This window comes from Mauremys reevesii, linkage group 4, assembly GCF_016161935.1.
Source record: "Mauremys reevesii isolate NIE-2019 linkage group 4, ASM1616193v1, whole genome shotgun sequence".
Classification (NCBI taxonomy): domain Eukaryota; kingdom Metazoa; phylum Chordata; order Testudines; family Geoemydidae; genus Mauremys; species Mauremys reevesii.
This window is the reverse complement of record NC_052626.1, coordinates 77,642,343-77,786,521: the sequence shown is the minus strand read 5'-3', so window position 1 is coordinate 77,786,521 and position 144,179 is coordinate 77,642,343. Positions and strand designations below refer to the sequence as shown.

General features: G+C 41.3%; 2 long non-coding RNA genes across 2 annotated transcripts; one reads left to right on the top strand and one right to left on the bottom strand.

Annotated features, from left to right (window-relative positions):
• Positions 1 to 60,868: 60,868 nt before the first annotated feature.
• Positions 60,869 to 126,300, top strand: LOC120405210. Its single transcript, XR_005598440.1, has 3 exons — positions 60,869 to 61,008; positions 122,755 to 122,880; positions 125,510 to 126,300. It is a non-coding gene; the product is annotated as an uncharacterized LOC120405210 (long non-coding RNA).
• LOC120405211 lies at positions 102,418 to 110,721 on the bottom strand. The gene is made up of 3 exons (XR_005598441.1): positions 110,359 to 110,721; positions 108,742 to 108,918; positions 102,418 to 103,107 (listed from the first exon to the last, which is right to left on the bottom strand). It is a non-coding gene; the product is annotated as an uncharacterized LOC120405211 (long non-coding RNA).
• Positions 126,301 to 144,179: the final 17,879 nt, after the last annotated feature.

Here is a 144,179-nt window from a genome sequence, read left to right as displayed (position 1 = left end):
TGGGAAGTATCATTTGAAAATTAATAACTCACTGGTCAATAATATAATGAAATGTGTATGGCAATATTGTATGTGAAGTTATAAACAAGCTGAAATTAGGTCTGAAATGTGTTTACCACACAAGTCTGGATAAATCAGTTTCTCAAAGACAAAGGTCAAGGTCATGCCTCTAGCCAGGTGTCATCAAAGATGATGGGCATTATTTGGCAAGGTAGGGGGCAGGAAAAACAGATTTGCATCTTAGCAAACAACAGCATGGAACTTCTTTCACCACAAGACTGTCTCCATCTTCACAGAGGGAATGAACTTTATCTAGGGGTAAACCTTAGGAAAATGCATTTCAAAGGGTGACTGAAGTATAAAAGAGAGAGGCAAAAACACCCCAAGTTCTCTCTCCCTAGCCATCTCTCTTTCACATGATGAGACAAAAGAAAGCCATTGGACTTTAGGAGCAGATCCTGGCCTGAGAATTTGGTCAGCAATGTTACTGGGGAACACATGGTAAGGGACTTCACCTTGAACCAAGTCTAGTTTGTTATGTTTTAGTACTAAAAATTAATTTTATTTTATTTTTCTTGTAACTATTTTTTACTTTAATGCCTTATATTCATACTCACTTAAAACCTATCTCATCATAGTTACATAAATAAACTTGGTTTATTCTTTAAACAAAATTAATTCAGTGTTTTGAACAGTGTGGGTAAGTCCATTTAGGGCAGCAAACTGTTTTACATGGATCCCTTTAGGGGGGCAATGGATCTAATATATCTGGACAGCCAAGAACTCATGTTTTGGGGGAAAATCTGTGACTGGGAGTGTGTTGGGGTCACCCTGCAAGTGGTAACCAAGGCGGGAAGAAGCCAGAGTGTGATCACTGTATGATTGGCAAGCTGCAGTTATACACAGACACACAGGGTGTGACCTGCATGCTCTCTGGATATTTGTAAGCAGCCCAGCTGGGAACTATAGCAGCAAAGCATTGTGAGGCACCCAACTTTTCAGGGCAGAGGTGACAAAGCCCTTCAGTGGCCTGGACTGCAACCCAGAATGTCATACCCATTCTTTTAAATTACCAGATTACACTGGAATAATCAAGTGTCCTATTCTAATTCAATTTGATTTAACTTGATATTGGAAATTACAGACTATACGAGAAAAACAACATAACTGTATTTTAAGTGAAATTTTTTTAACTTTTGGGTTTATCTTGTATAATTTTATTTTTCTGGTGCTGGTACTCAAATATATTTGTGTTTCTTGCCAATTGCCTCAATATTTCAGCCTATTTTTATCCATCTACTTAAAGTATAATGAAGTAATGAGTGACTGAGATCTATACAGCACTCTGAAACTATAAAATGCTATGTAACAGATAAGGTCTCACCCATGCAATTGGATCCTCATGGACAGTCCTCTACACCTGTGTGGATTCCAGGAGAAATCAACAAGGCTCCTCACAGGTGCAAGAGTCCACCTTGGCGATACAATTACAGGATTGGGTCCTAAAGATTATCATGACTGCCTGTCAAAAAAAGCCAAATCCTGGCCACTCTCCACGAGTGCAGATAGCTCTGGTTGCAATCAGTGTTGTGCCATTGCATGGGTAGAAGCAAGATTATAAGATACCATGCATGGTGTGCATGCAGATCCCCTGGAACATCACAAAGCTGTGCCCTGCTCATAGTCCCCACACCCACAACAGCAGAGAGATTTGGGGAAAGACTTTAAAAGTGGGAAAAGGCTACAGCAAGACTGATGAATGGGAAGAACAAGTGTAATGGTTGCTGCAGCCCTGAGGCTGCAATAGCAACAACTGAATAGCTCCACTGCCCTACCCCACTGGCCCCTAAGAACTCTCCAGGACACAGCTCACTATATGCCCTATGGAGAATCATGGTAACTAAATCCAGTTTGTGATTTGTCTTTTGTGGATGCAAGGAGCATCTCCCCATCCTACATTCGCTCTTCAACTACAGAGCATAATAGCAGTCCCTGTTAGTATGGACTACTTGGTCCTTGCTCTAAGCAGTGGTTGAAAGAGATTAAGCCAGATCCAGGGCTCACCATCCTTCACACAAGCCCCCAAAATGGAACCAGCGATAAGTGGTAGGGAATCTAACCTACTACCCACCATCCAAGGATGACGTGCTTCATGAGATCGTTCCCTATCACAGAAATTTGCATAAACTCCACAGCTGAGCCCATAATGTTGAAAAACTACCTGTACCGAAAATGATAACTCTAAAAAAAAAACAGTGCAGCAGGCTTGGTTGCTGTACAGAACATAAATTCCTATTTAACAATCTTAGTGGACAGTTGATTTCGCACATATATCAGTAAAGTTGCTACCCTTGTTTGTAGTATTAGCCATAGGCATAGGGCCGTATTTCCAAGCAGTTTGTCCCAGAGCCTCAACAGGTGTCTGTAAATTCACATTTGCCACACAAAGCCTGCAGCTATTTCAACAGCAGAAATGTCAGCAGTCTCAGACATTCAGAACCTGGCTTTTGTTGCAGTTCTGTGGCTACTACCAGAAACTACAAAGGGATATAGAAATTAAAATTTTAATTTATTTGAGAAAACACGTATCTATTTCTATACCTCAAAAAATGCTGGGACTGGATTTTATTCTAGTTTGGATCTGTAGAATGTTTGTCTAAATCAATCATCCCATTCCTAGTTCACACCCATTTACTATCCTACAAAAGTCAACCAAAAATTGCGTGGGTGAAACTGACAGGAGGGATGATGCCTCACTGGGCTAAAGTTTGGCTTAGTAGTGATTAGATTTTCTGGAAATCTGGAAAAAAAAAGTATTAAAACCTCCCCAGGATCAATTTGCTCCTTTTTTTTTTAAAGTACCATAGAGTTTGCTGTATATGAATCCACTGGATAAGGTTTTTTTAAAAAATGTTTCTGCTCTGCATGGATATTAAAGATCCCCTGGCTCTTTTCTTAAGAGTATCGGTTTGTTTATGTGTAATTCCCAAAATTCCTCTTTAACTCCTATTGTGTGGTGTTCTTCACACAAATTGTCTTCCACTGCAGGTATGACAGTATTTTGACACTGGGATCCCAAACAACTACACTATGTATGCATAATATACTGTATTACTACCTGCAGCAACTCATGAGAAACTTGTATTGAAGCACATATTATTTAAACTCTGACTCTGCTGTCATACATCACATGATGAAATACATTTGAGGAGGGCTGACATTCAATTCAGTAAATTGCATTGATGTGTGTACATACACACACAAAAAGCGGGAGGCTAAACAGGCCCAGAACCATAGGTCATTATTGCATACTTTTCCAACAACAGTTCCAAAACATAATCTAAACTATCAGTCATTTTAGGCTAAGAAACTGAACATATAACCTCCCATTATGCTCAATGGCTCGGACCTTTGCTGTTGAATAACTCCTTAAAATACTAACCATGAAAAATGTGTGAGGTCTTATTAAACACATTTTTCAAACAATTGCAGCTGTAGAAGGAGAGTACTGTGCATCCCTGGTGTTTACACAATAACCACCTTCCTATTTATTGGCCTTCACACCTTACAATCATTCATGGTCATTAATACGAAGAACCATGGAGCAGTAATCTTCCTTATCAAATACAGTTGTCACTAATAGGTAAAAAGCCTCTTCATTTACTCAAAGGTAGCCTTCTTTACAGAAGTCTAGCTGCAGCACCATCCTGCTAGGGACTATCTTAGACTGAGGAATTACTGTTTTAAAAATATGCTCTTTTTTCCTTTTTATTATCATCATCATCAGCAGCAGCAGCAGCAGCAGCAGCAGCAGCAACTTCTAGATGGAAAACAGACTATGATTTTTTGTGCACCTCTCCACCTTGGTAAAAGTTAATCTTTGGTTTGGTATGTCACTCTCAGAAGAGAAAGTCCCTTTGCCATTTCTAAAAAGAAAAAATGTGTGGAATTCAGTCAAAACACATATCGACTTTAAAAGTGGTGATACACTGGGAAAGTTCTTATTAGATGATCTGAGGAAAAAAAGATACAAATAAACAACAACTGAATAATGGGCTGGGAGTCTGGAGATCCAGGTTCTATTCCTAGGTCTGTTGCAATATGCTGGGCAAGACACTTAGGCTCAAATTTTCAAAATGGCCTCTTCATTTGAGTGTCTTAATTATTGGGAATAACATTAAACAAAATTAACTATTTAGTCATCTAGGGCTACAGGAGTAACCACAACTTCCCCTGAAGAAAAATGTGGCCCTTAATCTCTGTGCTCTCTTTATGAAATGGGGATATTAAGGTTTTCTACCTTTTGTAAAAGACCTTGTAATCTCTACGCATAAAATGCCCATGCATGATAATGTTGTTCCTTATTACATTGCAATATACTGTTGCTTGATTTTTATCTTTGCCAACAGAAATCAATAAGCATTGCTACTATAGTAAACATGTTGATGCCTTTATCCTTCAGGGACTCCAAAAAAAAAAAAAAGACTCCAGCCAGTGCCTTTATCTTAAGGATAGGCAAATCCATTTGGATATTATAAGAATTAACCCAAATGTTTGGCCAAATCTGGAATTAAATCCGAACTGTTGACGGGGGTTGAAAAAAGTTTAACTAACTTAGTCTTTTACTATTGAAAACAAATTTTTTGTTAACCAGAAATGCACTGTCAGGCCAGAAACAGTGTACAGTGGTACAGATGTCTCATGGAAACCTGCTCTCAGAGAAATTTCCAGCTTATTTGTAAGGCCACGTAACACTAAATCAAATATCTGCTAAGTACTGAGACTTTGCAGCAACTAGTAGATACTTGAAATCCAGGCAAAACAATGTCTTAATAACAATTTAAAGTTCTCAGAAAGCCTATATTAGTTAGTATCTGATATACCTGAAGACAGAGGAGTCAAGATCAACACATGCTAAAGTAAATTCTACTTTTATTACTAACTGTGGAAAGGAAAATATAACACCTCTGGGTCATAAAAGTTACTTAACTGTTATTCTTTTATTTCTGCTGTCTTCAGATTTCAGCTGTCTGTATCTTCAAGGATGCTTAGCTGGATTTAAGGTGGGAAGGCTTAGATGTTACTCCAGCAAGGCTTTTAATATTTAAGGACTGTGAGGTAATACCCAGTCTCTGTCCAAACGTAGTCCCAGATACATAATGATTCAGCTGGCTTTAGATATAGGACAAGATTCCTCACTTCTTAAATCTGGCTTGGCATGTTTATTTTTTTTTCACTCTGTACTGATTTTTTAAGGTATAATATGCACTGCTTTCTCCATCTGGATCCAGTTTCTGGACTCAGCAGGAACTGGGGACACCTCCAGATGTCGTAACTAATCCTTAAAGCAAAGAAGTGTCTTTCCGTAACATAATAGGTGATTCTGCCTCTCATTAAACTGCTGAGTTATCAGTCCTAAGCATTTGTTGTGAGGAATTTTAATCTCCAGCTTAGATATTCACTTATTGGCCCAGTTGCTGAATTATACCTGTTACTTTCAACCTCACGCTCTTCTTCCTCACTTTATTTCCCTTCGGTTTTCTTCTGCCTCCTTTTGGTAAGAGATAGAAAAAATTCCTAGAAACCTTCTTCACTGGTCTTCGCAGAACTAGCTCTTTTCTCTTTCACCCTTACCCACAAAATTTTTTTTATTCAGAACCAATAAAGTGAACATTTTGTTGTTGTTGTGGGAAAGGTGTACATAGACTTACTATATTTAAGAACATTTTACTGAACACACACTTTACAGAAAAAAAACCAGATACTCCTCTTACATGAACTGGTTCAAACTATACCCAGGGTCATACCAATTTCAACTAATGCAGTTAAAAATCATTTAAATGTATTCTACAGTTTTAGCACTTTTTCACTACTGTTATTAAGCATATGTGCCTATAACTTTTCAGGGATTATCAGTAATCTGTATATATAGATCCATAGGTGCTGGAACTCAGGGTGCTGGGGGTGCTGCTGCACCCCCTGGCTTTAAGTGGTTTTCATTATACACAGGGTTCATAGTTTGGTTCTATGGCTCTCAGCACCCCCTCCCCAAATATACAAATTGTTCCAACACTCCTGTATAGAATTCCATAATTAGAATGACCAATCTCTCAATTTAGAAGGCCTAAATTTGCAATCGAGCTGAATATCCAGATGACAAATTAAAAAAATTAATTGCATTAGAGGTTTTCATAATTTCTTGCTATCATTCCAGCACTATGCACACTGTCAAAAATGCCTCTGCTTTTTTCTCCACTGGGCAGTGCAAGCTACGTGATCACAGCAGACAGAGAGCTGACAAGTTCTGATGCCACCTTGACTTCATGTTCAGGACATAATTGTATGGCAGAATGAAAGTGGCAGGTCGGAGCATGTAAATCATGTTCCCTTTTAAATTCAGCTTCTGAAGTGCCAAATGCCAAATTACTAGTAGCTAACATGTCAGTCACCCATGAGGCAATTTAAAAAAATAATAATATTGAAAGCATTTTCTTTTTAGAAAATAAGCAAGTACCCAGTGTTCAGCTAGACCAGTACTATGCAGTAGAAGAGGATGTGGTAAAATGAGTTTGTTTACCTCATATATTATCATTAGTGATTTATTATTTATATTATTGTAATGCCTTCTGGCTCCAATCAAGATTGGGACCACATAGTGCAAGGCACCAGCCAAACAAGGAATAAAAGATGGCTGCTCCCCTGAAGACCTTACAATCTAATTGTGACAAGAGAAGCCAAGTGAGTGTAACAGATTTGGGAGTAATGAGGGACAAAAGCCAGATATGTTCACAGTTGGATAGTTTTCAGTTAAATTGAAATTATCAGATTATATATAAACAATAAGATAAATATCATTCATAAGTGTCTATTTGCCATCTAGTTAGATGCGATCAGCATTTTGAGGAGGTCAGTGTGGATTTAAGCACCAATTCAGAGAAGGTGCTCAATACAAAGTTAGCATGGGAGAAAACATGAAGGTGATAGTGAAAGAAGAAACAAATGGTTGATGAATCCTGTCATTGTTGGCAGAGTGGAGTGGGGAAATGGACCTTATTAGATTGGCAAAGAGCAAATAGATAGGCAGAGGATAATGAAGAAAGGCCTTAAAGTTTCTGAATTTACATCAGAATTTCACAGATGTCTCTCTGGGACTTCTCAGAAAAAAAGTTTAAAAGGTATTAATTTAGGACAAGATTTTAGCTGTCTCTAGACAGGGGTATGATTTTCAGCCAGCCAATAGTGACTTTCCCTCAATCTTTTGTCCAGATGTTCCAGCTCAAGAGTGAAGTTCTGAGGACATCAGATTTTATTAGATCCAGTTTCCGATAGGCATTGCAGCCTGTTTTTTCTTGTTGATGGGACCAAGTTATAGAGCTTCCTGTGCTTCTGGTGAAGACTTGAAATAGTCCTACAAATTTTTCTCATTTTAAAAGTTTATGTAGACCAATCAGCACACAGTTCGCACTTCTTATGCAGATTTGAAATGACCCAACCAGAATACTGAGTACCTTAGGTTATGTTCCCACTATCTAATGAAAGAATAAGGCACGATTTTTTTAGGCTCCTTATTCTAGTAATTATTTACTCTTGCTTGCAGTAATGTGTTCTTTGTCCACAATGTTCACATACAAAACTCTTAAGCCATATATGGTACACACAATTTGGGTAATTTACTTGGTCCACCATCACTATGATCCAACAGATCATGAAATACTTGGACAGAACAGGTGTTTACACCTCTGTATTAGTAACTTTTCTTTACCTCAACTGTAAGGTTAGAATTATGAAGTGGTATCTATTTAGCTGGTAATCAATCAGTTAGACAGGCATTGTACTCACTTAACCTTAGAACAACATTTTGATAAAATTGTTAAGTAAAAGTCTCAAAGGTAAGTTTTATTTGACATATGAACTGAATAGATTACAAAAACAAATAAAAAATAAAATAAATCTTTATACCTCTGCCAATTATTCAGGTAAATGCTCTTATTGATCACATTTCTTATTTTAAAAATAGCCCTGTCCAAACTATGGTAACACTTATTCTTACAGTTGTCTTGGCAACAGAACTTCCTCAAACTGCAGGGGACTATTGCAGGATGCTTTAAATAGCTTAACTCTATATAATTTCTTTAGTTCCATCAACATTCTTCAGATATCAATTATCTGATAAAAATATTCACTCTGCAAAACTATATCAAGTATAATAGCATGTGATTTACTCTATTAGTATATATTATGAATAACTAAGTATATTATGTAAAAGAAAAAAAGTTACCTTATGAAAATTTCACAGCATCTGTGGCTATCTCATCTAGCCAGCTGTTCTAATGCAGCCTAACTCCTCTCTGTAAAACGCAGAAGCAGTGTGCTGCTTGACCTATAATCAGACATTTCAGCCTAGAGTCAGGCCCCAAACCATTGATGTATATTTATAAAAACTATTAATAAAATCAACACCTTATTGTGTCTTTATCACAGTATAGTGCTTCAAATATTGTTGGCCACTTGGAATACAGCAATCTTAGTGACTATGGGTCTAGGAAAATAAGGCCTCATCCTTCTCAGTGGAAGAGTTGCGGGAAATCAGCATCATGTGGGATCATACTCAGTAATGTGCAATGAAATTTCTGAATCTTTTACTTTTTAAAATAAGAGTAACATTATAAACATATAGCTGCACAGTTCCTACTCAATCAAATCCTCAAATCTTAGTTTTCACTCTGTTCTTACCTAGTCTCAGACAAAACTCCTGTTGAAGTGAAGGGGAGTTTTTTCCTGGGCACAGAGTGAGTAAAACAGGTGCATGGACCACAGGATTTGGCCTGCTGATAACAATGGTCACACAGCATGCGGGTCTGGAGGGCATCTGATTTTTGATCAGACAGACAGCAGTCAGATGTAGGCACTGCTGAGCGTTGAGAACTAAATGACAGCTTTGCCCGGGAATTCCCATGCTTTATTCTCTGTTTCAGGGAAACTTGTAATATTGTTTTAATTATTGAGTTTGTGCTCCCCATCTCCCAATTTTGATCTGTAACACTTTGTGCTAGACATAATATTAGATATTTCTAATGTAATTAAACTGAGTAATGTAATTCAAAGAATACTCTTTCAAACGATTCGATCTCCTTAAAGCAAATACAAAGCAGAGCTCTAGGCAAACTAAAGAAAAGGAAAATAGAACAGTTATCTGCCCATTGCTCATGAGCAACCCTACCATAACAAATCCATGTGTGCAATCCATACAACAACAATCTGTACTTGGGGGCTCATAAACAACTCCTTAATAACAGACAGTTGTTTACAGTCTAGGAGCAGTTCCTATCTAGGTCCAGTTTTATCAATCACAGTTCAGGAAGGTTGGATTAAAAAATATATAGTTTTTGCTCATTTCTAAAAAACTGTTTCAAAGCTAAAGGGCAACCTGTAGGTAACATTAAAAAGTTTACTTTTGTCAACAGTTATCACACAATTGTACTTCAGATACCATGAAGGAAAATTTTGAGATAAATATCACTGGTTGAATATTCACACTTCAATGGCAAGTGCTGTTTTGGGCATAGAAAGCCCCGAGCCAGCCATACCATCACATGAAGGTAGGCTAACACATGTGTGTCCTTCATATGATATATTTAAGAGCCATTAGAATTCTTCACTCTAGTCTGTTTCTGTTCTGTTTATTTGCAATCTCTTTGTACTTCTTTCCTCTCATTGCCACCCCCACTTTTTCCAAGTCAGAACATTAATCCACTCAAATTCTAGTCAAAAATTTCAACCTATGATGTTCAACTGAAGTTAAAACACCAACCATTTGCCCTTCCCTAGTGGAAAACTAGATAATTGAAAAGTTCTTTAGAAACTGTCATATTGATGATGTCCCAGTTCCCTGTGTATTAAAGAGAGAGAGAGAGAGAGAGAGAGAGAGAGAGAGAGCGCCATTGCCAACATAATCCCGTCAGAAAATCACTTAAAAGATTTTTTATCCCTCGCCTACTCTTCTAAGAGAATGGATTCTTTCTTCACCAAACAGGGCTTGTGCTGCTCAGTAATATTATCTTTGTCCCCAGGGTAGTCTCTGCCTTTCAGAGCATGACAGCTTCATCAAAGTTTTCAAATTACATTTTTTTCCCCCGTTTCAGAGCAGAATATTCTTGCTAACCTCTAACTGGAAGCAGGTCACCAATACTTCTCAGCCACTGAGGCCCATCATCAATTAAGTTTACATGATGACCCACCCATAGCCAGAAAGCTGTTACTGTCTGTTTCTAAAGTGATAGTCGCTCCCATATAACACACAAGCTGGGCTGGCTGGGTAAAAGTATGTGTATAGGGCTGGAGCAGTGTGAAAGTGTCAGACTGTGTTGTTATTGTTAAATGTTTCCATTACAGCTGTGTGCATAGGCCTCATTGTGCAAGGTGCTGCACAAACAGAAAGACACTGCCCCTGTTCATGGAACTTTTGCTTCTCCTGATGCTGTTATATTTGTCATTATACTGGTGGCTTCAGGAATAATACATGGTAGGGAAAGCTGACAGTGAGCTATACTGCGCACTTTAGCTGCTAAAGCCACATCAGCTATTTGTGATGCCAGAATACTAAGATTTTCAAGTAACAATTTGCTGAATCATGGATTCATAGAAGTAGAGATATAGGTCTATATTCACTGGTACAGTAACTCCTCACTTAAAGTCGTCCCGGTTAAAGTTGTTTCATTGCTGATCAATTAGGAAACATGCTCGTTTAAAGTTGTGCTATGCTCCCTTCTAAAGTCTTCGGCAGCCGCCTGCTTTGTCCACTGCTTGTAGGAAGAGCAGCCCGTTGCAGCTAGCTGGTGGGGGCTTGGAACCAGGGTGGACCGGCAGCCCCCCTATCAGCTCCCCGCTCCCCGAAGTTCCCTGTGCAGCAGCTGCCAGCAAGCTAGCAATTGCAGCTATCCCTCCCCCCACTGCCATGTGCTGCTCCTGCCCTCTGCCTTGGAGCTGCTCCTCCCCCCTCCCCACTCCGCAGCCTCCTGCTTGCTGTGCGGGGGGGGGGAGGCTAATGTCAGGGTGTCGTCCCCCCCCGCTCCTACACCCTGCTTACCCCTTCTTCTCCATATAGAGCAGGGTGGGGACACAGAGAGAGAGAGACTCAGAGAGCCTGGGGCAGCAGCTGCTCTCCGAACTTCCTGATCCACTTAAAAAGACAATGCACTTAAGAGTGGGTCAGCTTACTTAAAGGGGCAGTGTGCATTTCTCTCTCTCTCCCACACACAAGGTATATGTAAAAAGGGAAGGAGGAGGATCCGGGGAACTACAGGCCAGTCAGCCTCACCTCAGTCCCTGGAAAAATCATGGAGCAGGTCCTCAAGGAATCAATTCTGAAGCACTTGAGGAGAGGGAAGTGATCAGGGACAGTCAGCATGGATTCACCAAGGGCAAGTCATGCCTGACTAACCTAATTGCCTTCTATGAGGAGATAACTGGGTCTGTGGATGAGGGGAAAGCAGTGGATGTGTTATTCCTTGATTTTAGCAAAGCTTTTGATACAGTTTCCCACAGTATTCTTGCCAGCCAGTTAAAGAAGTATGGGCTGGATGAATGGACTATAAGGTGGACAGAAAGCTGGCTAGATCATCGGGCAGTGATCAACGGCTCCATGTCTAGTTGGCAACCAGTTTCAAGCGGAGTCAGTTCTGGGGCCGGTTTTGTTCAATATCTTCATTAATGATCTGGAGGGTGGCGTGGACTGCACTCTCAGCAAGTTTGCAGATGACACTAAACTGGGAGGGAGTGGTAGATACGCTGCAGGTAGGGATAGGATACAGAGGGACCTACACAAATTAGAGGATTGGGCCAAAAGAAATCTGATGAGATTCAACAAGGACAAGTGCAGAGTCCTGCACTTAGGACAGAAGAATCCCATTCACTGTTACAGACTAGGGACCAAATGGCTGGGAAGCAGTTCTGCAGAAAAGGAGCTAGGGGTTACAGTGGACGAGAAGCTGGATATGAGTCAACAGTGTGCCCTTGTTGCCAAGAAGGCTAATGGCATTTTGGGCTGTATAAGTAGGGGCATTGCCAGCAGATCGAGGGACGTGATCATTCCCCTCTATTCGACATTGGTGAGGCCTCATCTGGAGTACTGTGTCCAGTTTTGGGGCCCACACTACAAGAAGGATGTGGAAAAATTGAAAAGAGTCCAGCGGAGGGCAACAAAAATGATTAGGGGGCTGGAGCATGTGACCTATGAGGAGAGGCTGAGGGAACTGGGATTGTTTAGTCTGCAGAAGAGAAGAATGAGGGGAGATTTGACAGCTGCTTCCAACTACCTGAAAGGGGGTTCCAAGGAGGATGGATCTAGACTGTTCTCAGTGGTAGCAGATGACATAACAAGGAATAATGGTCTCAAGTTGCAGTGGGGGAGGTTTAGGTTGGATATTAGGAAAATCTTTTTCACTAGGAGGGTGGTAAAGCACTGGAAGGGGTTACCTAGGGAGGTGGTGGAATCTCCTTCCTTAGAGATTTTTAAGGTCTGGCTTGACAAAGCCCTGGCTGGGATGATTTAGTTGGGGATTAATTCTCTAAAGTAGCAATTAAACAATTTCACAAGTCTCACTAATCAGGACAATCACTTCATTCTTCTAATCCCTACAGTTATTTTTCCCTTTGCCATCATATCATCTTTAAACTTCTCATTCTCATCTTTGAGACCCTGCACAATGTCAGTCTATGTTGGGGATCTTGTTTCTCATTGTCTCTCTCTTCTCTTCCTTTGCTCCGCCAGTGATACCAAGGCCACTACTCCTTTCATTTCCTTCTCCCATTCTCACTTTGGGACTTTCTACTGTGCTGCCCCCCTACACACACAACAACCTCCTAACTTCATCCCCAAGGCTCTCAGATTCCACCACCTATCAGACATATGGACATTTTAGGAGGGGAGAGAGACAAAGAGAATTCTCCCCAAAATTAACAACTCTCATCTAAACTCTACTTGTCTTTTGGACTGTAATCTCTGAGCAGGAACTATTTATACCTGCACATGGTCTAGTACTAAGCACTTAACTAAGGTAGTTAAATTATAAATAGTATCAATAAAGCCAAATTATTTTTCAGAAGCAAACAGAAAATGTCCATAGGTAGAAAAGTTATTTTTTGACCAAAAAGCACGAGTTGATCATTTTTGCTGGGCTCTATTAATAACAGCATCTGCTGCTCTTGGGTTTTCGCCCACTTTGGGGGAGTAGCTATTACAAAACATTGACTCACTCTCTGAGATGACTGATCGTGAAAATAGATCATATTGTTTTATGAAAAGATAGCTTCACATTGTATTTTAATGGGGGAAATATGGTCAAGTAGGACTAGATGGTTCAGAAGTTGGGAATAGAGCATGGGGGGCTTTCACTTTTAGGTCATCCTTTCAAATTCAACTCAGGCTGTAAGGCCCAGATCCTCAAAGATATACCATTAATAGGAATTTATATTATTAGTTAGGCACCAAAATGCCTTTGAGGATCTAGCCCTTAGTGATCAAATGCACCAGTTACAATCTGTGGACTGTGTAAAATGAGCTGTTGGTGTTAATCTAGTTCAGGGGTCGGCAACCTTTCAGAAGTGGTGTTGCCGAGTTTTCATTTATTCACTCTAATTTAAGGTTTCGCGTGCCAGTCATACATTTTAACGTTTTTAGAAGGTCTCTTTCTATGTTTATAATATATAACTAAACTATTGTTGTATGTAAAGTAAATAAGGTTTTTAAAATGTTTAGGAAGCTTCATTTAAAATTAAATTAAAATGCAGAGCCCCCCTCCCCCCCCCCGACCAGTGGGCAGGACCCGGGCAGTGGGAGTGCCACTGAAAATCAGCTTGCATGCCGCCTTCGGCACATGTGCCATAGGTTGCCTACCCCTGATTTAGTTGTTACTTGACAGGTGTCCACAACACAAAACACAAACACTCAAGTTGGCATGAATTATCCATTTTAAATCTCATCAGAGAGGCCAGGGCCTGAACTGACAAGAAAGCAGAAAGCACAAAGAATATCTTTCAACCCTGCTTATGAGGCACTGTTTTATTGATGAGACAATGTGGAAGCTTGGGCTGCTACTACCCATAACATACCCATAACATAACAGTGCAGAAATAGATTATTTCACTCTCCAGGTCTGTCAGTCCTGCACTGATCAAAACTTGAAGTGTGGCCTGTAGTCTCATTGATCCATGACACACAACACAGTTGCCATCAGAGTAAATGTTTTAATTTAATACATCTTAGTTTATGGATGTTAAGGCTACTTTGTGTCACCACACTGATGCAAAGTGATATTAAAGCTGCCTTAAATGCATAGCTATGGATTCCCTTGATATGGGGGAATCCTCAGCTAGTGTACATCTCCACACCAGCCTCTTCGAGCTGTGGGCATGTGGAGGTGGAGAGGGGTTTAAAGGGCCTGATTGAGCTTCTACCAATCCTTGCCACTGTAATGGCTGTCACAGTTCCAGGCAACTGCACTTGTATTCCCCCTCCATGGTCCAGCAAGGGCACCTACTGTAGGCTCCAGTACTTTAAACCCCTCCAAGAGGTTTTTCTGTGGTTACAAGTTCATAACTGCTGTAAGCTCAGAACAAGCACCAACATAAATATGTGCGTCATTCCTTTATACATTTTGGGCCTTTGATATTGGGACTCTGGGGACAGATGATCAGCAGAAAAAGGTTTGTTTAGGCTAAACAAGCCAAACAGAAGAAGGAAGAGGGGAAGATATGATTGCTGTCTACAAATACATCTGAAGGATAAATACCAGGGAGGGAGAGGAGTTATTTAAGTTAAGCGCCAGTGTGGACACAAGAACAAATGGCTATAAACTGGCCATCAACAAGTTTAGGCTTGATATTAGGCAAAGGTTTCTAACCATCAGAGGAGTGAAGTTCTGGAAAAGCCTTCCAAGGGGAGCAGTGGGGGCAAAAAAAACCCAAAACCAAAAAACTATCTCACTTCAAGACTGAGCTTGATAAGCTTATGGAGGGGATAGTATGATGGGAATGACTACTATGGCATGAGGTCCATCAGTGACTGCCAGTAGCAAAAATCCCTACTGGATGGAGAGGAGATTCTAGATGGGGAAAGCTCTGAGTTCCTACTGAGACTTCTTTCCCAGGTATCTGCCGAGTGAGTCTTGCCCACATGCTCAGTGTCTTACAGATCACCATATTTGGGGTTATGAAGAAATTTCCCTCAGGTCAGATTAGCAGAGATCCTGGGAGGGTTTGCCTTCCTTTGCAGCATGGGGCATGGGTTACTTGCAGGTTTAAACTAGTGTAAATCATGAATTCTTTGTAAATTTAAATCGTTAAACCATGATTTGAGGACTTCAGTAACTCAGCCAGAGGTTAGGTATCTATTTCAGGAGTGGTTGGTAAGGTTCTGTGGCCTGCAGTGTGTAGAGGTCAGACTAGATGATCACAATGGTCCCTTCTGACCTTAAAGTGTATGAGTCCCCTCCTCAGGTGAAAGCTTCAAAAGGCTGAGTTCTTGCATAACTAGAGGCAGTATATTTGCCTACACACACGCCCTCCCCTCCCCGCCCCTGAGATCTTCTGGGGAAACACACCTAACTTTGTTTGTCCCATAAATTCATTCTTGTTTGTTACATTGTTTCAAATAGTTCTTTGAAACTCAGAACACTTCCCAGGGTTTATATTTGTCATGATTACCCCATACAGAAATTGCATACAATTCCACAATAATATATAAACTTTGTATTTGTAATATAATTGACTCCACAGCTATTTGAACTTAATTCAATAGGAACTTGGAAATTGCCATATCTGCCACAATGGCCACTGAAAGCCAGAGGAAATTTGGAATAGCCATTATGGGCTGATTCAGTGCCCTCTCCCTGAGAATCAAGGAAGACAGAAGGGTGTCTTACAGACAGCTTTGTCTTTGTCCTCCTCCTGCAGCTACACCAACCTTTTCTCTGGCATTGTTGAGGTTTGACCCCATAATGTTTAAGTAGAAAGCACTACAATGCACAATTCCTTCTGTATAATAAAAGAAACACCAAAGCACTTCATTTCCTGCCTGCTCCATCTATGCTATGAATCAATAGCATTAAGCATCAACTGAATTCCCATGTGGATTTTATTCCATTGTAGCACTAACGCAAAAGCTTGAAATAGATTCAGTGATCTGTAGCAATACTTATATTACTCATCTGCAAATACAAATCACCCCATTAGTAACACAGTAAAATCAAGACTAAACTCATGTTTTCTGTATAATCCACTTCTGATCCTCTGCAGTGGGAGGTAGATGGAGAGGTAACTCGGAGGAAAACATATTGCTGCTGAATCATGGCAGAAACTGGAAAGGTCATGCACTTTAACATGTTCTTGGAGACACATGTATGCGCTATAACCATGAGGGGTATCAATAAGCAGTTCACTAACGTTAGTACAGTAACAAAGTGATAGGAATGGACATGCCAACCTGAAAAAAATGGAAGAGAACCCACACAAACTGCTGATGTGACTTAAGTGAGAAAACAAACGGTTCATAAGACTAAATAGATGGTTCTGAATAAACCCTTGTAGTGGGTTTGCAGCAAGGGTTCCTCCCCCTCTGGGTCCGTGGGAGGCCACTCTGCCTCACTACATCTCTGAGTGTCACCTACCGTGGGGAATTAGCGGGCGACAGGAGTCTATAGCTTGGGTCTGTGTTTGGGGCAAGCAATAGACACAGTGAGGTTACCCAGGCCCTTAGTCAGGGCATGGCAGTGAGAGTCTGTAGCTCGGGCCTATGGTCAGGGCCACGCAACAAAACACAGCTAGGTAGCTCAGACTCTTGGTCAGGGCAGAGCAAGGCTAGGCTATAGCTCGGGCCTGTGGTCAGGGCCAAGCAACATAAACAGTCTGGTAGCCCAGTCTTATAGTCAGGGAAGGGCAATGAGAGTCTAAGGCTCTGACCTGCACTCAGGGTCGAGCAGCAAGGGGTTCTGGCATCCTAGTTCCAGTGGATGGCAGACAAGCACTGGCTTCTTGGCCTAGAGAGGGCAAGACTGCCACCCGAAGCCCAGGGCCCTAACAGTGGCAGCGGGGTCTGCCACTGGGTCAGCAGGGATCCTGACTGCAACAAGCTGACTGGGTCTATGGAAATAATGCAATCAGGCTAGTGTCGGCTGTCCCTGGGCCACTTCCTAACTCCCCCTCAGGGTGTACTTGGGTTTGTACAGGGCCCTCCAGAGCACCCAGGTAGAATGCCTGTGGCAGTCCTGGTAACTCCTCTGTGGTCTGCTTGGTATATGTCTCCAGCAGCCCTGGCCAGTTCACAGCTCCATAGGGGTCTGTGGCAGTCTCCCAGCTCAGGAGCAGGCAGGAGGCATCTAGCTCCCACAGCAGCTGCTCCACAGCTGAGCTTTCAAACCCACCTTTTATACTTCCTGTCGCACCTACTGACTTCCGGCTAGAGGGGTGAGCATGGCCTGGCTCTGCCCACCTGGGCTCTGAGAGTGGTTCCTCTGCTTCTGGGTCCATGGGAGCCCACTCCACCTCACTACAATCCTCCAGGTCTAAATGCCCCTGAAACTGGTTAGGTCTTGATATAGACTGTGACCAACTCTGCACCAACTGGGAAAGGGACATTTTGTTATAAACCATGGATGTGTTGGGAGTAAGCTTGGAAGAAGACTGATCAGATTGGGATCTGGAGGAAGCAAACCCATGCTCTGGCAAGTCTCTACTTCTTCCTAGCCCCATAGGAGCTATGGCAGGTGTTTGTGTGTTGGAGATGGGGAATTAGGGAAGCCTTCAAGGGCACCATTACCTGCACCGGGGCAAAGCATGCTCCAATCTCATCTTTTTGTGGTGGCATTAGGGCTAAAAAGCTCCCCCATAAAGCACTTTAAGGCAAAGTGTACTATAGGGAAATGTATTGAGAAGCACTTACCCAGAGAGATCCCCGGAAGGCACTAAGCCTTAGGTAATGCTTCTTGGTTTGCAAAGGGAGCATATCGACTGCAATAACATTTGACAGGCTGCAGCATATGTCGATCATCCCTCTTAGGTGGGACCAGCTCTTCTGCCTGGTGCACGGGGAAGCCATTTTCAATCCACCCACCTCCACCCACTTTGAGGAGTCAGCAGAGAAAGGGGAGCCCAGTAATTATGATTGTACCCAGCTTCTGTAGATGATTTCAGGAGGGAAGAAGGCTCTCTGCATTGCTATGCACCCATATACCCTTGCTCCTGGAGCCTTTCATAACTAGGGCTCAATTTAACCCTGTTTTTTTTTAAAAAGAAAGGGGAAATTCCCTGAAGAAATGATACCAATGATGTAGTCAGACTAATTCAAGTTTACATGAAAGCCTTCTACAGCAAGAGACTTAGACTTTTCTACCGCAAGGGCATTAGATCTATTCCCTTGGTACAGAATGTGATGAAAGACCACAGTGAAATAACCCCTGCTTAGAAAAGTATTGTAAATGTTTCTGAATTTCTGGTGTTAGAAATCCCAGTTTTGACTGGTAAGGTAGTGCACTCATGACCCATAGCATTCACTGTGATCACCTTCACCTTTATATAATAAACTTTGGGGGACTGTCAATCACTCAAAATCTGTCTGTTCAGTGCCTAGCACAATGGACCCAGACCTGACTTGGACATTGAGGCGCTATTGTTATATACATAAATTATTAATAAAATATCAATTACTACCGTTATTTTAATACTTGTCATATCTGTGCAGGCCTTCCAACCCTCCTGACGGTCTGCCCCTTGCCAGATCTTCTGTAGCTTGGCCCGCCAGACAAATCACATAAAGAGCAGTCCCCTTGCAGGATTACAAGGTTCAATTAAAAGGTCACAAAACTTTCCAACACAAAAGAGCTGCCAGCCACCCCTTTTGGGGAATCAGTCTTGAATCCCATCCTGGGCTCAATATTCCTTCTATTGGGCTTGTATGTCCCTTCCTCAGGGGCTGATAGGGGAACACAGGCCTACCCTCTGCTTTAGGTTCTAGTCCAGGGACCCTGTATTGAGCAGCTAGGTCTGCTTCCTTAGGCATGCTGCTGTTTCCCTGGACTTGTCCTATCTCCAGGTCCCCTTGTGCTGCTTCCCATAGCTTGTGCTTTTGAATATCAGGTCGCTAGATCCTCCCAGCTTCTCCTTTCTAGGCTGAACTAATCACACTTCCACCCCTCTCAAGCACCACTGAAGTGCTGTTAACTGACTCTACCTCAGGTCCTCCCCATACAGCCCTGATCTGCTCCCCGTGAATCCTCTTATCTGGTGTCTTGCCTCCTTAATCCCTATCTCCAGGCTCCCCACCAAGCCCGACCTGCTCTCTGAAGCTCTCTCACCACAGAAGAATCCTGTCTCTTGTACAGTCTCTTCTCTACTGAGTTCCCTCTGACTCCTTATAAGGCCCAGGTGCCTAATGAGCTTTACCTATATCCACCTCCTCTGACCAGGAGGCAATGAATCCATTATTTACTGCTGCACTGTCTCCTACACCTTGCCTAACAGGTCATGGGAAATAGCCTCATCTGTGACTCAGTGTGCCAACTGGCAGAGGGCTCAGGGCAGCACAGAGTTTTACAGAGATCCTCTGGGTCAAGTATAAGCCCAACAATTCACCAAAGAGTGGCATGCAAGATCTCTACCAAGAGCCAGTAGCCCACTGGTTATCAGAATCACTGTAAAATGGATGTAGGGATAATATCTGAAAAATTGTCTATCTGCATGGGAAATGTCACGGCATCACAGACTGCTTCATTCATTACATGGCACATTCATTCAAGGTTGTTGAGAAAAACATACCACCAGGAGATTCCAATATATCCTTAATATCTCAAGAGTACCTTCACATGGTATTGTTCAGGTGTATCTTGCAGATGGTGCCTATTGTAGTGATATTTTTAATAATTCATTCAAACTAACAGAAAGAAAAGTCAACATGTTTACAACAAGTGGATGAAAACTTTGTTTATTTTCTTGTTCACATTCTGGTTTAGTTGATATCTCCTACTGTGCCAACAAACCATGGTGAGATCAACTGGTGACACTATCTGCTTTATCCATCTGTGCCTTAAGCTGTGTGCAATTAAGTGGCTTTGATTTCCACAGGTCCTTGTAATATTTTTGTTTGTTTGTTTCAGTTCCTGAAGCTTCATGTTATCTGAGTTTCAGTTTGAGGTGTATCTTTAAATGAACTCAGCCGTCTAATTTCTAATCAACTGAAACCAACAAATTTACCCCAGTTATTGGTCAAAATATATTGGTTATTGTAATGTATACCCCAAATTATTCCAGGTTAGCTTGAAACACTAGTTTACATTTACTCAGGTATTTCAGTGATAAACACCAATATGAGATGTATAGGTAGGTGGACTGATAGAATAACTCAAAACCTAACCCTGGTGTAGACAAGCGGACTCACCCCTGCTGCACCTCCTGATGGTCTGTTCTGGGAATTAGCTCATTCCAGCTCCAGAGCACCCTCTGCAGGCTGGTGATCCACCTGTCCTCTAGCCACCGTGTCCCTCCTGGACCCAGTGCCCTTGTACGTGGGGTGCTGCCCCCTGGCAGTAACCCCTCAGGCTTAGGGTCTCCCCTCCCCAGGGAACCCCCACCCACTATTCCCACCTCACCTCAGTATAAGGCTACTGCCAGTCATCGTCTAGCCCCCATTCACTGGGGCAAACTGTAGTGTCAGCCTACTCATCACTGGCAAGGTTGAGTTTGGACCTGCTGCCTTGGCCTACCCCTGGGCTGCCCTCTGCAACCTCCAGTACCTGTTGGCCTTATGCTAGGCCACAGCCTGAGGCTTTCCAGGCTGGAGCTCCCCAGCCTTTCCCCAGTCCTGCTCCACTCAGGTACCCTGTCTCCAGCTCTCTGCAGCCAGGCCCTTCTCCCTCTACAGGCAGAGGGACAGCATTTGGGCTCCTGGCTCACAACCTTTTTATACAGGCCCAGCTGTGGCCTGATTGGGGCGTGGCCCAGCTGCAGCCACTTCCCAATCAGCCCAGCTTAGCAGCTCCCAGCCACAACGTTTCCCCAGGGCTGTTTTAAGCCCTTCAGGACAGGAGCGGGGTAACCACCCTGCTATACCTGGTTTGCCAAAAATTCAGCTTTAGTTTGTGAAATGTTCCTGTAGTTACAAAAAGTTTTGCATGGCTCTACTGGTGACTTCCAAGTGCCCTGCATCCTTTTTAGTATTGTTTCCTTTTTTTTTGTCATTAGCACCAATGGATATTTACTTCCGCTTTCTATTTGTTCACTTTCATGCTCTAATCTCTCTGGCTTGATTGTTATTTAAATTTTTTTTTAAAAATTCACTCTCCTTTTTGTTTTATGTGATTCCATCATATTCTCTGTTTCTTCTTTTTCCTTTTGCGTTCTGTTGAACAGAGTTCCTGCTCAGTCAAATCACCTTGATTTCTTTTATGAATTTGCTGCGGTCTATACGCAAATATCTTATTAATTAATATTATTGTCGTTATCCAGGCATCCTTCCCTCCTAGTCATTGGTTTGTTTCACCTCACTGTGATGTCTCACCTTTTAGATAATAAACTCTTTGGGGCAAGGACTGTCAATCACTACAAATCTGTTCAGTGCCTAGCACAATGGACCCAGACCTGACTTGGACATTGAGGCGCTATTGTTATATACATAAATTATTAATAAAATATCAATTACTACAGTTATTTTAATACTTGTCATATCTGTGCAGGCCTTCCAACTAATGAAATATTCACTCACATTTTCTTGTTCTCTCTTCTTCATCATATACACAGCATGTGGACCAGATTTTTCCCTTTGTTTGGGTTGCTTTATTTGGGCTGGCATTAGGAGTAGGCCACATGGGCAGCTGTCTCTGGTACTGAATTTTCAAAGAGCGCTCTACCCAACCTTTCCCCCACACTATCTGGGAACAGCAGGGCTAGGAGATGCAGGGCCAATTTGGCTCCTGCTTGACCATCCCTCCCAGCAGCAATCCATTTAAGGGAATGTTCCGCTCATACTAGCAGCAATGGCTGGGAACCACCATGTCACCTGGCCTTTGGTCCAGCTGTCCCACAACCTTTTGGGGAAGAATATCAGGAGCAGCAAAGGCCAGGCCTATGAGTCACCAGACCATTGCATTCTGGCCTGGCCAGGGCTGCAAGTGGGCTCACTAATGCATCTCCAACTGGTCAATACCTTCACCAACCAACACAGCTTTTGTGGGGGGCTACCCTTTAATGGCACAAAGCTCTCTGGGCAACCATGAAGAAGTACAATGTTGGTCGTAAGCTTTCTTCTTCTTACCATTAAACAACTGTATGCCAAGGCCAGCAGTGCAGTTCTCATCAATGGCACAATAGGAGAGTGGTTTCGCACCACTGTTGGAGGCTGGCAAGGCTGCCTTCTTTCATCCATGGTGTTCAACATCTACTTGGAGTGCATAATGACTGATGCCCTAGAAGATCACATATGTACAGTCAGCATTGGGGGGCAAACAATCTCAAATCTTCAGTTTGCTGATGACATTGATGGCCTGGCAGGCAGCAAAGATGAACTTGCCAACCTTGTGAAATGATTGGATGAAACTTCTGCAAAATATGGCATGGAAATCAGTGCAGAGAAAACCAAACTGATGACAAACAAACCTGATGGATCAGCTCACATATCACTGTCAGTGGACAAGAGCTGGAGACAGTGAAACAGTTCAAGTATTTGGGGGCAATCATCACTGATGAAGGATCTAAGGCAGAAATTCAGACAAGACTGTGCAAACAACAGTAGCAGAGGCAAAGCTAAAGCCAATTTGGAGGAATAAGAACATCTCCCTGGAATCCAAACTGAAACTGCTGCACACATCAGTCATCTCCATTTTTTTGTATGAGTGCGAGACATGGACCCTTATGTCAGAACTGGAACTGAAAATACAGGTAGTAGAGATGAGATGCTTCTGTAAAACCCTGGGCATCTCCTACTTCAACCACGTCACTAATGGAGAGGTCCACAACATCATCACTCAATGTGCTGGGTCATATGAAGACCTCCTGATGACTGTGAAGAAGTGCAAGCCGAAGTGGTACGGCCATGTAACAAGATCATCTGGCCCATCCAAGATTATCCTCCAAGGGACAGTACAGGGGAAGAGAAAAAGAGGTAGATAGAAGAAGAGATGGATTGACAATGTAAAAGAGTGGACAGGAATAGACTTCACAGAGACTCAAGCACTGACACACAATCATCGGGGTGGAGACAATTGGTTGATTGCTCATCAATGATGGCACCAGAACAACCAGTGCGGTTATGGGAGTGATGATGATGATTATCTGTGCCTCTAGGAACTGTTATGCAACCCCTGACTGCCAAGGGAGTTGTGGGGATGGGAGCCCAGGCCTTCCCACTCCACAAGGCTCTGATCCAGGGCCCTTTTGGCTACAGTGATCTGGAAACTAAGGCTGCCCTTCCTGGGCCTCTTTCTCTCATCTCACCCCCCCCTCTCCCCGGTCAGCTTAATCCAAGCCTTTCCCCTGTTGGGGAAGTCCAAACCAAAATAAGTAAGAGGGGATTACCAATGTTCAGGGTCCACAGATGGGGGAGTGGGGATACTTCCCTCTCTGGTTTTCTCTCAGGTAGGTCCTCCCTTCCCTCAGGGAGGGCCCCTTTGGACAGCTATGTCAGGGCCTTTATGCCTCTCGCTGCACTGCTGGAGCTGTGGGCTGCAGGTCTGCTCACCTCCAGCTCTGCCACCCAAAAGAGCTAATTCCCTGTCTTTTAATTCCTCCAGCAGATGGAGCATTTGCTGCAAGTGTGATGGGGTGGGGCTGTCTGAGCCCCAAATAATCCCTTAACCCCTTGTTACCCAGTGTGGGGTTTGTACACCCCATTACACCGGGCATGTGAGTGCAGGCATCGAAGAACACATTGGGTTAAGCAGTTTAGTCATTCTCAGCATCCTTCTCCTCCATCTCCTCCTCTTCACTGCCAGCTGAGGGCAGGGAACACATTGTGAGCTACATGAATACACACACTCACACTTGTCAGTACTCCCACGTGTTCCCAGAGCTCAGTGAGGGTAGTAAACATGGGGGCACTGCCACATAAGCACAAAAAAAGAGTGAGCAAGCTTCTTTTTTCTGTATGCCTTGTTAAATAATTCACAACTCATATAATGGTTCTGTTCTGAGAATAGAACATTTTTCCATGTAGCAAAGAACAGCCTGGTATTGCTTTTTCTTCTTCTCTAAAGGTCTGGCAACATGTATTGAACAGTGAAGCCGGAAATAGAGATTAATGATGGACACTTGCATTTGAGCTAATGAATTAGCTAATGAATTAGCTTTCTTGAAGGTGGCTCACTAGAAAAGAAAGGGCATCTTAAAGGAAAGGCCTTTATGAGTCCTGAGTCCTGAATCACTCTAGCAGTGCAAAGTGCTAGGGGAGGGTGTGCAGACACATTTTTCAAGAAGTGATGTGTTTTCAAAGTTATTTTCTCAAATGCTGTAATTTTATTAGCCACTGGACTGAAATGAAGAGCTGTTACTGCTTTTTGTAAATTGACCATGTTTAGCAACTTATGTGGAATAGTCAATTGCTTACAAATGTAACAACTCCCAATTTGTAATCACTGCATGTGGATACAAACATACACCCCTAACAGAACACTAGCTGCTAGATGTACCTTAACAGCATCATGGTTGGTGGCACTCTGTATCTATCTATCTATCAATCAGATATACTATTTTATTTTGATTAACTATTAAAAATGTTCAGATAATTAATGTTTGTTTCAGAGGACATTAAAAAACCAGTGTTTAAAATGTTACCTAATTCATCACTCAGAAGCTACCAATGACAGCCTATAACACAGAAGCATGAAAGCTAGCACAATTGCAATAATTACATATGTGCACATACAGTACTACTGCAGAGTAGTTACTGAATCATAAGTGCATGTGATCTGAGGAGGTTGCTTTATCACTGGAATGATAATCTATTCTGAACAGAGATCTCATTAAAAATTTACTTCTAAAAATGGACTACTGCTCCAAACACCCCAACAGTGAGCAGTTGGGCATTTTATACCTGGACAGAGATATTTTCAGGCAAATCCTATAAAGAAGAGCCAATGTTGTTATCACCAAGAGCATTTTGGCCAGCTGGTGGCTAAGTTAATGGTTTAAATAAAAATACAATCCAGACATGTGCATTAGGATTAGTTATTATACCATCACAGTAGAAAGACTTGTCTGGTTCATAAATTCAAGGTAGCCCTTAAAGAACTAAGTGGGGTGAAATTATTACAAGTGAGACACAAAGGAGAGAGTTGGCCTCAAAGGGCTCCATAGATATAGAAATTGCAATCAATTATTCCTTTACTTCTGCTGTTTGGTTGGTTGGTTTGTTTGTTTTTGCATGACACAAGTGGATTTAAGGGGCTTAGGAGGTATAACGCAAACACAAAAGATCCTGTCTAAGTATCTAAGTATTTAAAAGGACAAGAGTAAGAATTTACTTCAGGTATGTGTAGCAACTACAGTGATAGTTCAGATAGAAGCTAGAATGTCATGGACATAAAATGGGCATCACATTAGCCATCAAATATCACTGTGCATTACATCTGGCATTGTGCAGGTGCATGTCATCAGCAGAGTAAAGCATATGGATGATGATTCGACTCACCAAAGATATGGCACATTAAACTTATGTGGCCTGGTGGGCTCCTCAAAGAAAATTGAATATTATAATTTTTTTTTGTCTGTCTTGCCAAGGAATTTTCTTTCTTCCTATTGTTTTCCAATAGCAAAATCTAGGAACCCAAAATATAATTTGATTCAAAATAAAGTCTACATATTTGTCTACAGGCTACTCAAATGTACGCTCCTGCTGTAACCAGTGAGAAATGTGTTATTGATTTCGCTTCATTGGGAGCAGGATTGGGCTTGTTCTTGTACTAAGGTGCAGAATCTCATGTCAGTTACAGTGGTGTAAATACAGAGTAACTTTATTGAAGTCAATGAAATTATACCAGATTTAGACTGGTATAAAGTATCTGGTCCCAAAGCTCAGTCACAAATCCTAGCTTGAGCCCCTTCCTGGCCTCCCACTGGGACTGCTGTGAGGGGGATCCAAGTCTCTGTGCTCTAGATCCAGCAGGTGTTTTAAGCTTCTAGACCAGGGGCAGGCAAACTGTGGTCCACAGGCCACATCCGGCCCACCAGCCGTTTTAAGCCGGCCCTCAAGCTCCTGCTGGGGAGCAGGGTCTGGCGCTTGCCCTGCTCCAGCACTCCAGCACCCCAGCTGGGGAGCAGGCTCAGGGTCCACGTGACTCCCGGAAGCAGTGGCCCTGCTCTGGCTCCTACGTGTAGGGGCAGCCGGGGGGAGGGGGGGCGCTCTGCATGCTGTCCCCATCCCAGGCTGGGAACTGCGGCCAATGGGAGCTGCAAGGGTGGCGCCTGCAGACGGGGCAGCGCGCAGAGCTGCCTGGCCACGGCTCCATGTAGGAGCTGAAGTGGGGTCATGGCTGCTGCTTCCGGGAGCCACTTCAGGTAAGCGCTGCCTGGATCCTGCAGCCCTGAGCCTCTCCCCACACCCCAACCCCTGCCCCAGCCCTGATCTCCCTCCCGCCCTCTGAACCCCTCAGTCCTAGCCCTAAGCACCCTCCTGCACCCCAAACTCCTCATCCCCAGCCCTACCCCAGAGCCCGCACCCCCACTGGAGCCCTCACCTCCCCCCCTGCACCCTATTCCCCAGCCTGGAGCCCCCTCCGGCACCCTGAACTCTTCATTTCTGGCCTCACCCTGGAGCCTGCACCCTCAACCAGAGCCCTCACCCCCTCCTGCAACCCAACCCCAATTCTCTGAGCACCCACGGTTCACCATACAATTTCTATTCCCAGATGTGGCCCTTAGGCCAAAAAGTTTGCCCACCCCTGTTCTAGAACCTGAATGGAGTCCAGCCACTTCCCCAATCTGAGGGTCCCTATGCACACTCCCTCGGAATGTTGGAACCCATTGTCCAACTACCGAGCTGGTATGGGCGCAGCACTGACCCTTCAGACTCCCCCATACTTAAACACACCCCTTGGCCAGAATTCTACCCAGCAGTGTGATTGGTTTGCAATTTCTCTCTTCTAGTGACATGCAGAAGCTGTGAAACAGTAAGTACATATATACTTTGTACAGCCACGGACCCCGAACTGTGGGGTGTGCCCCCCCAGGGAAGCAGGGAAGAACGTTCAGAGGGGCACGGTGGGCTGCAGGCCAGCTCTGCTCCCGGTCCATGTTCCAGGTTCCTGGTCGCTGCTCAGCCATCGGCCCCCACTCCTGGCCCTGACTCTTGGCCACTAGCCCCCGTTCTCAGCCCCTGGCCCCTGCTCCTAGCTGTGGCTCGGCTGTCTGCCCCACTCTCAGCCCAGTCCCCACTTTCGGCTCCCAGCCCCTGATCCCCACTCTCAGCCCACACCTCCCCAGCCTGGCCATGACTGCACTGCTGGCCTGGGGGGGGGGGGCGCGGACACATTCCGTTCCGGGGTGGTGGGGAGGGTAAAAGTTTGGGCACCGTTGTTGTACAGTCTAACATCTTCATGTTCTTTTATCCATAGCCATATAAAGCACAGAAGAGAACACAGATACAAAATAATATATTCTACATTACAGTCCCTTTCTAGATCACCCTTCCCTTGTAAGTCCCTGGGGAACTATCAGGGTCTAGGAAGACAGACAGGCAGGGTTTCCCTTTCCTCATGCAAGAAATTATCTGGTGAGTCGTCTCTGCCTGGAGAAAACGTCCCTGCTTCCCCCCAAAGGAGACAGAGTAGCCTGTGTCAAGTTACATCCTTGCCAGCTTCCTCACATGAGTACAAACCCTGAGATGACTGTTGCTAAGGTGACTTCCTCCTTTCTGAACCAGATCTTGTGGGCAGAGACCAGTCTTTTGTCTAGAGCAAACAGATTTCCAATGAGTGGGTACTTTAGAGCCATCTACACTCTATTATTCTTTTGCCACCAGCGTTTGGAACTTGGGGCAAACAGACCATAGAGAAGGCAAAAGGTAGCATGTTCAAAATGGAGTTTGCAACTTACACAGACCCACAGTGTTCATAATCTCACCCACAATTCATAAATTGTACAGACATATTCCCACTTCGTCACAGAGTAACTCACACAAGTAGTGCCAGTAATATCAATGAAGCTACTTGCATGGTAATTATGCAAATAAGGGGTGCAAGACTTGTCCCATAAATGTAACCAACCGAAGTAGTCTTTTAGAAATAAGTATTTCTTACTAGACCACCTTCTGAAATTTAGAGGATTTTTCCTTGCTCTTTCATAAAGTCACCTCTAATGCGCTAATGAGTAAAGTATAACAAATTACATTTCTGTTGCCATAGCAACATACTTTTTCTTACATACTGTCAGGCTGAATGATATTTTTTGTTCTTTTTCTCCTACTTTGTTTTAGCAGGATAAAGGCCTTCACTGTAATAAATGCAACTTTGCTTTTCTTTATTATAATGAATAAATAAATGTAAGAAAAGGATATATGTCCTAATAATAGAACACATTCATACTTAATTACTGGGTGCCATTACTCTGAAGGCATAATGTTGCTGACAAACATAGTGGCTCCCTGCGCCACAGAGTAATTAATAGTGTTGTTTATTGTACTATACATTTTTCTCTTTTGTCAGACATAATTTGTTAAGTAAATTAGATACTGAAATACATATGGCTTAAAAGATAGCAAATAATAAAGTATTAGCAAGTATTTAATGAGCCTGAAATAACTCAAGGGAAAAATAGTATTCTGATGCAAACAGTTGCCATAGTAATGACTTAAAACCTTCAATATTTAATAATAAATAATAATAATTTTAGAGCCTGTACATTTTTACCTATGTTTTTTTAAAAAGAGGATACCAGTTCTCCACTACAGTGAAATTCTCCCATTTTGGAAATCCTCACAGACCAAATCACCATTGGTCTTGGATGTCAACAGAGTATGTCCTGCTGTCATTCAAGATCTGGGACTCCTATTGGCTTCAGTGGGACTTCATCATAAAGAATCAGTATCAGGCTGTGATCCGCAGTGTTCTTAAGGCTATTTTTCTGGTGCCAACTTCTTTCATATCACTAATATACATTCTAATAAAGGTTTCCTTTGAAGATGAGGACTGAGAGGCCAGATATTTGAAAAGTGCATGCCCACAGGTAATAGGGTGCTTTTGTTTTTTTAATCATTTTTTCTGTATGAGTTTGTTTGAAAGCATAGAATCATTGACTCCTAGGGCTGGAAAGGACCTCGAGAGGTGATCTAGTCTAGTCCCCTGCGTGCTGATTGTCTGGTTTCACCCACATTGTTGTTGTTGGGGCATTTGAGGCACTGGATGAGGTATACTACATGCTATGATAAGCAGGTGTTGGACCCATGGATCTTGAAAACTGTGTTGTGGGAGGGATTCACAGGAAAAACACCACAGCGGCCCAACACTGTAGAATTTAATTTCAGAAAGGGGAACTACACAAAAATGAGGTTAGTTAAACAGAAATTAAAGGATACAATGCCAAAAGTGAAATCTTTGCAAGCTGCATGGAAACTTTTAAAGACACCATAATAGAGGCTTGTAGCAGGGTGCTGGTGCAAAAGCACCTAATTACTCCTGCTCAGCCAGCTCCAATCAAGAGAAATAGATTGGGGCTGGTGAAACAGACCTGATGCCTGACTTGGGGATTGGCTCCACCTGCGGGCCTGATAAGCCAGCAGTTATAAGGGCTGGGAGCCAGCAGAAAAGCCAGCCAGGGAAAGGTCAGTCTCCTAGCTGTGGGCTGACTGCAGGAAAAGAGGGAACTAACCCCGCAAGCCTTGTATATAGCTCAACACTGGTGGTGGGAGAACTGTGTGTGTAAATAAAGACACAGGAGCTGCATAACTGGAGTCCTCTCTGCACTTTATTGGGATAGCTAGTGGGCCCGTCACAAGGCTCAACTTAAATGTATACCCTAAATTAAAATACATAGTAAGAGAACCCAAAAAGAGCTACCGTGGCTAAACAACAAAGTAAAAGAAGCAGTGAGAGGCAAAAAGGCATCCTTTAAAAAGTGGAAGTTAAATCCTAGTGAGGAAAATAGAAAAGAGCAAAAACACTGGCAAATGAACTGTAAAAATACAATTAGGAAGGCCAAAAAAGAATTTGAGGAACAGTTAACCAAAGACTCAAAAAGTAATAGCAATTTTTTTTAAAGTACATCAGAAGCAGGAAGCCTGCTAAACAACGAGTGGGGCCACTGGATGATTGAGGCGCTAAAGAAGCACTCAAGGATGATAAAGCCATTGAGGACAAACTAAATGAATGCATTCTTTGCATTGGTCTTCACAGCTAATGATGTGAGGAAGATTCCCAAACCTGAACCATTCTTTTTAGGTGACAGATCTGAGGAACTGTCTGAGATTGCGGTATCATTAGAGGAGGTTTTGGAACAAATTGATAAATTAAACAGCAATAAGTCACCAGGATCAGATGGTATTCACCCAAGAGTTCTGAAGGAACTCAAATGTGAAATTACAGAACTACTAACTGTAGTCTGTGACCTATCATTTAAATCAGCTTCTGTACCAGATAACTGGAGGATAGCTAATGTGATGCCAATTTTTAAAAAGGTGATCCCTTTAGAGGTGATCCCGGCAATTACAAGCCTGTAAGCCTTATGTCAGTACTGGGCAAACTGCTTGAAACTATAATAAAGAACAATATTGTCAGACACATAGATGGACATAATTTGTTGAGGAAAAGTCAACATGGTTTTAATAAAGGGAAATCATGCCACACCAATCTACTAGAATTCTTTGCGGGGGGTCAACAAGCATGTGTACCAAGGAGAGCCAGTGCATATAGTGTACTTAGACTTTCAGAAAGCCTTTGACAAGATCGCTCACTAAAGGCTCTTACGCAAAGTAAGCTGCCACAGGATAAGAGGGAAGGTTCTCTCATGGATTGGTAACTGGTTAAAAGATAGGAAACAAAGGATAGGTATAAATGGTCAGTTTTCAGAATGGCGAGAGGTAAATAGTGGTGTCCCTCAGGGGTCTGTTCTGGGACCAGTCCTATTCAACATATTCATAAATGATCTGGAAAAAGGGATAAACAGTGAGGTGGCAAAATTTGCAGATGATACAAAATTACTAAAGATAGTTAAGACCCAGGCAGACTGTGAAGAGCTACAAAAGGATCTTTCAAAACTGGGTGACTGGGCAACAAAATGGCCAATGAAATTTAATGTTGATAAATGCAAACTAATGCACATTGGAAAGCATAAGCCCAACTATACATATAAAATTATGGGTCTAAATTAGCTGTTACCACTCAATAAAGAGATCTTGGAGTCATTGTGGATAGTTCTCTGAAAACATCCACTCAATGTGCAGCAGCAGACAAAAAACCAAACAGAATGCTGGGAATAATTAAGAAAGGGATAGAAAATAGGACAGAAAATATCATGTTGCATCTATATAAATCCATGGTACTCCCACATCTTGAATACTGTGTGCAGATGTGATCACCCTATCTCAAAAAAAGATATATTGGAACTGGAAAAAGTTCAGAAAAGGGCAACAAAAATGATTAGGGGTATGGAACGGCTTCCGTATGAGGAGAGATTAATAAGACTGGGACTCTTCAGCTTGGAAAAGAGACGACTAAGGGGAGATATGATTGAGGTCTATAAAATCATGACTGGTGTAGAGAAAGTAGATAAGGAAGTGTTGTTTACTACTTCGCATAACACAAGAACTAAGGGTCACCAAATGAAATTAATAAGCAGCAGGTTTAAAACAAATAAAAGGAAGTATTTCTTCACACAATGCAGTCAACTTGTAGAACTCCTTGCCAGAGGATGTTGTGAAGACCAAGACCATAACAGGGTTCAAAGAACTAGATAAATTCATGGAGGACAGGTCCATCAATGGTTATTAACCAAGGTGGGAAGGAATGGTGTCCCTAGCCTCTGTTTGCTAGAAACTGGGAATGAGCGACAGAGGGTGGATCACTTGATGATTACCTGTTCTGTTCATTCCCTCTGGGGCACCTGGCACTGGCCACTGGCCACTGTCAGAAGACAGGATACTGGGCTAGATGGACCCTTGGTCTGACACAGTAGGGCCATTCTTACAGATTTTTTGGTATCTCTGGGGTGATTGCTGGGTCCGTGGATGTGAGTTTGGTGATTCATGGCTTTTTTATAGTGATTTGTAAGTTTCCATTGCTGAAGCTGATTATGGTGTCCAGAAAGTTGATGCTGGTGCGGGAGTGTTCTAGCGAGAGTTTGATGGATGGGTGGTGGTTGCTGAAGTTGTGGTGGAAAGCTGAAGGAGTTGTTTAGGCCATCTGTTCAGAAGGTGAAAATATCATTAATGTACCTCAGGTATACTGTTGGTTTCACGGTGCATTTTTCCAGAAATTCTTCCTCTAGATGGCTCTCTGATATGCCAGCCTCTTCTAGTGCCCATGGCTGTTCCTATGGTTTGGACAATGTGTTTGTTAAATGTAAAGCTACTGTGGGTATAATGAAATGGGTAAGTCTGACAATGTATTTAGGGTGGATTTCTGAGCATTGTTCATTATCTGATAGGTATTTGAGGCAGGCAGTGATGTCATCATAGTCAGGGCTGTTGGTGTACAGGGATGTGACATCCATGGTGGCGGGGATGATGTTGCAGACTTTCTAGAAGTTGGTAGTGTCTTGGAGGAAGTTGGCCCTTTGGGTGGTGAGTGGTTTGAGGATGGTTTCTAACAGTCCCACTATTCTTTCAATAAGAGTTCCATGGCCAGTTCTAATGAGGCTGGATCCCTTGTTTGTGTATCTTGGGAAGCTCGTAGAAGGTCATTGGGGTGAGTTTGTGGGGGATGTGCTTTAGAGGTTTTCTTTGAGTTGTTTGGGGAAGATTCCTATGTGAATTATGGTGTAAGGTCTTCAAGAGTACTTTATAGTAGGTGATGTTGGAGAATTGGCTGTTGGCTTTGCAAATGTAGTCATCATTAAGGCTACATTTTAGACATGGGTATTTTTAGTAAAAGTCTAAGTTCTTGTTTCACCGAGAAGCAGAAAAACAAAAACAAACAAACAAATAAAAACCCTGCTAAACATTTCAAATGAAATGATAATTTTTTAGAATCCCTGACCCATCCTGCTCCTTGTCTCCTGACCACCCCCGCAATCCAGGTCACAGGCAGTAAGCAAAAATTTACAGTCTGTGACCTGTCCATGACTTTTACTAAAAATACCAGTGAATAAAACATGGGGCGGGGGAGGCTGCCCGGGGATCCCATGGGTGCTGGGGAAGGGCGGCCCAGCTGCTTGGGGGCGGGGGCTGTCTGGCCACGCCTCTGCCTAGCAGCTAAGTGAGGGGGATGTCACCGCTTCCGGGGAGCCCACCACGTAAGTGCTGCCCAGAGCCTGCCTCACCCCATCCAATGCCCCAAACCCCTTCCCCTTCCCACACCCGAACTCTGCTGTTCCGGGGTCGGGGGGAGACACTGTCCCAGCAGTGGCTGGTGTGCCTGGCGCAGGAGCTGATTGAGTTGCCCCTGAGCCAGGCGCACTGGCCGCTGCAAAAGTCACAGAGGTTACAGAAAGTCACCGCATCCATGACTTCTGTGACAAACTCGCAGCCTTAGTCATCATGATTGAGAACTATGATGGCTCCCTCTTTGTCTGATGATTTGGTCACCCTGTGGTAGGGATGTGATTACAATACAATTACAATATTATGTGTACATTTGATATATCTACAAAATTACATAAGTTTTAAATTAAAAATATCTAGGGGTAGATTCTGTGCTGAGCCACCTGAGAGGTGCCTAACAAGGGGCTCATCCCAAAGGGGTTGAGCGGGGGCATTAAACCACCTTTTTACCTCCTGGATTACTGTGAGGGCCACAACAATCCCCTTGTTGTACAAGAGATGAGTAAGAAAAATTCTAATCTCTGGGTCAGAAAGTCAGAGATGTAAATCAGTCAGTCATAGAATTTAAGGCCAGAAGGGACCACAAGATCTTCTTATCTGATCTCCTGTATAACACAGGCCACTAACATCACCCAGAAACAACACACTAACCTAACAACTGCAATGAGACCAATGTATTACAGCCAACAGGAGACTAGACCAGGGGTCGGCAACCTATGGCACGCGCGCCAAAGATAGTATGCGAGCCAATTTTTAATGGCATGCTGCTGCCTGCTGGGACTCTGGCAGGCAGCAGCATGCCATTAAAAATCCTGCCCAGCCCAGCCCAGCCCAGCCCACTCTCTTCTCCACCCTCTGATCCCCCTGCCTCCCCCCCAGGCGGGGGCAGGGGGCAAGGGGCGGAAGCTTGGTCCTGCCGGCTCTCTGAACTCTTCCTGCAGTATGCTGGGTTCCTGCCCCTCCTCTGCCTCTCTGTCCCTCTCTCCCTGCCGATCAGCTGATGGCCCTTGTGAGAGAGGGGGTTGGGAAGGAGCAGAGTCAGGGTGCTTACTGCTCTGGGCAGAGGCAGAGAAGAAGCAGGGCAGGGCCTTGGGGAAGGGGGGGTGGAATAGGGGCATATCCCCTCCAGCCTCCTGCCCTGACCCCCCCTCACACACACCCAGCCCTCTGCCCCTAACCCCGCAGCCCTGCACACCCCCCAGGCCCATGCCCTGCACCCTGCACACCCCCCAGGCTCCTGCCCTGAGCCCTGTACCCCCCTCACACACACCCAGCCCTCTGTTTGACTCCTTCACACACACCGCATGACTCCAGCCCTGACTCAGGCACCCCCACACATACCCGGCCCCCGCCCTGACACCTTCACCCCCTCACATGCCCCCAGCCCTCTGCCCTGACTCTTACACCCCCCCACCCCATGCACCCCCACATCCTGACTCTTGCACCCCCCATTCCCACCTGCACCCCTCGCACCAAATGGGAGCTGCCCAGGTAAGTGCCCCACACCCAACTGCCCCCCCCCAACCCCCCCCCCTCCTCTAGCTCCTGGCCCCAGCCAGACCCCCCCCCCAGCCTGTGCTCAGCACTCCCCCTCAGCTCAGTGCAAAGAGAGGAAGGGAATGGGCTAGAACCAGGGAGAAGGTAGGTACCCACTCTATGTGGGCAGGGCCGGGACCCCAGACTGGCCACGAGCTGAGTGGATCCAGCAGTCAGGATCCCGGCTGGCAGGAGCTGGCGGATGGAACCCCTGAGTGGACTTAGCTTCTCAGCCCACTGCTGGCCCGGGGTCCCAGCTGCCGGCCACGCACAGCTCGCTGCGGTCTGGGGTTCTGGCTGCCGGACCCTTGCCAGCCGGGGTCCCAGCCACAGGGCCCGCTCAGCCCGCTGCCGGCCTAGGTGAACAGAACCCCAGACCAGCAGCGGGCTAAGCAGGCCGGTGGCATAAGATCAACATTTTAATTTAATTTTAAATGAAGCTTCTTAAACATTTTGAAAACCTTGTTTATTTTACAATAGAACAATAGTTTAGTTATATAATATATAGACTTATAGAGAGAGACCTTCTAAAAACGTTAAAATGTATTACCGGCACGTGAAACCTTAAATTAAAGTGAATAAATGAAGACTCGGCACACCACTTCTGAAAGGTTGCCGATCCCTGGACTAGATTATTATGTGCCAGAGGTAGAGAATAGGAATGACTGAGGAGTACCAAATCCTGCTACTGGAAATACTGAGATCTATTCAGCACCTTTGAATACATTTGGGTAGGGGTCAATAGCGTGTATCTGCACTTGTCTTTTTTTCAGAATGAAGCAGTTTGAGCAGAAGTTATTTAAGGATAACTGAATGCCCTTGCAAAAATGTCTTTCACCAAGAGCATTGGTTTGCCACTTCAGGAAGGAAACTGTATATATATATAGAGAGAGAGAGAAGAGACTGTTCAAGGGGCACAAAGGTGTCTGCTCCAAATGAATTGTCTGCAGTGGGTGAACTCAAATGGAGAGACTGAAGGAACAAGCAGGAGATTAGCGTTGGTGGAGTCAGTCACATTGTGGTTATTTTGTTCCTGCATAAGATGTAACTGACATGATCAGCAGATGTATGAAAGATGATATCAAAGACATATGATGTTGGTTCATTGCCATTAATAAACCAGTGGCTCACATTTTGTACTGTGAATTCTCTGGCAGCTGATGTCTCATTCCCCAGCTATCTACAACAGTCTCCCCAATCCCACTTTTGTGACACTCCCAATTGTAAGTAAAAACAAACAAACAAGAAGTATAATTGTTTTAAAATGTTGTACTTTAATGCTAAAATGTTAAACTGGGTTTTAAACAGCTGTAATTCCTTTGTTCTTGGCAATTATATAACAGCCTGAACAATTCATTTTAGTATATTGTAAAGCCAGAAGGGTCCATTGTGATCAGCCACTGGAGTTCTGTGAATTAATTCATGTTTGGAATACAGAATATCTTTTAGAAAAAAAAATCAATGTGGTGTTTAAAATTTGCAGATATGAGGATCTACCACAGTCTTTTGTAAGTTGTTCCAATGGATAATTTAAAATATACACCTTTTTTGTAGTATGAATTTTTCTAGCTTCAACTACTTGAATCTTTTTTTACCTTTTTCTACTAGACTGAAGACCCCTCTATTATCAACTTTCTGTTCCCCATGAAGATACTTACAGACTGTGCTCAAATAACCCCTTAATATTCTCTTGGTGAAACTAAACATATTGAGCTCCTTGAGTATTTTACGTTATGGCTTTTTTTTTTCCAAATCCTTTAAATCAATCTCATGGTTCTTCTTTGAATTGTCTCAAGTTTATCAACATCCTTCTTGAAATGTGGACACCAGAACTGGGCACAGGATTCCAGTAGCTGTCATACCACTGCCAAACACAGAGATAATATAATTTCCCTACTACTAATTCGTATTCCCGTTTAGCTACCTAGTGATCATGTTAGCCATTTTGGCTGCAGCATTGCACTAGGAGCTCATGTCCAGTTGATCATCCATCATGATCCCCAAGTCCTTTTCAGAGTCACTGCTTCCCAGGTCAAAATCCCCTTACATTCATATATTTTCATTGTTATATTTCAAAATTAAGATGCTATATGTAAAGGCTGTATACAATAGGTTATGTTCCCTCTGTTAGAATTCAGTGGCACAGGACCAAAGTGGGAAGGGGATATGATGAGATGTTAAGGGGTGGTGTTGGAGTAAAAAAATGGGAGATGTTACAGAGGAGGCACGTTTTCTCCCCTCTTCCTACCAGCTTCAGCTCTGCCTTGCTTGGCTTCAGCCTGAGTCAGCTTGAGACCAATCGAAAACTGGGAAAGGAAAGGCTGCAGCAGACACAGATGGAATGAGGAAGTTAAACAGTAGCCTCTGTCCCCAGGCCATTATGATATAATTTACTGTAAGAGAGAGATTCTTGTTGACACTGTTTGTTGTCTTCATTCTGCTGTGGATGCCAGAAAGATAAGATGTTCAGGTTAACAGTGTGCTTTGCTGTCACTGAACTCTCTGCACTCTGATCAATACATCCAGAAAAAGAGTTCTGTGATCTGATACATTTCAGCCATTTTAGGTAAAGAATTGCTCCAGAAACAGTTTAACACTTTACTACATGGATTAGGCAATTCATTTCTCAGTGCGGCATTCTTGATCTAAAGAACATGTCACTGCCACACATAGATGCCAAAAAACTAACCCTGGAGGACATCATATGATTTCATCACTGACAAATTTTAATTAGAGAGTGGCTGAAACCAGACTCCTAGCCCCTTCTAACTTCTAGCATGGCTGGTGAAACTAAGATTCAAATCAGGGTTAAAAAAACACAGAAAGAAAAGAGAAGATTAAGAGGGGATATAGGAATTTTTTGCTTAAAAAAAATTACAACTCCATGAGTAAATATTTACTACTTTTTCTACTGAATAATTAAAAGGTTCCTCAGAGCAACTTATATTTTTGTTGATATTCTTCCACCCCAATAGGTCACTAAGTAATCGGCTTTTTCTTTCTCTGGAGAACAGCTGTAATTGTTGAGGGTTATAAAAAAAAACTGACTTTTTTTTTTTTCTGGTGCTTTTCTGAGGCCATTAGATGGAGTTTTCTGAAAGAAAAAAAAACCCACTGGATATATTTTTATAGCCTTTGGGACATGAAGATGCAGGCAGAATATCCTTGACCACTAAAGCTCGGCTTTCCTTTGGCCTTAATTACAGATATTTTAAAATCACTCACTTTATCTTCTTTCATCAAAACATTGTCTGTTACAACAAACTGGCTTTGATACAGAAACAGAACCCAAGACAATATCTAGGGCAGGAAAGGTTTACAGATTATGTTTTATGCTCTTTTAAAGTTAAAAGAGATATAATAATATGGCATGCAGCGTACTGTGTGTGAAGTAAGAATTTGCCAAGGGGATGCTTATTCTGAAGAAGGTAATAACAATGCAAGTATGCACTTTATAGCATTTGTAGAGAGAACATTAAGATCTGATATGGGAATCTAAAGGATATCTTTGTGTCTATTTAGTTTTAACGATGTACTGTGCAGTCACTTTGGCTTTAAATACTGGCTTAATTCAAAAGTTTGTAATTCAAGAGGCCCAAACGACAGATGCATGTAACAGGAATCAATCAATTAGATCATATAATATCTCATCACTCATGTTTCAAGAAGTAACAAGTTAAATGAACACATGAAAGCCAAGACCGAGTGTCTTAAAGGACTACAACACCTTGATGTCTACAACTAGGCACTCCACCTGATTAAATTTGTAGATTCCAATGCCATAACCTAATCTGACCTCCAGTAATACACAGGTAATAGAACGTTCCCAAAATTATTCCTAGAGCATATCTTTTAGAAGAACTTCCAATCTTGATTTAAAAATTGCCAGTGATGGTGAATCCACCATGGCCTTTGGAAAATTGTTCCAATGTTTAATTAATCTCACTGTTAAAAATGTGTGCCTCATTTCCAGTCTGAGTCTAGCTTCAACTTCCAGCCTTTGTGATCTTGTTATTCCTTTCTGTGTTAGAATTAAAATAAAATAGTTGTTCCCCATGTAAGCTTTCATAGATTGTAATCAAGTTACACCTTAACCTTCTCTTTGTTAAGTTAAATAGTTTGAGCGTCTTGAGTCTGTCAATGTAAAGCATGTTTTCTAATCCTTTAATCATTCTCATGATTCTGCTCTGAACCCTCTCCAATTTATCAGCATCCTTCTTAAATTGTGGATCCTAGAAATGAACACAGTATTCCAGCAGTTGTCAAACCAGTGCCAAATACAGAGGTCAAATAATGTACTCAGGATTCTCCTGTTTATGAATCCAAGGGTTGCATTAGTTCTTTTCGCCAGAGCACCACGTTAGGAGATCATGTTCAGCTGATTATCCACCATGACCCCCAAATCTTTTTCAGAGTCACTGCTTCCTAGGGTAGAGTCCCCCATCCTGTAAGTAGGCCTACATTCTTTATTCCTAGATGTATACATTTATATTGAACCATCTTCAAAACCATATTGTTTTTGTGCCCAGGTTACCAAATGATCCAGATTAGTGACCTGTCCTCTTCATTACTTACCACTCCCCCAATTTTTGTGGGACCTGCAAACTTTCTCAATGATTTTATGTTTTCTTTCAGGTCATATTTAAAATTGTTAAATAGCTCAAGAACTGATCCCTGCAGGACCCCCCTAGAAGCATAGCCATTTTATGATGATTCCTCTTTTACAACAACATCAAGACCGATTGGTAATCTATTTAATGTGTGCCATATTAATTTTATATCTTTCTAGTTTCTTAATCTGGACCCTTAATTATAATTCAGTAGCCAGTCAAACACCTTACATATATTACATGAACACTGTCACCCGTAACAAGCAAATTTTAATCTCATCAAAAGTTCTCAAATTAGCTTGCAACCCCTGGCAGATACTTTGCAGGCCTTCTAATGGCCTTTTCCATCCTGTGTGTATTTCTGAGTCTCCCTCTCTTAGGCCTTGGCTACACTTGAGAGTTACAGCGCTGGTGGTGGCTTTATAGTGCTGTAACTCACTCCCAGTCCACACTGGCAAGGCACATACAGCGCTGTATCTCCCTGGCTACAGCGCTGCATGTACTCCACCTCGACGAGAGGAACAAAGAGAATAGCGCTGCTGCTGCAGCGCTAGGGTGCCAGTGTAAACAGTGATTAATCTTACTACACTGTAACTGACCTCCGGAAGCTTCCCATAATCCTTTTAAGTAAAGATAACTCTCTTTGTTTTGTTGTGATGCCTCTCTTTATTTTGTTGTGAACTCCGGGCTCCTGAAGCTGCTTATCGAAAAAACAAACACAGCTACTGTTCGCTGTTAATGAGCAGAGGCAGGCAGGCTCCCTTTGGAATGCCCACAGCTAGTGTTTGCTTGAAGAGAGGGAAAGGGAGGGGGCTTGAGGAGAGAAGCAGCATGGTGTGCGGGAGGGAGGGGGGTCCGTTTTGGGGAGGCTGCTTATCTGGTCTGTGAGGAAAAAAACCAAACAGCTGTTGTTTGCTTTCAGTGAGTGAGAGAAGGGTGGGGGAGGGGGTGGGAACTTGCAAGGCAGCTGCTGACAGAGTGTTGGCTCCGAAAATCCACTCTCTCTCTCCCCCACGCTCCCTGTCGCACTGCACCCCACCCCCCTCTTTTGAAAATCACGTTGCAGCCACTTGAACACTGGGATAGCTGCCCATAATGCACCACTCCCAATGCCGCTGCAGATGCTGCAAATGTGGCTATGACAGCACGCTGGCAGTGTGGACAGACTGCAGCGCTTTCCCTACTCAGCTGTACGAAGACAAGTTTAACTCCCAGCGCTGTACAGCTGCAAGTGTAGCCATACCCTTAGTGTTTTGTGGTCTGGCCCTTCAGCCAACTCACGTAAAATTTGACTCCCATTCCAGAGTAACTAAAGGTTCAACAGAAAATCCCAATCAAGTGCCCTAACTAATAATTCTTTTGCCTCTCAGGCTTCAGTGAAGTCCTCTGCTTCTTAGTCTTTTCTCCTGAACCCTGAAGAGCTTCTCTTATCATATTTCTTCCCCAGCTGGAGTCTACTACTGCCTCCCTCTCCCAGGAACTCTGGCAGCTTCCCTTAGGGGTTTATCTGATCTTTGTAAACCCCTATCTCAGGGTTCCCCCACAGGAAACTAAACAACTCCCGGGGGGGGGGGGAGGGTCTCCTCCCTGCAAGAGAGTCCTGCCTTCACTGCAGTCTCTCTCCCTAGACTGATTTCCCAGCTCTACTTAAGCAGTCTTTCCTGATTCCTGCAGATGGGACCAGTCATGATCATTAAGTTGCCATATCACCATCAGCTGGGGGCTAGCTGCTAGGTCACAGGCAAGACTGAATCTAGCTTGCCTTAAAGGGCTAGCCAGCCTGTGACAAATGCAAATAACCTAGAAACAATTATTTCAATAGTTTTAATAAAATGAGCCTAGCTAGCTCAGTTGGTAGAACATTGGACTTTTAATCTGAGGGTCCAGGGTTCAAGTCCCTGGTCAGGTGAAGAGGCAACTTTTCCCCATTTGATATTTCCCCAAAAACTGAAGAAGGCATCTCTTCAGGATGTTATTTGACATCACTTTTTAGGGGAGGGATAGCTCAGTGGTTTGAGCTACTAAACTCACAGCTCTGAGTTCAATCCTTGAGAGGGCCGATTAGGGGCAAAAATCTGTCTGGGGATGGGTCCTGCTTCAAGTAGCAGATTGGGCTAAATGACCTTCTAAGGACCCTTCTAACCTTGATATTCTATGAGTTAGGAATAGCTTTCCTATTTATTTTTTTCCCCTACAGGAAGGATAGCTCAATGGTTTGATCATTGGCCTACTAAACCCAGGGTCATGAGTTCAATCCCTGAGGGGGCCATTTAGAGAACTGAAGTAAAAATTCTCTGGGGATTGGTCCTGCTTTGAGCAGGGGGTTGGACTAGATGACCTCCTGAGATCCCTAATATTCTATGGAAATCAGTCTAAGCCTTGGCCCACACTACAGAGTTAGGTTGATGTAAGACAGCTTACTTTGACCTAATTATGTCAGTGTAAACATTATAGCCTTGCTCCTGCTGATAGAAGTACCCTACTACACCGACATAATAACTCCACCTCCATGAGAGGTGTACAGCTTATATTTGTGTAGTTAGGGTGATGCAGTGTCCATGTAGACACTGTGTTAGCCAACAGCCGATGTAAGTGTCATTCTTGTCAATTTCACAGCTCCATATTGAAGCTGTAAATTGACAAGAAACCCCAGGGCAGGTGGCGGGCTCCAACTAGAGCCTGAAGCCCCCCCCCCCCCCCATCCCGGCTCCCCGCTCCCAGACAGGCTGCTGCCTGTGCTCCGGGTTCCCAATGTGGAGGTATAAAGCCCAGGCAGCTGCCCATGGGGAAACGAGAAGCCTGGGCAGCTCCTAGCTGGGAGCCTTGGCTCTCAGCCCCCTGCACTGCCTCCCTTCAGTCGATGGAAACATTCCTGGTGACATGCCCTAATACTGTAATTCTTAACCTGGCCCCTAGGGTAGGCCAGTACAGTGACATAAATGTAACTGAACTTTGCTGGAGTTCCTTTTGCACCATCCTACCACTGCACATGGGAATTGCCCCGGTTTCTAGACCACTATGCTTTATCTCCCTGCTGTGGTTACTGCTAGGGCTCTTGTCTTTTTTGCTTGAGATTATAGATTTATCTGCTAGCTAGATGTTGATCTGAGTAATACAGTACTTTCCAGTGGCTATCAACTCAGCCAGGGAGGAGGAAAGATACACAGCAATAGGCGAACAGGTTCATTCAAGTATGTTTAAAATTCTGACAAGCTTCCCTCTTTCCCTGTTCTTCCTCTTTCCCCTCTTCATCTCTCTCTCCTGCCTTTTCCCTTGCTCATTTTAGTTGTTTCCTCCTGTCTTCCTGTACTTACTTACATTGCCAACAAAAAGTAAGATGTGAAAATTCCCTTGTGACAAACTGGGAAAATGTTTATTATTTCTTAGGAATATTATATACAACATTGTTTCTCTGTTCGATTTTATATTTCTGCCTGGCTGAATGCATGAAGTCAAATCAAAGGAGGTTGTAAAGAGGGATTGTTAAGGAACTCAGAAAGGCTAAAGCAATGATGCGGATAAGCACCTTTCAGGTTCTTCAAAAGAGTTAAGACAACCATGGCTGGGCCATTAATTAGGGGGAGAACATCCCATTTCTTCCTGAGAGTAATTAACCATTGGAACAATTTACCAGGGGTCATGATGGATTCTCCATAACTGACAATTCTTATAACAAGCTTGGATGTTTTTCTAAAAACTCTGCTCTAAGATTTATTTAGGGGAAGCTCTAAGGCCTATGTTATACAGGAGATGAGACTAAATAATCACAGTGGCCCCTTCTGGCCTTAGAATCTATGAACCTATGAAACCTACCTGGTGTGCCATCCAAATTTGGATATCTTTCTCTTCCCAATGCTCGATTGGAGATCAGAAGATCCCTAGGGGTTAAAAAGATGCCCCTGAGAGAAAGGGAGGTGGGGGGAGTGGTCAGATCAGCTAGAAGCAGCAGGGACACTGTCAGCATGCAGGAAGGAGGATACACAAACAGACTGACTTGAGAGGCATGGCCTGCAGCAACCTAGCTGCAACTAGGTGCCTAGAGAGAACAGTGAGCAAAGCTAAGTCTTGTCAGTAGGTAAGAAAATGTGTATATGCCTGTTATTTTTACATCTATTTCACATTAAAGCTCTGTGTACTGTTTGGGCAAATCGTCATTATTTATTTATTTATTTATTTATTTTTACTGCAGAAACTGCTTCTGTATTGCTGCATACTATTGCACAAAATGCAAAGTACTACATGTAGGAAGGAAAAATCAAATGCACAGCTACAAAATGGGGAATAACTGGCTAGGCAGTAGTACTGCTGAAAAGAATCTGGGGATTATAGTGGATAACAAATTTAATTATGAATAAATGGTGTGATGCAGCTGTGAAAAAGGCCAATATTCTGGTGTGTATTAACAGGAGTGTTGTATATAAGGCATGGAAGGTAATTGTACCACTCAACTCAGCACTGGTGAGGCCTCAACTGGAGTACCGTGTCCAGTTCTTGGTGCCACACTTTCAGAAAGGTGTCTTTCATGCTGTCTGGAGTGGCTCATGACTGAGTGCCCACCTCAGTGCAGACTGTTGAAAACTGGGTAGACGTCCCACAATAATTATATGTTGTATAATTAGATTTCATCAGCCCAGTAACAAACGTGAACTCCTGGATCACCATTTCAGTCTTATCATAAAATCACAAAGTCCCCTTTGGCTCTCCAGTCTGTCTTGCCACCCAGCCAAGCTGGACTTAGGGCATGTCTATACTACAAAATTAAGTTGACCTAACTTACGTCAGCATACAGCTGCTGCAGTAATTACATTGCTTGTGCACGTCTACACTTGGCTTCTTGTTTGGTAGCACATCTCCTCACCAGGAGCACTTGTACCAATTGTACTGTCAGTATAGAGCATTGTGGGACGGCTTCTGAAAGCCAGTAACTATTGCTGTAAGCAACGCAGTGTCTACACTGACAGCGTGTTCACCTAACAACATTAACATCAATTCAACACCTCTTGTGGAGGTGGAGTTATTAAGTTGGTGTAGCTGGGCCATCGGCGCAAGCTAAATTTTAGTGTAGACACTTACACAGGTCAACGTAAGCTCAGCTCTGTAGTGGAGACCAGGCCTTAGTGATAAATGGTCACTTATACCAAAAAATTACAAAATATTCAGGTTGCTTCTAGTCCCAAGAGACCAGTCACTTATCCCAGATCAATTGGTACTCTACATCTTACACCAAAGACAATGTCTGTAGTTTATTACAGGTTTGGCTATCTAAAGGTTATTAATTAGGGAAAAGAAATAAAAGTTATTTACAGATTAAAGCAAGCAAACATACACACACAGTTGTAACCTAAATCCTAAGAATGACAGTTGTAGTGATCTGTTAATTCAAAATTAACAGATTAATTCAAATCCCAGGCTAACCCTAAGGGATCTCACTTCAGTTTAGAGTCTCTGTCCCTGTGACAGTTCAATCAGCAAAGAGATGAGAAATTCTCTTGTCACTCTGTTTTATTTCTTACATCTAGGGCATGTCTACACATACAGTGCTGCAGCGACGCAGGTACACTGATGCAGCTGTGCTGCTGCAGCGTGCCTGGTGAAGACACTCTATGCTGACTGGAGAGAGCTCTCCTGTTGGCATAATAAAACCACTTCTGTGAGCAGTGGTAACTATGTCAGCAGGAGAAGCTCTGTTGCCGACATAGCACTGTCCACACCAGCCCTTATGTAGGTGTAACTAGGTCACTCGGGGGTGGTTTATTCACATCCCTGCAAGACATAAATTATGCTGACATAAACTGTAGTGTAGACTTAGCCTAAGTCTTCCAGTCTATGCAATGAGCTCCCATGTAGCATTTCCAAGATGTGACAGCTTGAAAGTTAGTCTCTCCCACCAACAGAAGTCATCCAATAAAAGATATTACTTCAAACACTTTGTCTCAAACTTCAGTGACAAATTTTCAGATGAAGAAATAGATGCATAAAGAAATCATGATATAGAGAATCAGTGTGCATTTTTAATCCGGCAGTCAGCCAAATACTCATCAATAACATATAATAGGACACAGTGATCGAGAATATTATTGAATGCAGTACTTATATTCACCAAAATACTCACTAAACCATTTTTTTGTACAATTCAACCACCTCTATGATTGGGTAACACTGATTCAGTGTATGTAAAAGATGTGTAGACCTCAAGAGGCTTATCATATTGATTCAGTCAGTACAAGTTCAGTTCACATTCCAGAGGGTTCAAGGCATGTCTAAACACATTTAAACTCTAATCTGGAAATTCAGATGGCTCTCACACAAGGAAACACTGTTTCAGGAGATTTTTGCTGCTACTTTGAATTTATTGGCCATGGAGACACCACAGCGGCCACTTAAAACCCATGCATACACTGTAGGAATATAACTCAACTTCTCCTGCTCCAGGAGGAAAATGATTTAAATATTGAAGCTGAATTTTTCAAAAGGCTGGATGAATACAGCCAGTAATATGTATAGTAATGAAGGATAAAGTTAAAAAAAACAGAGCTGGTTTGAAAAACAGTTAAGAATGCTTTATACACAGCAATCGAAAGACATGAAACTTTTGGATTCATTCAAGTATTTCGGGGGTGGGGGGAGACTATTATTTATTTTGCAATGACATTTCAAAACATTTCTTTTATTTTTTGGGGAAAAAATCCTTTTGTGGGAAACCCCACAACTTTTGCTCACTTTCTTACCTATGCAAAAAGGAATGAGAAGAATTAAAATGAGAGAAATATTTCCCCCCACTTGCAAAATATGAAAAATGTTGACCAACATTAATATTTGTCCTGAACATTTTCATTTTGATTTAAAAAAAGCATTTTCTATATATTAAAAAATTATGTATTTTTTGATCAGCTCCTTTGATATAAGGGTAATGAAATTTTATGCATCAGCATAGAACCTAAATGTCACATGAGGTCTAGAAGGGATTTACCTTCCACTTACCATATAAATATACCATTACACAACTGACGCGGTTCATTAGAGGCTCTTTCCTACCATCTAAGCATTAGGCATTGATCACTGCTGCAGATCAGATGCAATATTTAATATGTCAATAGTATGATTTAATTTGGTAGCCTCTGTTCATATGACTGATGGAATTTGGCTTTAAGATTTATTGTGTTATTTAGGTCTGATTAAGTTGTTTGACAAAAATGCCCATTGTGGGAAGTATGATTTAGATTATGGTAATGTCACAGACTGCACACTTCAGTTGAACAAAAACACAGAGACCCAAAATTACTATTCATAGCAATTCAGGGAGGGAGAAAGTCATAGGGGCTTGGAGGGAGCTGATGTTGCTGTAAAGTAGAGCAGCTAAAGGAAGATGAAGTGTTAATCCGCGGGATATGCTTTGTGTGGAACATGCTGTACATGAGACTTCGCAGTAACACCTCATTGCAGAGAAGCACGCTTCCGTCAGACTCAGGATATGTCTACACTAGCAAGTTTCTGCGCCACAGGTTATACTACTTCTATTAAAACGCTGGAATTAAGCCACTGTTGCGTGTCCACACTGTGCTCCTTGTGATGCAGGAGCACATTCACATTAGCAGCTCTTGCGACCGCAAGCAGTGCATAGTGGCAGCTATCCCACTGTGCAACTGACCGCAGGGTGCTTTGGGAAGGGTTTGCAATGCCTCAGGGGGCAGGCACAGCATCACATGATGCAGGTTTCCCAATCTCATTGTTCCATGGGCATCCTACTATATTGCCAGCTGCTTTTCAACTGAAGTAGGGGTGAGGGGGGGGGGAAGAGACAGTGTATTTTGGGGGACAGAGAGAGTGTGTCAGCAGGCTGTCTTGTAAGTTCAGGCAGCAGCAGGAAGCAACCAGTCCTGAGGCAAGGGGAGGAGGAAACCCTGACATAAGCCCCTGCCTCCCTCCCTGGGCTCTCTGCACAGCAATGTCACGCGCACACGCACACAGCCTCTATGTTCAACAGCACGAACATTCCACATTAATGGTTTGCTGTGTGTCCCAGAGCAACTCCGTGTCTGTTTTGTCTGAGCACAGAACACAGCACCCAGCAAGATCATCAGCCCTCCCTTTAAACACAAAACACAAAGGCAAACGGCTCTCAGTTCTCAGTGAGAACCAGCAGCAGCTTTCAGCAGTTAGTAGCAGCCTATATACTTTATATTATATTCACATCACATCACTCACTCAAAAAAAACCCCCCCCTTTTTAAAAAAAAAAAACTAGACACTTTATACACACAACATGCCTAGACTTATTACTACAACTTTAGATTATTTTTTATATTAATTACAACAAAAAAAAAAAAATACAGGGAGTTTTAAAAAAAAAAAAATAACAAAAAAAAAAGTTAGAATCTGAACCGGATGATAGAGTTTTGTTTCATCAGCTCTTCAGCTCTTCAAACACTATCCTTCAAAATGCCAGCAATGCAAATCAATGGTTTATCTTTATCTTATATCTCGTTTTTTTTTTCAGGCTAAAAAAAAACTGCTTCTCAGTACTTTTCCACTCTGGGATTACCCAGAAACCTCTTTTAGCCTGACTTTAGTCAGGTTGGCATAACTGTTTTGCCTGCTTTATTTTCATTCAGGCCTAACAAGCAGATCAGCACAGCACCCAAAGGCTGTCAGAAATGGTGCTTTGAAAGAGGAGGGGTGCATGTCTTCAGGGCAGCCGAGTTCAAAACAATGAGCTGTTCAAAACAAGGAACGTGAGGCATTATGGGACAGCTCCAGTGGTCAATTACAGTGCAGAAAGCAATCAAGTGTCTACACAGGTAATAGAGTGCTGGAGCCTCTGTGCAAATAGCCTTACGACTCTCGTCGAGGTGGTTTTTTTGCAGCGCTGCAACTGAGGAGTTTCTGTGCACAGAGTGGCTTGGCAGTGTGTACACGTCTGCAGTTTGAGCACAAAAAGCTGCTTTACTGTGCAGAAACTTGCCAGTGTAGACAAGCCCTAAATTAGGTAATTTAGGAGAATTATTAATTATATAGTTACCCTACACAACTGGCTTTCTATGCCTAAAGCCAGCACTACAAAGCAATCTTGCCCAGACAGTGCCCCAAGCCAGGTGTTAAAGTGGGAATACTATGAGAGATTCGGATGTCTGCTCAGGGTGCTTCTCAGTTGTATTGGTTCTTTTTGTTTAATTGTTTGCAATTTTATTTTCTTGTGATCTTTGATTAGAGAAGATGAGAGATGAAAGTATAAATCCTGGCTCCAGAACTTTTGGTCTTAAAAATATGGTAATATTTATCTTGGAGGTAAAGCTTTTTGCTCTCTCATGTTATGAACATGGAGTTTTGAAAATAAAGAACAGAATTTGTAAATACTGTCATATTTTCTTTGAGGAGGAGTACCACATCTAAAAATGCAGAGATGTTAGATAATGCAGAAGGATATTTGAAACAAAGGGTACGGAATAAATTCCTTAAAATTAGAATACAGCAAAAATAAATAAATAAATGAAGACAGTGGGTCAGAATCTGATCTCATTGACACCAGTCCTAAACCAGTGTAACTGCACTAAAGATGATGCAGATTACTGCAAATTAACAGTGTAAATAAAACCAGAATCGTTAGATTCTATTCCTGATTCTCCCTGAGACATGCTGTGTTCAGCACTCAGAAAATCAGTATGTCTCAGTTTATCAAAATGTAAAATGGATTTATCAGTAATAGGGCATGATGCAGACAAGCATTTAAATGCATACATAACTTTAAACATGTGAGTTGTCCCACTGCAAGGATTTGGATTGAAATGTTGAAAGTTCTTCTTTATTTTAAATACAAAATATCCTTAGTATTTTTTTGACCCAGATTTTTATAGTGTGGATGCTAGAAAGGTTCTGATTACTTCACAAAATGAACAGCACTGAATGTTTTTGATTCAAATGCACCAGTTTGCTCGGTGTTTCGTCCTCCCACCCCCCCACCTTGGTTTGTAGAAATAGGTTAAACTGAACAGATTCTCATCTTGCAGAAATTGCCTTAATCCATAACCCCGGTGTATAAAAATGTATTTTGTCAAACAACTTAATCCACCCTGAATGAACATATTAGCTCCAAAATCCCTAGGCCAGTGCATGTCAAAGACTCATTTTCTTCTACACCACAATCTGGTCAATCAATAAAGTATACCGTGTCCCAAACTATTTTGTATACAAGGTGCTTTAGATCAAACAATTTGAGGATGCAAAATACACTTTGCCAATAAAGCTTAGTTCCTTCAGTGGCAGGAAATATTAGCTGCAACCACAACTCAGGAGAGTTTTGTGTCTTCCACTAACTCAAATCTTTTTGTAAGGAGACAGATGTACTTGTGCAGTGTATAATATACACAACCACAGACAGAATCATTATAACAAATGATTAACTTTGAATATAGCATCTATGAATTTATCTCTATTTAGCCTGCAGATCAGCCAGCTTCCTTGCTGACTAGTCTAGGGCTATGGCTACACTTGCACTTCAAAGCGCTGCCGCGGCAGCGCTTTGAAGCGTTAAGTGTAGTCAAAGCGCCAGCACTGGGAGAGAGCTCTCCCAGCGCTGTCCGTACTCCACCTCCCTGTGGGGAATAACGGACAGTGCTGGGAGCCGCGCTCCCAGCGCTGGGGCTTTGAACACACTGGCGCTTTGCAGCGCCGCAATTTGCAGCGCTGGAGAGGGTGTGTTTTCACACCCTGCTGCAGCGCTGCAAATTTGCAAGTGTAGCCATGGCCTAGATGTGGCCTCTGGCAATACAACAGTATGACAGGAAGAATGGTGTAGCAAGGAATTTATGCATTGTAATCCTGGCTTTGATATATTCTGATATGACTTTGGTCTAGCTACCTAACCTTTGTGTCTGCAATCCCCCTTCTTCATGAGGATAATAATTAATGCTGTAAGGTAGGTAAATAAGTAAGTAATGTTTGTAAACACTATGTTCGTGCAAAAAATAACCACAATGAATATAAAGCCCCCTGGAGACTGGCAGATTCTGAGTCCTTTGACTGATTTTGGCATTGTCCTTCAAAATAACCTATTTTCAATGTTAAGAAATTATACAACGATACCTGCAGAAGCAGCTGCGCTTCTCTTCTTTTGCAGCAAAAGGCTGGATGTAAGTGGAAGATTTTGATGCCATTTTTTTTTTAATGAGGATGTTAACTTTGCATGCGTCCCAGGGGATCAGCTCTCCAAATCCTTCAGCCAGCCCCTTTTATGGTGAAGACAAAGGACTCAGTTATGCTTGGTGGATGCAAAAATTTGTTTAACTAATGTTCTGATTTTGATACTCAAGGAGCAACATGTTCTTTTAGACTAGATTACTTGTATTTCACATTAAGAAAGAAAAAAGACTCAGCCAATATAAAATATATTGAAGAGTGTGACCAAATGCACGCCTGTATTCATACCCTATACACTATTGTAATAATCTTTGTACATAATAGGTCTTGTGAAGTATCATTTGAAAACTAATAACACATTGGTCAGTAATATCATGGTGAAATGTATGTAGCATCATTATATGTTAAGTTATGAATTCTCCCTCTATGATGATGGTAGCACATGACCAGGCAGAAGTTGTTAAACAGATCTATCCTAAACAAAGAAATGTGTGTTTACCTCAATTTACATATAAACAGGGTCCTTGTAACAGCAGGAGGGGTAAATTTGTTTCACAAAGACAAAGGACAATCTGACACTTCTAGCCAGGTGTCATCAAAGTTGATTGGAAATCACTAGTCAAGTGAAAAAAAACAGGAGTACTTGTGGCACCTTAGAGACTAACAAATTTATTTCAGCATGAGCTTTCGTGAGCTAAAGCTCACTTCTTCGGATGCATAGAATGGAACACACAGACAGGAGTTATTTATACATACAGAGAACATGAAAAGGTGGAAGTATGCATACCAACAGGCAGAGTCTAATCAATTGAGATGAGCTATCGTTAGCAGGAGGAAAAAAAACTTTTTGAAGTGATAATTAAGATGGCCCATAGAAGGTGTGAGGAGAACTTAACATAGGGAAATAGATTCAATTGGTGTAATGACCCAACCATTCCCAGTCTTTGTTTAAACCACAGTTAATTGTATCTAGTTTGCATATTAATTCAAGTTCAGCAGTCTCTCTTTGGAGTCTGTTTTTGAAGTTTTTTTGTTGCAAAATTGCCACCTTCAAGTCTGTCACTGAGTGGTTAGAAAGGTTGAAGTGTTCTCCCACTGGTTTTTGAATGTTATGATTCCTGATGTCAGATTTGTGTCCATTTATTCTTTTGCGTAGAGACTGTCCGGTTTGGCCAATGTACATGGCAGAGGGGCATTGCTGGCACATGATGGCATATATCACGTTGGTAGATGTGCAGGTGTACGAGCCCCTGATGGTGTGTCTGATGTGATTAGGTCCTGTGATGGTGTCACTTGAATGGATATGTGGACAGAGCTGGCATCGGGCTTTATTGCAAGGATAGGTTCCTGGGTTAGTGTTTATGTTGTATGGTGTGCGGTTGCTGGTGAGTATTTGCAACCATCCACTCCACTCCTCCCTCGAGGCCCCACCCTAGCTCCACCTCTTCCTGCCCCTACTCTGCTCCTCTCTCGAGGCCCTGCCCTCACTCCACCCTCTCCCCAAATTCCCCATACCAGCTGCCGAACAGCTGAATGGCGTCCCAGCTGAACAGCTGTGGCTGTTGACCACCCCCGTTATTTTTTTCCGAGGGTGCTTGAGCCCGGCGCACCCATGGAGTCAGTGCCTAGGCCTGATTGTCTGCTCACTTGCAGCAGTGTAAATCAGGAGCAACCCCAATGAAAGCAGTGGAGTTACACTGGCATAAAATTAAAGAACCACAAGTGATTCACCAGCCTGGGAAGTAGTCTAATGACTGTCTTTGTGGTTCACAAGCAGATATAAAACGAATCTGACAGGCCAGAGAAGGCACGTCAGAATGGCAGTGCCAGCAGAAATCTGAATCAAACTTCTTGAGTTGAAGAGGATACTAAGCACGGGTGAGTCTAGCTGGCATAGCTATACTGGCAAAGAAACTGAAGTGTAAACAAGACCTGTATTAACCATGTTCTGGAGCAGTTAATTTCCCTTGTTTCTTGAGGAAGAAGTGTTAGTGGACACCAGGTGCACTAAGTAACTGATTTCGTGAGGAAGAGGCATTAGTGAGGGGGCATGATTGGAGGGCACCTGTGGGAGGGAAATGATCTTCCACTTTAGCTACCAGCTCTGCCCTCCTCCTGTCCCCACCATGCCCCCAGTAGGGCTGGAAGGGCCATGGGAAGAAAGGAGGATAATAACTGATGGGCTCTGAGGAGCATATTTACCAGCTGGAGGCAGCAAGACGAATAGCAGGGAGCCCCAGGCATTGTATCTACTTCAGGGAGCTAGTGTAAAGAAAGGGCCCTCTTCAGTACAGGAGTACTGTTGATATATGGAATGGCCCATTCAACTCAGTGGGGTGTGCTAAAATGAATTAGGATGTGCCAAAGAGATGAATAATCTAACAAAATAACTCTGGGTGGTGTGAAATGACCCATTCAGCTCAATGGGAGTTCCCCTCTACCTCAGTTTCTACTGTGGAATATAATTGTTCAAGGTAACCTCAGAGATGGATTTACAGTAAAACACATGGTGCCCTGGCATGGAACCGCCCCCCCCAATGACAGGGGGCCCCAGGGCCAGGCACCTGTGGGCCCAGAAGCTCCGCCTCCCACTGGCAGCCAAACTCCGCCCTGCCCCGCCTCCTCCCCAGAGCATAGCGCATTCCCACCCCTCCCCCTCCCAGCGTTCCCACCACCACCAAACAGCTGTTTGCCATGTTCAGGTCGCTCTGGGAGGGAGTGGGAGGAGGCAAAGAAGAGGCAGGGAGGGGGCGGGGCCTTGGGGAAGGGGATGGAATCGGGGCAGGCCCTGCATCATGCACCCTGCCAGACCCTGCACCTCAACCCCCAGCCTGCTCCTGCACCTTAACTTTCTCCCAGACCCTGCACCCCCAGGCCTGACTCCTGCACCTCCCTCACACATGCCCAGCCCCCTGCCCTCCTGACTGCTCCAACCTCCCACACCCTCGAGCCTCCTGCCCTCCCTGACTCCTGCACCCCCTCACTCACCCTCAGCCCCCCAACTCCTGCACCCCCACACACACTCCCAGCCCTGACTCCTGCAGCCTTCTCACACACCCCCAGCCCCCCACCCTCCCTGACTCCTGCAACCTCTACGCCCCGAGCCCCTACCCTCCCTGACTCCTGCACCCTCCATGCCACCAGCCCCCTACCCTCCCTGACTCCTGCACCCCCCCACACACTCCCAGCCCCCTGCTAGCCCTGACTCCTGCACTCCCCCACATCCACACCTGTACCCCTCACACCAAACGGGACCTTCCCCAGGTAAGTGCTACACACCCCAAACCTCTGCCTCAGCCCTGAGACCCCTCCTGCACCAGACCCCACAACCCAACTTTTTCCCCTTTTTTTTTAAAAAGCGCTCTTAACCAAAGTGCTTTAACAGTAACTAGCTAATGGTTCAAACAATATTTGGAAAGATCATTAAGTGGCCCGCCGAGACCCTCAGCGATTTTCAAGTGGTTTGTGGAAAAATAAATTAGACTACAAAAATAATCAAGGTACCTCACTTTATTTTCATTTACTTCCTATTAGTTATAGGAGGAGGATGAAGAAAAAAAGAATTCAAAATGGGGGTGGGAAGGGGAGATAAGAGAGAATGTTCATTTTATTGGCTGGGTCCCAAGGAGGGGCCCCCAAAATGAAGCTGAGCACAGGGACCCACTAACTCCAAATCCTCCACTGGGTAATCTCACTATGCATGTCAGTTTTAGGACAACTGGAATATTAATTTTTTCCTGTTACTGAGGGGGACAGTATCTGAGGAATGCCTGAATCAAATTATTTCAAATTTGCACCATTGCCCCTGTAGTGGCATATCAATATACTAGGTTTCAAAGTAGCAGCCGTGTTAGTCTGTATCCCCAAAAAGAACAGGAGTACTTTTGGCACTTTAGAGACTCTAAGTTAGTCTCTAAGGTGCCATAAGTACTCCTGTTCTTCTTATCAATATACTAGATAATCTCATTATGCATGTGGATTTTAGAGTACTTTGAAAATTCAAAGAAGCTCATAATGCACGAGGAGAACAGAAATTTGGAACCTCTTGATCAAATGACCTAAATTTGCACCATAAATTCTACCCCAGTCCCTGAACAGCTTTATAATTATTGCTTCCCCAAAAGGGAAGTGGGTGGTAGAAATTATCTACTATTGAGCCTGAGAAAGTAATATCAGGACCAGAGCCATAGTCTGAGCCCCAAGTATGTGTAAAAAAAAAAAAGTTATAAGAAGTGTAAACTTTGGATGTTACATGATTATTTTAGTTTTCAGAGTAGCAGCCGTGTTAGTCTGTATCCGTAAAAAGAACAGGAGTACTTGTGGCACCTTAAAGACTAGCAAATTTATTTTAGCATGAGCTAAATTTATTTTAGTGGGACTGTAACTCACTTGAACAACCTCAAAAGTCTTGATTACTAAACTAACCCTGTGGCTATTTTCAAGACATGATTTTTTTATGACCTCTTTCCCCTAATCAGCTTTCTCTTACCCTAATCCAGTGGTCCCCAATGTTTTTCATCTGGTGGGCGCCAGACGACGAGCCATGGAGGACCATGGTGGCGGATGAGTATCTGCCGAAATTCCACCAACATGCGGCAACATCAATAGGCTGCCGAAATCCCGCTGACAAGCGGCGTCATCCAGAGGCGTCGCCACCAAAATACTGATTAAAATCAGCAGCGACGCCTCTGGATGACTCAGCTTTTTGGCGGCATTTCGGTGGATGCTCGTCCACCGGCCAGTACGCGGGCATACTCAGACGCCCCGGCAGGCGCCATGGCTCACGCGGGCACTACGTTGGGGACCCCTTCCCTAATCTATTCTGTTGTGCTCCCAGTACTTTGTTCTGTATGTACATGCAAGGGTGGAAAGGAACAAATTTTCACAACCAGATCCAGTCTTTCAGTGCACAAAGTCAGCAGTTACCCTGATTTTGGGGAATTGGGAATGTAAAGGATCATTTCATTTTTAAAGGTGATCTGTAAAGAGGCAATAACTGAGACTGTGCCTTTGATTTTCTTCTGATGTGTAAGGAAGGCATGAAGATTTGGGAGCCTAGGTGGTTTTTTTTTTGTTTCTTTGTTTGATTTTGTATGTTTTGAGGATGGAGAATACATTTTTGTTGCCTCTTTTTATATTAAAAATCCAGGTCCTGACAGCATGGGGGCTCAGGCTTTGGCTTTGTCTAGACTAGAATTTGTGATCCTGTTATAATTAGAGCTAAGTGATCGTAAATGCTAATTGTGTTGATAACTGAGGCTCTCCACAAATGTTTGTTCTGGGGCACAAAGTTTTGTGGTTTGCCTGAGGCTGAGCCACCATGTCCTGATACTTTGGAAACATTTCTGTCTAGATTAGCATTTACAGTCACTTAACAAGCAATTTGCAGTCAATTTCAACAGGAGAACAAATGCTAGTCCAGACAAAGCCTATGATAACAGGAGAACTAGTGAAATGATAACATCACAAGAGTCAAGAGACAGAAAATTGAGCAATGGAGAGGGGAAGGGATTTTAAATCACACTTTGAAAAACTCTGTTTTGTCTGATTTTGTTATCACCTATTTAACCTCAGTGCCAAATGAGTATTTTGGATGAAGGATGCATGGGAAGGATGAGAGAGAGAGAAATTTCCCCCAGATTTTTACAATGCTGGACAGGACAGCCAGGATAGTCTCCCTGCCCCTAAGTGGCACCCCTGAGAACAGACATTTCCCCCACCTAGAGAGATCAGAGCAGCTCAGCACTGGCAGAAATGGGGGAAGGGAATGGCAGTGACTCTATATGCCCCTGACCCCCAAACTGCCTCCATGATGGACTCCCATCTCCCTCTCCTGACACTGCAGCCACTTCCCTCTGCCTGAAACAGGACTCACCTAGTGCTGCCTGGGAGCTGGAGCTTACCCAGGAGATTTAGGTAGGAGGTGGGGCGATCCAAGTGAGCAGGGTTTCACTGGTGATGATCAGGCTGGTCTTCTGCAGGGCAGAGTGACACCTGCGCTCCCCCCTAACCCTGGCTGGAGCAGCTCTCTGAGGCTGCTGGAGGAGGGGCCCCATCAAGGGCAGCAGGGCTGGGTCAGCCTCTGCTGCAGCAAACCCAGGGGCCACAAAAGTTGAACAGCTCATAGGAGATTAACACAGCCATCTACTAGCTGATTGGTGGGGGGGTGTCTGCCCAGGAACTTCTGATACCTGGCTGGAGCTGCAGCACCATTGCTGGTAATTCCCTCCCACCCCCTGTGAGTGCTCTCCCAGTGCTCTAAAAAAAAACACCTCCAGGAGGGGCATGGCTCCCAGTGCTGGTGCACTGTCTACATTGGCACTTTACAGCGCTGAAACTTGCAGCGCTCACCACCAAGTGAGAAAGTTGCAGCACTACAAAGTGCTAGCTTACAGTTGAATGGGGTGAGAAACAGCCCTCTCTCCACCCTCACTCCCCTCCACTGTCCCAGAATACGGGGAACACAGAGGTAGTGAAAAGCTACCCTCAATCTGCCTCTTGGTGCAGTAATGGAGGAACACAGGGCCTTTATTTTTAAAGGTATAGCATAAAGAAAATGAAATTGTGGAATCATAGTTATACACACCCCAGCGGCCCATTTTAAGACCAGGTGGTTAACAGAATTAACTTAAATTCCCTTGTGCTCTATGTTTGACTGACAAGACTCTATTATGTTGAGACTTGCAAAAACTGACAGCAGTAGAACAGTTCATCAGAATAGCTTCGTATACACTGGATTGAGTTGACAGCATTTGGAGTGCAATTGTTTGGATCAGGGTGGTGTAGCACAATGATGCCCACCATCCCCACCAGAGACATTAATAAAATACCTCTATTCACCCTAACAATCTTATACGGGGAGTTTGAATCATGTAATTAGTGGAGAAAATGCTTGCGCTTCAAATTCCCTTTGCCCTTTAACACATTTTCCCTGCTGCCTATCATATCTCTCCACACATAGCCAAGTAATAAAGTTGAATGTTAAAAACACAGTCCCAATGATGGGAACAAAACTGATTTCAAAAGGGTGCTGCTTCATGGAATTTTCCTTGGCTGTTAATTCTCTGACAATTAGCCAAGGCCCCTCAAAATAACCACCAAAGGAAAAGTGTGTGTTGGGGGGGATGGGGACGGGACTGGGACAGGCTTTTTGTTTAGAGAGAGAGTTTATTGAGGTGGAAAAAGCTATTAGAACCCAAACAGTGAGTGGTGATGCCTCCTACTTATTCTGTGGGGGCCTTGACTGTATCTGATTCATATTCTAGTGGATTGGCCTTTTGTGGCCTACTGAAAAGCCATAAAAGCAGTGACAGAAAGAATAACTGCATCACAAGTACACCCTTTTCTCATTTCCATCCCTGATCTCCTCTGAGACTGACTTTATTAGAAAGTCAAATACTGTGGCTGCAGGGTTTTTTTAAATCCTTCTTTTCTATTTCATGCTGCACTCCTTGCCCACTGCATTTCCACTGACACTCATAACCACTTCCTGATAGACCCCCATCATCAGTGCAATCAGTCTCTGTGCGTGCATGTGTTGTGTCTCTCTCTCTTTCTCGCTGTCTGACTTCACGTCTCTTCTCTCTCTGCTTTGCATGTTGTATGGAATTTAAGCTCAGGAGTCGATGCGCGCTTGTGTTCTCATTCATAAAAAACCTAAATTAAATGCCAGTGGTTTAAAAAAACAACACTTTGTAGATTGAGAGAATTAATTATTATTCTGATTTGTGTTATGATAGTGCCCAGAAAGCCCTAGTTAGAACTAGTGCCCCACTGCACTGGTCAAATATATGAGAGACAGTATTTGACTTCTAATTATCTTAAAATCTAATTATAGATGCTGCAGATGGATATAACAAACCATAGAGGGGATGGGGCACAGAGCCATCCCTCAGCCCGCGCTGCTTCCCGCAGCCCCTATTTGCCCGGGATGGCGAACCGCAGCCAGTGGGACCCGCAATTGGCCAAACCTGCAGACACGGCAGGTAAACAAACCAGCCCAGACCACTAGGGGCTTTCCCTAAACAAGCAGCGGACCAGCTTTGAGAAGTACTGGCCTAGAGGATGTGAGGACCAGGTTAAATGACTGTGTGTATAATTTGCAGGCTTCCTTCCTTCCTTTATTTCTTTATTTGTTTTGGTAGATGCCAATAAATATAAGATTTTAATTAGTCTTTACAGGCCACATGCCATATACCATAGGAATCATGGTCAAAATTGGAATTGAGAAGGGATTTGAAGAAGGACAGAGTTCTAATGGCTTTTGAAGATTGGTTTGGGGAGAGCATCCATGCATATGGGCCAGCATATAGGACAGTGTAAAGGTGCTTTTTGGAGAAACAAATGTGTGTTAGACAGCTAACATGCTTTTAGTAGTCCATGCGGACAAGGACTGCCCATGCCAGGATGGTAAATAATATAAGAGAGAGGACTCTTGGAAGGACTCTATTTTATGGGAAGTACTTAAACAGGAGACAAAAGACAGATAACCTGCATGCCATCTCATAGCCTATATATTAGTCTTTCAATGATCCTGTGTGCTCTACCTGGACATTAAAGGCCCATAATAGTTTTCCTAAAGCAGGATTTGTCTCTGTGTCCTTGTCCTGAATTTGTCCTCCTCTCCCACTGTGCAGTGTGATTTTCTTCATTGCTCTGCCAACCTACCAACCTGTGCTCCAGAGGAAGCTGCATTTCAGTAATGATTGTATCTATGTAGCTGTAATATTTCTGTGGGGCCTTCAGTCTGAAAATAGGATGTAGAAATGACTACAAAATATTATTAAGGACAGTCTCAAACACTAGGCCTAGATTTCTAACTCCCAGCACTAGGAGTGATCATATCCAGGGGGTTGGTTCAGCTTATTGCAGAGACAGGCCCAGCCCACCACATTCAGATATGGATTCAGATGGGCCCAGACCAAAAACATATATACCTGCACAAGTTTAGATGTGCAGGTATATATGTTTTTGGTCTGGGCCCATCTCTAGGGGGTAATGGAGTTTTTCCTCTCCTTTGAAAGGGAGAAAGCTAGAAAGACTATAAGATTCAGCTGAACAAAACCCAAATGATAGTCGTGATTATTGAAACAAAATGCAGAAGGTCCAACGAGGGGATGTGAGATGTTGTTGGACAATACTGAACACAGAGGAAAAAGAAAAACATTGTGCCTGTTAGTACTTAAAGAATGTATACAGTCAATGCAGACTGCCTAATGGAACTCTGCCTCCAGACACATTCCATGGAGGATTCTAAACGCGATCCAACAATAAGAAACCTTCCCTCACAAGGAACTTATACTTCCTGATTCATCAGGGTGGTGAGCACCAAATAAGAGGTACAGAAGACCCTCTGTCTCATCAAAGTGAATGAGCACCTGGGATTCTTAGCACCTCACAGATCAAGACCCAGAATGTAAACACAACAAATGTCCAGTTTCTGGCTCATTCTGTGTTCCTTTTATGCTCCTCATGCGGTGAAAGGGGCCAGAGAGTGGGCTTAAGGCCTGCAGGGAAATTCTTCCAGCATAAGAGCAGCTTAAGGCCAACTTATGCCTGTGAAATCAACGTGTCGGCTTCCCTTAGCACTGAATTTGGGCCCCACATATATATGCTGCACATGGGTTAAATCCACCAGTGGCGTAGCCTTTGTGTAACCTCACTGAAGTTAATGGGATCAGAGTGCACATCAGAGATCTGGACATATATGTATTTTCTTAGGCAGTACACAGTGCTGTCTTTGCCTTGCTTGTTTTTGCTAAGTTGCTAACCCCCTGTGCAAACAAACCTGTATATACTTAATCCTTTCGCACAATGTTCCACTGATACAAAGCTTTTCAACTCCTGTCATCAGAAACCATTTGCAATCAAAAGAAGCAGCAAAGCGTAAGGAAAGCTGCTCTTTGGAGTGTGTTTAATAGCTGAACAGACTTTCAGTTACAATGAAATTCTACAGGTGACTTCGCCTGCCTACAGAAACTAGTTGGGTTTGACAGAACCAGGAAAATGGACAGAATTGTCAAATGCTAACTTCCCAGAGTAAAGGCAGCTTTCAAAACATACTTCAACAGAATCTCAGTTCTGCTGTTACCATGGAGACAACAAGTGGGAGATTGGAGGAGTGGGTTAGTGGGAGAAAGGTGGGGGGGAGGGTTCAAAAAGAGGCACTTTGAGGACTATTTTACATGCAGAGTAGCCACTTTGTTCTATCTTACCCAGCACTGCTGCAATTCGTGATCATAGAAGTGCAAAATGGTAACCATTTCAACAAGACGTCTATAAAAAGGTCAGGCATCTTTTGACTATGTTTCTTGTATTTCCTCTTACCTTAATGGGATACCATAAGGGATTTTCCGAGGCTTCTCTTTCAGACACAAAGAAAACCATTGAGTCAAAATGTTGATTGCAATTGAACTGGATATTGGTATCTTCCAGCAGTAACCTCTCCACCCCGTTGCTGTGTTGTGACATAATGTAATCACTGTATTTCTGTGTATGTAGTGTTGTAGCCATGTTGGTCCCAGGACATTAGAAAGATAAGGTGAGTGAGGTCAGGGCTGGTTCCAGGCACCAGCCAACCAAGCACGTGCGTGGGGCGGCACCTTATAAGGGGCAGCCAATCTTGGTTCGGCAGGGTGGCGCTGGGTTTTGTTGTTGTTGTTGTTTTTGGTTCAGCGGGGTGGCACTCCGGGGAGAGCGGGGGGTGTTGATTTTCTTGTTGGTTCGGTGGGGCTGCGCTTGGGGGAGTTGTTTTTGGTTTGGCAGGGAGGCACTGAGGTTTTTTGTTGTTGTTGTTGTTTTTGGTTCAGCGGGGCGGCGCTCTGGGGGGGAGTTGATTTTCTTTTTGGTTCGGTGGGGCGGCGCTCGGGGGGGGTTGTTTTTGGTTTGGCCGGGCGGCGCTGGGTTTTTTTGTTGTTGTTGTTTTTGGTTCAGCGGGCGGCGCTTTTTTTTTTTTTGCTTGGCGAGGCAAAAAGGTTAGAGCCGGCCCTGAGTGAGGTAATCATAGAATCATAGAAACTCAGCGTTGGAAGGGACCTCAGGAAGTCATCTAGTCCAACCCCCTGCTCAAAGCAGGACCAAACCCAACTAAATCATCCCAGCCAGGGCTTGGTCAAGCCTGACCTTGAAAACCTCTAAGGAAGGAGATTCCACCACCTCCCTAGGTAACCCATTCCAGTGCTTCACCACCCTACTAGTGAAAAAGTTTTTCCTAATGTCCAACCTAAACCTCCCCCTCTGCAACTTGAGACCATTACTCCTTGTTCTGTCATCTTCTACCACTGAGAACAGTCTAGATCCATCCTCTTTGGAACCCCCTTTCAGGTAGTTGAAAGCAGCTATCAAATCCGCCCTCATTCTTCTCTTCTGCAGACTAAACAATCCCAGTTCCCTCAGCCTCTCTTCATCAGTCATGTGCTCCAGCCCCCTAATCATTTTTGTTGCCCTCCGCTGGACTCTCTCCAATTTATCCACATCCTTCTTGTAGTGTGGGGCCCAAAACTGGACACAGTACTCCAAATGAGGCCTCACCAGTGCTGAATAGAGGGGAATGATCACATCCCTCGATCTGCTGGAAATGCCCCTACTTATACAACCCAAAATGCCATTAGCCTTCTTGGCAACAAGGGCACACTGTTGACTCATATTCAGCTTTTTGTCCACCGTAACCCCTAGGTCAATACCTTTGACTGGACCATAAGTTGGTCCAGCTGTATTTCTTTAGCATTTGTAAACTCCCATTGAAACTAAAGACTCTGCAAAGGCCATTTGGCTAACGGACACACAGTAGAATTGATTTTCCCCCTATTGTGCTTTCACAGATAAATTATGTTTTATATTGTGCTTTATTATTTTCGGGTATTATTTTTGGTGTTTCTTCATTGCATGGGGGCTTTAACAATTTTTGAAGGTAGAGTTAGAAAAGGATAATTAAGGATAATTAGCACTGCTTTGTGCAAGGCATAGATATTGACAAGTACAGGGAAAGGGATTCCCTTACTCCCCCCCCCACACACGCTTTGTTCATGTACATCAGCTGTGACCTGCAGGTTTCAGAGTGGTAGCCGTGTTAGTCTGTATCAACAAAAACAACAAGGAGTCCTTGTGGCACCTTAGAGACGAGCACATTTATTTGGGCAGTACACCTGCTAAACCCCAACCGCCTTTAACAGTAACTTAAGTAAGTTTGCAAACAAAACTGATAGTGCTGTATGCTTAATCATGCTATGCTAAGTTACAGTAGATATTTATATGAAAAAAACTTAACTAGATTTAAAAGTACTAGATATCCTTACAAAAGGCTGAACATTCCTAATTAAAGCCACCTTACTTTGCATATAGCAAAATATTCAAGATCAAAACCACCTCCTACTTTTTGTTAACATAATAACCATATTATATAGCCTTAGATTTTAAACACGTTTAACCACTGTAGAGATTTCCAATCAAGCATTTTAGAATGTCATTAATACAATACGGTATGTAAAAAAACAATGTTCAACATTAAGTTAGTAGCATTTTTAAGTAATACCCTAATAGAAATAATATATTTATTTTATTCCAGGAGGTTAAACAGTTTTTAAACAAACGCATACTCAGAATAATCTTAATTCTGACATTTCCTAATTTTTGAATGCTTGGTTTTGGGATCTTAGCATTATTTCAACATAGTTTTTTTATAAGTAACACACACACACTAGTTAAAAGCTATTTGCAGATAAATGCCATAAGTGCTATGTTTAAATATTTTAAATTAATTGACTATTTATTTTCCTTTAGAAAACTGACCAAGTAACTAACATCACCTCTATTAGGCAAAGCACTTAAGCAGGTGCTTAACTTTAAGGACATGAAAAATACCATTCACTTGTGCTGGTGAGTGTAGCATTTCAATAGCCCTGGAAGCTGACTTTTTTATGTATCCCCAGAAGAGATACAGTACAGTCAACAACAATGCCTACTTTTCCAGAGCTGGAGGGTCTACCTGAATGGTAGTTTGGCTTCAGTGGCACAATTCAGTCTTTGTTCTCACTGTTGAGAATGCCAAATAGGATTCCTATCTGGTGAACATACAGGGTGAGCAATAAGATTTCAAGGATACACCAGTCACTTGTATGGGACATCACCTCACAATATTTTGTCCATCCCACCAACACAAAACACACTCACACTATCTCTCTTACACACACTTTAATTATATATAACACTGTATGATCCTTTGCATGTTCATTGTTTATAAACAATCTCTGATCAAATGTTTCTCGGTATCTCCTTATTGGACCCTGGGCACTAGGATCCTAATAAGGGTTGTGCCTTAAAATAAGGGCTAGTGGTCACCCTGTGCGTACACTTGTCCAGTAGAGACTGGACCAAGATCACATTCTTTTCACATATGCCACTGAACCACCATCACATGGAAATAACTGCCACTGGTGCAGAGTGCAAATGCTACTACCTAGAAACCCCTTCATCAATGGATCTGCCCTAAATCTACCACTAGCTGTCATGCACTGACATCCATCCCAACTGTGAGGACCTCGACCCAGATTCAGATGCAGAAATACATAAGGCTCTTTTCCTTTGAACCTCTGTTTGTTGTTGTTGTTGTGGGGTTTTGTTTGTTTGGGGGGTTTGGGGTTTTTTGTTTTTTTTTGTGATTTAAAGTTTCACTGATCATCTAATTTCAGTATGGAACACAGGAGACTGCAAGTGCAGTGGCCAGCAATCAGAGATAGATCAAAAGTTTTCCATAAATAATAAACAGAAGGAATGGAACAGGAATGCACAGCCATGGAAGATAAAACCAATTAGTAAATGAAAAAATGGCAGCTTTACTCTAATGCTTGGTGAATTGTTTTAACTCTGTAGTAGCAGAGGCAGGTTCTTTGTAATGCTCCCAATCTGAGGTATTTTTATAATGTGATACTGACTGCCTCATTTGGTTGTGTACTTACTTTTCCTTTGATAAGAGTAGTCATCCCTCCAGATGTAAACTCATGAAGATTTCTCATGTCTTTTTTCCAAAATGTTAAACAATATCACTGAAGTTTGGTTGTTTGTTTTTGTTATATTTGTACAGTATAAGTGAAAGTGATGCCAGCTTTATGGAAATTTGAGTAGCGAGAATCTAATCAGTTGCTTGGCCGGTAGCTTTATTCTTTCTGTAGTCAGGGTAGCAATATGGTCACATTCACCTGTGCCATAACTTAAGATTTTTTTTTCATTTTCTCTTAGGCTGCCTATAATGGGAAGGTATCTCAAAGACTACAGGGAATGAGAGCTAGTCAAAAATTGTACTTCATAGCATTTATCCTCCCCTCCCCCCAGGCTTTTGATAAACAGATTTTTTTTTTCAAAATATGTCCATTGTTTGCTTGGAAACCTCCCCCCCCCCCTTTTTTTTTCATTTACAATCTTTTTTTTTTCAGCAAAAATTTTGGGGAAAAATCATAGAAAACTTTCTACTAAAGCAAAAATAATAATAATAAATCATCTTAATCAAAAATGTAGTGTGGAAAAAAAATCATCCCTATCCAGTTCTGCAGAGAACTCTTTGAGGTAAGTGTTACAGTGGTCATTTTATAGAGAGGCGAAGCAATTGGTTTAGGCTACTTAAAGAGTCAGGGCCAGAGCCAAAAATATATTTCAGCCATCCTAACTTCCAGTCTCCTGCTCTTGCCACTATATAATTGTCCCTCTAATAGCCAGTCATGGAATCTAAGGGTCCTCTCAGTCCCCGAGTCACCAAATCAAAAAGACAAATCATTCACTCAGTTCTACACTTAAGTAGACTCAGACTAGATATAAGACAAACAATGAAAAACCATGTAAGCTGGATAAGTTTAGTGGTACAAGACCAGTGAATGCTGTAGTTCTTTCACTTAACAACTGCTTAAAATGTGATGTGTAAATAAGCTTTAGAACATTTGAGGTCAGACAAAAATGGCAGAAAAAGACTTGAAAGCCCAGTACAGTGGCAGTAAACAGCAATATCCTGATAAAAATCTATGCTGCTGACAGAGCCAAGGCTAATGTCATTTATTGGATTCTGAAGTGGCTCTAAAGGTCATGATGGCCTGTTTATATAGTATATAACATTATTATAGTCTAATAGAGAAAGGTAACTCACTCTCCCCCCACAGTTACTGCTTGGGTTCATTGAATTTCAGCATTCATTTCTGCCTAATTAGAAATAAAATTAATTTCCTGAGTCTGGAAATTACCAAACAACATAAATTTTCCAAACAACATAAAAATCTTTGTGACTGTTACTCACACTTTTGCAGGAAAATGGAGAATTTTCTGTGATTCCCATCACTGACCATGAAGAACAAACTAACGGAAAGCCACATCCTCAGCTGGTGGAGAGCGGTGTCATTCCTCTCAAGTCAATGCAGCTACACAGGCTTAATCTGGCCTTCTGGGTTTTGGAGAAGATTCTTATCTTAAATGCCATTTATTTTTTTATGATATGTTCCACATTTATTAAGAAGACAGCAACTGAGAGATGGAGAGGCTGATTGTTGCCATTTACATACTATATGGTTTGCTTTTTTGCTTCAGTGTGAATTTCATATTAATGTAAACAAGGTACATATAGCACTGACTTGAATCATGCATAAGACTCAATCACCTTCAGGTAGGATGGTCATAATGTCCAAGGAGCTGTGTTTAGAGGCACTTTGATGGGAGTCAGACAAATACACAGATAGAGGCTATATCAGCTCCCTACAAAAAATTCTGCCAAGACACCAGAATTCTAAGTTGCAGGTGCCCTGCTATTCCAGGTCTGGGCACTCACACAGCTTTGACAATGCACCTCAGTCTTGTAGTAACTCTACAAGTATCAGGAGGTAGCCGTGTTAGTCATAAGCTTTTGTAGGTAAAAAAAGTGAGAAGTGAGTTTTTTTACCCACGAAAGCTTATGCCCAAATAAATCTGTTAGTCTTTAAGGTGCCACCAGACTCCTTGTTGTTTTAGTAACTCTACAGTTGTTAAAGCCCTGGCTATCACTTGAGAGGAAAAGCAACTGTGATACATTACATGATTCTTATCTTGACAGTGCCCCTTTAAATCTGATATATTTGTTTGTTTTGTACAGAACAGTGTGAAAGTCACTCGTAAGCCTCATAATTCAAAGTCCTCTAAATGTGTTCTCTTGAATAACTTTCAAACATGTTTACAAAAATCAAACGACATTTAAGCCAGCCATTTTTGTGGCCTCTGTCTAAAATTCAACATCCCAGGTATCTGCAGTAACCACAATGTGTTTTGCCCACTGGTGGGGGAGGGGAATGGGAGAATTTGGGGTGGGGTGTAGGAAAATCCCCCCCATATACTTAGAATAAGAGATCCATGTATTACTCTCCAAACCAACATATTTTTCTTGTCCTCCTACAAGACCTGTGTGAATAACTGATTTTTCAGATTGCTGTCAATTTTAAAAAAAATAGAACAAAAAATTGTTTCAGGTTGACCTGAAAAAAAAAATCTCTAATTTTTCAGTGAATCAAAAGTAAACAAAATGCCTTGCACAATTAATTTCAGGTTACATAAAATGTTTTGTTCAACCCCCAAAAAAGTTTCATTTTGACTTTGAGCATTTTTAAAATTGAAGGAAATTACTAATAAAAATTGTTTTGAATTAAAAAAACACTTTTTGGACTTTTAAAAATATATATAAACAAACAGCTGAACAAAAGATACATAAATTGGTGAAACATTTTGGTGTCACCAAATCTAAATTTTTCACCTAAAAAAGTTTTGGCTGGAATTTTTCTACCGCTTACCAGCTCAAAACCTCTCCATGTGATGCCATCTCTTTCAGCTGTAGTACTCTGAGGCCCAGATCCTCCAATGAGATTGACTTCAGTGGGACTCCTTGTGGGCCTAATTATTTTTCCTCTGAATTCACCTCATTGCAATATCAAGACCAAGGACTGTAAACCCTTTGGAACAAGGACTCCATCTTTATTTGGTTTATAAAATACCATACACGTCAAAGTTGATATGTAGGTAGTAAATAATCATGTAAAATGACACAGTGACAAATTTTCAGTGGTAAATATACCTTATCCATGAATTTATAAGGCTTGTCATTTAAAAAAAACCACTGCTGTGATAAATATATTAGGGAAAAAAACCTCTTTAGGCCAAATTCTTTGTGGGTATAAATGGACAATGGGAATCCAATGGGCATTGGAGAATCAGGCCCAGAATTTCTTTAACATAATAATCACTAGCAATACCACGATTACCACCTGTTAAAACTTTAGTAGTAGTATTCCAAAAGCAGTCCATATGCACTGAATTATGAAAATTGAAATATTAGTTTTGATTCCATTAATCACTGGAAGAAAAATTGGCTCTAATCCCTTTTACCCCAATTTTATACATAAATATAAAGCAACCGTTTCCTCAAAAATGATTTTCAGTCACTAAGCACCATTAAGGAAAGACATAAAAGATATGAAGCGGTATATTGGGCCACTGGGACTTTTCGTTAGAAATTATGGCTAAGCTTGGAATGTTAGTTAATCTGAAAGGGACAAATTTATGACCATTCGCAGTAACTATGGAAACACTTTAATTTCTAGTTTTATGTTAAAACATTTGATCCAATATCGTAAGTGTCAAAAGTTACTAATTGATAAGAAAAGGCATATTTATTGTTTAAATCTTCAATGTACCCAACCCTGTTCTACTGACATTTTTTATGTATGGGCTGTTTCATTACATTTCTAAACTCCCCTGCAGAGACAGTCCACTAAAAGTAAATGGGATAGTGCAAATTAGACTATATGTGTTCCCGGGTTTAGGGCATAAGTACCAGCTGGAGCCCTACCCACAGGTTCCAAATTTACCAGGAGACTTGGGTGTCAGCTCATAAACCATGTCTTCCTTACTGAATGAACAGCATGATCTTCAGCTGTAGATAATTCAAAAGTGGCCTCTGTATTGAGAGATATATAATGTTGAGTGATTCAAGGGGATTTCATGCAGTTTTTTTAAAAGACAAAAAAGAAGTGAGTGAGTTGTCAAATTTCAAAATTACATATGGAAATGAACCTTATTACTTCTCTTATGCTGCAGTAAATAATAGGCTTACTGAATTAGCTGTGCACCATGTGATTCAAAGAAGGAGTCCTCACACATACCTCTTTCCTACCACTCTGTGGGAGTGAGGATTTTTTTAATTCTTTCATTTTTCTATGTTCCTCCCTTGAAGAAATTTATAGCTTTGAACTATCTTCCCAAAGAGCTACAGGGGGCAGGAGGAACCCACAACTGCATCTCTGTAATAAACAAAACCACACACCCAATCTATTTAAAATGCTGTAGAAAACAATTAATTTACCTGCTTTCCAGAATGCAACAGAATTCACAAACTTCCCTGCCATGCCACTGCCACTTTCTTACCTGTGGAAACAACTCTAGAAATCATTTTCAAAATGGAATGAATGCAAAACAAGCAGCTCAAACTCTGTTTTCCTGTGGGTAAGAAGCACTTTATGTGTAATGCTTACATTCCTTAAGTACTACCTAGAAAAGAAGGGGTTAGATTCTAAACAGGAGTATATTGTGGGTAGTTCCATAAGTTATGTCAATTTACACAGGCTTGGTATCTAACCCAAGGTATAATTTTTTGATTTACAGAGATGGTGTATTATAAAGAAGTAGAGCTTTTTCTTTCTTCCAACTACAGTAAAATTAATTGCTATTATGTTACTGTATAAGAATGTCATTGTAGATACACCTGTTTTTCTTCATGCTCAGATGCTATAGGACAATGATGGGGACTAAGAAATATGACCCTGAACGGCAAATACTGAATATTGCCTTCTCTCTGTGACTTTTCCTCACAGCTTTTTTATCTGAGATTAGTCTCTGTGCCAGAGTAAAACTCCCTTTGGCACAGTTGCAGGCAAAGTACTGCCAAGCTTCTGAATTAATCACTGGTGATTGTAGTACCCCATAAGTGAGAACCTGGAGGCTCAAAATTAACATGAATTCATTTTTATTTTTTGGAGCCCTGACACTGAGCAAAATGCACTAGAGTGTGATCTATTGCATCAGCCTGGTGTAAAAAGAAAGTTTTCATTTCTTTCCTACAGTGGTTGAGGATTTTGCATTTTTTTCCTACCATTTGTTATTTTGCATCTTTATCACAAATGACACTATTTTAATTGTTAGCTCTGGTCACTGGCTGCCTCAAAAGAGAGGTTATAGACTAAATGGGCCATTAAGACTAAATTACCCTCTTAGCATTATGTTCATAGAACAATAACAGGAAGCAGGACATGGGGAAACCTGCAGGGCTGTCATCTGTACAACGTGCTCCTGACCAGCCAAGTGGGGCTGAATGGCCCCAGAAGAACTGTCTCTCTTAACCCAGCTCTGGTGATAATTCAGAGAGCTAGGGCTGGTTGGAAAAGAAAAATTCTGGTCTGTGAAAAATGTCTGAGTTTTGAGATTTGGTTTTGTTCCACATCAGAATGAAATTGAGATTTTTCAAAACAACTGAAAAAAAAGATAGATAAGCCAATAGCAATGGCACTAATCTGGGATGTGGGAGACCAAAGTTACAATATGTGCTCTGTCTGATTCGTAGCAGAGAATTATTAAATATTCATTGGGTGAGAAAGAAGTATGTAAAGTAGGGACTTGAACTTGAGTCTCCTATAGTTCACATAAGTACCCTAAGCAGCATCAGTACTTGTTCTTTGATTGAGCATACATTCCATCCTAGACCTCAGAAACCTTCTTGATGAAGGTTTCATCTCAAGAAACATGTTTCTACAAAAAGTTTCAATTTTGACAAATTGACATTTTCTTACAAAAAAGCATTAACTAGTAAAATTCCAGATCAGCTCAATTCAGCATGTTTATACATTAGATTGAGTATTAGATGTCTGGGCAAGAAGTTTAGAAAACCTTTAGTGAATAGATGTTAAATAGATATAACTGAAGGAATTTATTGGGAAACTCTCTGGTCATCTTTGAGATACGGAACATTTAACTTATATTTTTACTTTGTGTTATTCCCAAAGTGTGTGGGGAAAAATAAAAGCTATTTTGCACAATTATATTGTTTCCCCTTTCTGCTGGGTGACAGATTCAGAAAGATATGGAATAAGTCACCTCAGACACACCAGCTCCTCTTGACTTCACTGAGTTCTTGTTGATTTCACTGTGCTCAGCATTTTTCAGATGTAGCTCAGTATCTTGCTATATTTCTTTGCTTTTCAGACAGTCTAAATTAAGCTCCCCTGGTCTCCCATTCCAGGCCATCTAATTATTGTGTTCTTCTAGTTGGCCTTATTTGAATGCTCTCCAATTTGTCAAATGTCATTTATATAATGTGGAGACCATTATTTGGAGGGGAATTACAATCATCTGGCTTATTAAAAGCTCATTCACTTACATATATTCCATTTCCCATAGGTTTCCATATAGTTATTAGCCATTTCAGATTCCGTGGTGTAAACAATATTATGAACAAAAAATGCTCCAAATTTCACTTCTTACGTATTCCCGTTTGTTCCTCTTATTCTCTCTAATGGGTTTCCTAAACAACTCTGGCTAACATTAGTGCCACCCTTTCAAAAGAGTTTATGTACTTCTATTAATTCTTGCAACCATTTTCCATTACACATGGGGAATGATCACGTTGTATGGACCTTCGGCTTATTTCCATAGATTATATTGTTCTCCAGTAAACAACTTCTATAAATTCCCACTGCCAAGCAAATGGAATAACATACCTCACACTGTTACTTCATGTGACGAAGAATAATGAAATTTCCTGCCAAAGGGCTATATTGGACATGATTTTGTTTTGATAGGCCAAATTCTTATTTTAGCTATACCGGCTTTGTATTTTCTTTATTAATATTCTTGCTGTGTTCATTGCTAGGTGGCAAACATGACATTGGGCATACATTTACTTCTCTTTGAATGTATTTCATTGCTAACATGAATTATTTCCAGTTCCTCAACAGCAATCAGAAACAAATCTTTTAAACATAAAGTAAGAATTTGGCTATCCTGTTAATATGGTTTAATGTACTCTGATGTACATTACATTACAAAAACAGTCAGATTTTGTTTTATCCTGAAATTGATTTCTTTCAACCAAAATTATTAACTAATTTATTATTAATTATTATTATTGTAAGTATTCAAAGAGGACAGAAAACGTCCAACTGAGTTTGAGATCCTTTTGTTCTAAGCACAGTGCAAACATAAAGTTAGAGATAGTTCTTGCCCCAAAGAATTTACAGTCTCTATACAAAAGATATACAAACAAATAGACTATCTCCATTCTACAGCTGAGATGTAGAGGGCAAGAATCTCATGCCTATACTCCAATTAGTAACACCATACTCCACACATTGCCCCACTGACTTCAGTGGGGATATTTGTGTTCTAAAGAATTGTTCAACATAAAGAAAGATATCAAAATCTGCCCAAGAGGGATTATATGTCTTGGCCAAATTCACATAGGAAAACCAAGGCATAGAGAGACTAATGGCCTAATTTTGAGCATCTGCAGCTCTCATTCACTTTAATGGGATATATAGATGCACTTCTGGAGATCAGATCATTTAAGTAACTTGTCCAAGAGCTAACAGGAAATCTGTGGCAGAGCCAGAAACTAAATCCAGATCTCCTGAGCCCCACTCTAGTGCCTTAATCACAGGCCTTCTGCCATTTTTATTAACATTAATCCTGTCCCTCTCCAGCTATTCTGCCCTGCTTGTTGTCACACTTCGGGATGCAGTCAATCGAAAAGAGGGGCTGTTACCTCTTACCCTGTAACTCTTCACAATGCTTTACTACTGTAGCTCTTAGCCTGGGACCATCACAATCAGCAACAAGCATGCAGATCACACCTTGAGTGTCTGTGTGCTATGCAGCCAGCTCTGGTTCAGCAGCTCTGACCCCAACAACCTGTCTCCAGCCCCACTCTAGCTTCCACCAATCTTTGTTACAACTTGTAAAATGATCCCGACACAGTACCAGTCCCAGATTTCCCTAAGCATCTGCCCTGAAGTTTCCAGGCCTTCCTGGACCAGTCAGGGAAATAATGTTTGTTTGTCCCTCTAAAGACACAAAATGTACAGCTTACCACTTTAACTGTAGTTAACTAACACTTTAATTCAACCACAGTATGCTGTGAAATAAATGAAATGAAAAGTAAAAGAAGTTTATGAATTAAAAATAGGATTTTAAGTGAGATCAGATATGAAAAATAGAGATTGAAATAATTACAAATAAAAGTGAAAAAAAATCTTTCTAGTGACTAAAAACAATCTAGCAAGGCACAGGCTTTCTTCAAAGTGGCTTTTCTCACTCACAGTCTTCCATTCTCTCATCCCTTGGTATTGTTCCTCCAGCATAGGTTGGAGACACAGTGATGAGTGCTAATGTGGACTGTCATGTATTGCCACTTTTTGTTCTGTACCTACTTAAAAGAAAGGATTACATTCTCCAGGTCTATAAATTCAGCAACTTATATATGTAAAATTTACTTTAAAAAAATCACAGAGTATAGGATAACTCTGAGGAACTGACTAACATCCCCTTTCTTTGAAACATATTGCACATTTCTATGACATATAAACTATTAATAATGAGCAATTAATTTTACATATTGGCCTCAAATTATACCAAAATATTACAAGCTGATAAGAAAAAAGGCAAAAGTCATAGATTTATAGTAAAAAAAGCTAGAAGACACATTGTCTTCATCAGAATAGTCTTTATTTTGCAATAAAAACTGTTTAAAATCATATAATAGCATTCAACTAATAGACTAAAACACTTGAAGGATCATTTGGGGATGAAGAGTTGTTTTGTGATTAGGACGCTAGATTGAGAAATGTTACTTTTATCCCCAACTCTGCCACAGATTTTGTGTGATCTTTGTTTAAATCCACAAAGAGAACTTGGGCGCAGCACTGCAACAACTAACTTTAGGTGCTCTGCTGCCCAGCAGAATCTTCACCTGCAATCTAGGCACCCAGGCTCTCTATACAATCCTTACCTTCTGTCTGGACTTCCCTCTCTGGGCTCCTCTCTGAGGCTGACATTACTGTGTCCCCTGAAAGGAAAGGTGACCCATATCCACCGGTGGGCTCACAGCTACCAGCTATGACAGACCCTTCACTGATCAGCAAAATCCCCTCCTTTCACTCAGGGTGGGCCTGCTTCCAGCTACAGAGCCCTTCAGGTCTGTTTCCACCACAGCGGTCATCAGGACCCCAACTTCCATCTCCAGGATACATGTCTCTGTGCACCCCAGGGCAGGCCCTGTCCTCTGCTGACCTGCAACTTCCTGGCAATCAGTAGATGGGAAGGCCTCCCTGTTACAAAATGGAACATCCCTTTTCCCCCAGGGAGATGATCACAGGACAGGAGTTGGCTCTATTCAGCCCTTCCAGCAGGGACCTGCCTTGAGACCTGGTGTTACAGGGAGTGGTTACCACCATCCCTGCCCCCAAAGCTGCATTCTCCACTGCTACAGAGGAATTAAAGAGACACTCTCCTATTCCACTAGAAGCACATGTGATTTCAGCCTCCCCCCTGGGGCTTTTAGCACAAGATTCCTTCTTGCTGCTAACGAACCCTGGGTCAAATTCTGCCACATCAAAGAAATCATTCCTCAGTAGAAATGTTGCAAAATTGTGTGCCACTGCTGCAGCAGTCAGCTCAGCCTGCAAATCAACAGTTCCCATGTTCTCAGTGGTACCTGATGACAGAACAAGGAGTAATGGTCTCAAGTTGCAGTGGAAGAGGTTTAGGATGGATATTAGGAAAAACTTTTTTACTCAGAGAGTGGTGAAACACTGGAATGGGTTACCTAGGGAGGTGGTGGAATCTCCTTCCTTAGATGTTTTTAAGGTCAGGCTTGACAAAGCCCTGGTTGGGATGATTTAGTTGGGAATTGGTCCTGCTTTGAGCAGGGGGTTGGACTAGATGACCTCCTGAGGTCCCTTCCAACCCTGATATTCTATGATTCTATGTGTACCTTATCTAAAGGTGCAAGGACTTTGTAACCTTCCACCAATTCTAATTCTGCCATTTTCCCTGGTAACAAATCCTTTTCATGGATCGGGCCCTTCTGACCACAGAAATTTCTGCACCAGTGTCTCTCCATCCTTGGAGCACTTTGTCAGTAAGTTTAACAGCATGTATATGCTCACTGCTTGGTTGTGCAGATGCAACTTTTACAAATCCTGTGTGGAAAGAGGCAGCAGCCTAGGATACCTCTGTGTTCTGAGAAGAAGCAGCTTCATGTGTTACCTGCTGCCTGTTCCCACTCAGCCAAACACATTTATTCCTCAGGTGCTCAGTGGACTTACAATGATAGCTCTTTTGGGCTCCTCTGCTTGTACAAGAGATTTGGGATGAGTAACAGGGGAATGGGGAAGTGAATGCCAAGCCTCCTTTTTCCCAGGGGTAAAACGGTGATTCTGCTTTCCACCAACCCTCTACCCCTCTGCCAATGGATTATGTTTTAATTGCAGCTTGTGATTTCTTGAAGGAGTCTGCAAACCCCACTAATTCCCCCACTGCATCCACTTTTTTGTCACACAAATACTGTTTTACATCATCATTGAACATATTCAGGAACTGTTTTTGAGTAATCAGATCACACATTTCTTCCAAGCTTGTAATGCCTTTTCCCCTTACCCACTTGTCTAACAAATTTCTCATTTCATTTACATAAGCCACATTACTCAATCCAGATCCCCTCTTAAGACTCCTTAATTTAACCGTGTAGGTTACAGGTGTAATCTGAAACTGTTTCAAAACCAGTTCCTTAAATTTACCATAGTTTGAAGTATCATCAATAGGCATCTTATTGAATATGTCCAGATCTCTGCCAGTCAACTTTGCAACTAAAGTGGTCATTGTTTGATCTTCAGGAATCACGTGGAGAGTACACAGTCTCTGAAAGGTGATTGAAATATTCGGCAATATCACTGGATGCATCATACTGTGGACATAACTGCTCCCATTTGTGGATTTTTGGGGAAGCTGAGCTAGCTGATGAAGGATTTTGTCTCTTCCACTCCGTTACAGTCAGTTCATGATTCTAGGTCTCAATCTGGGCCTGTATTTCTCTGTCTTTTAACTCCAGGGCTAGCTGCCTCTCTGTCTCTCTCTCCTTCTCCTGCCTTTTTTCGTCAGCCTCCAGCTGCCTGAGTTCCAGGGCTTGCTGCCTCTCTTCTTGAGCAGCTTGTTGGGCTAACTTCTGGGCGTCCATGGCTCTTTTGTGAGCAGCCTCCTCCCTGGCTGCCTCTGCTTCTTTGAGCTTCATTTGAAACTTGCAGTCTTTTGCCTTCTCTTCTGCTTCCAGTCTGGCCAACTCTAGTTTTGTAGCTGCCTCACTGGTAGTCATTTTCCTGCTTTCTTGTGCTTATTTCTCTCACCCAAAATAAACAAACAGAAAATAACAAACCAGTAACCACTTTGTCTATTCTCCAGCCACCATACTTAAAACTCACTTAAAATCATTACCAGTGTGTCAAAGCAATCAGCTGTGCACAGATCCTGCTTGACTATGCCACTGACACAGGTTTGGTCATAGAGACTTCCTCAAAACTGTCTCTAGATGTGCTGGGATACCACTGAGAACAAACCCCCCTGACAGAGAAGGCTTCCCTCCACTCCCGACTTGCTGAGCTAGACACTCCAGTCGGCTATAGCACAGACCAAGAGGTTGGGCCACGCCCCCTGCAGTTCACAAAAACTAAGATCCACTTAGTCCAGAGGTTTCTCAGTTAACTGGTATTTTCCCAGCACCCAGTATTCAGTCTTTCTGGGAGCCTAAACCCCAAATGAATGCGTTTTACTCTGTGTAAAGCTTATAAATTGTAAACTCATAAATTGTCCAACCTCTATAACACTGATGGAGAGATATGCACAGCTCTTTGCTCCCCGAAGAATTAATTATTTACTCTGGGTTAAGTAATAAGCAAAAGTAATTGTATTAAGTATAAAGAGTAGGATTAAATGGTTCCAAGTAATAACAGACAGAACAAAGTAAGTTACCAAGCAAAATAAAACAAAACATGCACGTCTAAGCCTAATACAGTAAGAAACTGAACACAGGTAAATCTTGTTATGTAAAGCCTCTGCTCAAATGTGATTGTAAGAACTGTAACTTGTATCATTAAGTTCTACACCCTTTTTGCAGACTTTGTAACTTCAATTATTGTTAACATAGCCTTTTAAGTTTTGTAACCTTTGCAAACTCTGTAACCTTTTCAAGTTAACACTTGTATGAACTTCCAAACTTTGTAATATCCCATCACGCAATCAGAGAGAGTGTAAACAAGGGAGTATGTGGGGAAGATCACAGAATGTGAACAAGGGAGTGTATGTGGCACTGGGTGGACAGGAACTGCAAGGAGAAAAGAGCCGGGAGACAGGAGACAGGGGTGACTGATGTAATCTGCCCTGAGAAAGGCAATCATGGGGTGCTGTAAAGAAAAGAAGAACCTGGTATGCATAAAAGAAACTGGTCTGGGAATGCTTCTCGATGACGGACACAGAAGAAAAACTCAGTGTACGTGACAGGAGCCACTCAGTTCCAGAAAAAGGAAGAAGGCATGCACAGAAGCTGCTACTCCCTGACCTGCTCACCAGCCTGGATTCATGACTGCAGGAGGACACACCAGATCTATCATGCTTTGGCTTCTTGGCTCCCATGCTGTCTCTGGTAACTCTCTGCCTGTGTAAGTGTGTGGGTGCATGAGGGTATGAATGTGGTGAATGTGTGCATGTGTGGATAAGCTCCATCTCTTTTCTATATGATGCAACAGCGGCATCGTAATAAAACTAATACCAGTGTGACCCTGGATTGCTTTTTAGGGGAACTGAGGTAACAAATCTCACCCTCAGAGATGTTCTAATAAGCTTCTTTCACAGACTAGACTCCTTGCTAGTCTGGGCCCAATCCTTTTCAGACCAATGTTGTGATTTATGGCCTGGGTCCAGCAATCACTCACACCCCCATAGTTACAGTCCTTTGTTCCATTTTCTTTCAGGCATCTCTTTCGGGTGGAGAGGCCATCCCTTGAGCCAGATGAAGACCAAATGGAGAGGCTTCCTGGGCCTTTTATATTCTCTCTCTTGTTGGCAGAAACCTCTTTGCTCTTCTGTGCAAAATCACAGCAACAAGATGGAGTTTGTTTCCACTTGGGCAATTCACATGTCCATGAATGATTCAGCGTTTTGCGGGCCAATGCCATTGTTTACATGTTAGTTTGAACGTTCCGAGGAAAGCATCTCCCAAAGTCCATTGTCAGTTAAGTGTTTATTGATTGGGCACTTACTCAGAATAGTCCTTTCTCAAGAAGCTGACCAAATGCTTCACTGATGCTACTTAGAATCAAACACATTGAGATACAAGCACATAGCCACAGTTCATGTCAATAACATCACAGGGAGAGTCATGAATGCATACAGCATGCACACAGAAGCCAAGGAGCTGCCTAAAACAGCCAATAAGAAATGCCAAGGAGAGATACCTAACTCTGGGTCAGAGGAAGGCACCAGTCTCCAGCTGGGATTCACAGCTATGAACCGTCTCCTGGAGTTAGGTGCCTAAGCCAGGTCATGCTTTTCTCATGAAACATGAGGTGGTCTCTCCTGCCACGTGAAATTCACTGTTGGTTATGAGATGCTCAGAAACTAAAGTAATGGGTACCAGAGAAAAGCCTATAAATAAATAAAATTAAAAGCACTATGCTGTTAAGCCAGCAATTTATTTCTCTCAGTCCTGGAAGGTGTGATCACATCACAAACCATAAGATTTGTTTGTTTTTCTCGCTCTTAGTTGCTCATGCAACCTAGGTTTAACTTGGTAGTTCTCAATGGTCTCAGTGAATTTTTTTTGAGCTCTTACAATCCTATATTATATTTATATACTGACTCTAACATTAAATACTATATACAGAAATCAATTTATACCTATCTGGAGGGTAGCCTCTTCAGGCGTGGATCATGTAAGGTGCTTAACAGAATATAGGAAAATGTCATAAGACTTTAAAGCAGGAAATGAAGACAAAAACTCTATCTCTCCACCTGAAAATACTGATGAAATGTAGGCAAGCAGAAAGTTGGCAGGTGGCCAGGACTTTGGTGCAAACAGCTCAATACATGAACCATGCATCAGAACTTCGGTTTCAGAGCTCATCTGAAAACCTAATAGGTTCTGTGCATTTCACAATTATTGCAAACCCAGTATTTAACTCACCACTTAATTCAATATACAAGATACCTCGGTATGAAGAGCACAGTATCAAAGCAAAATGATTATATTCTATTGCAAAGCTACTGTAGAAGGTGCTTTTTCCAAATCAATTTATGTTGGAATTTCCTAAGCAATAATAAAGATGAAGAAAATTGTAGTTTTAATTTAAATTACTGAGAGGCTCACATGTTTATCTGTACTCTGTTTTGGTAAATACTCAGTAAAAATGTAGTAGCACAGCCATCAAAGGCTTCATTGCTCCTTAATCCTTTAATAAATGTCCAGCATAAATCTTAGTAGCAGATTATGCACATGCCAAATCTATTCATAGAGTGGCTGAGTGGATTTAAAGACCAAAGATATAAAGTTAAGATAGTATTGCTTAGCTTGTTACAAACAAAAATAAAGATGTGAGCTTTTCCATGAGTCGTTCATTGTTTTCCAGGTCACACAAACTGAAGTTCTGATTAGATCATATTGTAAACAGCACAGCATTAAAAGAAATCTTGCAATTTGTCAACATAAGCTAATAGTGCTTCCGTCCATAGTTAGTTCTGTTTATCTGCAATCTTTCTGCCCCATTCCTGATGCTTTATTTTGATAATACCACCTAAAGAATAGGAAGATGGTTTCCAAGGCTATTTAGCTCACAAAACAGCCATATCAGCTTCGTAAGTAAAGATATTTTCAACCTTTGTAGTTCATTCAGCCTGGGGAATCTCAGAACTTATTACCAATATTAAGAATTAATTTTAACACTAGCCCTCTATGAGATAGATAATTATTTGCTGACTCACTTCCTCAAACCGTAGTCAGAGTTTGATGGAGGCCTGAAGGCTAGAGAGCAGCATTGGGAGTTGCCTGCTGACATCTAAGCTGCAGAGCCAAAGCCCAGGGCCACAGAGGACTGAAGGCAGTGGAGCTGTAGAGGAGCTTACCTGTTGATGTCTCCATGCTGGAATCAGAGCATTAGAGAAAGCTGAAGACCAGGGGGAGTGATGGATGGATTCCAAGTATAGAGCTATGGGAAGTTCTTTTTGGAAGCGTGGAGTTGCACTTCACCTAGAAAGGCTAGGGTGGCTTAAAGGACAGAAGAGAACCGAAGAAGAGCTCAGGTGTGGTGGAAGATGCTGGAGTGTGGTATGTGGGGTGTAATATCATGGGATTTTAAGGACTATATGCACAGGGGTTGATAAATGGCCTATATTTGGGGAGTTTTGTTATGGACAATTTGTTTTTATAATAAACAGCTCCCAAGGAGGTTATTATTAGGCACAAACATTATTGTGGTGTTTCTGAGGACACTGAAGGAGGGAAACTGAGGCAGCTGCATCTGTCACACTGTGTTGGAGGATGTTCCAAGTGGGGCCACCCTATGACACCAGATTATCCTCATCTGTTGGTTCCTATCACAGTTCTGTTTACCACAGTAATGACAAGCTCAGTTCATTCTCTTTGCTAATCGTAGATAGATGTTGTGGCTGGAAACACCAAATGACATTGTTAATGCATACTCCTCCAATTTCTTTTACTTAGGCTTTGTCTACACTGGCACTTTCATCATTAAAATGTTTGTCACTCAGGGATGTGAAAACACACCCCTCTGAATGATCAAACTTTTAACTATGAAAAGAACCAGTGTGGACAGTGCTTTGTCGGTGGGAGCCATGCTCCCAGTGACGTAACTACTGCCCATTGTTGGAGGTGGTTTTATTTTGTTGCCAGGACAGCTGTCTCGGCCAATGATCAAGTGAGTGAACCAGGACAGCAGATGATCAGATCAACGATCCTTCTCCATCTCTCCTCCCAACACCACAACAGAGGCTAGGACACATTCTGGATTTATCCACACCATTACCATCCATTGGACTTTAGCCACCATTATAGTCCCATCCCCTTTTGTATTTATAGTTGACTATTTCCACAACCTCTCCTCATCAGCCTTTTATTTGTTTCCTGTCTTTTTAAGTGAAGAAGAAATGCCTTTATATTTTGTTCTAACCTTATTAATTTTTATACCTTTTCCTTGTAAAACTCTTTTTCTTCCCCTATTTCTCTTTTATACTTTCCCTTATCCACTTTCAACATCACACTATATTTTATATACTCCTCTTTTCCTTTCCCCCTCTTTTCCCCCCTCTCCTTCTCCTCATTCTTTTCTCTCTTTTTTCCATCCTTTCTCTCTTACCTTTTTCTCTTTTTTTTTTCTTTTTTTTCTTTCTCTTTTTTTTATCTTTTTTTCTTTTTTGAGGTGAGGAGACAATATATTTTTTGGGGGCAGATATCATCACTTTTTATAGATTATATGTTATTATATATCAATTTTCTTCTCTTCTATCTTATATTTATATTCTTAACATCCTTTTTCCTTTGACATCCTCTTTTCTTTTCTGCTTTTTCTTCTCTGAACTCAGAACTATCTATCCAGATCTCCCCATCATATTTTTCTATATAGTTGTAGCCTTTTTGTTGTTGTATGTATTTTTTTCATTTTTTATTATATTTTTTTTGGGGTTATTTTTTCCAATTTTTATTTTCATTTTTTTTTTTTTAATTTTTTTTTTTTTTATTTTGTTTTCTCACTTAGTTTTGAGTATCTTCCAATTCTTCTTCTTTCTTAATTATCTTTCTCTTTTAAACTTCATAGTTTACTTCTTCTGTTTGTTTTTTTGAATAGGATTTTACTTTTAAATTGAATTAGTTTGAATAAAACTTTTTACCCTTTCCCTACACCACTATTTACCTTCCATTCACTAGAATTTACCCTCCTTCCCTCCCTTCCTTCCATTCCCCTCACCTTTGTTCCTTCCCCTCCTTCCCTTTTCTCCCCCCTTTATCCTACCCTCCTTTTCCTGTCGCCTTTGGTGAGGGAAGGACCTTTTGTGATCCTATTTCCTTGTAGCTCTCTTTGGCTGTCCCTTTGTTTGTTGACACTTTCAAAGACTCTTCACAAACATGTAGAGTTTAAAGAAAGATTTTACTTTTTTGTTGTTGACATGTGCTCTATTGTTTATGTTTTATGTTTTTATGATTTGTGTTTATTTTTTATTATTGTACTATATAATTTGCTATTTTTTATGTGTTCTTACTTTTTATTCTTTTACTCATTAGACTTTAATTTGCCTACGATAGGATTTAGACTTTTTTTAAATAGTCATTGAGTCATTGGGTACTATTTTTTTAGGTTACAAAGAAGTGGCCGGTAACAACCCTAGTTTCATCATTTCTTTTTTTTTTGTTCTTTTAATGTGATCTGGTCCTGGTGACTTGTTTGGGTTGATTGAGTAAATTAATTACTTCCAATCCTCTAATGACACTTTCCTCCTCAAACCTCCGTGACAGTTCCTCACCTCACAAACTCACACTCACAAAAGCTCCCAAAAATCCTCAGCTCTCCAGTGAAAGCATCATCAAGATTGAATTTCTCCGCATTGACTTTTTATCATCTTTTAGCGCATCTTTTGTATTTTCATTTGCTTTTGGCCCCTTGGCATTTTTTCATTGTTTTGTGATGATTCTGATGTTGTTTGAAATGATGTTATTTTTTTTTTTCCTTTTGGCTTTTGAGTTTCTTGGCTCCTCTTTCTTCACTTTTTGGCTTTCTCTGGCTGCACTTTCTGTTGCAGCTTTTGCTTTCCTTTTGTTTTCCTTTCTATTTTTACACTCTCTTTTTTTTTTTTTCTTTCTTTTTTTCTTATCTCTCTTGGTTCTTTTTTTTTTTTTTTTTTTTTTTTTTTTTCTTTACTTTTTTTCTTAATTTGGAGTTATTTTACTATTGGCCCTTGATTATGGTTGGTATCTTAAAAGGCTTTCTGCTTTTTAACTGATTTCACTTACTTTTCACTATTTTTAACTTTTTTAAACTTTTGTTTTTTTTTTTGATCTTTTTGGCAGTTGTGGGCAGTTGCAGTGTTGGGCAGTGTTCGAATTCTTCTTCCACATGCAGATGTATTATATTGTATTATGCTAGGTTATCCTATAGTCTGCCTATAGACCAGCTCCTCTGCTCCTGCTCTCTTTACCGCTCTCCCGCTCCCTCAGAGTCGCCCTCACCAGCTGCTCCATGAAGCAGTTACTCATGAAGCAGTCATTTAAAAGCATCAATTTTATTATCTGAATTGAAATGATCAGAAATGTTGGGAGTAATGGATAAAATAAATATTATACTATTATATTTCTAATTTATTAGGTTCTTAATTCCTTAATTTTCTTAGCATTCTATCATGTTTCATCATCTTGGGTTCAGTCCTATGATAATGGTTATATATTTATTATTTTTTTTAGATTATGAGAGCACTTAATTTCTAGATCTAGAGATGGTGGACCCATTGGAGATTTTTTTTTTTTTTACTTGATTTACTTCTCTTTTTTCTTATCCTCCCCTCCCCCTCCTGTTCTCCGCCCCTGTCCTGTTTTGTCCTTTTTTTATATTTTGTGGATTGATGATTGTGTGGTGTTGATTGGTCTTGGTTTCTGTGATATATATTATATATATATATATATTTATATCACAAGGCTCACACATCTATTTTATTTATTTTATTATTTTGTGTACAAGCACTTTAAAAACTAAAACTTGTCCTTTATTTTGCCTTTTTTTTCTGATTGCCAGATTCTTTTTGTTTGTTTATGTTTATCATCTGATCCTTACATTACATCTCTCATTCCTCTGCTCTCCTCTATACCTGAGATTCTCTCTTCTCTCACTCTCCACTAAGAGAAAGTCTGTGTCTGATGATCCACACTCCTGCAGCAGCAGCAGACTTTCCCCCATCTCTCTAAAAAAAACTGCTCTACTTTTTTTTTTTTGTTTAGTGCCAGCAGTCTGGTTCCACTTTGGTTTAGGTGGAGCCCATCTCTCCTGTATAGGCTCCTCCCATCCCAGAAGTTTCCCCAGTTCCTAATGAACGTGAACCCCTCCTCCTCTTTATCCTCTCCTGGCGATAAAGAGCAGCTATAATGGCACAGCTGCAGCGGCACAGCTGCCCCACTGTAAGGAGTACAGTGTAGACATAGCCTAGTGTGTGAGTATAATTATACCAGAAAAATTCACTGTGTAGACAGGCCCTTCAAATACCCAGACTGTGTCACTGATGTCTCCTCTACTGGGAAGCTGACTTGCATAGTACTGACATTAGATTAAGCGTTGGATAATGGTGTTGGACGAAGGGGCAACTCGCTTGTTCGCTATATATATATCTGTGATGGTGTTTTGAGACAATGTACTATGGCAGCTCTACTGCCGAGCATGAAACCAGCACTACAGCTGTATCAACTCAACAAAATACCTTGTTCATGAATTTATTTAGCAATTAATTATAGAGATATTGTGCTTCAGAGACTCCAAAAGCTCAATAATGGCTTTGATTTTGAAAATGACACTTCAAAGTCAATCAGTTCAAAAGGGAATGGAGCGTGTTTGTGTATTTCGAGACACAAAATGAGAAATCAAGCAGGCTTTTCTGTTTAGAAATACCAGTGATCAGTAAAGCCTAAATTGGCCCAGATTGTGCCTTAATATGGCACTACCATTTCTATGCATGGTTTCAATTAACATTTCTGAAGGCTTTCATCATGTGTGTGTGCTGTGGCCACATGTGGAAGCCTAGAGCCTGATCCAATGTTCATTGAATTCAACAGGAACCCATCCACTAACTTCAAAGAGCATGGGATCAGGCCTTTAATTAGTAACATTCTGCACTACCAACATACCTGTATTTGAGTCTCTCAAAGCATTTTTAAAACAATCAAGCTTCATACGGATGAACTGTGACTCATAGAAAATAAGTGATTTGTTTAGTCCCATGCACTAAATGAGTGGCAGATCTCGGAATGGAAATCAGGACTTCTGGCTCCCATTCTCTTAATCTAACTAATAGAAAACAAAATTCCATCTCCTGAGAGAAGGTTCTGAGCATTTTTGGTAATGGGCTATGAAACTTCCAGTGTTAGGCCACAAGTCAGAATGTAACTTGCAGCTTCCTCTCTCACATTGAGAGGTCCCTGCAGATAAGGGTGTGGGTGCACTAGTAGGACTTGGGATAGTAGCTTGAACAGCTACTGCTGGTAGCATACCACTGAGCATTGTTCAGATCAACTGTGTAGCTGGTCCTTAACTGTATAATGGGCTTCATCCCCCACATTTTGGGCAAGTTCAGATCTGAATTTGGATCCAGAGCCTAATGTGTTGGCTCAGGTCCATCTCTCATTTGTATGTGCTTGGGTCCATCTATAGCTTGTGTGTGCTCACCTCAGCCCAAACTTACTTCATAGCTAGGTCTCTGGACTATTTTTTAATTCTGTAATATCTCCCTTCCTTTTTACATTTTCATTGGCCTCATTTTTAAATTTCTCCATTGAGTCTAATTAAGTTCTTCCTAAGGATTGTGAGCTTTATTTAATTAAATTAATGTATTTATTTATATAATAAAAGCTAACCTGCTCACTAGGCTGGTTTTCCCAGGCTTCCACAGCTGTAAAATAGAGAGAATCATACACCTAGCTTAAAGTTAAATACATGAGTGAAGCACAGGGAACATCATGATATTGTAACAAAACCATGACAAGCTAGGACTTCACAGCTGTCACTCTTCTGCACACCCCTGGGCATTCAGAACTTCATTGCCATAGTGGGCCTCTGTTGTAATTAGGGCCTACTAAGCCTACCCCCGCTATGAACGTAACTGTGGAAAAGTGGCTAGAATTAATACAACAGATTCTTCTACTACTAAAGTGCAGGCCCCAACCACTTAAGATAAAGGAGAATATACTTTACTTTTTTTCCATTATATTATGCATGATGCATTAAAGAGCACTTCTGATTGATTGGTGTCAACAAGAAAAATATATAGTAACTTTTTTACAAAATGAATAAATCTCTCAACATGTTACAGATAGCCAAGATACACACCTAATTCACTGTTTTATGCCAGGATTACTGAATTTGCTACATGATTGCAAATAAGAAGAGAGGTGTTCAGGAAACAATCTTAGTCCCAAAGTCTGACTACTTTCATCAGCTGGAGATAAGCACTTGTGTTACCCCAGCATTTTGCTGGCTTGAGTTCAATAATGGTAGGGCTTGACTGCCTGTATTCCTTGCATTCAACTTGCTCCAGGGCTTTGTTTCCCTCCAGCCAGGGTACATCCAAATGGTCCAGAGACAAGACAGTTCTGACTGCTACTTTCTTTGAAATGTGCAACTTACAGTGGGAACTGCATCACTCATTTCCATCAACACAACAAAGAGGTTATTAAGTGTTTGCCACACAAAAAGCTTTAATTTTTCCAGCTGGATTCTCTGGCAGCCTCCTCCGAGCACACGATTCTTGTCACCGTGGTTTAGCACTGTTTTTAAATGCCTTTACTTTAGCCGCAGGGCAGGCTAGTGTGCAGCCTTTCTGCTTGGTCTTTTTCATCTACTCCTCTCCACTGATAATTGAAGGGAGGTGCTGAATTGAAAGACCTTGTTGAGCAGAGCACGTTTATTGATGTGAAATTATTCAGCTTTCTGATAATTTCTAATATGAGAAACAAGGTCCTATTTATCACTTTCCACTATCTCCTTTTCAAAAAGTCTCTCAGACCAATAGTTTGTTCTGTTGATTGAAGGAAAGAAAATAGTAGATGTATTTGAATCACGTGCAGCACACACACAAATTTACAGGTCAATTTATGAAAGCAGCTATATGACCCAAAGCCTAGACCTTTCTTTCCTCCAATCAACAGAACAAACTATTACCAGAGACCAGAGTTTGGACCCATATAGATAATATGGGCTAAATCATGGCCACTCCAATTGTGCAGTCTTTAATACAGAGATCATCTTTTTGTTCAGTGTTTGTGCAGCACCTACCACAATGGGTCCTGCCTCAAGACTGGGACTCCTAACCACTATGAAAATACAAATAATTAATAAATAATATCTATAGATAAGGAAGTTCAAATCCCAAACTCTTAGAGATTATAAGGCACAAATCTCTGGCATTCTGAGTGTTAGTGGCAATGCACTCTAGGGAACCCTGAAGGAGGAGGTGGGATTCATGATGAAATGTTTTGCTTTGCAGGCTAAACCTCCTCCTCCTCCCCTAACCCCCCCCCCCGCAAAAAAGTAAGGCTTAATTATGACAGTTGTTCATCGCTAATTAGTTAAGGCTAACATCTGATACCCTTATTTAGAACGTTTCTCCCAATACATTCCATGAGACTACTCATAAAGAGAAGTACCATTTAACATGAGTGAGGGTATCAGAATCTGTACTTTGTCCTGCAATTAACTCATAAAACCAAAATGAAACAAAAATTGGAGTTATTCCTGGCACAGAAGCTTTATTTGTACTTAAATTTACCAAACTTATTTCTGGGGCAGCTCCATCAAAGAAGGAGATTGCTGAAATGACTCAGGACTTCAAGCCACTCATTCTTTTCTGACCTATTTAATTTCTATTTGATTGCCTTCATCCAATTTAATTTTTGTCAGAAATCATGGCCAGCCCAGCTGTTCAATTTATCTGAAGCCATATCACCTCAGGCTATGATTTTAACAGATCTCATTAAACTAAGCAGGATTGGGCCAGGTCAGTACTTGGATGGGAGAAAAATCAAGATGTTGCCTGAGGTATTGGTGGTGATGTCTCCTCTGCCTCAGTATTGACTAGATCTGGTTGGAAAATGGTAAACATTTTCAGAGAAATATTTTTAAAAGAAATGGTTTTTTAAAATTATTTTTAAAAGGACAATTCACTAAATTTCTTTTATATTATTGACAAATTTTTGGTTAATTGTTCTATTTTCATTTTTTTATTTTTACTCCCCCGCCCCCTGCACACACCTGAACATTTAGAAAGAAACATTTCCTGTGAAAATTTTCATTTTCAAACAAGACATTTTTTATTTGAAAGAAAAAAAAAGAAAGAAAATGTTTGACCAGCTGTAGTATTGACCTACTGTCATACAGGTGCTGGCACTATAGCTGGAGGTCCCCTATTCTGGGTCAGATATAAATTTGTCCTTAGGCACTCACTGCCATTGTTGATCTCATGTTTTCCCACAGTTTTCACATGAGCACAGATGTTCTTCCCAAAGTCCAGACCAAATACCAGTCTGGGTAATTACATTCTAACTACCTGAAACTGCATTTTTAGATTCATTTGGAGAAGCTATTCTATATTTCCTGTGTTGTCAAGTGCTACTAGTACAGAATCACTGCTCCATTCCACTCCAGAGGTAGTTAGTATTGAGTAATAATAATTGGAGATATACCAATCTCCTAGAACTGGAAGGGACCTTCAAAGGTCATTGAGTCTAGCCCCCTGCCTTCACTAGCAAGACCAATTTTTGCCCCAGATCCCTAAGTGGCCTCCTCAAGGATTGAACTCACAACCCTGGGTTTAGCAGGCCAATGCTCAAACCACTGAGCTAGCCCAGCCTAGCCCCTGTAAGTGATTTTGTGTGTGTGTGTGTGTGTGTGTGTGTGTGTGTGTGTATGTGTGTGCACGTGCACACATCTCTCTCTCTCTCATACATACAGGCTCCTCTTTTTATATGTTTCTCTCCTACAAAAGAATCAGTCTGCTAACTGGAAGATGTATTAGCTTCCTTAATTTGTTTGTTTTTCCCACTAGTAATTTTTAAAAAGTGGATAAGTTTGCAGAATGATGCACATGCAGATGTCATGATTAAGAAAGAATTTTACTTTTATCATAGATCTCTCACCCTAAAACTGAGTGACACATTTGACTATGCAAGAAGCCTTATCTAGCAATCAATTTCATGATAATCACTGTGGATATTTTGACACTGATATCTGATTCTGAGGTTTCATTGATAAACTGAGTACACTGCACTACCTTTGCTCATACCCCATGAGGAAGGGTCCCTATATTTTCTTCCCCTAAACAAGAATGAAAGTCAATATGTGAAGTTAAACCCTGATTAGTATTGTATAAAGCCATGCAGGCCTGTGTACTTCCATATATAAACAACCCAACGCTGATATATCACACTGAAAAAAATCAATTAATCATATACAGAAACCAGGCTGCTCCAATTGCTAATGATAATTTACACAGAAGCAATAAATTACATAACATCACACATCATTTTCAATTGTATCAGATTATACAAAGCTTTCTTACACAGTATTTTAGATAAGACCAATATGGCTCTCAAACAAATCAATGTGATTTAAATCAAGCTATGCAATCTCACAGAAAAAACAAACTAGTCACAATATATAGTGAGAGACTGCAAGAAAATGGAGTGTATGTTCAGATTAGAAATGGGGCTTGAAGTTATGAGGTTCACATTGGGTTGAAAAGTTCTGGAGTGTGAGTAAGTCTAGTAGAATATTACCTGAACTCATTGAATCTGCATAATTAGCCAGAAATTTTAATCTCAGGACAGAGTTCCTTGTGAATAGAGCTGGTTGAAATCTTTAAAATGAAAAATGTTCTGCAGAAAATTGGCCTTTTCTTGGAAATAAAGTTATTCAGTCCAATACAAAACAAAAAATCATTTACAAAAACACTGTTTTTGGTAAATACAATTTGTAAGTAACCAGTTCAGGTCAATAATAATTTTAGAAGCAAAGACTGGTTCAGTTTCAAAAACTTCAAAACAAATAAAACCAATTTTTTTACAGTTTTAATGAAATTACTTTTGACTTTTTCACCCAGCCCCACTTGTTAGTTTTTTCACTACCTGCTTCCATAAAATGTATCCTCTAGCAAGACATGATCCTGCATCCTTTACTCACTTCAGCAATCTGCTTTAATACAAAGAACTACACAAGTGAGTAAGGGTAGTCTGATAAGCCTTGTAATTGCTGAGTTCAAAACAAATTAATGTGTCTATCATTAAGATATTTCACCAAGACTAAAGTAACAAGCAGATTTGAAAGCAATACTATCTAAAACCAAAGCACTGCCTAATTCTGATCTTAGTTACATTGCTATAAATTTTGGAATCATATTGGTTTCAATTGTGGTGTTTTGGAGTTACAAATGATATAACTGAGATCACAATCTGGCATATATTCTGAGGGCTAGACTCTTTTATGTGTCAGGGAAGACTTGCAGAGCTCTTGCAGTTCAAAGGTTTAACTGGCCAGTTTAACTGGCCACTGCACAAGGGAATCCTTGGATGTCATTGAGCCATGATAGTAGTTCCTATATTATCCCCTCATGGCTACCAGCATACACCTCAGTGATCTCTGGCTATTGCAACAGTTCCAAGGGGCCACAGGCAGCCATTACAAGTTAAAGCGCACTGGGATCAGACTGGCGCCTGGATGGGAACTGGCTGGGCACAAGTAGGGCCCCAGGATTAGAAGAGAAGAAATCTTGTACCCCTATTTCCACAGCTGTATTTAGCATTCCCTGACTTCAGTGGTGGATCTGGGCCTTTATATGATTTATGTCTGTGAAAAGATTGACTGATATTTAACTACGTCTGGCTATTTCCTTAAATACAAAATGAAGGAACTATCATATCTAAATGTTGACCTGTCAAATTACAGATAATGTCTTGAAGGAAGAACAGGTTCAATCCTATCTTATTGGTAGTGCTTCAGCAGTCGTCACTAAACAGACATATGCATTGGCATACATAGTGTTGTGTGATCCTTACATCCCTGTTGATGTTCTCAGGTTATCTGGTTACCTTAAAAGTATAGACAGTTAGGAGTATTTCACAGTGTTGGGATATACATTTTAACAAACAGATAGGAAACATTAATGGAATTAAATCACAATATGCTCCAAAAATTCAGAAGCCTGGAAATTACTATTTTGTCTCTGAGACAAAAGAAAATAGGCAAGAGCATTGTTAATAATAAATAATAACACTTGGCACGCTACATCATCATAGCACCATAATAATAATACTTAGCACGTCACATCTTCCAGGAACAATGCAAACATTAACTAATTAATCCTCACAACACCTCTGTATGGGAGAGAGATCCTTATTACACAAATAAGGGAAACTGAAATGCAGAAAAATTATAGGGCCCAATTTTTTCCAGAGTGGCCTCCAGTCTTGGTCACCAATTTTAAACTTGTATGTGGCCTGATTTTCAGTTAAAGAGCTGTGTGAGTTTAACACATCAAAAAAGCATTTCCTAGAACAGTGATTACCAAAATTGTTCCGCCGCTTGTGCAGGGAAAGTCCCTGGCGAGCCGAGCCAGTTTGTTTACCTGCCGCATCCGCCGGTTTGGCCGATTGCAGCTCTCAGTGGCCGCGGTTCGCTGCTTCAGGCCAATGGGAGCTGCTGGAAGCGGCGTGGGCCGAGGGACATACTGGCTGCTGCTTCCAGCAGCTCCCGAACCGTGGCCAGTGGGAGCTGTGATTGGCTGAACCTGCAGACACGGCAGGTAAACAAACCAGCCCGGCCTGCCAGGGGCTTTCCCCACACAAGCGGCAGAACAAGTTTGGGAACCACTGCCCTAGAAGTACCTAAAATTGGACATCAAAAAAATTGAGGCACCTAAAATTTGAGGACACTTCTGAAATTTTGCCTTTGTGACTTTGTCTAGTGCTCAGCCACTAGTTTCTTAATATCAAAAATTAATAAGAACAAAGAATGGAAGTAAGGAGCAGGTACAGGAAAGTGGGAAGCAGGTGAGGTTAGAGACAGGAGAAGTTAATTGTTGGTATAAAGAATCACATGGTGCCTGTTTGTAGACTTTTAGGATCCAGTTCTGACATCAGGCATGATATCTACATTTTCACCAGGTGCTGCTGGCAGTGGTGTCGCTGCTGTAGAAAGAGATGATGGCTCATAAATTTTGCTCCCAAAGGACCTGGTGCTTGCAACCAACTGTGTGGTGCTGCCTGGGTACCATTAACGCAATCCAGTATGCTCAGGCAAGTTTCTCTCTCTCCAGCCCAGTTCTTCTTTGCCTCTAATCTTCCTCTTGCGGCTGTTTCCAAGTGGGCATGTTTCAAATACTGCTTAGACCCCAATCCTGCAAATACTCAGTGGGACTACTGAAAGTTAACTATATGCATAAGGATCAGGGTTTTAGCGTATTAAAATAGGCTTTGAAGGTGAAGTTAAGTGAAAACTTCAGTAAACTCATGACATACATTCAAGTAATAAGAGCACAAGGTATCACGGCATTCTCAGTACCTCTTTGTTACCAAAGACATATTACCTAATGAGGTAGACTCTCTAGGCCTGACTTCTATCTCATGAACACTGCAGTAAACCAGGAGTAAATGCTCTACAGTTAATGGAGTTACACTGGAGTAAAAATAGACTTGATAGTTAAAAATCAGGATCCACGTGTTCAAAGAAATGCACAGGGAAGAAGACAGCATTTGAAACATTTTGATAATGCAGTATGAGAATACAGAGCCTATATCAAAACCAATTGAAATCAAAGATTTTCCCCTGATGTCAGTGGAATTAGGGATCAGTTTTGTAGTTTGCAGATAGGATAACTAATTATGATTCTTTGGAACACAACCAGATAACTTTCCTATGGAGGAAATTAATTATTCCTGAAGCATATGGTACTGGCCAAAGGCAAAGACTGGAGGTGAACTAGATGGGCCATTGCCCTGATCCAGTATGGCAATTCCCATGTTCCCATGACATTCCTTTTCAGAAGTCTGGGAGCTAAAGGTGGGCTCTATGAAGGAATTTAAGGTTTGCAATGCTGCACATTGCAGCACCTAACTTTTAGGTGCCTAGAAATACACAGGAACATCACTGCTATCCACAACTTGAGTTATATGCTTAAGATCCCTATACATTGAATGGAGAAAGATAGGCACCTAAGAATGCAGTCCACAAACCCAGCATACTAACTGGGAAGGAGTTTAAACTAGCCAATGGGAGACATTTACCAGAGAGGTGTGTGCTAATCCCTGCTCTTATCTTGGAAATAGGAACATAAATCCAAGCTGCAGGGCAGTACCTAACTCTGCCAGCGATCCATGAATGGGAGAAGTCAGGCATTTGACTGCCTAGGTTACATGTGGGGCCTGAAACAAAACAGGGTGCTGGGAGGAGGGTGGCAACAACTTCCCTCATAACTTTTAGCCTAGTGGATAGGGTACTCACCCAGGATGTGGGAGATCCACCACTTCAAGTCCCCTCTCTTCTTGAAGGGAGAAAGGAATTGAACAGAGATCTGCTACCTCTCAGGGTAGTGCTCTAACCTTTAGCTTTAGAGTCATTCTAAATCTTTCTCTGTCCCAATTATATTTAACTATTCAATCTTTCAATTAAAGTGGAACAACTTCAATAGGATCTATTGATAGAGACCCAACTCAGAATATTCTCTAGCCTAGTGATTAGGGCACTCACCTGAGAGTTCACAGATCCCTGCGAGGCTACTTATCAGATCAGGCCCCTGCATGCAACTTAGGCAGCCAAATGTCTATCTTTTTCCAGTTTGTGCATTGCTCTGGGTCTCAGGTGGGAGATAAGCATCTATGCTCCTGACATGACGTACTAGTGTGCATGAGCAGAAGCAAAAACTTTACCACTCAGTGAGTTTAGCCCCCTACAGGGCTAGGCAGCAGCCAAGCAGTTTTGTGGATCACAGTGGGGCCTAAAGATGGGACTTAGGCACCTTTGGGAGCCCATCCTGAGTGTCTAGTAGTGATTAAATATTTCAGCATGTAACCATTTTCTTTAGCAGAGGCATCACTTAAGAACAGCGTTTCACAGCACTGCAGTCAAGAATAAAGCAGAGTGGATAACTGAATTACTTTAAGGGGAGGAGGGAGAAAAGATATACTGGAATGGAAAGGAAGGCAAAAATAGTTACCATCAATGATAATCAGGTGGGGTTTTTTCATCCTCTCTCTCTGCTGCCATTTTAGTGATTGAAAAATCGCTCTGCACTTTCTGTCTTAGGTATAAAAGCCTGAATTGAAAATAAACAACCATATTGATTTCTTAATGCACACAGTGATCAAAATCAAGTTATTTTTCTCAAAGCAAAGTCTCAAAAACAAAATCAACTATTTTACTGATTTTTTAATTCAAAATTTTAATGACTTTTTTCAAAAATTGAAAAATATTTAAAAAACCCAGTAAGATTTTTAAAAATAATTTGAACTAGCTTTGAAGTGAATTTTTAATTTATTTTTCTTGATTAAAAAAAGTTCTGACCAGCTATAATTATAAGCACTTTACATTTCAGGGGAAAATGGTCTACTGCTTTTCTTATTGCAGACTCATGTATTTGAATGTGTAAAAAAGTCTCTCTCCCACAAATTCAGGATTCCAGAGATTCCAACACTAGAAGAGATCACTGTGATCATCAAGACTGATCTCTTATATAACACAGGCCATAAAACTACACAAAAATAATTCCTTTTAAAAAGTACTACTTGATTTTAAAATTGCCAGGAATGCAGAATCCACCTCAACCCTTGATAAGTTGTTCCAGTTATTAATTACTCTAATCTGTCTCAGAAGTGCCCACATCCTTTCAACAAAGTTTTAGTCACCCACTCCAGGAGCAGAATTAACAGCATGTGATTTAGAGACCAGTCGGATTATTTATGTTGATGTTTAATTGAATTGCTGTACCGCCTAGGAGCCCTAATCATGGACCAAGACCCCACTGTGCTAGACACTGTATAAACATCAAACAAAAAGATGGTCCCTTTCCCAAAGGGCTTAGAGTCTAAGCATAAAACAAGAGATGACAGCTGGATATAGATGGACAGATGGAGGAGCATGAGGAAACAATCAGGCAATGACTAACCAATAGTCAAAGGCCTTGCTGTAGTGAACACTTCATCAATATCTCATGTGTTGGAATAACTTTGCATACATTTCTTTTTTTTTGGCGTAATTACAGTAAAAATTCCATTACATAACAAGCATACTTTAAAAAGTTTAATTCTTTCTATGAGTAATTAAGGGCTAAAATGATCAAATAAATTGTCTACTTAAGAATATTTTGCCCAGCTCTAGGTGCATGAAATGTATCTTTGTTGAAGAAAACATCATTTGGGATTTTAGATGGATTGAAAGAGCCCATTTAACATATTCAGTATTTGCCGCACATCAATTTTCTTTGATATATTGTCCTGCAATTTATTAGAATCAACTACCTTTCAAAGGGAAAACTATTGTCATGTGCCTTGGGATAGGAGCAAAGAAGTGGCTAAACAATGTTCTTGGTGATAAATATAGACCCAGTCCTATTGAAAAAAATAATAATAATCAATAATATCAAAGAAAACAAGCAAATTCCAGCCCCTAGTCATGGGCTGGAAGCTAGCGCATCCCCACTTGCCAATCACCTTCACAGACATTTCCTAACCTCCAGTTTTGCATAGCTTCAGAATAATTACCAAGGAGACAATTAATCATTTAAACACATACACACAGTATGGAGGCAAAAGATATATCCATACCAGTCAAATGAGAGCAGCAGTCAGGGGAAGATTTATAAAAAAAAAGTCTGAAAGGAGTAAAAAAAAAAAAAAAAAAAAATCAATGGAAGACAGTACTGCATAGTTACAGTTCAGGAATTAATGTAATTCATATTCAAGCAATGTGTCTTTCCAGTTATTGTGAAAGTGTCAATGCTTTACAATAAGTGGTAAATCGTTATTAATTCTTTTAATATTCATAGCAATAGTGTTAATCACAGTCAAGTGCTTCTGGTGCTAATAGAAATGTCAGATATAATTCCATAGGCATTACATATGAGCTAATAGATGGCTCAGGTGGGTGAAGACAGAAGCTTGTAACTCACCAATCAACAGTTATGTTCACATAATCATGACCGAGTGATTTATAAACAGGAGTGGAGCAGAGGAAATTCAGATAGGTATTTTATTTAGGCCCATCTACTGTATTCTATAAAGTAACTTGTTTGATATGTACAAAATTACTTTTTAAGGAGAAATGAATTGTCTTTAATTTTGTGTTCACTGCCGCTTCTAAACCTTTTTGCCTGAAGGCTTGAGGTTGTAAGTCCTGACGTCATTTTTTATGACTGGTTTGAAGGGAGAAATGTATTTATTTTAGGCTGATATTGGTTAAATACTTTCATACAACTTGTTATTTTTTACTGCAGATGTGCCCTATTTATATATGTGATAGGTTCATTTTTAAATAAATTAGAAAATAAATAAATGTGATAAAATATTTACAGCACAACTCCCGGTCACTTAAGAGAAATTCAATATATTGATTCTAACCTAGCCCCATCAAGTTATTTGCAGAGTACCAGTCATGCTAATATTAGTGCACAGAATAGTGCCAAAAGGGTTAGAGCAGGAAAGTGAGAATCAAGACTCTACAGGGGGTAGGGGGAGAGGATGCTCTGGCTTTGCCACTGCCTGGCTATGTCACCTTTGGCAAGTCACTTAGGTCAACATTTTCTAAAGCATCCAATAATTTAAATGTCTCGTGGTTCCACTGCATAAGGAGGTACTTAATGCAGCACTGCCACGAAGGTTGTATGCACTGCATCCCATAGTATGGAGCCCTATTCTGTAGCCATAAACAGTGGCTGGAAGGGATGGGGAATGGATAGACCAAAGACAGGGGCACCACTGGCCTGAGGTTACCTCTGGGGAGCATTCCCCCAGTGGCCTGATGGGTAAGTATTCCCAGGGCCGCCCAGAGGGGGGGGGCAAGTGGGGCAATTTGCCCCGGGCTCCGCAGGGGCCCCCAAGAGAACAGCTGAGGCTCCCGCCTCCGCCCCTCTCCTGGAGCCTTAGCGCATCGAGCAGCGACCTCAGACAGCGCCGCAGCGTGTCTCCGGCGGGGCCCCTGAGCCCCGCCAGGCTCAGAGCCGCGTGGGGAGGGGGCGGGGCTGCGAGCTCCGGGCTGAGCTCAGCTCCCTCCGCTCGGCATGGAGCTCACAGCCCCACCCCCTCACCACACGGCTCAGAGCGGGGCAGGGCTCAGGCCCCGCCGGAGACACGCTGCAGCTGTTCTGCGAGGCGCTGAGGCTCTGGGTGAGGAGGGAGCCGGGGGTAAGAGGCTGGGGCCGGGGGGGTTTCCTAAGGGGCAGGGAGTCCTGGGGACAGTCAGGGCACAGGGAGGGGGCAGAGGTTGGGGGAGCGGTCAGGGGGCAGGGAATGGGGTTGGATTGTGGGCATTCCGGGGGGTGGGGTGGATAGGGGTTGGGAAAGACAGGGAGCAGGGGTGGGGTCCCATGGTGGTCGGGGGGGTCTCTGGGGGACGGTGAGGGGACAAGGAGCAGGATGGGTCAGGGATTCTGAGGGAGGCAGTCAGGGGGCAGGAAGTGGGTGGAGGTCGGATAGGGGGCAGGGCCAGGCTGTTTGGGAGGCACAGCCTTCCCTACCCTAAAGCTCATTCAGCAGTTTGAGGCTTGCAGGAGAGCGAAGCTGTTAGCTTTTCCATTAGGGCTACCGTCCCTTTCACTTCTCAAATGCCAAATTATAGTCTATATGTAATTTCAGTGCCATAGGGAGATTCATGTCAGGGGAGGGAAGCTTCATTTAAAATTAGCCACTGGGGGGAGGGATCACATGAGAAGAGCAATATCCTTCCCAACCCTACCAAGGGAGACCCCCCCCCCCCGCATTCCCTGAGGCTCCAGAGGGGTTAATTCAGTGGTTCTCAAACTTTTGTCCTGGTGACCCTTTCACATAGCAAACCTCCGAGTGCGACCGCCACACCATTTATAAATTGAAAACACTTTTTTATATATTTAACACTATTATAAATGCTGGAGGCAAAGCGGGGTTTGAGGTGGAGGCTGACAGCTCACGACCCCTAGTAATAACCTCGTGACCCCCTGAGGGGTCCTGACCTCCAGTTTGAGAACCCCTGGATTAATTTAATTTTAGCACCCTGTGTCCATTCACATGCATGTGCTATTTTGAGCATTTCAGTTTTGACAACATAGGCTCACCCCAGATTCTGGAAAAAGCTCAAATGCTCAGTTTGTGGAGTATGTACATAAGCTATAGTAAAGAAAAACCCACAGTAACCGTCTCCAGTTTGTGAGGGACCCCATGGAGCCAGTCTCTAGGAAACAGGTAAATGCCTGGAGATTAAGTCCATTAATGGCTATTAGCCAGGATGGGTAAGGAATGGTGTCCCTAGCCTCTTTTTCTCAGAGAGTGGAGATGGATGGCAGGAGCGAGATCACTTGATCATTACCTGATAGGTTCACTCCCTCTGGGGCACTTGGCATTGGCCATTGTCAGTAGACAGGATACTGGGCAGGATGGCCTTTGGTTTGACCCAGTATGGCTGTTCTTATGTTCTAACCTAAATGAACCCAAAGTTATGGAGACAGCTATGAGTCAAGGAAGCCAGCAGAGTATCAGAAACCTGGAAAAATCTCTGCCTGGGTGGGCTCAGGTGTTTGGTTACAAGCTGAGGTGGTTCAAAAAAGTTTTGGATTTTTTTTAAGCAGAATTTTTTTGTTGTTTCTTTAAACAATCAAACACAGCAAGCAGCAAATATTTGGCCACACACTTCTGAAACCTCAAACCATGTTCAGGTTTTGGCAGACTAATTTCAGCTTTTCAATTAAAAAAACAACAAATTTTGAAGGAAACCAGACATTGTCCATGATTTTTTTTTCTGCTTTTTAAAAACCCCTAGTTTTCGATCCAGAAAAAATGTTGATGGAAAATATTTGTCCAACCCTTTTAATGAGCTTTAGTGCCTTTTAGCACTAGTTGATGCTGAGAACCAGTGATACCTTGTAAAGAAGTTTTCTCAAAACTGGGTTTGTGCTGAAATGCGAAAGGTTTATTTTTCCCAGGGGCGCCCGTGGGGGGAGCAAGTGGGGCAATTTGCCGTGGGCCCCACAAGGGCCCTCAGGAGAATATAGTATTGCAATTTTTTTATAGAAGGGGCCCCCAAAAATTTTTTGCCCCAGACCCCCTGAATTCTCTGGGTGGCCCTGAGTATTCCTCTTTCTCTACTTCCCTCTTCCCTGTATGTGTCATCAGCGTTTGACCCTCTTGTTCAGGTAGGCACTAGATTTAAGAGTTTAGCTTATATACAAAGTGATTTTTACAAAGTTCATTTCCCCATGTCTGTTTAAAGAGGGAATAAACCAGCAAGTTTACAGCCTGTGTGGTGTTTAGTGTAGTGGAGTTTTGCATGTGTTAGTGAACTTTTAAGGCCCTGCTCTGCAATTATGTAATGTTCCATGTGGACAAGATTTTTGCTTTAGTTGACTGTGGGAAGGAGGGAGTCTGCAATTACAGGCTCAGAATGATGCAATTTTAATCTTTGTCCTCACTCTCAGATGTTGAGCAGAGGGGACTGAAAGGTCTGGGTCAATGGCATGGAGATAGGAAATGCTTCACATCTCTCTCCAGCTCCTTTATTAGGCAGACTGAAAGAATGAGATTGTCATAGTCTCTGAAGAGCCACTAAGCCAAACTCAATTGCAGAGCAGATTGTTTCATTGCAGATGGGATAGGATGGGCAGTAGTGAAGTTTCCTATTTCCACCTCAAATAAAAGAGGAAAAACGGTTACTCACCTTCTCATAACTGTTGTTCTTCAAGATGTGTTGTTCATGTCCATTCCAATCAGGTGTGTGCGCACCGCGTGCACGCCAGCCAGAAGATTTTTACCTTAACAGTCTGTAGGGTCGGCCTAGGTGCCCCCTGGAGTTGCTCCTTCATGGCGCCCAATATAGCACCCTCCTGACCCCCACTCCCTCAGTTCTTTCTTTCCGGCTGCTCTGACAGAAGGGTAGGAGGCTGGGTATTGGAATGGACACGAACAACACATCTCAAAGAACAACACTTACGAGAAGGTGATTAACCATTTATTCTTCTTCGAGTGTTCACGTCCATTCCAATCGAGTGACTCACAAGCCAAAGTTCAGGATGTGGGGTCAGAGTCATATACTGATTGGAGCATGGCGCTATATTGGGCGCCATGAAGACAGGACTCCAGGGGGCACCCAGGCCCACCCTATGGACCCTGCTAAGGGAAAAATATTCTGGCTGGTGTGCACAAAGCATGCACCCACCTGATTGGAATGGACATGAACAAGCACTGGAAGAAGAACTACTATTTTCACATCCTAGTAGTAGGGTGTACATTTTATTTTTCTCCATCTCACCTCCTCCTTCTTTTCCTGCTTCCGCCAAGCCCATTCCATTTTGTGGGATTTCCTTATCTCCATCTCCTTCTTTTCCATCACACAAGAGCATTGACCTCCTCCCAGTCTTTTCCCACCTTTTTTGATAAGGCTCCACACATTTATAACATTTGAGTGGGGGGTTATTTGCAATTTCTTTTCATGCCATTTCATCCTGACTAATCTTCACATTTTTCAGGACATTTCACAAAATGAGGTTCTTCTTTGAGTTTTGGTTCCTGTGTGTATTCCACTGTGGGGTACACATGCATTCTATGTGCCTGAGATTGGAAGATTCTTGGTAGTAGTGTCCATTGGTACACATCCGCACTCTTTCCTTGTACTCCTCAGTTTCTTCTTACCACACATGGTCTGAGATCGAACACTCCAGTGTCCCTGAATCTCTTCTTTTGACTTTATTTGTAAATACTATATAAATATCTTTTTCTTATTAGATACGTTAAGTTTTTTAGTATAGTCAATTAGGGATGAAAGAGTCCTTTTTCCCTTTTGGGACTTCCTCTGCCACTGCGCTTGTCCCAGCACAGAGATCGAGCTACAGACAGAGTACAGGGATTCAAAATATGTATTTCCTCTCCACAAGCTTTCCTGGTCAGCAATGCCCATCAGAGATGTCTGTACTGCCTGAGAGAAGAGATGTCTCTCTTCTCTTCTTCTGAGATTCAGAATGGTCACCTGGCCATAGAAAATCATGTCTTTAAATAGTGTGGCAAAGTACCTTCTTCTCCTCAGCAGGCTCAGTCCTTTTTAGCCTTGGAGATTCAGGCTTGGGCAAAGCAAATCCTTGTAGGTAGCACAGGGTCTGGCTATTACTTCCCTCAGTCAGTCCCTTGTGCTTGTTTTTCTTCCCTTCTGGGGACAGAGTGCAGCCTTCCTTGCTGGAAGGGTTCAGAGCCTTGCTGCACCTAGCTTACTGGCAGCTTCCCTGTTTCTCTCACTCTCCCCGCCACCCTTCCACGCAGGGGAGGGTTTAAAAAGGTCTCAAGCAGTTGGAGCCAGCTGAACCTAATTAGTTCCCTGGTAACCTCTTTTCCGGTTGCACCTTATTTCCCTGTGGTTATCTCTCCTCAGTGGATTGGGAGAGGCCTTTTAACCCCCTGAGACTACTTACTACCCCCGCCCCCTGGTAGTTGTTGGTCCTGGGTTTGCCACAATAGAAACAAATGGCTCATGGCCCTTGACTTAAAGGACTGCTATTTCCACATAAATACACTTCCCTCTCACAGGAGGTCCCTGAGGTTCATGATAGGTATGAACTGTCGTCAGATGCTACCGGTGTGATGCTCTGCTCTGTTCACTGTTGATATCACTCAGCTGCGTGCGTGTGTTACCTCTGTGTGCTGTCCCAGCTCTGCGCAGATAGCTGATACAGCAGACCCCGGTGGATTAAATATATAAAAGTTCACTGTAGTTCCAATACAGATCATAGATTTCCTCAGAGCACCTCTAGACTGACTCAGAGCTAAAGTTTACTTCCCCAAAGACAGGTTCCAAATCAATTAAGATTCCTACCAATGAGTTGAGAAAGAGTCCACAAACATCAGTTTGGACATGTCTCATCCTCATCCACATAGTCTTACACTATGTGACCTTGTTTGCAAGACTCCTACTTTGCTGTGTATAGGCCTGGCTTCTGGTTTGAGCAAGCCCAGTAAGGACAAGCTAGTTATAATCCCTTTCAGGGTACAAGACTCTCTGGCTTGGAGGTAGAACAAAAAAATGGGTGTGCTTCAGAAGACATTAATTATGGATGCCTCTCTGACAGTCGGAGGCACTCATCAGAATGATCACAGTGCAGGGAACATGGACTCCTCATATCTCCAGGATGCATAGAAATCTCCTGGAACTGAGAGCAGTCTGGGAAGCTGGCAAAAAATTCTTACCATTTATTCACTCCCAGTTTGTTCATGTGAGATTGAACAATATGACAACTGTATTTTATACCAACAAACAAGGGAGATCTACATCCCTTTGTATAGAGGAAGTCCACCTGTAGAATTAGGATCATCTGATGATGAATACATGTGAGAATTCCAGTCTCAGCCTCAAGGACCACATATGTACCGGACAATGGAATGCAGATAGGGATCATGCATCTTGAAAAACACTGTTCACACAAGGTAATTAACCATTTTTTTCCCTCTGGCATTCCACCTTGCTAAAGTCAGGCAATTTTCATTTTTTAATTCTGCCCAATTTTACTAGACATTTCATGACTCCTCGTGTTTAAATATTGACTCACTGAAGCATCAAAATTTAAGAGCACCAAAAATTTTTATTTCTCTGACCTCTTTTTTTTTAAAAAAATAAGACCATTTTGCAGCAAAATGCTAAAATATTCAAATATTGAATGGTTAATATATCTTTGTCAAATGTTTCCATAATTCTACTTTTTCACATCCTAACCAAACAAAGAAAGGCAGATTTTGTTTCAAATAAACAAAGGATTTCAGTCTGCAGCACTGGCAACAATCCAGTAATTTTCCAAAACTCAAAATTCACCAGAATGTATTTTTCAAAGAAACCTTATATTTCTTTTGTCTAAAACTATCAATTGGCTGAACATTTACTTTTGTTCCTTTTTTCCACAGCCTGTATCATCTTTCGAGAATACTTGTCTGGTGCAGAAAGTCAACACCTAAGTTCCAAATGGGTTTATGTGGGATATAGTCCTGGTACTGGTCTTCTGTCCAGCAAAGTTATGTTTTCTTGTGTTCTCTTGACTCTGGTGACTCTTATTCACATGTATAGGGCTGAAGAGATGGCCAGTTTTGGTGGTGAGGGAATTTTATTCTATGGCACATTTGTAGAACAGGGATCCTGGGGAATTTCACATTTTCTCCAGGGAGTACTGGAGTGAGAATCTATGTGGTCCTTCTCCTGTGATTGTAATTAGACGACTTCTTCTCCATCTTCACCTCATGTGACTCTGCGTTTCTTCCTTTTTTTCCCCAGTCATTGTGACTGTAGTCTCCCAAATGATGTGGTGGAAACCTCATCACCTTATATATTGTAAAAATAATCTAGACAAAACACAACCAATTGTCAGTAGAGAACAATCCTGCAGTGACTCCAGGGAAATGGACTATATACTCAACAGATCTCTTCTAGTTCTAAACATCTATGATGCACATCTTTCACCTGTCTCTGATAAGCCTGAAAATTATCAGATCCTGCTTCCCAGTGATCAAAACTGTGATAAGGATATAAAGCTGCACTGGAAGCTACACTGTGAGATGGAAAGTGTGGACCCTTTCATATCCCTCTGTCACTTTTCTTTAAAAGCAATATAAAGACCATCTTTACTCACTGCTGCTTGTATGATCTCTATATGTATCCAAAGAGCTTCCTATTTCCCATAGTTCCCCTTAGAGCACATATTCCTATGAGCTAGACAGATAGATGGACAGTACAACAGCCATTTGCAATATTTGTTTTCATGTATTCCTTTATTATGGAAGTCATTTCAACTAGATCATTAAATAACTTTTAGGCAGTGAGAGGCCGTATATCCATCACCCACTGAATTCTAAGTATTTAATGCAGATCTCATATTGATCATTTTCCTCAAATACTAATTTTTATTTATTTCCCCTTCCCAAGAGGCTTAACAAATAAAATATGCTATTCCTGCCAGCATGAATTTATAACACCAGAAGGGAGATGAAATAAAAAAGCTAAGCATACTCCATTAACTATTATTCATAAACTATTTCCGCTCGTCAGCTGCTTTCTCTGAAAATCAAAATGTGATATTCCCTCTCCCTTTCAATTTGAATTGATTTCTTGGAGTTTCTTTAAGTTCCGACATCATCACAACAAATACATTAAATAAAGAGGTCTTCCTTCTCCAGTGCCTCAGCTATGCCCACCCCCCAATAAAATCTATTTAATTTTATAAAGCAAAAAACAAGACAGTATTTTCTTGAGGTTGGATTTAAAAAAAAAAAAGTTACTGCCATCATCATGAGTGTTTGTGCTGGATTGGGGGGGAGTGAGGGGGTATATTGTTATTGAGGAAAAAATCAGGGCTAAACCTATGCAGAGTTCAATGTAAGGTTATACTTCTCAAAGCTTTCTTTAGGTGAAGCCCTTTCATGTTATCAAATTGATTTCACATCAATATACTGCCTAGAGTTAAAAACCAAGGAAAAGCAATGCCGTATTTCTGAAGGCATTAGAGCCAGTACACTTTCACATTTCTGAAAAATATACTGTGATCTCTCTCTCAATTTATCTGTCAATCTTATCATATACAACACCGTATTCAAGAGTTTTTCTTTGGAATGGAAGGATATGTCCCTCAGTTACTGCCCCAAGAAGAGAACTAAAAATGGTCCAGCTTCATTATTTCTTGCAGGCATAGCTTGCTCTAAAATATCTGTCAAGGTGGACTAATTGTTATTTGATATAGGTCTCAGTGAGATGTGATACTATTTTAAGCATTGGTCTCCTGTTTTACTATTCATTCCCACATACTTGTATTTATACAGCTAGAGACTTTGTGTGCATGGGACAGGTGGGAGTTGTTTGGTTTTTTGTTTGCTTCATGCATAAGAGATTTGAGAAAGTGAGGGGTTTAGGTTATTATTTTTTTTCAAGGGTCATGATACATTCTACCCAATAATCTTCACTCTGGGGATTTACAAACTACTCAGCTGTTGACTTTAAAAAATACAGGACGGTGGATTAAATTTGGTCCTCTGGCCTCCACTGTGAAGGATATTTACATTGCCAATACAAAAATCACACTGTGTGTCTTATTCTTGGAACAAGTATCCAATAGTGCCCAAAGATTATTCAAAGTTTTTCTGAAAGAAAATCACTGACAGATGCCAACAATTAAAAGGAGAGATCAGGAATTTTGCCATCAGTAACAATTCTTTATATTAATAGTTTGGCATGAAACCAACTGTTTTCAGAAACTGTTTTGTCAGCACAAGCTGAATGTCAGGTAAATTGGCTCCCAATAAACAAACATTTGGGTGGGTTTTGAACCATCCTTTTCCCTTTCCCAGGAACGGTGTGCGCACTGCAGGCAATAATAGCTCGAAAGGCAGCATGTGACCTTGGGAAATGTCTGCATCAGGACTATTTCTTTGGTTATGGAAGTGGCTACAATACTTTTGAGGAGCAAAATATTTGGTTTTACAACTGATTTGGCATATCTTTCCCTGGCTTTTTAACATGATATACTTTCTCTCTAATTGTTACCATGGAACTGCCGGTTGGAATAAATAATGTTACTACTACTTCTTTGACCTTCTCAAATATTTTTCATTCAAAGATCCCAAGACATTTTATGGACAACAGGATCAGAAAAAAATACCTGGGAGATAACTGGCCTCAGTCTCATTTTGCAAGACTGCTCTGAAAAGCCACCCTAGTCATATTTATTTTGCTTTGCTCCTGCGTCTAGATAAAACTCTGAAGCACCAATCCTACTTTTTTTTCTAAATAGATCTTAGTTTCAGGATGTGCCAGGGAAAGTGACATATTCTTTGGATTACTGGGATCTGGGCCATACACCTAGAGAGAGGAAGAACAACAAGTGATAGTACAGCACAAAGGTGATTGCTGCTGGATGGATGGACAGTTTCACAAGAAAAATAAAGGACTCTGGAATGACGAGACCCATGCTATGGAAGCTGGAAGGAAGATGGGAATGGAGGGACACATTTTGGTGGATCTAAAACCTGTTTAGGATTAGCCATTCCTGGTAATTGTCTAGATTCCTTTCAAAGAAGTGTCATTTCCTCCTTTCTTCTTCCCCTTCCCATTAACAAGCAGAATCATCTTTAAGTTTTAGGAAGCTTTTCTGCAAGACTAATATACTACAGGGATGTCCATGAACCCACATCGTACCACTATGCTGTGATGCAGTATTACAGAGTTATGGCACTTGGGTCTTTGTTGTGTGATGTTACATTTACATGTATGATTCTGAACCATCACGTGGCCATGCAACATCAAGCAAACATTGACACAGAGACACTCAGAAAGCTGAACAGTGTCACAAAGCCCCAAATGAAATTCTTCTCTGAGTGGCAACCCCACCTTGACTGCTGGCAGGTTTTTCTGCACACTCCCTCCCCGCTCCCTGCCATGAAGGGAATGTTGGTCCCTAAAGCTTGCTGTGTTAAGGGTCCTGTCCTGACACAGGGTCCAATCCTGCAGCACTTACTCATATGTGTGTCCTCACTGAAATAAAAAGAACATACTGTCTGAATAAAGGACGCAGAATTTGGCCCAGACTGTGCTAGATGACATCAGCCATTCTGAGAGAAAAACAGGCTTAATGGCTGACCTAATAAAAGCCATAGAAATACTGGAGCACTTATTCTGGTAGCAGTTTTATGACACCTAAATAGGTTTTGTGCATGCAAGAAATAATTTTAGAGTTTTTTTCTGCTTCTCCCAAATTTGCTTTCATGTATTTTTTTTTAAGTCAAACCTCTTGCCTCCTCATGCTGAAAAATTGCTGATGTTTTTACTCTGCAGAAATTGAAGACATTTGCACTCTCCATGCCACATGAATCAGCAAATCTTCCCCCTTAAAAAGCAAGGCTTTTCAGAACAAAGTGGAAACTGTGCTTGACCTATTGATAAATAGTGAACTTCTGATTTTTCTTTCTTCTGTGGCTGCTCTTTTCTTAGGAAAGGAAAGAGAGAAATAGACCAATTATTCTATGTAGACCTTCTCCCTGGGGGCCAATTGATCTTTGTTCCCCACAATCCATTCTTTGGTTGCTTTCTACTTTCTACAGAAAGAGTGAAACATTAGCATGCATACAAAGGGCCAGATTCTGCCTTAACTTTGAATGTAACATAAAACACCTTTAACCTATGGGATCAATATAAACAGCTGGCATCCAACCTTTTTGCTGAGAGGCATGGTTTTCAGAGTAGCTGAAGTTTTTTGATGGAAAAAACCTAACAGTTTATCTTGACTAGATCTGGTTGGGATTCTTGATCAAACAAAATCTTAGTCCACTCTTCTTCAACCCCCTAAAAATAATCCTAATAGACAAAAATATTGGCATATTCTTATATCAATTATTAAAGAATGTATGCTCAAGACAGCAGAATCTCCAATACAACTGAAAAAATACAATGGTAATAGTCTTCTTTTATGGGTAGTGAGAACAGACCACTAATGTAGCATGAAATGTCAAGCAAATTACCTTTGCCTCAAGTGACAACTAGTTTTGAGAATTCATATTTCTGATATTGATGGTTTAATTTAGGCAAAAGATGGAGGAATAGAATTAAGAAACATGACACCTGTAGACTGTGCTTCTGGGAATAAATTCTTCTCCCTATGTACCACAATATCAAACTCACTGAAAAAAATGCAAAGGGCCTGTGGGTATTATGGTTGCAAGGCTAATCTTGGTGGTTTATTGAATCCAGCCTTTCCACCGCAGCCCAACTTATGGAGATTCAAATTTAAATCAGATTCCGTTTAAAACAGAGCTGGAACTAGTTCAGACTTGTGAGTGTTCTAGGCCAACACAAATACTCTGGCTTCTAAAACACAACCTGCATGTGTAAATGAACCAGCTGGATAACAATGCCGTGTGCTAATTAACTCCCACTGTACTGAATACTCAATGATTTCCATCCTCCCCACCCAATCGCAATATTCCCTTTTTTCCTCAGTCCTTTGACAGTTGCCACCATTGTCATTATTACTGGTGCTCTCTGGTCAACTGTTATTGTAATGTCTTCTTTCCTAAATTCTCATCAACTGGCATAATAACAGTGCACCATGTGGAATAACCAAGGGATTTAATTTCACTACCAAGCCACTACAATATACAAATGTGAGCGTTTTCAATCATATACAATTGGACTGACTTTCTTTGCACTGAAGATTCCTGTAATTATATCAGCAACCAACACCATAGATTGGCCCTGAAGAGAACAACAAATACAGTTTCATAGCACTACAAGATCCACCAGTTCTGGAATATGTTTAATTCTGATTTAGCTGCTGGTGCTGGCAGTTTGGCTCCAGAAGTTTACCTCCTGAGAAATCTGAAAGGGCTAATTGTAAGGTATTTCCTAGGCTCCTCTACACTTGTTTCCCGTCTGCCGGTGTGGAAACTAGAGCTAGTCATATAATATTGGATTTAATAATGTTGCCCCTCTGCCTCAGCAAAAGAGGAATTTGCTGGAGCTAAACTGTGTGATAGCTCCTTGCCACTCCAGTTTGTTAACCAGCCAAACAAACTCCTCAGGACTCCACCAGTCCTAATTTAGCCTTGTGGGTTAATCTGTCTGCGGCATCCAGCCCTTGTTACTGGACACCTGGGAAATTGCAAAATCCACCAAAGACAGAATATACACCGGCCTGTTGGTTCAGCTGAGGATGCACATCTCACTTAAATATAACAAAACAGATTAATTTAAATAAAAGAAGAACAACTTTATCAATAAAGAACAGAGATTTAAGTGATACTTACCAGTGATAATAACAACAGAAAATGGTTACAGGTAAAACAAAAGTATAATCATGTGTCCTAGTGACTAAAACTCTATTCAATTGGCTACAGTCCTTGACTAAGACAATTTAGTTACTTAAAGCATTCTTTCAGCATCACTCACCCCACATGGCCAAGGATCACAATTCATGGAATACACAGAGCACTGACCTCTTTGATCTTTGTTTGCCAGAAAACAAATGGGTTCTTTCCTCTTCTTTTCATAGTCCCATAAACCTTTGAAATCCATTGAAGAGTATCCCCAGCTACAGATCTTCTCCTCTGCTTTTTGTGCTCCAGTGAGCTGACATCATGCTGTTTTCTTATTCACCCAATTATTTGCTTTTTCTGTTGATTTAAAATGAAAATGAAGAATCTGTTGTAGTGGTTTCACAATACTTGATTCACAATGGATATCTAGGCAGACAGATAAATCAATATTTTCTTGGCTGGGGAAGACTTGTTTATCAACCCTACTTGATTATGTTGTTTTAAACATATTTTTAGTATACACATACATCATTGATTAACACCCATGCCTATGATGACATCAGTGATATAGGTTTTCATTTGATATCTTATGCAACATTTTTATAGATAACCATAATAAATGGAAAGTGATAGGTGTAGTGAGTTTTGTCAGGTTGACAGGAGTTGCCATTATATGGCAGTGAGGGCTCTTAGGATCACAAATGTATTCAGCAATTGTCTTGATATCTAGTAATTAAACTATTTGATGCAGTTAAAAAAAATATTTGCCCAGTTCTAGTGGGTCAGCCCTTTGATTGGTCTTTCCAGGTTTCAGATACCCATTATTGAATGACATATGGCACTGGCCACAGTAAAGCATAACTTTTCAAAGCTAGAAAGTAGCTAGAAAAATATTTCATAGCACAGCTCCCATATACACTTTGAGTAGGACTCTTCTGACATCTATATTATTATAAATAAGGAATTAATTCCATTGAAGATAATATAGTTACAACACTTGTATACATGTGGAAGTGAATGGAGAATCAGGCCCTTTTGTGGCAAGTATGTTCCAGCACCCATCTATACAGTGAGCCACAAAATCATTGCCATCTTCTTTCTCCTCCTCTTTTTGTTAAGAAGTAAGTGTTTTCAGTGTTGCTAAATGAAAGACAAACATAAAGACTGTTTTCTAGATGATAAGATATCTGGGGCAGAGACCAACACAGAGATGGCAAGATGCACTGGGAGGCTTAGAGAAGTGAGTAAGCTAAGAATGTGTGTACATTATTTTGACCTAATTTCTTCTCTAACACAATACAAGGGAGCTTGTGTTTTTAGGTATTGAAGAAGAAACACATCTTTAGAAGGAATCTGAATGACAAGAGAGTAGGGAATGGGCCCACTGGAATAGCGAGACCATTCCATGCATTAGAGGCAGGATGTAGTAGGCAGAGAAAGAGGAGTGGAAGGAGGACAAGAAGTCAGTGTTGAAGATCGTATTGTTGGCAGACAGAATGGGGTCAAGGGAGGAAAGACTAAGAGGTGGGATCAGAGATGTAGGCTAAAAGGGTCTAGGGCTTAGCAGGTGATGGCAGAAAATCTTTGTGGCATCTTACTTTACTAAGGTGTTACACTGCATTACTATACAATTATCACTTCAGATTAAAAGCAATGTCAACGTTCCTGGCTGAGAAGAACCCTGGCATCCTTCTTTAGAAAATGCTGAGGAAGAGATAGGCTGGAGAACCTTGCTGTAAGAGTATCCACAGAATGTGGGAGAAAGGAAGAGGGCAGGCTTGGGTCTTGCCTGTTTACCTTTAACTTTGTGGCTGACAGGAGAGTCCAAACCCACACTGTTACTGTTGTTCCTTCCTCAAATATCAAAACAATGGCGAGCTACCCAGTTCACCACCTTCAGACAAAGCCACATTAACCAGATATTTAGACTGATAAAGTCCCAGAGGATCATAGGCTGGATCAAGTCTGTTAGTGTTTGGATCTGGGAGGAAGAACCCACTCTTCAAAACTATGGAAGGCAGATTCCTTAGAGGATCTTTAACTTTTGGATGTACTAATGCACTGCAGTCATTTCTTATTGCTGTTTCTCTACGTCTCTGAAGATATAACTTGGGAGTCAGGTTTCCATTTCATCAATAGAGCATATCATTCCCCAGCCATTTCTTCTCCCCTGCAAGTATAAAATTAACCCTGGTATTAAAGTGAAGTTATTTTTAAAAGTAATAAAACCAAATCACATTCTCTGGCAATTTACTATAGGAATTCCATGGAAACTGCAGACGGAAAAAAGGCTAGAAAGTGTTTTTAAGTGGTATATTTTTAATCAAGTATTTTGCTGCTTTTCGCTGGTCTGGAATTCTCTTGAGTCCAGAGCACAGTAAAGACAAAACATTGAACACTGGAGAATTTTTAAGCACCTCATAAACACAATAGTTACAAAGTTTTATGGGGAAAAAAAAGAAAAAAAAGAAAGCAAACTATAAGGATCCTTTCTTGCTATCACTAACCAGATGCTAGGATATCTGCCTTTGTTGCAGCCACAATGACTTTGAATGGGACTAGATTAATTGCAGTCTTGATGAACGGAATGACTGACATACAAATAGTTTTGAATACATCATTGTTTTTACTATTTAATTCCTATCCAGCAGATTTTTTATTTCAACACTGTCATTGTAATTACCAATTCTATAAACAGAAAACAGTGCAGGTGTGCTCGTAAGCTACCTTTCTGTTGCACAATACAATATACTCAGAACTGGGAAATTCAGAAAGACATCTAAAATTGCACAAGGTTTATGCGCAGAATGTGCCAGCCCTAGAGTTTTGCTGCCTTAAGGAAAGCTAGAACATATCCACTCATCCCAATTCCACACTAATGAGCCACTAGATATTTTGCTGACCTTTATACTGTTCTGTCTGTATGATAGAATAACCTGGCTACTAGGTAATCTTTCCTGCTAAACTGCAAAAATGAGGTTTTGCAGCTTTACTGACTACTTACCATCATTTCTACAATACTGTGACAGGTAGGACAACTTCCTGCAATATCTTTGGGAGACTATATTGTTTTAAGTATGTGAATGGTTTATGTTTCATTGTGGACCAGGGATTGTATGCACTACACGAGGAGAGGGTTGCCTCAGCTTTTCCAGGAAATGAAAAATGATTAAGGCAAATCACTTAGGTTATAACACCTGCATAGAGGTACCACCACTCTGACATATGGTTCCAACTGGGTTGTCCAACAGACAAAGAAAGTCAGGACAAATTGCTTGAACTTAAACTGATTTAGGGTCTTGCTGATCCAGCAAATGCACAGGACAGCCTGTCCAAGTGGGACCCAAACCTTGTGGAAGGATTGCCTTCTCAGTTCCCAGAAGACTGGTAAAACTCCATAAGTTATAGGGTGACCTCTGGGAAGATTTTAGGAATGTTTTTACCTGAAAAATAAACATAATATGGAGATATCCTATCTCATAAATCTGGAGGGGCTCCTGAAAGGTCATTGAGTCCAGCCCCCTGCCTTCACTAGCAAGATCAAGTATTGATTTTGCCCTAGATCCCTAAGCGGCCCCCTCAAGGATTGAACTCAAAACCCTCAGTTTAGCAGGCCAATGCTCAAACCACTGAGCTATCCCTCCCCATACCATTGTTTAGGGGGGGGGGAATGATGTAGTAACTTGTAACTGATGATAAGTCCAGTGTCCTTAGCCATTGAAGAGAAAGCAAAGTGCAGACATTGGCCTTTTTAGGCAGACTGGCTTCCTGGAACTATCACATTATAATCCAGGGAGCTATACAGTCTTAAACCCCCCAGTCAGGAAGGAGTGAGATGCAGATTTCTGCTCAAGATAGGTGATGACTGGGAACTGGAAATCTTGAATTAGGTGCCCTCAAGGCACCACAGAGAGGGAAATACAGGAGCAGGTACCCTGAAATTGTGACAAATACTATAAAAAGAAAATTGGCCCAAACCCATTCTACCAAGGGCTTTAATTTAATCAAATCTCATAAAATAAGTCTGGTTAGTACTTTTATGGGAGGAGGAATGGCTCTGTGGTTAAAGCATGGGATAGAACTCAATTCCCAGCTCTGCCACCATCCTCTCATGTGACCTTGGGCAAGTCACTTAAGCACAGATCCATAAAGTATTTAGGCTTCTAACTTCCACTGATTTCAATGGAAATTAGGAGTCTACCTACCTTTGAGAAACTGGCCTTTATACTCTCTGTGCCTGAGCTTCCCACCTATAAAATGGAGATACTGCTATTTCCTTTCTCCCACCCTTTGGTATGCATGATTATATAGTCTTTGATTGAAGAAAGCAACCCCATTCAGGCAATCACTTAAATATCAGTAACTTTAATGACTTACAGTTAAGCATATGTGTAAGTGCTTTCCTACATAGGGATGGACTTATTCACACATTTAAGTGCTTTCCTGAATCATGGCCTTAGAATGTATGGCTCAGATAGTGCAGAAAATTGCTTTAACTCCTGTTGATTTCTATGAGGGTTGAGCACTGGAGTGAGCTTCACCATCATGCCTGCCACTCCAATTATTTCCTGGAATCCTAGCTCTTCTTAATCCTAATCCTGAGGGCTGTCCTGATGAGACTGGGCCAGAGAGAGAGACCAGATGACATCACCATCCCTACCAGCTCCAGCTGAATCCCAAACACTACATGGGATAAAATAGGATCAGACCTAAAAAACAAACAACATCTCCAGTTCATCTCAATTTATTCTTTTTTCCCAAAAAGGATAGTTATTACCATCTTTAATACCATCAAGGAGACCGTCAAACAAGGGGTTTCCATCTAAGAACTCTTTCTAGCTAAAGGGAAGGGAACAAAAGATATTATTAAAATAAAAGCCTTACTTAACACTTTACATTTAAAATGTTTTAACTATTTTCTCCTTCATTTCTGTATCTTTAATAAAGGGTTAAAAGGATTTTTAATGGTGTTTGCCATGGTACTAAGCAGGTTAAGGTCTCAATATGTCAAACCTAAACCTTTTTATACACTGTTTAGTTTGGACAGTGACTGGGTTGCATTAACATCTTTGGCCCATTTATTCCATCTAAATGAATCCAAAACACCTAAGTCCCTTTGGGGCTCCGGGTCTAAGCTCTTTGGGGCATGGGCAGTCTCTTAAAATATTGTTATTATGACTAGAACAATGGAGCCCAAGTCATGGTGGGGTCTCTAGACTCTAATGTAACACAAATAACAAACAGTTTGGTGCGGGAAGCTATGCAAACGGTGGTGTGTCTGTTTTCTGTGCACTTCATCATGACATTTCAGCTATGTGTTGAGACAGCAGTAATTTTGTTATTGTAGTTGTTGTAGCCTCCTTCTGCGAATACACACAAACTTTGTTTTCTGATACAGATTTTAATTTTTTTTACTACTTGACTCTTATGGAATAACTCAAGGCACACAACGTTAAGCATGAGAGTTAGTCTTTGCAGAATTGGGACCTGTGTTTGGAAAAAGACAAATGACCAAGAAAAATGTACGTACACTCAGAAATAGTGTTGGTGATGGGCAGGTGGCATTCACTCCTCTGAGTTGAGCATATTGCAGAGAGGCACTGTGCTGATATAGGTACCACCTGTATAGAGAATATCATTTCTAATGCTTAATAATGATTCTCTTGCACTCTTCGTATTCTAAGGAATAATAGCTGTCCATAGAGCTGGCTGAGCAGTGTGCAGTTCAATCTCTTGTGCCCCTTAATATTCACAGTTTGTGATAGTTTTTAAGGTGCAAGTTTTCTTCATCTGAATGTTCATAAACAGTGGATTTGGGGGCCTGTAGCCAAATGAGTAACATATTAAAGAGTAAAATATTTTCATAGCATCTTTTCATCCAAGGATTTCAAAGCATTTTACAAATATTAATAAATTTAACCTCAGAACACTCCTGTGAGGTAGAAATGGCATGCATCATTTCACTTTGCACTTCTGCAGTGTGATCTGTCTAAACATTTTAAAATGCTAGACAAAGAATATTAAATAAAACCTTGCAATATCCCTTAGAATATTTTGGAGAAAACAGAGTCTCAGGTTTCCATAAAACCCTTTTTTTTATTGGCATCTATGTGCCATCCCTTACTTAAGGCAGATCATAAAGTTACATCCTAACCCTTTAAAGATTGCCCCTAATATAAGTGCAAATTTACTTCCTTTCCCCCAAATCATATTGTTCTCTCACTTTAATTATTGTAAATATTTTTTCCCTTTTCTACTATAAGTAATTTTAATCCTACTGAAAAGTTTTCAATATTGACTCTCCTGGAGATCAAAAATCTCTGCTTGGATTATAATGGTCTATAAGGGTGAGATACAGTGTGGTCTCCAGAAGTGCAGACCTCCCACAGACCATCCTGTTTGATGGGCCTTAATATACCACTTGAACTTCAAAACATCTTGACTATTCAAGAATTAGAAAATTAGAGTTACTGGCAAAATTATTTGTGTCTAATTGATATAATGCACCATCATATTAAATTCTCTTAAACCACTTGCTATAAGCCTTTATCCCTCAAAAAGAAACCATGTCCAGTTTACAGCTTATGAACATAATTTCTGAGGAAGAGCAGCTAAACAGGGATGATAATTTCTAAATGGGGAAGGGAATGCCAGTGATAACTGTTTTGTCATTATGACAACATCTAATTGCTGACTCTGTAATCCTATTGTGCCAAATGACAGCGGATCTTACTGATGGACTTCCTGATTCTGGGGAGCAGAAATGAAATTAAAATATTGGATCAGATTTCTCATGGGCCAGTGTGCATGCTGATTTTTAAGGGCTTGATCCTAACAGGTGCTGAGCACTGCTGTGAGGTGCCAAGCATGTTCATCTTCCAGTAGAGAGCTGTGAGCACACAGCATCTCTCAGGAGATGGCAGCACCTTTCAGGATTAACTCCTATATCCAGGGTTTAGAAAACAGCTTTGGGACTAATTACTCTGCATTGTCTCCTTCCTAGCATTAGAGTTGATGTCATCTGTCTATAAACCTTATCAGATCAGATCAATTTCAAACCAAAACCTTGATGAAAACAAGCTCAAACTCAATAGGCTTTTTCTTTTAATAACTAGCTTAAATGTCTCTCTGTGTGTATGTATATTGTATTACAAAATGTATACAGTATTACATATGTATGCATTTTGCTATAGTTTTAAACTACATGATCATTTACGTTGTTTCTGAACTAGTGTGCTATCATACTATACAACAGACAACAGTAACACTTGACAATATGGTAATTTGTATAAATTAGTAAAGGCTGAAGTTCTAATTTAGAGAATCAATTCATTTTGGGTAAATCCCTTAAACCTTAATATAGCCAATGAAAATCAATGTTTCCATAATCCCAGATTAGTCTAACATTAATTAAAGGCATTCAGTAATGGGAGGCAATATAGACAAGTGGTTAGCACAGCATCATGGGAATCAGATGACCTGAATTCTGCTTTTTGCAGACCTGAATTTGCCTGTTGTCTTGGGCATCTTATTTACCATCTGTCTGTGTGAGTTTCCTCATCTGTGAAATAGGGCTAATACAATTTGTAAATGATCTGATCTGAGGTTAGAAAATATCCAGAAAGTGTATTTTGATCATTATATTAGAAACAATATGACATAGTGCTTATACCAGAGAACTAGGAAACAGGACTCCTGGATTCTGTTCCTTTCCCTACCACTCATTTGCCTTCTGATCTTTGTTAACGCACTCATACCTTTGTGTGGCTCAGTTTTCCCCTTCCATAAAATGGGGATTATAGTTACTTCACAATAGAGTTAGATGGGAACTGGTTTTCCCATCCTGTGGAAAAAAATGAAATTTTGATTTTTTTCTCTTTGGGAATTAAGACAAAAAGTCAAATCTCAAAAAATGTTTGCGAACCAAACATCTGAAAAAAATCAGTTTAGGTCAATCAAAACATTTCATTTAAATAATTTAAATTTTTTTTGTTTCAGTTATGAACTTTTTTTTACTTTTCATGTTTTATCAATAAATTAACTTAAATTTCAAAACAAAGGTAGTTTCGCACCAAAAAATTTGAACTTATCCTATCAAAAATGACAAAAAAGGGTATATTTCAACAATTTTGAAACTTTTTTCCATTTTTTTTCCAAAATGGAAATTTGTCAAAAATTAACACTTTCCCACAAAAAAATTTGGTTTTGACAAATCAACATTTTCCAATGAAAAAAATGTTTTGTTGAAAAATTCCCAATATTAGGCTTTATTAATGTTTGCTAAGCATTTTCTCAGCCTGGGATGGAAGATATTATTGAAGTGTAAAATATTATTATGATTATCAAAGTAATCCAGAGTAAGTAGGAAACAGAAACAGAAGTGAAATAAAAGAATAAGTGTAGAGGAAACTGCAGGAATATTCCAATCCAAGCAGTCTCTCACCCCTGAGTTTATCAGACTAACAATGAATTAATTTGATTTGGGGCCACAAGGCTACCTCCAACTCCAGCCTTCTACATGGCTTTGCTTTTGGCAGAGGTTCCTATTGGTTCAGCTTTCTATTCCATAAAAGAGTTCATGTGCTTTTTACATTTGTCATGAATGAAAGGCATCTGTTACATCCACCAGCTTCAACTAAGTTTAACTCAACCCCTAAATGTAGCCAAGATGTCAGCTTGAGTTCAGGAGAATTTTTGTACATGAGGATCCCATAGCAAAAGTGTCAAGGTCATAAGAAAAAACAATGTGGAGAAAAAAAGCAAAATATTAAAAATTGCCAACCTCCTCCTCACACGCGAATAATCAAAGCAGTTCACAAATATATTTACTCTATAATAATAATAAAAATAATAATATAATAACATTGTAAGCCACCTGAAGTCAGTTATAACTGCAGTCCTGCAGCCCTGCAGCCTATTACAATCAGTGTGAAATTAACCAGGGTACTCATTGTCAATAGAAAGGCAAGCAGATGTCTAGAAGTAGGCTGAGAGTGGTTACCAGCCTCACCAGACTAAGCGCCTGATTGTGCAACCACCAAAGTCAGTAAGAATTCTGTATCTTACTTCGGGGGAGCAGGATTAGGCACTAGACCTGGATGTTCAGACCAGTGCCTGTCTTTTCTTATGCAGACTCTAACTCCCTGGGCAGGCAGGGGTTCAGCGCAAACAAAAAGTTACATTGAAGATTAGAAGACATACTAACTAAATGGAAAGTAGGCATTAATTATACCAGAGTTAAGGACACATGCTGGTCAGAAAGGTATGGGTATCCTAAATGAAGTAATAAATACCTGAAATACTAGTACTGGGACACAGACCAGTGGTTGGGTTGATATTGATAGACAGGGGGATACTGCTGGCTGATTTACCTAACTACTTGGAGGGTTTGTAACAACCAGAGCAGCCAATTTTCTCTATTATCTGAGAATTTATCTAGCATTTTATTATACTTCCAGTAAACCTCTGACAAATCAGCCTCCCTGTGAGCACTGACCTTCTACTAAATAAAAGCACATTTAAACCTAAATTGGAAATTCATCTCTTCAAAATAACTAGTTTAAATATTTCCCAATTCAGCTTTCTTTCTTTCTTTCTTTCATTTTTCTTTTTCCCAGAGAACAAACACAAGCGAGAAAACTTTGGAGCATTTACTAGCTGATTGCCCAATAAGAACAACAGGGTTTGTCCAGAAATGGCAAGTGCCCCAGTTTATATTGTAGCTGCCAACACTCTTTAATATTCAGAGTCTGATGTCTGCAGAATTACCAAAGACAGACACTTGTTCCTGCTCACTCAGGCGAAGCAATGCTCTGACTAAATCTACAATCCCTTTTCCTCTGGGCTTTTCAAAATTCCTCAAATAAATATGCATATTGTCAAGAAAAAAAATCTTTTAAACTTATTTTCTATTGGACAATGCTGTATTAATTAACATGGGCTTCTTCATGTTTCTGTCATGTCCGGATTCATATATCTTCTCTCATTTGCCTCTTTCCTACAGAAGAAAGATGTGTGCCCTCAACCAATCATCTGACATTTTGTCTTGCTTAGGTGGAAATAAGAGCAGACAGAAGATTGCAGGAGTTCACAACATAGATTGTTAGATACTCATGTTCCAGCAGGAGCTAAGCCACCAACCCCGAAATGTTATTCAAATCACACCAAGTCCAAGGGCTGATAGAAGTTTGCAAAAGCCCATATGTTCAAAATTAGGAATAAAAATCTGATCTCAACTGCTCCCAATCTATGTTTCCTTATGTTTAGCTTCTACAGCATAAATGGCAGATGCAGTGACCATTCACACTGACTTACTGAAGTCTTAGGTCCATGGAATTTTATGGCAACTCTCTTGAAAATGACTATGCATTATAAGAGCATTTACATTTGATTTTCCACTACCTTATTGCAGTTTTATGCCATTATAGATCACTTGACTTCAATGGAATTATAAAACTGGAACAACATAGTGAAGTATCTGGACATTTTAGGTTCCTAGAGTTCTTCAGTCCTGGCTAAGATGATGTTACAGCAGATTCTGCTTGGCACATCCCTTGCTGCAATGATCCAAACAACATGTGTTCTGCTTTCATCTGTATATCACTTTGCCCTTTATGAATTCTGCAACAGAAGGCCCATAATTTGCAGGGAAAACTGCAACTGCCAATTTGCAGAACACTCTGGGCCTTGACTATAAGATAACTTACTTCTGGAGCACAAAAGCTTGTCTATGTCAAAGGGCAATTGTCATTTTCCAAGTTTAATTTTCATAAGTATCTGCACTGGCAAAAAGAAAAAACCAAGCTAGCTAACTAAATCCACGTCCAATAATAATTGTATAGCTATATTAAAGAGCAGTAAGATTAGGGCAAGAAACTGAATTCATTCCTAATCTGAATATAGAGTTTCTTTTGGACAGAAAACTAAATTACTGTGTTTGATTTGTACTTCTTGGGGTATTTAAAAAGTAGAAATATTGGGGAATATCCTGCTGAGAATCCCCAACCCACAATAAAGTCAACTGGTCAAGTGATAAATACCTTATTCACAAAACCATCATTCCCATCTTAAATGCCTCAGACCTTGTGTGGATCTATCTAAGGGTATGGCTACACTTGCAGCTGTACAGCGCTGGGAGTTAAACCTGTCTTTGTACAGCTGAATAGGGAAAGCGCTGCAATCTGGCCACACTGACAGCTACCAGCGCACTGTCATGGCCACATTTGCAGCTTCTGCAGCGGCATTGGGAGCAGTGCATTATGGGCAGCTATCCTAGCATTCAAGTGGCTGCAACGTGCTTTTCAAAAGGGGCGGGGGGTGGAGTGTGACAGGGAGCATGAGGGAGAGAGAGAGAGAGGATATTTGGAGCTGACACTGTGTCAGCAGCTGCCTTGCAAGTTCCGACCCCTTCCCCCACCTCCCTCTCGATCACTGAAAGCACCAGATAAGCAGCCTCTCCAAAACGGACCGACCCCCGCTCCCTTCTGCACCCCGTGCTGCTTCTCTCCTCAAGCCCCCTCTCTTCAAGCAAACACTAACTGTGGTCGTTCCAAAGGGAGCTCATTCACAGCAAACAGTAGCTGTGTTTGTTTTTTTGATAAGCAGCTTCGGGAGCCCGGAGTTCACAACAAAAAAAACAGAGGCATCATAACAAAACAAAGAGCGTAATCTTTACTTAAAAGCATTATGGGAAGCTTCCGGAGGTCAGTTACAGCGTAGTAAGATGATTCTTTGTTTACACTGGCACCCCAGTGCTGCAGCAGCAGCAGCGCTATTCTCTTTATTCCTCTCGTCAAGGTGGAGTACATGCAGCGCTGTAGCCAGGGAGATACAGCGCTGTATGTGCCTTGCCAGTGTGGCCAAAGAGTGAGTTACAGCACTATAAAGCCACCACCAGCGCTGTAACTCTCAAGTGTAGCCAAGGCCTAACTCTGATACAATATTCATCACCACAGTATCTGAGGGCTTGCACTAGTGTGTTAAGCAATATGACTACAAATCGGTCGTGTTGTTTCATCCTCTCCTCTCTTGGTTTGTCAATGTATTTGTTGTTGTTTTATATGTGTACACACACACACACACACACAGTAAACCTTTGACAAACAAGCCTTCTTCTGAGCACTGACCTTCTACTAAATAATAGCACATTTAACCTAAATTGGAAATTCATCTCTTGAAAATAACTAGTTTAAATAATCCCCAATCCAGCTTTCTTTCTTTCTCCCAAAAAAGTAGAAGAAATGTGCCTTGCACATGGAGAAGAAGGTGGTAAGGTTTGCGATGGTCCTTAACTCTTGGGGGAAATCATTCCATAGTCTCAGACTACTCTTTTTTTCAGGAGTTATTCACTAGGTCAAGGATCCATGCTTGAGGAGGGGCCAAGTCAGGGGCTAGGAGTGATATTGGAGGATGGTGGGACATGCATTATTTCCTTACAAACACTGTAGGAAAACTATGCAAAAAGTAATACAGCCACAGGCTGTCTTGTCTTTATTGTGTAGGCTCCTCCACGATATGGAATGTTCTTTCCTGATGAACCTGTTAATACTCTCCATTGGATTTGATCTGAGAGCTGCTGTCAAGGCTCAGGAACTCCACATGGATTGTCCCATTCTCCTTCAAATCCCCCAGATCTCAAGGGATCTGAAGGATTTGGGCATTGAACCCACTGCTCCTTCTACAGGAAGACAGAAGGGCTAACAATGCTTCCCTGATAGAAAAATTTGGGGGAAGTTCTATTACAGAGATGCTTATAGTGTTTTATTCCCTTAGATCTCTCTCATATATGCAACTCTTTCCTCTCCTGCAATGGGATCTAGGCCTCAGCTGTTCTTACTAAGGACAAACTCCAGTAGACATCAGTAGAAGTCTGCCCAAATAAGGACTCAAAAAAAAAAAAAGTGAGTGAGTGAGCGAGCGAGTACCTCAGGAGTTGCCGCTTAGGCTATGTCTAAACTGCAATTAAACACCCATGGCTGGCCCATGTCAGCTGATTCAAGCTCATGGGACTTGGCTGAGGAGCTATAAAATTGCAGTGTAAACGTTTGGGCTTGGGACCTTCTCTGCTCACAGGATCTCAGAGCCTGGGCTCAAGCCCAAGCTCAAACATCTACACTGCAGTTTTTACAGTCTCAGAGCCCAAGCCCCACAAGCCTGAGTCAGCTGACATAGGCCAGCCATGGCTGTTTAATTGCAGTGTAGATATACACCTAGAGCTTCCGGTGCTCATCACTTCTCAGGATTTGTCCCAGGATATGAATAAACCCCTTTGATTCACGATTTTGTATTTTCCTCCAGAACATTGATATAAATATTAAATGGTGAGCCAAGAATCAGTCTCTGCAGGGCCTCAGTAGAAACGCACCCAATCAATTAAGACCCCTCATTAACAAATAAATTTTGAGAGCAATCAAAGGGCCACTTTTTAATCCATGGAATATGTGCTATTTTATATATTGCTGAAAGACAGTTGAGCTATAAAAGCTTCAGCCATATTTAGGGTTCGCTGTAGAGTTGTTCTTTTTATATGGTTTCCTAATTACCTTCCAAGATCAAGTAGCAAAACATTTACTTTTATTAGCTTAGCCCTTAATTTTAGATCAACAGCAAGATTAGTCAAGTGATTGCTGTTAATGCTCAGCCAACCTTGAATCCAACAACATACAACCCTGGAGAGGGCTGTTCTTTTACAACTTTTGGTCTCTCTCACCACATGACTGCTCTAGTCTCCTCCTAACTTTTCCCTGCTGGAATTCTCAGTTAATGTGTATAATGCAGCTATGATTATACTGTGATGAGGGCTCTTTAAAACATTAAAAGAATGCTGATTTAATCCGAATCAGTATTAAACTCTTCCTGGAAATGAGAGAAAATTGAATTATTTTTAGTAAATAATTATTATGTAGTAAATAATTATTTTAGCTTGGTAAAACTAGGCTTATATTAGTACACTAACAAGTATGTAATATTTATTGCATCTTGGCAATTTCAGTAAGTGACTTAACTGAAGTTATTTGTACAATGAACCCTAGCAATAATCTTACTTTCAGTGTAATTAACAATTAGCACCTGGATGAACTGGGATGAGAACTGCTGACTTATTGTTCTATTATGTGCATATAAATGCTGGCTGCAAAATACTTTCAGGCACTTTTCATTTCAAAAGAATGCTTTCTGGTTGTTTAACATCTGCAGCTACAACACTAGGAATGAAAAAAGCCGCGGCGGGTTATTGGTACTTGGATGGGAGCCCTCCCGGGAGAACTGAGAAGATTCAAGAATTGGTCCTGAAGATTCAGTAGCTGGCATGCTGATTTCTAAGTTAGTACCAGAACCATGTTATATTTTCTCATGTTATATTTTTCCATATAAAAAGAATAGCTATATACAGTCACTCTAAATTCTGATCTGCAATGTACACAATGTACATTAGGAATAATTTTGGATTTACTATAGATTTGCACTGCTGTAAAGTGAGAGCCCTTATGAGTTGGCACTGGAACTCCAAAGACCAAGATACATACTTAACTTCACACACATAACTGGTCCCATTGAAAGGACCATGCACATGTGAAAAGCTACATGCATGTGTATTTGCAGAATTGGGCCCCTACAGAACTATTCATAATAAGAACAACAATTGGGTAGAGGATTAGACTCCCATCAATGGCTGATTCAAATTTATGGTTTTGATTTTTTGGCTCACATCATGGTTCTATCTGTCACTTTAAAAAACAAATCTAACAGAACTTCTCTCTCTTATTTACCAAACACAATCTTTTCCCACAGCATTAAAACACTACAATATCATCCATTTTAGCTCTCAAATGTCCTTTTAAGATTGAAAACAAAGCAAAGGAAGATGTACAAAAATATCTATAGACTGATGCTAGGTCAGCAAAGAAAATGGGTTTCCACTGATCTGCATGAATCAGTTAAATCAAATTGGTAACCTAGTGGAGGGAAGGATAGTAAAAGCAGGTCAGGAAATATTGCACTTGGTTTCATGAACTGCTTTCAATTTCATGCCACAAATTTCACATGCCCAGTAAAAATTTCCTAACACTTCTGTTGCTGTTCACTTTCTAAATCATTGGATATGCCCTTCTGAGGCACAATTTTACTGCAGTATTTCATATTTAAATAACGTTTCACACCAAAAAATGCCTAAACATTTTATAATATTCAAGATTCAATTCACCCGCCAATGAAATAAAGACAGCTGTAAGGTAAAAAAAAAATCAAGGTTTTTCATTGTTTTAAACAATATTTTAAGATAAGACATGCATAATATCATGTGCATATTATCCAGTTAAAACTACAGAGTTTAGCCAAAATCTTGGGAATAATGTCCCTATTGTAGCTAAAAAAAGTCATTATTTTAATAACCATGTGAGAGAGTTCTGTTTCTCCCTCAAGCACCTACTTGTTTCCTGTCATTAGCCACCTCTTATGCATGGGGAAAATTCCCCATCAAAACTAGTAAAGTCACCACTTTTAAATACCTCCTTAAAATCTGCTTCGGCTGTGATGCTCCCAAGTGACTACTGTCTGGGCAGTTAAGAAAGCTGAGGCTTCTACTTTTATGCAAAACTCTTTTATTGTTACTTAAGCCTTCTTCCACCCCATTTGTCTGTGTTCTTCACTTGTTATAACCTGTCTGACATCTAGATTGTAAGCTCTCAGAGGCAGGGACAGTCTCCTTGGTTACGTGTTTGTTCAGTGCCTAGCACAATGGTGGCTGATCTTTGTTCCTAAGCACAATGAATAACAACAACATGGTCAATGCATTGTTTTGATATGTTATCCAAGTGGCAGCATTTGCAGCAGGATGCTGTGCTCCAGCACCATGCTGGGATATTAGTTCAATGAAATCAACAACTAAATCACTAATCTAGCTTCCCAGAGTACCATGATTTTTCTTGTAAATCTGGCAACCAGATACCAGCCAGATCCCAAGCCTCCTTATTTTACAGAATCTGAGCAGATCAGAGACATACATAACTCTACTGATTATTTTAATACATGGTAACCCCTACACTCAACAATTTTAATCTTCCAGTTTTTGCCATAGCTGAAGAATATAAAATTCTCAGTATCACTTAAACTATTTTACTGAGGAAGAGGTAAAGTTGAGCTGAGGGCTCATGGCTGCCTGCGGTTTGTATCTGAATTTTGCTCACCTTCTGACACCACCGGAAGGTTGTCTGAATCAAACACCAGTTTGTGTCTGTGCACAGCTATAGTCTTCCCCCTGAAAACTTTCAATTTCTTTTGCAAATTTATGATTGAGTTTTTGCCATTTCAATTGTGGTCCAGCCAGAATACTGAGTAGACTAGGGGAAAAAAAGCTATAAAAATGATTTACCATAAAATACTAGTGTCACTGTCAGCCAGTGTTATATATTCTCTATCCTTTCTTCCTGCATTCATTGAGACTCTTTCAGAGTTTGCTTCAAGTCTGTGTGTCATCTAGGCTAGAAGTGAGGAAGTATGGGGGAATGGAAGTGCTGCAATTAGGTATGGGTTGGTGTAGCTATATATGGTAAACCAAAACTCCTTTCCACCATCTGAAGTTAGAATGTTAGAGCACAAGACTCTTCTAGGCCTGCATAGTTATGCAAACTGCATCATATCTCAGTGTGATGCAACATCACATCATGATCCGATGTTGCTACTCTGTGGACCACATCCTCAGGTGGTGTAAATATACATAGCTTTATTGAAGCCACACTATGTACTGAGCCCAACCTCAACATACAATCCCAGAATATAGTTTAAATGTATAGATTATACAGATTTTTCCCTTTTCTATAGCTTCACTAACCTGTACCATAATGAGACCCAAATAGCAAAGAGAAGCTCAGTTAACGTTATTGCAAGTTCCAGTGTAATATTTGAGGACTAAAGATATTAATAACACTTCTTTTTGTTTGCTCTCTCTTATCAGGACAATGATTTGTGCTTCAGCCCTGGATGAACCTGGTGAATTACTGGGTTTTGCTGACCTCCCAATCTATTAACGAGAATTCCCTATATATCTGTACAATTTTGAATGCTATTCTCCCGTAGGGTGAATTCCATTAAAAAATACTGAGTTCCTGGAAAAACTGACAATCCACTCCTATAATAAAGGTGAAAATTAAGGCTCCAGGCCTGTAGTCCAAAAACAAAGGCTTATTACAATGAATACCATGTAATGATATCTTACATTAACTTTAAAATAAATAATATTGGGATAGTCCACCTCAGTTTGTCTCCTGCCATGGGACATCTGATCAGCATGGCCAGACCTACTGATTGTTCCATGGTGTAGTCTCAAGAAGAAGAGACGGGCCCTCTTTCAAGAGCCTGTGACTGGAATGGTCCCTCCCTTAAGATATATCCATCAGTGACAAGGTTATTTCTTTTTTAGTTCACATTCTGTGTGGTTTTTTGATTGTTTTTTTTTTTTGCACTGGGATAGGATGGATTAGTAGAAGATTGGTTTTAATAGGCTTTTTTCTATTAGTTTTGTTACCTCATTTGTTGAAAGGATTCTCAATTTTCTTGTATATGGTGTTGGGTATGTGATAGGAGAGTGAAATCATCTGCAAAGTCCAGGTCTTCAAGAGATGAGAATGGTGTCTATTTAATGCCTTTTGGCATGTCTTCTGTTGTACGCTGCATTACCCAGTCGATTGAAGAGGAATATCCTTTAAAATATACTGTTTTTAATGTTGTTTTCTTTTTGTGACACACCTGGAGGCCTGTTGCATCACTTTAAACCAAATAATAAATCTATCAAATTAACTTCTTGGTAAATTCTTGAGTTTAAGTTCTCCTAATCAATTAATTATGATTTTCTAATTATTGAGCCCAAAATATAATCACTAACATCTGAGAAGCAGTTTCTACTTACACCAGCACTGAATTTGGCCCTTGACTATAATAAAAACTAACAGCAACAAAATATCAGTTAGGGCCTGATCCAAGCTTTCTACTCATTTATTGGGCTTTGTATTGGATTGTTACTGCCCTTACTATTTGCCATCAAGTTACTGATTGCTGCAACACCGTATGGATATTGTTTCCTTATAATATATTTGTAAAAAATATAATCATGTATCTTAACCAGAAAGTGTTCTGTCAACATAACACACATTTGATATATGAGTACTGTACATGTATGAACTGACTATTCATGAACTGTCAACAAATAGCACAGCATCTATGTCTGTTCAATCTAGACCAACAAGAGAGCCAGAAAACTTGATTATATTAATTTTAATATGTACATTCCTTTCCTCAGATAAGCATCTAACTAAGTTAAGGTGAAATTCACCCCTTTTCAGAGATTAAGCACAAAGCTTATTCACTACTTATATTTCATCTATGCCCTGAAATTAGAGTTTAATTGAAATATAAATAATGTATTGGCCTTGTGTTGGCCCTATGCACAAAGGTGAATTTCACCCTTTATCCATTTAGAGAATCAGGTGGGTAAGTCTTTTCAGTTAATTTGCCTGAATTTATTCCCCACTCCCATCCATTAGCCAATGTTCAGCTGCAAGAATTAGGGTCTGCAGCAACAGGCAAGTCACAAGCACTTCAAGGAAGCACCCTGGAAAACAGAAATGAGGGTTTTTCAGTACCCTGCCAATACTGCCATTGGGAACCTTGGCAATCAAGAATTGCCAGTGCCAGAGTCTGAAATGGATTCAGTCCAGGGCTCCAGATCCCAAATCAGCCTGTTGTTGACTCTGTTATTATATAAATAATTTACTGAAGCACAACAAGTCAAAACAGAATATCATTTGTATGCACAAGAAGGTCTGACCGATTTTGCCAAAACTGACTGACATGTAAGGGACATGAAGTACAGAAAGGGTCTGAAATAGACATTTTGGGCCTGATTTCCTATTGCTTTGCAACTTGCATCTTCATGTCTACCTATGCAAAGTGAGTGTAAAACACTATCAAGTCAAAACAAGGCCATTTAACACTTATTTAGCACAGATGTAAATGACAGTGCAAGCTGAAAGGTTGTAGATAATCCACCCATTAGAATATGCCTTATACATAAAAGCAAGGGAAATTTGAAAATCATTTACTGATCTAGGTGAGCTTAGGAGGATACTTGTTGGTTATAAGAATACTTTCTGTATTCTCCCCCGGAACCGAATTTGATCTATAGATCAACTTACATATTTAGGGTATATTTACATTGCATTCACAGCGTGATTGCAGCTCATATAGACATACCTGACCTAGCTTTAATCTATCTTGAGTACTGGAGCAGGGAAACCATTGTGGCACAAGTTTCAGTGCAGGCTAGCCACCTGAGTATTTAGCCAAGGCTCCAGGTGGACCTTTACAGCCCATGCTGCTGGTATCTAGCTAAGTAGAGTAAAGCTAACTCAGGTAGGACCTACAATCACCCCCTATGATCGCAGTGTACGCATACCCTCAGATTAGGCATAGCTGCTTTACAAGCAAAGCTCTAACAGAATATGAATTGGCCCTGGGGGTAACTTTTTAAGCTTTGGAAAATGTAGCAGCCATACTACAGGAAAACCTGTCTTATAAAAGGAGACACAAAGAGCTTGACTTGTTTAGCCTAACCAAAAGAAGGCTGAGGGGAGATATGATTGCTCTCTATAAATATATCAGAGGAATAAATACAGGGAGGGAGAGGAATTATTTAAGCTCAGTACCAATGTGGACACAAGAACAAATTAATATAAACTGGCCATTAGGAAGTTTAGACTAGAAATTAGATGAAGGTTTCTAACCATCAGAGGAATGTCTGGCAAAAAAAAAAAAAATTCACTGGAACCTAACCTCACCGTCCATTTACATTAATGCTTATGGGGAAATTGGATTCGCTTAACATCATTTCACTTAAAGTCAATTTTTCAGGAACATAACTACAATGTTAAGTGAGGAGTTACTGTAATATATGAAGTCTATGACAGAGCTTGAAACTGAATGCAGATTTCTTGTATCCCGGTTCAGTATCGCAACCACAAGACCAGCCTTCCTCCTCACAGCTAAGGGTACAGTTTCTTGATACTGTGAGTATCTCAGGAGATATAAAGCCTTTGTCTCTTACAGTATTTGCTTAACTGGAGAACATTTTACAGGAACTAATTTTGCAGATTAAATCAGTGACATTTCTTCTTATTTTAGACTTTTCAGATATACCCTCTTGCCTTAATTCCCTTACCACTGTGCCTACTGGAAATGGCATTATTATTGTTAGTTATTATTATTAGTTATTTATATTGTGGTAGTGCCGATGGTCTCCAGGTATGAAACAGGCTCTACTATGATAACCACTGCACAAATGCCTAACAAAATATCATTCTCTTTTCTGAAGAGTTTACAGTCTAAGGTCTGATGTTCATGGGAATGTTTTACCAATGGTGTTGCCTGAATACCTCATGATATGGACAATCTTATTCCAGTACAAGAATGGATTTTTTCAGGTTAACTTAAACCCCTTCCTAAGCAACATAAGCTAAACTGAAAAAGGCATTTTTCCCACTGATTAAGAATGTTCACATGGAGGGTTATACCAGTATAACTATACTGATTTAAATGTATACCTTAGCATATGCTGGTATAACTTTCCCACATAGACAATCCCTAAGTATAAGACAAGGGACAAGAGGTGAATTGAACAAACGATGGCAGAGAGCACAAGACAACAATGGTCAGCATGATACACAGTGGTCCCAGTTAGGGTGACCAGATGTCCCGATTTTATAGGGACAGTCCCGATTTTTGGGTCTTTTTCTTATCTAGGCTTCTATTATCCCCCACCCCCTGTCCTGATTTTTCACATTTGCTGTCTGGTCACCCTAGTCCCAGTACACCAGGGGCCTGATCTAGCATCACTGAGATCAATGAAAGTTTTAATATTAACTTAAGTGGAAACAGTAACCAGCCCAACTGCCTAACCATTGCCAAATTTTTTAATGCTAAACAACTGACCCTTTCCTCTGATGTTTCTGTGTGTGTTAGAATATGATTCATAATTTACCAAAATAAAAATGTTTATTCTAGGCACTTGTTTAACTAGTAATTATTTTCTACCAAATGTGAAAGAGATCATCTCTCCTGAGTTATTGTAAACTGGATTAGACAAATTTTTGGTGAATATAGTGTTTGGAATACATTGTCTGTGGATGAGACAAACGTAAAGGCTATGTCTGATTTTTTATTTATTGATTTATTTTTTGATCTGCAAGACTATGCATTAAAGCAGGTTCAATTTTAACATTCTTCACTTTTGCTTGTCCTGTGCACTTGGCAAAAAAACTCTGTGGACATGAAAAGCAGCAGCCTGTAGACTTACTTCCATTCTTGTGAAAGACTTGAAATAGTACTCGTTATTGAAATTCATCATCATTTCCAGCTAACTAAAAACCTGAGGGGAGGGGAAAAAAGATGATAAACTTGGACTCTTTCTGACAGCTGACCTTTCAGGATTAAAAAAGGATGATAATAACAATGCAAAATAAGTCTTGACTTGGTCAAAACATTATCCATCATATCAGCCAAGGTCCTGCTTAGAATGTCAGTGTTTAATGTTCTATATTCCAGGGTTGATGTTTTATAAACTTTTTTTTTTAAATGGGTGTAAGTGAATTTAAGACACCATAGAAGATTGCAGAGACATTTAACCTATGGTCACATAATGCTCTTTCACTATATCTCAATACACTCATAAGTTTTTCTGTGCCCCTTGTGCTTGAATTTTCTGTCAATAAGGCTGATATGCCCCATTGGACTTTTTGAGCTGGGGTCACTTGTGGGGGCTCCAATGCACCACAGGGCTCTGTTAGGCAACTTAGGTCTGGCAACTTTTTGACTGTGGAGCAGGGATAAATGGTGGCAAACCCCCAGTCCATTTACTCATGGTGCTAAAATATGCTGTCACTTGCAGTATATTGTGCAGCTCTTCATAATACAATACCACCTCTGCTTTCTTACATACCTTGATGAGTAGTGACATGGCTAATTCTTTAAATATCAACATTGTTTTCAATGAGTATCTGAATTAGCTTCCATTCAGATAAATGAGTCAGTTCACACCTTTCTGAGCTATTATTTCAAATTTTGCAAACACAGGCAGATGTGTCTGCATCATTTACACTCAATTCATGTTTTTGAGGCTCTCTCAGCAACCATAATACTTAGAAAAAAAGATTATTTTTCTTTAAACAGGAGCTGATTTTGTGGGGAATAATAAGGCAGCATGAAAGAGATGCTAGGACACCTTACCGGTGTATGGCAGCTGAATCAGAGTCCTCTCCACCACCCACATATACAAATTTGCTTACCTCTTTTAGTTCTGACCAGTAATGTTTCCTACTAGTACAATACTTGCTGTCTGAAAGGATTTGGTGCCTGTCTAAGCAAAACTGATCTGAACCTGAAATGCTGACTTCTATGATTTTTTTTCAAATTTCCAATTGGGAACACTGAACTGAAAAAAAATTCATTTCAAATTAATATTTCAAAAATGATACCCCCCCATGTTGAAATGTCAATTCAAAATTTTAAAAAATCATTTTGACACATGGAATCACTTTACTTCTACATGTTGAAATGGTTCAACTGAACAAGTTGCAATTTGCTATTTTGACATTTCCCTTTTGAAACTTTTCTGATTTTTGTCTTGAAATTGGTGAAATGTTGACTTTTCATTCTGATTTAGATCAGAAATCAATTTTGAAATGTCAAAATCTCTCACAAAAGACAAAAAAAATCCATATCTGAACAGCTGTAGTTGTGGCCTGGAAGGACTGGGAGAAGATGGTGATGCGGCAGTAATGGAGAAAATGAGAGGTCTGAAGATTTGGGATGAAAAGTGAGGTGTTCACATTTAAACCATTTGCATATGAATCAGGACATACTAGACACGCTCAGAGGTACATGACTGAACAGCAGCGGAATGGTCGGAGTGGATCTGGATTTAACTGATAGGGTGATTAAAGCCATGAACATAGGCAAGATTGGTTGGGCTAAGGTATACAAAGAGAATATAAGACAGTTCAAGGTCCTCAAATTCCTTGGGGACCCGAACAGAGCAGGAAGGAGAAAGAACAATTAAAGGAAATGCTTAGAGAGTTAAGCAAACAATCAGGAGTCATGGAATCTCAGGGAAGAGAGATTTTGAAATAAGGGAGAGTGAGCCAACAATTACTAAGACATCACATAAGTTGATAACGATGAAAACTGAGATGAGATCATGAGACTTCACCCAGGAGAGGTCACTGGTGCCCTTGGTGAGGGCACTTTCAGTATTATAGAGTGGGTGGCAATCAGACTGAAATACATTGACAGAGACTTTTGAACAGCCAGATCTGAAATAGCAGAAGGTGATGCAAGTTAGGGATGAAGTGCATCAGAGGTCATGATAGAAGCTGGGAGGCTGGAATAACAAGAAGCAATATAGATCAGAAATCAAGTATACCAGTTGCAGCTGCTGTGGAGGAATAATCAAAGCTGCAATTATAGTGGAGTTGCAGATCAGGATTGTTTGGAATTTAGGCTTGGGGATTTAGGGCTGCTATACATCAGAACTGAAGCACATGAGCACAGACCATCAAACAGAGTTAAACCTTCAACACAATTCATTTGAAACATTTTGAAGACATCATAAAAAACAGCACTGTAGTTTTCACCTTTTACATTTGTTGATTCTCTGTGATACTTTTCTGTGTCTCAATTTTTCATCTGTAAAGTGGGGATAAATAACATTTCCCTACCTTTCAAGGGTGTTGTGAGGGTTAATACATTAATAGTTGTGTGATTACTCATTCATCGGAATAATGAGTACTTCTTAGACAAACTTCTGCTGGAGCCCACAGAATTCAGTATCTTTCTCCATTCTCTACATCTTACCCTCTCCTCCCCTGTTGCAGATCACCAATGTGAAATAAAGCAAATCAATCTTTTCATAAGCAGAAACAAATGGATCCCTGACATCAGGCTTCACTGATTTTTTTTTTAAATATCCATAAAGCACTTGAGTTGAAGTTTCTTATTAGTCACTGCTGTACTAAGCAAGGTAACATATCTCAGGGAGAGAGCTCTAGTGACCTCAGCTTCGAGTCATTGCCACTCCTCCATTTGCAATATAGCTGCCAATGTTATGAATTCAGCCAGTAATGGGTGAAACGTTAATTAAATTAAGGTGGCTGTTGGGGAAAGAAGGTTATTTCATAATGATATCTAATAGAAATGAAACACTCTTTCAATCTGTACCAATTAATGAAACAAGCCGGCGATGTGCTGCTTAACATGCCTTCCAACACCAGCTCCTTGAGACTGCTAGCCTTATTCGCTGTTTTTGGAGCACACTGAAAGATGTCCTTTTAAAGACTTGTGTTACATCTTTGCCAGCCTCACTGAGGTGCTTAAAGAGGGCTCCTGGAAAAGTAATTCTCAGAGGTGCAGACATGCCAATTGAAAAGGAACACCATTTCCAGCAATGGTGTAGATATATCATATGCTCCCAGCCCTGACTGCCTGGGGAGCAAAGGGACTCAGAATGCACTGAGCATTAGCCACTGGATGGGATTTTCACTTAGATTTAGAGTGAAAAAAAATACATACATAGTTGGGCTGAGAGCACCACAAAGTAGTTCAAGTGTTAACTCCACATTTTGGCAAATCTGTCTTATTTTCTCTCCATTTCCAGTGCACCTTTTACGGGAGTGCCTGGGCCCTAACACAACAACATAAACTAATGTTCATTCTTTCTTGAACTCCTTCATGCTTTCTAGCCTTTGAATGACACATAAAATGGAGACTCTGGCTAGTGCGGGGGACATGTCTCATTTCAAAAGTGTGGGGTGGTCAGATCTAGCACCATAGCACCAAAATTGAAATTTGGCTTTCAGTGCCATAGAAGTGATGGGATTAACATTGGTTTAAAACTTTCAAATACACAACTATGCAGACATATTGGATAATCAGAAACTACTATCAAGAAACCATCACTGTTAGAGAGTAACCGTTATTCCATGATGTCCAGTACTCATTCTTTATGTTTTTTCCTATGACAGCACTTTCTCCCTATCTATAATGGGTTATATATTTTTTTGTTTTGCAATCATCTTTACAGACAAATACTCCACTGGCTGAGTAAAGCAAAACGTTCTTAACTAAATCATTTCTTGTTTTGTCTTTCTTTTCCTGTCCCTTCTTCTCTTACTGCATTTCAGAATCTTTGAATGTATAGATTTGCAAACTGAGCCTGCTGGTTAAACGTGCAAATCTACCATATTATCCTATATATTTGAACCTAATAAGACACAGATCCTAATTTCAAAGGGCCAGATTCTGATATTCCTACTCATATTTAATAACACCCTACTCTACGAGCAGTCCCAGTGGAAAACAATGTCCTGAGGTATCAGTATCTGACCCAAAATGATTAGGCTCATTTACTCTTCCATTGCTGACGTGTTCTCTCTCACAATATTTTGCCCTTCATTAGTGCCTTTCAACTGAGAACGTAGGAGTACTTTATAAACGTGACTTAATTAGACCTCAAAACAACCCTGTGTGGTATAAATGCACCACTTCTTCAGTTACTACTCCAGGTCACACAGCCTCTCAATCCACTAATTCAACCACAGAAATCCTCACTCCCTGGAGCTGATTAGATGATTACACAGTCTTTACAATAGTCATGAATGATACTGTGATATTCAGAAACTTCGCTGTGTTCAGCACACTGTGAATACCACAGTATCCTTAAATAAGCACAAGGCAAAGCTGCAAACATTTCAGTGGTGACTTCTATATACTGAGCAAAATGCACCTTTAGCTCTCTGGCCATAGCAGATATGTCTTGCCCCATCACAATTTCAGTGGAACATCACCCATCCTCTCCCATCCCCTCCCCAGTGGGTCCAGAATTCTGCAGAACAGATCCCTGTTCTCTGGGAGCACTAGGACCCAGGCGGTGACCCACCCCCCTGCCATGTGAGCTTAGGCATAAACTGCAAAAAGGAGCCAGCCAGAGTCTCCAGCTGGTAAGGGCAGAAGCAGCCAAAGCAGGGACCCTTGGCCTGTAAACAACATCCTGTAGTTTTGACTGGATTTCTCTGCCCCGTACTGTTTGCTCCTCCTCCCTCACAGTCTCTTAGGTTCAGCTTCATTCCACCTCTGCCCCATTACCCTCTTCTTCCCTGCCTTGTCTCCTTACCTGCTTCCCTTCTTTTTTCCCATTTGATTGGTTTTTCTCTAACTAAACCTTGCTACCATCACTGGGTTTTGCAGTCTGTTACCAGCCAGTTTGTAAATTCACAGCCATTTTGACTTTACAGATTGCACTCATTGGAAAGCATTGGTTTTCAGCTACAATAATGCATCCCTCTATGCCTGGCCAAAAGTCTTAGACCACTGTGATAGAGGTAACTCAACCAATCACCCACCTTAATCTACAGCTAATTTGTATGCAACAATTTCATTGGTTGTATGAGGGAAACTACACAGATTGTGGATTACTTTACCCAACTGCACAGTTCTCCAAACCCACCCACACAACAACATAACCAGCACACACAATAACTCTAAACATACATAGTCTCACTGCAGCACACACTCCTCATTCACCACCCACAAAAACTCAACACAAATCTTCCAGGACTGTCATTCTGTCTGTTTGATCAGGTTGAATGAAGTGATAGAAACATCTACATGCATGGGACTATCACCAAGTTCAATCATCACCGGGCCCTGTGAGGACCAGCTAGAATGTTGGAGTTCAAAGGTTCTGCGGCATTTGGAGTGTGGTCGTTGATCAGAGAAAATAGATGTAACAGCCATGTGAGGTAACAAAGAGGGGGTTTGTAAAAGCAGCAAAGAATCCTGTGGCACCTTATAGACTAACAGATGTTTTGCAGCATGAGCTTTCATGGGTGAATACCCACTTCGTCGGATGCAAGACGAGGGGGTTGTGACTCCAGCCAAGGGTTGGTTCTGTGCACGTGCTTCGGGGAACGTGTACAAACAACCCTCACAACAACACAGTGCATGAAGACAAAAGCCCTCATTTTTGGCTTTTTTACACATAACTCTACAAATTACACCTGTGTGACAGTACAGGCTTTCAGCTTCTAGTGCAAACGATAAATAATAATACACCACAGCGACACAGATGACAGAATGGAGAATCAGCAGAGGCTGGTCAATAAATTCAGTATTGTGCTGAATGTTATAGTCAATAAATCCAGATACTATTTTGTTCCATAGTTGTTTTTTTTTAAGTTTACAGGACCAAGTTCTCTTCAGACTGTGGGGCCAGCTGAGTCAGTGGAACTCAGGGTCTGGGCCCTGAACAGCAAGAAGTCCAGTTTGAGGGTGGATACACTGGCACAAATCACCGACAATCCCTACCATGTTCAAGGTCCTTGTTGTGGCTGGCCAGCACAACCAAAATTAGATTTGGGCAAGGTCATCTGGCAGATGTGCTGAATCATCACCTTTCCCAGGCAGCCTCTACTGCAAATGCAGTGCTGTTGTAGAGCTAGGAGTACACAGGGCCGGATTAAACTTTTGTGGGCCTGGCACCAAACATTTTTGTGGGCCCCCTGGGGGTGGGGGTGGGAGTCAGTCCCTGGAACCAGCCAGGGACCAGGGGTAAGAGCACAGTAGGGGGTGGGGGGGTGGGAAGAGTTGATCCCTGGAGTGAGGCAGAGGCTGGGAACAAGCACAGCTGGGTAGAGGGGTGGACAGGATCCCCCAGAGGCAGCATGGAGACAGTACCTTCCTCTCTCCACCAGTTCGCTCTCGCTCCAGCTTGAGCAGCAGCTCCTCCAAGCAGCAGCAGCTGCTCTTCCCACTCTTCTGGCAGGAGGGCTGATTGCAGTTACTCCTGCAACAGGACTTTTAGTGTCCGGTCAGCACTGCTGACCAAACACTGCCAGCTCTGCTTTCCAACTGGACTTTTCCGATCGAAAACCAGACAACAGGGCAACATGCAACAGAGGCACCAGAGCAGGGGGATCAGGGGACCATGGACCTACCATGTTTTTACTGCTTTAAGGGCAAGCAACAGGGGAGAGGGCGGAGAGTAGCGAGTAGCGGACGGGGCCTTGGAGGAAAAGGCAGAACAGGGGTGGAAAGAGGTGGAACATGGGCAGAGCCTTGGGGGAAGAGGCTGAGAGGGGATGGATCCTTGGGGCAGAGCATGGGTGGGGTCAGAGGAAGGAGCAGAGCGCAGTGGGGCCTTGGGGAGAAGGGCGGAGTGCAAGTGGGACCTCGCGGGGAAGTGTGGAGCACAGGCAGGGCCACGGTCTGGATGCCAGTGGCCCCCTCACTTCTGGGGAACTTCCAGTGCTCCTGCCTGGCACCCATAATAGGCCCCTTCCGAGTGTGAGCCCAGAACAATGACACCACTGTAAACCTTAGGAGTCCCTAATATACACATCTTGTATCTGGAAGACTCAATCGGGTCCTATGCATTTGACAATTCAAACTTTAATGAAGAGTTTTACAGAAATTATTTTATAGCTTTCAAAATGCCAAACCCAAAGTTTTGAATTTTCTCCCCAGTTGTACTAAGTACCTCCATCTGATAATAGCTAATAAATAAAATTATTATTCTATATCTGGCCATTGCTGGATAAATACTATATAGAACCTTTCTTGTACTCCTATTTCACCTCTGTTTTGTGCTTATGTATTTTGCAATCTTAGTTAAATTCTGGGAGTATTATTTACAACCCTCCCTAAGCCACATACATATAGATAAATAGATCTATATAATCTGTATTTATATCTAGATATAGCTGTAGATATATCTGGATATAGATGGATAGATATAGATATTTCATTTTTCACCTACAATCTATATCTATCTCAATGATACCTGAAAACTGTGTTACATGAAAGAAAAGGCTTTGTTTCTTTATCTTCCAAATACCTATAGTTATTCTAGGCATGAAAGAAAAACTTGTTTTAGAATTGCAGACCTTAAATATTATTGCCCTGGGATTTGATCCATTTCTTATGAATTTCTTTTCTTCACTATTATCTTTGATGTTCTCTCTCTTTCTGTGGAACTCTCATTTTACTCTCATTCAGAGCTTTCAGAATTTAGGGGAAAAAAACTAGAAAGAGACAGACTCTCCCTCCTGCCCCCACACAAACACATGAGAAACAGAACTAATTATTTTTTGCTGGAAGAATAAAAATCCAGCTATCACATTGATTAATTTAACATATTTTATCAAATTTCCTTTTATCAAATTTTCATTTATTATCTAGAGCCCCACCCCCTTTTTTTGGCAAATTATCTCTTCCCAAGAATAAAATTGTTTCTTATTATCTGTCCACAGGTTGAAAAGGATTATTTATCTAGAGGTCTAATAGACACAGGGCCAGATCCTCAACTGGTGTAATTTGGCAGAGTTCAATTGAATTTAGTGGAGTTATATTGATTTATGTCAGTGGAGGATCTAGTCCACAGTTGACCATCAGCCCCACCATATTGTATTTAACACTTCAGTTCTCCATTTAAATTTACCAACTTATCAAATATATGTACATTACATATGTGTAATTATAACATTCATGTGATAAATTGCAGAACCATGGGATAAATTACAGCGTTTACTTCCCCTGCACTTTATCCACTAATCCATCCTTATCAGAGCTGCTTCTAATATTACAAATGTCTAAGCCAGTGTTTTTCAAACTTTTGTACTGGTGACCCCTTCTACATAGCAAGCCTCTGAGTGTGACTCCCCATTATAAATTAAAAACACCTTTTTAATATATTTAACACCATTATAAATGCTGGAGGCAAAGTGGAGTTTGGGGTGGAGGCTGACAGCTCATGACTCCCCCCCCCATATAATAATCTCACAACCCCCAAGGGGGCCTGACCCCCAGTTTGAGAACACTTGGTCTAAGCAATTTCAACTACCAGACATTTATTTCTCTTTTCCTCCCAAAATATGGTATCCCCTTTCCCCACCACCCAATGACCATGGCTCAAAAAGTCTAGCATGGAGAATGTTCAGTGCTTTACAGCGACAGATCTAACATCTAAGAATCTGACATCTAATGACCTATCAAGAGTAGAAATGGAAGCTTTATGCCACACACACAAACACGGAATAGCTCTTTCCAAGGACAGCAGGATCACACCCATATGTATTTTATAAGTCAGTGAAGTATATAGAGCACTTTTTGATTGGATGAAAGGGGGCTATATAAACGGAAGATCATTATCATCATTTGCCCTTTTGATCAAAGAACCCATGCAGAGGCTGTGTAGATATTTAAGATCCCCAAACTACAAATGTATTCAAATAAATATAAAAGCATTCTGAAAAGGTCATTCCTACCATAGCTTTCACTAGGTTTTGGTTCATACAGTTTAAATTCTAGGAATACAGCCACAACAAATGACAGTGCCTGATTACAAATCCTGTCATAAAACCCTAGAAAGGAAAAATATTTCAGTTCTTTCTACGCGTAAGTCACGGTTTCTCCATGTTCTAGTCCTAATAGTAATCAGTCATTAAAGTATATGTCATCAAAATGACCCATAGGGTGTATTTGTGTAATATTTATATTTCTCTTAACTTTTTGCAAAACTGACAGTCAGTAGATTGGAGTATTATAATTACTCCAAATAAATGCAAACCAAACAATTTTCTATCACCATTGAAAGCACTTGAGCCAATTAATGGGAACATTTAATCACAAGAGAAAATTATACCATTTCATGTTCCAAAAGCAAACCAAGGAGAAAAATAAAAATAAAAGTCTGCATGGAATATCAAAGCATTCAGCTGGTTTAGCTAAACATTTTAGGACTTTAAACTTTATCTATATTGCTGAGTATCATGTTCAGAGAAGATAAAATCATAGGTACATATTTTCCCTATTTATCTAATCACACTTGGAATAAACATCTGTAAAGTAGTTACCTCCCTCAACTTTCAGCAATGAAAATTTAGGAAGCACAGCTAGTCACAGAATCAAACTCTTAGCTTGTATTTCATTGATTGAGAAATAAGATGAAATGGCCAATGTAGTTATTTTAGATATAAAGAAACAGAGAAAATATTTAAAAGAACATCTAGAGCTGTATACCATAGTAATGTCAACTTCAGCAAGTGGCCATAGATACCTGCTATATTGCTGGTTCTTATTTGAAAAAACTGCAACAAATTCAGGCTATGTTGTAAAGATTTCTAATGTGTATTTCTGTTTTATGAAAAACAGATTACCCGGAAAAAATGGGAAAACCCTATTCTGAGTTATTCACAAAAGCCTGTATTGGTCCAAGTATCTTGCTTTTTTGTGAGCATCATCAAAAAAAACAACAACAACAGGATATAATTCAAAACAGAAGGTTTTGCAGCAATTTTTATAAATAGTTCAGACCTAGGGAGATCAGGGAGTAATATTTAAAATATGCTTTAAAATAGATTCAGACCGATTTATTTGATTCCTTTTCAGCACATTTCTAAAACTGCCATTCTCATTTAGTCTTATGGATACAATTAACCTGTCCTTCAGGAAACTGCATTGGTTAATATAGATAGATAGACAGACAGATATTTTTGGTGGGATCTTTTTTAGTACCATATTGTCCTTTAATGTCATGTAGGAAGGTATTTCTGTCATTTGTTCTGCATTTAAGACAGAAGAAATGATTGTATGTGGGTGGCTCTTGACAATTTTCAAGTAGGCTCATTCTTTCATAGGCTGTGAATTCAATGCTCTTATATAAGTCTAGGGATGTTCACTGTTGTCAGGGCATCCCCAATAATGAAGACAACGGTTACTTCTTGTCAATACTGTTAGTTTCTCCATCTGCAAAGCAGATTTAAAATTGTACTTACTTATCTATCATGCAAGGTGCTGTGAAGATGAGGTACTTGACAATCCAGAGGCCATGAGCCTGTAACATACAGGACACTCATTACATTTGTACAATTTTGTAAATTTTAGAAAAACCATGTTAAAAGCCCTGTGAGAAATACCATGGGCAAAATTTGGAACTTAGGTGCATGGAGCTGATCACCCAGATTCATATTTAGGCAACAAAAGAAATGTCCTGTTTTTTTCAGAGTTGCTGAGTACTGAAATTCAGGTCACTTATTTACTTGCCTAAGCATGATGCATCTATTGGGTTTCCGGGAAAACGGGGCGGGCAAAGCCCGCCCCATGCTAACGGACCCCCCCCCCAGCCTAAGGGGAGGTACCACAGGGCCTCAGAAACCCACTAATTGTGGGGGACAACTAATAAAAGAACAGGGACAGGAGTGTGGTCAAAGGGTCATAAGAAGGGATCCTGACGGGGACACCGAGCAGAGAACCCCGGACAGCGCCCACTGCTCCTCGAAGGCGTCAAGGGAGCCAGCGGACGCCGCCCAGAGGAACTCCGCCCGGAGACGTGAGCGGACGAGGGACCGGAAACAAGCCCCACAGTCGCAGGAGTCTCCGTCGGCCAACCTCCTCTCCCTGGTCGCGTGGATGGCCTTTTTTAGCCAGTGCGAGGAGGAGGTTGACCAGGAGGTCCCGCGACTTTGTGGGGCCACGGATAGGGAGTGCATGGATAAGGAGGTGAGGGGAAAAGTGCAGCCAGAAACGTAACAGAATGTCGGTGAGGAGCCGGTACAGGGGCTGCAACCTGGCGCACTCTAGGTAAACATGCGCCAGGGTCTCCCTCACGCCGCAGAAGGGGCAGGTGTCCGGGACAGGGGTGAACCGCGCCAAGTACACGCCCGTGTTCACGGCCCCGTGAAGGAGCCGCCAGCTGATATCCCCGGCGGGCCTCGGGACCAGGGTGGAGTACAGGCTGGCCCACCGGGGCTCCTCACCCACCACAGGTGGCAAGAGGTCCCACCACTTGGTGTCGGGGCGGGACACGAGGGTGAGGAAGTGAACGGTATGGAGCACGAGCGCGTAGAGTTGTTTCCTTGGCGCGGTTTGAAAACGGACCGGCTGCAGATCGTGCAGCCGGCTTGCGGAGAAGGGGCGGGGGGGCCGGTCGGGTCCACGGGGCAGGGGCCCCTAAGCATGATGTAGCGGGGTGAACACCTGCTCCAGCCCTGAAGGGGCTGGAAAAGCCCTGCAGAGGGCTGGGACTATGGAAGGGAGCAAAACCTTGGCTGACTGGCAGAAGTGGCTGCAGCTGGGGCCATGCCCCAAACTGAGCAACTAGGCCTTATAAGAAGGCCAGGGCAGCCAGAAGCTAAGCAGTATCACTCTGACTGGAGAGGGAGACAGGCCTGGCTGCTGGAGAACTCACCTGAGGACCTAGAGTGAGGCAGGGCTAGGGAAAGGTCTTGGGGGCGAGGAAGCCAGCCTAGGCCAGCAACTCCACAGGCTGCAGGGCCTGGTCATAGGCCCAAATAGGTATTGGGGTTGCAGAGGGGCAGCCTGCGGGGGGGTAAAGGCAGCCAGTCCAAACCCCTTGTTGCCTGTGATGATTGGCTGATAGATTGCAGTCCACCCCAGGGCGCAGGGGCTAGATGGTGACTGGCAGTAGCCACGACTGAGGCAATGTGGAGATAGGGGCTGGGGGTTCCCCTGGGTGGGGAGACCCAGAGAGAGTGGGGTACTGCTGGGGGGGGCAGCACCCAAGACAAGGGCACCAGGATCCAGAAGGGACACGAGGGCCAACGACAGGCAGGACACCTGGCCTGCTGAGGGCACTCCTGGCTGGAAAATGAATTAATTCCTGAGGATCACCAGCAGGAGGCGCCGCAGGGGTGAGTCCACACCCTTAAACATGGGTATAGAAACTTAATTATTAATTTAAATTATTAGTTATATGTGTAGCAGCATTGTGCAATGGCTTCAGTCAGGTGTGGGACTCTATTGTTCTAAGTATTGTGCAAACAAATAGGAAGGCATGGTTCTTGCTCCTATGGAAAACAGAAGAATCCTTGTGCTGCACACAGTACAACTTCTTCATTGCTTATGTACTAAACTCTCTCAATTTCTTAACAATTCATCTCTTGAAGGACCCCCCCAGTGCTGCATATGGAATTCTCTGTATCTTGCTACATGTTGTGTGTAATGTACTGGTTGGTGCGAAAGCATACCACACATTTCTGTTCCTGGGTAGAACCTGAATGTGCCTTATTTTGGATTCTGGACCAGAGAACTAAGGGATAAATATTTCTGTTTTCAATCAGTACCACTCATAGGTGTTTGAACTGTTTTGTTTTGTTTGTATGTTTTTTTATTTGTCATGAACAACAATAATACACTAGTGAACCATGGATTTGTAGGGGGTAGTACAGCCTGACAGAGTCCATGAGTAGGTACTCTGTTCACTAACCCACTTTGAAGCCCACGCTGCACTGTCTTCACAGCTATTGTTATCTGCGGTAGCAGGATTCAGCCGAGCTCAGGTAGGCTAGCCCATGCAAAGCACTTGCTGTGTAGACAGACATACCCTTAGTATTTGGCCCAGTACCTAAAAAAAACATACTCTCTACCAAAAACTGATAAATAGCTCTGATTCCCTGATTATAACTACATTATAGTAGCTTTTATGCCTCAATTCAGGACAGTATCCCTATTCAAAAAAGCACTTAAGCATATAAGACTTCAACATAAGCACAAATGTTTTCCAGAATAGGGATAGAATTAAGGATGTGCTTAAGTGATTTCCCAAATTGAGATCCTAAATATTATAGTGATGGGTGCTACATGAAACAGAAAGTACTAAATGAGCTACTGAGGCATGATGAAGTATAACATGGGAATCTTTTCCATGGCATTTCTTCAGCTGGCATGCACACATTCTTTTAAAACTAATCAATGAATCAGACACATCAGAAAATCACAATGGTTAATAACAGCTAAGACTGCAAGATTTTAAAAATCCTTGATAGTTGCTTCATGTTTAGTTGTAATGTGGGAGCATCAAGTACATCTCTAGACCTGTTAAGTTGGTGTTCTGTGCAGTGAGACGTAAAGGGCAACCTTTTCTGCATAATGTACTGACGGTGAGGCAGATGGCTATGATGGGGAAAACTGGTTTACATTAAATAACTAGAACAGGTTAAACAGTGCAAAACAGGGTCTATGAACATTCATTTAAATACTGCATAGGTGTCTAGTTCAACTATATTCATTCTTGTTATTTGCTATTCATGAACATTTGCATAGAGGTTTTTGTTCTCACAAATATCTGGTGAAAGATTGTCCATCATATGCATACTCATCTTTGTACCTATCTGTTATTCATTATTCTCTCTATTAAAGCAATGTTCAGTCATCCAGTCAGTCAGCAGAAAGAATACCATGTGACTTGGGTGCCCATTGACACACCATAAACAACAAATATATGGAATAGTTATCACAAACAGCCCATAGACAACCCAGACACTGAAATGTATTTATACAACCTGCTAATTGAATAACTACAGATAGCAAATAGACTCCTATCAGTCAAAGGGCCTGATTCTCCATGGTCTTGCACCTTGTGTTATTTACATTTCTGCAAAGTGGATTCAAAACACTGTCAAACCATAACCGGAGCAACTTACATCCATATTGCACTCACTTTGCACAGGCACAAATTAATACACAGGATGAAAGTCGGTGAAGAATTCAGTCCAAAATATGTTTTC